Source organism: Budorcas taxicolor, chromosome 1 (assembly GCF_023091745.1).
Source record: "Budorcas taxicolor isolate Tak-1 chromosome 1, Takin1.1, whole genome shotgun sequence".
Taxonomy (NCBI): domain Eukaryota; kingdom Metazoa; phylum Chordata; class Mammalia; order Artiodactyla; family Bovidae; genus Budorcas; species Budorcas taxicolor.
In genome coordinates this window covers 182996987-183121696 of record NC_068910.1, presented here as the reverse complement: position 1 = coordinate 183121696, position 124710 = coordinate 182996987, and the positions used below count along the sequence as shown (strand labels likewise).

The window sequence follows — 124710 nt, the reverse complement described above, 5'->3', positions numbered from 1 at the left end:
CTGAACTGAACTGAACGTGACATGTAGTAGGGACTTCCAGTCAATAAGCTCCGCACTTTACGAACCCTACCAGCCAGATCCTTCACTTCGTTTTCTGTGGTGAATCCGGGTAGTTGCCCTCAAAATATGCCTTTTAAGCCCCACGAACGAATCAATGAGACATACCGGGTTCAGAGAGTTTAATTTCAATTTAGATTTATGGAGTTTCTGTTTCTCTTTCGCTATTGCTTTTATTTTTTTTCCTTTTAGGGAAAATTTTCACTTCTACTAGAGGAAAATCGTAGAACGCTATGAGAGCAAAAGAATCTCGTGGGTGACTGCTGGAAGTGTCCCGGCTTCCCTTGAAGGCACGTGACTATCCCTGCAGTAAGGGAAGAAGCTGATTTTCCTCAGGGAACTGTAGGAAGAGCTCCCGCGTGCCCAATAGCCAGCTTTTGAGAGTCTGAGGAGACTCAGTAGAATTCAGCTTTGAGTAGGTGGGCGAGTGGGCCGGTGCAGCCCAGGTACTGGCCAGAATGGTCTCTGCGCCTTGTCAGCCTTATAACTGGTGCAGCAGCAGCACCAGGGTGAGAAGCTGGCCTGACCTGCCCTTCGGATTAGGTGTAAATGTCAAGACAAGTGCAGGATCAAAGAGGAAAGGTATTTGAGAAAGTGATTAGTATTGACCCTCACCCTTCAAAGAATGGTCCATTTTACACTTCCATCAGCAGAGGATTTGGAGAAGGATATGGCAACCCACTCCAGTGTTCTTGCCTGGAGAATCCCATGGACAGAGGAGCCTGGGGGGTCTTCAGTCCATGGGGTGGCAAAGAGTCCGACATGACTGAAATGACTTTGCATGCACAGCAGAGTATTAGAGGTGGTCAGTGAAACAGGTTTTTAGGAGGCATTTGTTCATTATCTTAAACTATCACAATCTGTAAATATGAACCCAGTGTAGAATGAGAAGTAGAATTTGCAGCAACTCAATACTTCATTTTACTGAACATGCAGGGCATGTGAGCTTCCCTGGTAGCTCAGTGGTAAAGAATCCACCTGGCAGTTCGGGGATGTGGGTTCAATCCCTGTGTCAGGAAGATCCCTTGGACGAGGACGCGGCAACCCACTCCAGTATTCTTGCCTGGAAAATACCAAGGACAGAGGAGCCTGGAGGACTACAGTCCATGGGGTTGCAGAGAGCTGGACACGACTGAGCATGACTGTGCACGCACACACACACACATGCACACAAGGCATGTGGGATCTTACTTCCCCCACCAGGGATCCAACCCGTGTTCCTACAGTGGAAGCACAGTCTTAACACTGGATGGCCAAGTAAGTCCCTCAAATTATTTCCATTATTTACTTTCTTCTAGAAGTCTTAGGAGGCAAATGGCAGTATAGTTCAATTTGGGGTGTGCCAGATCTAAGTTCTTGGAAAATATGCCCCAAAATGCCCAAATTGAAGATGTTTTGTGTATAAAGTTAATGAGGAAGTTATGCTCATCAGATTGCAGGATAAAATTTCAAATGTCACAATACAGGTAAACCTGATCCTCTCAATACTTGAAACCTGTGAGCAGTGACCATACCATGGTTAAAGAATGTGGACTGAATGAAGTAAAAATTTGCTAAAGTCAACATTTTTGTCCATATTGTCACTATTTTACATCTCAGATCTCACAGTTGAACTTCAACTTGAGCACTCTTTCACTTAATCATTATTATTTTAGTGTTTAAAAAGTGCAATGTGTACTAGTTTGATTAAAATGTTACTACACTTATAAATTCATAACTATCACATAAGATATTTTCTGAAAAATGAACTTGTAGCTAAAAAATAGAATGGCAGCTGTACAATGGCTTGCGTGTTGGACTGATGTGTAAGGAGGAGAGTGTCACAAAGAGGATAACGAGCCAGATGATATAAAAAATAAGGTCTATGGTAGAATTTATATTTTATTTTAAATGTAATAGCCATTAAATATTTCATGCAGGAGAATGACAATCTAAATTAGGCTTAAAAAAATTCACTCTGGCAGCTCTGTGGAGAATGGATTATAGGGGGAAAGAACAGAAATGGAGAGACTGGTTAGTTAATCAGGAAATGATTGTGTCTAGGTAAGAGATGATAATACCTTAGAATGGAGAAGTGATGAAGACAAGGAAAGTTTGCTAATAAATTTGGATGTGGGTGCTGAGGGAGGAGAAGGAATAAAAAATTCCTCTAACCATCTGCCTCCTAGTTACAAACATGCCTGCTCATCCTGTCCCCCTCTATGCAAATTAAACACGTCACTTCCCTGTTTGATGCTATCGGCATGAAATCAAAGAATGGCATGTGTGACTTTTTATAATCTGTCCCCTACTTTCCACTCCTATCACTTCCCAACCCACGCTCCCTATAATGACCTTCGCATACATAACCACAAGACCATTCTCACACCCAACAAAATTAATAAATCAATCCTTGGTGTCTTCTAATAACTAGTTCATAATCCAATTTTCACAATTGCCATTCTCCTGCCTAAAACATTTAATGCTGTTTCCTTCTCCAGGGGATCTTCCCAACCTAGGTATCAAACCCAGGTCTCCCGCATTGCAGGTGGATTCTTTATTGTCTGAGCCACCAGGGAAGCATCTACATCATAAATAATGTGGCTTTGCAATATACATATTAGAGCCTTTCAGAGATTGCCAGAAATAAGGGTTTTTCTCTACACCTCAAACAAGAAAGTAAGCCAAAAATGTTCCTTCACAGGTTCTTAACAAAATAGAATTTTGAAGCCCCTGGCAAAGAAGAGTCTGACTTTTCAAAAGCCTGGCTTCAATACAAAAACTTCTAAGTTTATGTCATTAACTAATGGATTCCAGAAGAATATACTATGCTGGGACTTCCCTGGTGGTCCAGTGGTTACGGCTCTGTGCTTCTAATGCAGAAGGCACGGAAATTAAGATCCTCCCACGCAGTGTGCATGGTCACACTGCATGCCACGCAGTGTGACCAAAAGAAGAATATGTGATGGTGTAAAAACTTGTTTTTTCAATTCATTCATCCAAAAGAAGATGAAGACAAAAATTCAGTATAACAGAATTTTCAGGAATGATGTAGAAGAGTTCACAGAGCAAATCTCTGAGTAGCTCTTAGGATCCAGCACCACAGAGGGCTTTCCAGGTTGTGTAGTGGTAAAGAATCTGCCTGCCAATGCAGGAGATTCCAGATAGCGAATTCAATCCCTGAGGTGGGAAGATCCCCTGGAGGAGGAAATGGCAAGTCCCGCCAGTATTCTTGCTTGGAAAATTCCATGGACAGAAGGGCCTGGCAAGCTACAGTCCATGCGGTCACAAAGCACCACAGAAGGAGGGATGAAAAACAGCTTAGCAAAGTTCCTGAAAATATAAGAAAGGGAAACTCTGCCTTGTTTTCCAGAGTAGCCTCAAGATTTTGCAGATCTTAAAGAGAGCCTCAGAGGCCCGAAACATGCCACGGCAGTAAAGGAGTAATTGCTAATGCTAATGAGGTGGCTCAGCTAAGGGGCCCAAAGGCAGTCCTGGAAATCCTACAGGGGTCTCTTATGAGTCTCCAGGATCATGGTTCTAGCAAGCAGAACAGCAGACGGGTGCCTAAAGATGAGGTGAGATAATTTATACCAGCAATGGGTGGCTGCAGAAGACGAATGAATGAAGCCCCAAAATTAAGTCCCCTAAAGAGTAAAAGAAATAAAACTGAATTTTGAAACTTGAATTTAATTGGTATTAAGGATTCCCTGGTGGCTCAGAGGTAAAGAATCCGCCTGCAACGCAGGAGACGTGTGTTCTATCCCTGGGTTGAGAAGATACCCTGGAGAAGGAAATGGCAACCCACTCCAGTATTGTTGCCTGGAAAATCCCATGGACAAAGAAGCCTGGCAGGCTACAGTCCACGGGGTCACAAAAGAGTTAGACATGACTTAGTGACTAAACAACAACAAAGTCTTAAAATGACTGAAGTACCTGGAAGTGACTAAATCATTAGCTTCCATTAGGCAAACTGATGGGTAAGACAAATTAAGCTCAATAAAAACTTACAGTTTTGTCTTTTTGAACAGTCAGTAATTGAAATTACTACATGCTATACATCATATATGCACACATCTCAATGAATTTACATCTAGGTATTTTTAGCAGATGCTTCTACTTGGTTGAATTAGGGGATTTACATTTTCTTCTTTTTGCCTATATGCATATAAATTATTCTCTATATTGAATATGTATCGCTTTTTTAATAAGAAAATAATAAAAGTTATAAACTAAATTCTTGTAAAGAAATCAAAAATTTTAACTTGCTATTTTAACAATTTTAGACTTATAGAAAAGTTGTGAAATTAGCACAAAAAGTTACCTCATATCTCTTACCCCATTTACTTTTACAACATACGTAATCATAGTACAATTATCAAAATCAGGAAATCAACATTTGTACAATAGTATTTCTGAACCATTTTTTCAAATAAGGCAGAGGAAATGATAGAAAATAGTCTTTTGTAACTTATTTACCACCAAATTTTCTTACACTTATTTGGGACCCCTATAGATTTTGGGGCAGATATGTGAGTACAACAAGAACTGATAGGGTAGAGGAAGTAAGGTAAAATGAATGCCAAATAAAATTCTTTTTAATTAAATACTGCAATGAATATCAAGTGCCTGGCAATGGCACCCCACTCCAGTACTCTTGCCTGGAAAATCCCATGGATGGCGGAGCCTGGTAGGCTGCAGTCCATGGGGTCGCTAATAGTCAGACAAGACTGAGTGACTTGACTTTCACTTTCACTTTTCACTTTTCACTTTCATGCATTGGAGAAGGAAATGGCAACCCATTCCAGTGTTCTTGCCTGGAGAATCCCAGGGATGAGGGAGCCTGGTTGGATTCCGTCTATGGGGTCTCACAGAGTCGGACACGACTGAAGCAACTTAGCAGTAGCAGCAGCAGCAGCCACCTAGAAGTAAGCACTCAATAACTGCTCTTAAAAGCCCATTCTTATTACTGTTATTGTTGTAATAGAGTTATTATCTAATGAGTCTTCTAGCACTTAACAAGGGAGTATAGTTGATTGAGGGTGATTTCCTGATGCTCGTCAGCAAGTTGTTCCTAAATAACAGAATAATACTGTTTCCAGAAGCCAGTGATTTTTCCCAGGTGCAAGTCCTTGAAACAGCCTGAAAAGTTTCATCAAGAACCGGGAGACACTCTTTTCTCAACTCCCACTCTGAGAAATCTGTTGTGTTCCAGATTACAGAGGCCTTTCCCAGGAGATAATTGTTTCCTCCTCCTTTAGGCCTTGGCTCAGTTTGTGCTCCTAAGTGCCGGAAGACCAGAGTGGCTAAAGCATTAGGCCTGCCCTGTGATCTGTCTCCGCCTTTGCCTCCTGCCCAGGATCCTCACCTCAGGTTCAGGAAGGCATTTCTTTGGTCTGTGAAAAAGAAAACCATAGTCCCCAAATGGTGTCACTCATGCTAAAAAAAAAAAACCTATGATACCTAACCTAGTTTTAATACCTGATTTAACTGCAGTTTTAACCTCTCCCAGGATGTAATCTTAATCAACCAGTCTGGAAATTTCTGCTCAAGCACCAGTAATCTGTCACCCTGGCCCTCTCAATCCTCCGGAGAAACAGGCAATCTGCATGATAAAACCCTTGTGGTTCCCTACCCACTCCACCCAACCCCACACCCAAGAAAGATGGGCCTAAAAATAATCCTTTCTTTTCTTTTGCTAATAACTTCCTTGCTACCTCACCCTTCTTTCACCCCTCACATTAAACACCATGCAAACCAAAAAATAAAAGTCCACATCAGACTAAAAATCATTATACAACTGTATAGCTAGGATACTGTTATCCCAGTAGGATTATGGAGAAGGCAATGGCACCCCACTCCAGTAATCTTGCCTGGGAAATCCCATGGACAGAGAAGTCTGGTAGGCTACAGTCCATGGGGTCGCAAAGAGTCAGACACGACTGAGCGACTTCACTTTCACTTTTCACTTTCATGCATTGGAGATGGAAAAGGCAACCTACTCCAGTGTTCTTGCCTGGAGAATCCCAGGGACGGGGGAGCCTGGTGGGCTGCCGTCTATGGGGTCACACAGAGTCGGACACGACTGATGCGACTTAGCAGCAGCAGCAGCAGTAGGATTATATCATATACAAATAGCTACCTATTCACAAAATATTCTCCTTCAAAGAGGAAGGAAAGCATTACACATATTGCTATTTCAGATTTCTATCCTTGAGGTGGTTGGAAGTCCCAAAACAAACACAAAAAATTATACATTTTTCTTCATCATCACCGAGGATTTATTATCCCAAAAGACCAATGGTCTAAATCCTCATTTCCTGATTCCCAGACCAGTGTAATGTTTTCCCCTAGATCATACAATTTAATCTAATAATTGAAAATATACACAGAGAGATAAAAAGTCACACAATAATCCAAAGTTTTAAAAAATGCCCCTAAAGGGGGTGGGGGATGGATTTATGGCATCACATTACAGAACTAAACTTAAAGACACATAACTGTTTTTCTTACTACAGGTATTTTAGAAAGTACTTGAAAAATGAACAGTTTATAAAAATGAGGTAAAAAATTTCAGGTAGGAGCAGAAAACTAAAACATGTCATACTTTGGCAAAGTCTTTAAAAATGTCACATCCTTAAAATGATGTTTTATGAGATTGTTCTGAGGCTGAATCATACATGAGAGAGTTTTCAAGCCATTTCACTTTGCTTTTTCCCTCATATTGGCTTCAAAGTTGTCCCTGTGTAACAACAAGGAAAGAAAGGGGCATGGCACAACCACATGGGTTCAAGTCCCAATCTGTGGTAAATCGGGTAAATCTGTTTCACTTGGGGGGCAAAATTATTCTCAGTTAAGAATCATTGTCATGAATATGCATGTGTGCTCAGTTGCTAAGTCATGTCCTACTCTTTGTGACCCATAGACTGAGCCTGCCAGGTTTTCCAGGCAAGAATATTGGAGTGGGTTGCCATTTCCTTCTCCAGGGGATCTTCCTGACCCAGGGATCAAACCTATGTCTCCTGAATTGCAGGCGAGTTCTCTACTGCTGAGCTACCTGAGAACTGTCTGTATACTGATCACTCCCAAACGTGTATCTCTAACCCAACTTCTTCTCTGAGCTCCAGAATCATATGTAATGGACATCTTAAATTTACAAACCAGAAATAGGACTCTTCATCTTTTTTTTTTTTTTTTTGGCTACGCCTCACAGCTTGTGGGATTTTAACTCCCCAACCAGGGATTGAATCCAGGCCCTCAGCAGTGAAAGCACAGAGTCCTAACCAGTGGTCAGCCAGCAAATTCCCTGAAACAGGACTCTTAATTCTACCTCCCCACTTCCTCAACATGCTTATTCTTCTGGTCTCCCCCATTTCAGTAAAAAGCATGCCAAAAAAACTTGTCGATTCTTCTCTTGCTCTTACACCACACATTTTATCCCTCCTATTAGACCTACTTCCAATATAACACAAATTTACCTAATTTTCTCCATCTTTATTATTATCACTGTGTCTAAGTCACTGTTCTCTCAGCTGAACTGTAATATTGCAATGGTCTGTCTGAACTCCTTCTTATTTTCTGTTTTCCTCATTTAACCCTAGTCCTACTTGCATTCTCTATTCAGAAGCCAGAGAGATCTTTTTATACTATCAATTATATCCCATCATCCACCTGCTAAAAATGTGCCAATAAATTATCTTTGCCTTAAAATGAAATCCAAATTCTCCCACAGTACATTATCTAGCCCTGCCTCTCTCTTTTTTATCTTATTTCATTCCACATTTTCCTGGGCTCCTGATATTCTAGGAATATCGATCCTCTTTTCATTTATGGCATACATACTGTCAAGATTGTTCAGGCTTCCAGGCTTCTGAAATTCCTCTTTCCTTTGTGTGAACTCCCAGACCTTTCCCTGCTGGGTTATTATGTTTCAGGTCTCAGCTCAAAACCACCTCCTCAGAAAGGCCTTCCTTGACTTTCTGACCTAAAGTACTCATTGCTCAGTTACTCTCTCTCCCAAGAGTCAGCAAACTTTTTCTGTAAAGGGCTATAGAGTAAATATGTTCACCTTTGTCTACATCACTTTGCCGCAGTAAGAGAAACGCAACCATAGACAATACTTAAATGAGTGGGAATGGCTGTCTCTCAATAAAATGTTATTTACAAAAGAGGGTGACTTGATTTGCTTGTCCCTACTCAATCACACACTAATAAAGTAATGCTCAAAATTCTCCAAGCCAGGTTTCAGCAATACGTGAACCGTGAACTTCCTGATGTTCAAGCTGGTTTTAGAAAAGGCAGAGGAACCAGAGATCAAATTGCCAACATCCGCTGGATTATGGAAAAACAAGAGAGTTCCAGAAAAACATCTATTTCTGCTTATTGACTATGCCAAAGCCTTTGACTGTGTGGATCACAATAAACTGTGGAGAATTCTGAAAGAGATGGGAATACCAGACCACCTGACCTGACTCTTGAGAAACCTATATGCAGGTCAGGAAGCAACAGTTAGAACTGGACATGGAACAACAGACTAGTTCCAAATAGGAAAAGGAGTACGTCAAGGCTGCATATTGTCACCCTGCTTATTTAACTTATATGCAGAGTACATCATGAGAAACGCTGAGCTGGAGGAAACACAAGGTGGAATCAAGATTGCTGGGAGAAATATCAATAACCTCAGATATGCAGATGACACCACCCTTATGGCAGAAAGTGAAGAGGAGCTAAAAAGCCTCTTGATGAAAGTGAAAGTGGAGAGTGAAAAAGTTGGCTTAAAGCTCAACATTCAGAAGACGAAGATCATGGCATCTGGTCCCATCACTTCATGGGAAATAGATGGGGAAACAATGAAAACAGTGTCAGACTTTATTTTTTTGAGCTCTAAAATCACTGCAGAAATTAAATGAAATTAAAAGACACTTACTCCTTGCAAGAAAAGTTACGACCAACCTCGATAGCATATTGAAAAGCAGAGACATTACTGTGCCAACAAAGGTCTGTCTAGTCAAGGCTATGGTTTTTCCAGTAGTTATGTATGGATGTGAGAGTTGGACTGTGAAGAAAGCTGAGCACCGAAGAACTGATGCTTTTAAACTGTGGTGTTGGAGAAGACTCTTGAGAGTCCCTTGGACTGCAAGGAGATCCAACCAGTCCATTCTAAAGGAGATCAGTCCTGGGTGTTCTTTGGAAGGAATGATGCTAAAGCTGAAACTCCAGTACTTGGGCCACCTCATACGAAGAGCTGACTCATCGGAAAAGACCCTGATGCTGGGAGGTATTGGGGGCAGGAGGAGAAGGGGACGACAGAGGATGAGATGGCTGGATGGCATCACCGACTCGATGGATGTGAGTCTGAGTGAACTCCGGGAGTTGGTGATGGACAGGGAGGCCTGGCGTGCTGCGATTCATGGGGTCGCAAAGAGTCCAACACGACTGAGTGACTGAACTGAACTGAACTCAATCACATTATCCTGCTGTGTCATCTTCAGAACTTACAACTAACTGGAATTGCTTTGTTTTCTTGATTACTTCCTGTCTCCTTTCCCTAGATAAGCTCCACCAAAAAAGGGACTTTATCTTGTTCACAGTTTACATTCTGCAATAACTAAAAGACAGTCTAGGTGCTCAGTAATTTTGCTGACTGAATCTATATAGTAAATAAACTTTCCTTGCATTTGATATAATATATGAAATCACTTTAAGGCAGGAGGAGAAGGGGATGACAGAGGATGAGATGGTTGAATGGCATCACTGACTCAATGGACATGAGTTTGGGCAGACTCGGGGAGATGGTGATGGACAGCAATGCCTGGCGTGCTGCAGTCCATGGGGTCGCAAAGAATCAGACACAACTGAGTGACTAACAACAATGAAATCATTTAAAAGTCAAATTCTATTCTACATAAAAGACACATTCTCTGGGCTTCCCTGATGCCAATTCAGGAGACACAGATTTGATCATTAGTTCGGGAATATCCTACTTGACAAGGAGCAACTAAGCCTGTGCACCACAACTTCTGAACTTGTGCTATAGAGCCAAGGAGCCGAAATTACTGAGGGCTGCATGCTCTAGAGCCTGTGTGTGCTCTGCAACGAGAAGCCACAGCAATGAGAAGCCCACCCACCTCAACTAAAGAGTAGCCCCTGCTCTCAGTAACTAGAGAAAAGCCAGTGCAGCACTGAAGACCCAGAGCAGCCAAAAATAAATAAATTTTTTTAAAAAGGGATGCTTTCTCTTGTAGATGCTTACATTAATATAATTGAAAGAAGGTAATAAAAATCCCCCCAAAACTACTCAGAAACTTATCTGAAACTTTTTTAAAGATATTTCAGATAATTTATCCAAATCACTTCTGATTTCAATCAGATATTTTGCTATTCTTTTATATAAAACACACCTATATTTTCATTTTAAAGAAAATAAAGTCACATAAACCTGACAACCTTAACAAAAATTATATGTCTAGAACAGAGCAAGGGAGGTCTCCTTTACCAGAGAATCTTTGAGATAAATCACATCCCCTTCTCGCCCCATAACCAAATAATCTCATAATTCATATCCTTCTTTCCTTGTCCTCCTTCTGCTATTCCTTAAGCTCTGGCACTTAGAATGTATGTATTTCTATGTAGACCAACTACAATAAGCTTTCGGCTCATTCTGTACTTTTTATGGTAGGTGCTACTGATGCTTTTAAGTTTCTTGGGGGCATTTTTAGTCCTCTTCAAAGTGTTCCTGGAATTAAACTGTTTACATAACACAGAAGTTTTGAATAGAAGATCCCTGTGTAACTAGCAGTAAATGTTCTGACTTTAAAGTTTCACATTATCTTTTTGGGGAGAGGAAGTTGTGAGGTGGTTTTTGGACTCTGGATCTAAAACTCATTCCACTTGCCTTTCAAATGAAAATTTATAAGACTCTTAAAATAGGCATTGACTGCTACTACATTTTTATCTTCTGAAGCTGGAGGTAGGAAAACCTGAGAATACATGCTAAAGGAGGAAGTAATAAATAAAGGCTACACTGAGCCTATTCAAAAAATATTAAGTCAGTGGCCATAACGGATGGTGATAGTGTGACTCATACAGGATATGTCAAAGTTAAGAGAGGTCTCTTCTCCCCAGGCAAGAACATACCTTTATTTCCCCCCAGTTCAGTTCAGCTCAGTTCAGTTGCTCAGTTGTGTCTGACTCTTTGCAACCCCACGGACTGCAACACTCCAGGCTTCCCTGTCCATCACCAACTTCCAAAGTTTGGTCAAACTCATGTCCGTTGAGTAAGTGATGCCAGCCAACCACCTCATCCTCTATCTTCCCTTTCTCCTCCTGCCTTCAATCTTTCCCAGCATCAGGGTCTTTTCCAATGAGTCAGTTCTTCGCATCGGGTGGCCAAAGTATTGGAGTTTCAGCTTCAGCATCAGTCCTTCCAATGAATATTCAGGGCTGATTTCCTTTAGGATGTACTGGTTAGATCTCCTTGCAGTCGAAGGGAATCTCTAGAGTCTTCTCCAACTGCACAGTTCAAAAGCATCAATTCTTCAATGCTCAGCCTTCTTTATGGTCCAACTCTCACATCCATACACGACTACTGGAAAAACCATAACTTTGTCCGCAAACTAATGTCTCTGCTTTTTAATATGCTGTCTAGGTTGGTCATAGCGTTTCTTCCAAGGAGCAAAAGCATCTTTTAATTTCATGGCTGCAGTCACCATCTGCAGTGATTTTGGAGCCCAAAAAAATAAAGTCAGCCACGGTTTCTATTGTTTCCCCATCTATTTGCCGTGAAGTGATGGGACCAGATGCCATGATCTTAGTTTTTTGAATGTTGAGTTTTAAGCCAGCTTTCTCACTGTCCTATTTTACTTTCATCAAGAGGCTCTTTAGTTCTTCTTTGCTTTCTGCTAGAAGGGTGGTGTCATCTGCATATCTGAGGATGTTGATATTTCTCCCGGCAATCTTGATTCCAGCATGTGCTCATCCAGCCTGGCATTTCTCATGATGTACTCTGCATATAAGTTAAATAAGCAGGGTGACAATATACAGCCCTGATGCACTCCTTTCCCAGTTTGGAACCAGTATGTTGTTCTATGTCCAGTTCTAATTGTTGCTTCTTGACCTGCATACAGATGTCTCAGGAGGCAAGTCAGGTGGTCTGGTATTCCCTTTAAGAATTCTCCTGAAGAATTTTCCACAGTCTGTTGTAATCCACATAGTCAAAGGCTTTGGCATAGTCAACGAAGCAGAAAGAGATGTTTTTCTGGAACTCCCTTGCTTTTTCCTATGATCCAACAGATGTTGGCAATTGATCTCTGGTTCCTCTGCCTTTTCTAAATTCAGCTTGAAAATCTGAAAGTTCACAGTTCACAAACTGTTGAAGCCTGGCTTGGAGAATTTTGAGCATTACTAGCATGTGAGATGAGTGCAATTGTGTGGTAGTTTGAACATTATTTGGCATTTCCTTTCTTTGGAATTGAAATGAAAACTGACCTTTTTCAGTCGTATCGCCACTGCTGAGTTTTCCAAATTTGCTGGCATATTGAGTGCAGCACTTTCACAGCATCATCTTTCAGGATTTGAAATAGCTCAATTGGAATTCCATCACCTCCATTAGCTTTGTTTGTAGTGATGCTTCCTCAGGCCCACTTGACTTCACATTCCAGGATGTCTGGCTCTAGGTGAGTGATCACACCATCGTGATTATCTGGGTCGTGAAGATATTTTTTGTACAGTTCTTCTGTGTATTCTTGCCACCTCTTCTTAATATCTTCTGCTTCTGTTAGGTCTGTATTGTTTCTGTTTATTGTGCCCATCTTTTCATGAAATGTTCCCTTGGTATCTCTAGTTTTCTTGAAACTTTTTGTTTCCCCCCTCAGGCCTCTATTTTATTGCATTAGCTAAGATAGCAATGAATAATGTTTGTATTCAATTATTCATTTAGATATTTTAAAAACAGTTACTGGCCACCTCCTATGTGACAGAGCCTTCTACTAGATAGAAGGTGTCAAATAGCTGGCAACCTAGTTTATCTGTGGAGGCCACAGTACTGTCAGATTAAATCAATTCTCATTTGTTTGTCAGAGGAAAACAGATTGGGCTGCCCTATTGATCAGTCATTGGGAAGAAGGACACTTTAGAAAAATAAATGTTATAGGGCTATAAGGGCTTCTCAAGCATTAGCTATGTGGGAGGTTCTGCTGAGTAACACCCCCCTCCCTCCACTGCCCAATGCAGCCTCAATCCCTCCTTTCCCTAACACACCAGACACAACTTGAACCCATGGATAGGTCTGAGACACTAGAGTAAGGAAGGCCTTTTCTATTGGGGAAGATTCCTCTACGAGAGGAAATCCCTCAGGAACTTAAAAACCTCACACAGTCCACAGAGTCTACCACCCTCTCCTCCAAGCCAAGAAGCCAAGATTTACCATGTTATAAGCTCCTGCTTATTGAACTTCTATGCAGAGTACATCATGAGAAACGCTGGGCTGGAGGAAGCACAAGCTGGAATCAAGATTGCCAGGAAAAGTATCAATAACTTCAGATATGCAGATGACACCACCCTTATGGCAGAAAGTGAAGAGGAACTAAAAAGCCTCTTGATGAAAGTGAAAGAGGAGAGTGAAAAAGTTGGCTTAAAGCTCAACATTCAGAAAACGAAGATCACGGCATCTGGTCCCATCACTTCATGGGAAATAGATGAGGAAACAGTGTCAGACTTTATTTTTGGGGGCTCCAAAATCACTGCAGATGGTGACTGCAGCCATGAAATTAAAAGACGCTTACTCCTTGGAAGGAAAGTTATGACCAGCCTAGATAGCACATTCCGGAGAAGGCAATGGTGACCCACTCTAGTACTCTTGCCTGGAAAATCCCATGGGCGGAGGAGCCTGGTAAGCTGCAGTCCATGGGGTCGCTAAGAGTTGGACACGACTGAGCAACTTCACTTTCACTCTTGACTTTCATTCATTGGAGAAGGACACGGCAACCCACTCCTGTGTTCTTGCCTGGAGAATCCCAGGGACGGAGGAGCCTGGCGGGCTGCCGTCTATGGGGTCGCACAGAGTCGGACATGACTGAAGCGACTTAGCAGCAGCAGCAGCAGCAGCAGCAGCAGCAGATAGCATACTGAAAAGCAGAGACATTACTTTGCCAAAAAAGGTCCATCTAGTCAAGGCTATGGTTTTTCCAGTAGTCATGTGTGGATGTGAGAGTTGGACTGTGAAGAAAGCTGAGTGCCGAAGAATTGATGCTTTTGAACTGTGGTGTTGGAGAACTCTTGAGCATCCCTTGGACTGCAAGGAGATCCAACCAGTCCATTCTAAAGGATATCAGCCCTGGGTGTTGTTTGGAAGGAATGATGCTAAAGCTGAAACTCCAGTACTTGGGCCACCTCATGCGAAGAGTTGACTCATTGGAAAAGACTCTGATGCTGGGAGGGATTGCGGGCAGGAGGAGAAGGGAATGACAGAGGATGAGATGGCTGGATGGCATCACCGACTCGATGGATGTGAGTCTGAGTGAATTCCATGAGTTGGTGATGGACAGGGAGGCCTGGCGTGCTGCGATTCATGGGGTCGCAAAGAGTCTGACACGACTGAGCGATTGAACTGAACTAGAGTTAGAAAACTACTATAGCCAGATGATTCTGAGAATGTATCTTCCTCATCCAGGACTATATTTCACAGAAGCCTCTGGCTTCACTCAGAATTTGAAAGTTTTTCTTTCATGGGGGATGAAAATGGTAAGATCAACAGGCATCTTTCCCTCTACCTTGGAAACCGAGGCAGTGCCCACCTTCTTTGGGATGCCGTTTATGAAGCCTCCCTTAGTCTTGTTACAATTTGTTAGATCGTGCTGGCAGCATTAGAAGTTCCGAGAAATGGAAATTAGGGAGGGAGTAGAAGAGGTGAGGTTGGCCACAGCAGCTCCTGAAACTGCTTACTACCTAGTGGAGGCAGGTGCTACAAGAGTAGGAGGTCCTTCTCCAACTCATGCTGGCCTGAAAGGTCTCTTGGTTTCCAAGGGTTCTAGTTCCCTAGGCATTACACATTGGTGGCCACTGGGCATCCGTTCCAGAAGGAGAGGTCAAGGCAGTGGAACCACTGGCTGTTCTCAGTCTCCAAAGAAACTACCTGAATGGAACTCCAGACTCCCATTTTCCCTTGCTCTTGATCTTCAGTCACAAATTCCATCCTTTTTTTTTTTTTAATTAAGTTTTTTTTTTTTCTTTTTGGCTGCGTTGGATCTTTGTTGTAAGAGCAGCCTTCCTAGTTGTGGCATGCTGGGTTAGTTGCCCTGGCCTGTGGGATCTTAGTTCCCTGATCAGGGATGGAACCCACATCTGCTGGATTGGAAGACAGATTCTTAACCACTGGATCAACAGGGAAGTCTGTCCACTCTATTTTTGCTTCAGGGATTCAACTCTAACAGTCTGCGTGTAAGGATCCACCCCACCCCCACCCTCCAGTCCCTAAATCTTCAGCCTCTACTGATATCCTAGCTTCTCTTTCAGACAGTTTAACTCCATACTTTGTCTTTGTACTCCAGCATCACTTCTCATTACTTTATATTGAGAATGCCACATCTCTCATGTCCCATTAGTGTTGGAGCTACAGATTTGCCAGGGGCTTTCAGAAGCCTGCCTGAAGAAGACAGTTCATGGGCTTAATTTCCCCACTTGATATGAAGTGTGCTGGAGTCAAGACAGAGAAAAAGGGGTATGATGAGATGGATGGTCTAGGTATTATTTCTTATTGAGCCTTATTCTCTTTATTTGCAAAATGGTTATCCTAACCAGAAGGCCCAGTCCATCGGACTTCCCTCACCAGGCCTACACCCTTTGCCTCCTACTCCAAAGGAGCAATCAAAACCGTAGGGCATAGAAGAGAGAGATCGTCACTCCAGGCACTTCTGGCTTATATCAGTTATGTGACTGTGCTTGGCATTTGCAAGAATCAAGGTCATGCTTACAGGCTAGAAATAGAATCTGGAAGCTATTGATGCACACTGATGGTGCTCATACTGGGAAGTTTTAAAGATGAGATCATTCTGAGGGAGGGTACCCTTGAGAGGAAGCGGAAGTTGAAGGACCAGTCAAGTTTCAGTTCCATAGCTATCTATGATTCTTGCCTGATCTCGGGTCAATGTACTCTCTAGGCCTTGATTTTCCCTTCTAGATAATATGTGTATGTCATAGAGGGGCATGGAGTAGTGGAGAGTGGTCATTGACACCTTTTCTCTGTATTCCTACTTTGTCCTTCGCCTACAAATGTCTGTATAGTCAAAGCTATGGTTTTTCCAGTGTTCATGTAGGGATGTGATAGCTGGACAATAAGAAAGGCTGAGTGCCGAAGAACTGATGCCTTAGAACTGTGGTGCTGGAGAAGACTCTGGAGAGTCCCTTGGACAGCAAGGGTATCAAACCAGTCTATCCTAAAGGAAATCAATCCTGAATATTCATTGGAAGGACTGGTGCTGAAGTTGAGGCTCCAATATTTTGGCCACCTGACGTGAAGAGCTGACTCACTAGAAAAGACCCTGATACTGGGGAAGATTGAAGGCAGGAGGAGAAGGGGATAACAGAGGATGAGATGGGTGGATGGCATCACTGGCTCAGTGGGAATGAATCTGAGTGGACTTCAGGAGATAGTGAGGGACAGGGAGGCCTGGCGTGCTGCAGTCCATGGGGTCGCAAAGAGTCAGAGAGGACTGAGCAAATGAACAAAGAACAAGAGTATTCAGGTAGGAACAAAATTAGATTGTTATTTTAGGTTCTCAGCACACCACCAGAGGTCACTGTTGACTACTTGTCTGAAGAGCAGTTAGTCACAATTTGAAAACAGCCCTGTTACTTTCAGTAGCTTAATACATATTACTTAGAAAAATCAAACGATGTCTTAGGTAAAGGTTTTGATTTATACTGTACCCTTAATCAAAAAAGACAGAGAAGTCTGTTAAGACAGTGGTTCCCAAACTTTGTTGCACAGTGGAATCTTTAAAATTACTGAAGCATGTGAAAAGATGCTCAACGTCACTAATTCAAGAAATTCAAAGCAAAACTACAGTAAGTACCACCTAATACAGGTCAGAATGGCCATCATCAAAAAGTCTACAAATCATAGATGCCAGAGAGGGTGTGGAGGAAAGAAAACCCTCCTATACTGTTGGTGAGAATGTAAACATACTGCAGCCACTATGAAACATGGAAGTCCCTTAAAAGTCTAAAAATAGATCTAACATATGATCCAGCAATGCCACTCCTGGGCATATATCCAGAAAATATGAAAACTGCAATTCCAAAGATACATGCATCCCAATGTTTGCAGCAGCACTATTTATAAAAGTCAGGACATGGAAGCAAGCTAAGTGTCCATCAACGAATGGATGAATAAAGAAGATGCAGAGTGTGTGTGTGTGTGTGTGTGTGTGTGTGTTGCCTGTGTGTGTGTGTGCAGTGAAATATTACTCAGCCATAAAAAGGAATGAAATAATGCCATTTGCAGAAATATGGATGGACCTGGAGATTATCATACTAAGTAAGTAAGACAGAGAAAGACAAATATTGTTTGAGATCACTTATATGTGGAATCTAAAATTTGAAACAAATGAATTTACATATAAAATAGAAATAGACATACTGACATAGCAAACAAACTTATGGTTACCAAAGGAGAAAAGGGAGAGGAACAAGTTTGGAATTGGGGATTAATAGATTTGTTCTTGTTATGAAAGTTGCTCAGTCATGTCTGACTCTTTGTTGACCCCATGGACTGTAGCCTGCCAGGCTCCTCTGTCCATGGAATTCTCCAGGCAAGAATACCAAAGTGGATTGCCATTCCTTTTTCCAGGGGATCTTCCTGACCCAGGAATCAAACCCGGGTATCCTGCATTGCAGGCTGATTCTTTACCGTCTGAGCCACCAGGAAGCCCCTTAATAGATACACACTATTATATATGAAACAGTGAGTTGGGCATGGTGTGATTTTGAGAGCAACTCTCCATTTCAGTAGAAGCCATCAAGCTGATCTAAACTCTAACAGTAGTAAGACTTACTTGAGTAAGAGATTAATATCTTATGTCACCTTATTGTCCAGGTGCCAACCTCTGAATGCCCTAGCTTTGCCCATTCTGGTGTCTAAGTGCCAGATCATCAGTGGAGGTAAAGAAAGCCCAGTGAGTCCCTAGCAATCTTCCAAGATCTCTACAGCTGAAACTCACTCCTGCTTGAGGCTTCTAAAATTCCTAATAATAGCAAAGATTCTATTAAGATAATACATGCCCTAGGGTTTCAGCTGAGATTACTGCTCTTGCATTCAGCAAACCCATAGAGAAGGAAAGCTAGTCAATATGGTCTTCAGGCTGTCATCTACTGAGATGTTTGTTTTCCCCATTGATTTTCCACAGTCAGTCCTCTCCTTGTGGGTGTGAGGTTTTTCTGATGCTGTTTCCTTCCTTATTTCCTTTCCCTCCAGTCCAGGACTGTGGGAAACCAGAGGGGCTGAGTATGGCCCCAATCACCTCCTCACTATCCCTGGCGGCATGGGGTACACAGGGAGGCATGAGGCTGCTCAGACCCCATTGTCTGTCTATCCTCACCTCAGTACCACTTCTGCAGGGCCTTTGGCATCTCTGCCTGCCACCTCTTTATTTTGTTGTTGTTTTCTAGTCCTTAGCTCTTAGATTCTTTAAGTCTCAGATTTTTGTCATTTCATCCTCTCCTGTGCCCCTCTTGTGTGATGCTGCAGAAGGTGGGTTTGGGTAGAGCCAGCATTACTTCAAAGGGACACATACCTGCTTTTAACTCTGTTTTCCCTTCAAACCCTCTCTCTCACCTCAGTTTAGCACACTTTGAACAGTCAGAGTGGTTTGGGAGGCAACTAGTCCCGCCTGATGGCATAATTTCCCAAATCCTTTTGTACTACAAATCCATCTAAAATTTTAAAACGTAAAAGATATGAATTAGATTCTCTGGTTCTTCTCTCATTCTTTCCCTGAGGGCAGTCAGTATATAATTCCCTGGTTTCTGCTGCCTAAATTGGGGGAAAGAGTCTTGGTCACAGAAAAATATTAGAAATAACAGTTAATACACCAACATGTAATAGAATAAAGGAATGTGTGAGACATCTACCACATGCCGAGCACAGTGTCAAATATCCACTGAATGCAGAGCTACAAACAGTAAGGAGAGATAAGAAAGACTTCCTAAGTAATCAATGCAGAGAAATAGAGGAAAACAATAGAATGGGAAAGACTAGAGATCTCTTCAAGAAAATTAGAGATACCAAAGGAACATTTCATGCAAAGATGGTCTTGATAAAGGACAGAAATGGTCTGGACCTAACAGAAACAGAAGATATTGAGAAGAGGTGGCAAGAATACACAGAAGAACTATACAAAAAAGATCTTCATGACTCGGATAACCACGATGGTGTGATCACTCACCTAGAGCCAGACATTCTGGAGTGTGAAGTCAAGTGGGTCTTAGGAAGCATCACTGAGAACAAAACTAGAAAAGGTAATGGAATTCCAGCTGAGCTATTTCAAAGACTAAAAGATGACGGTGTGAAAGTGCTGCACTCAATATGCCAGCAAATTTGGAAAACTCAGCAGTGGCTCCAGGACTGGAAAAGGTCAGTTTTCATTTCAATCCCAAAGAAAGGAAATGCCAAAGAATGTTCAAATTACTGCACAATTGTACTCATTTCACATGCTAGCAAAGTAATGCTCGAAATTCTCCAAGCTAGGCTGTAATAGTATATGAACTGAGAACTTCCAGATGTTTAAGCTGGATTTAGAAAAGGGAGAGGAACCAGAGATCAAGTTGGCAACATCTGTTGGATCATCGAAAAAAGCAAGAGAATTCCAGAAAAACATCTACTTCTGCTTCATTGACTATGCTAAACCCTTTGACTGTATGGAACACAACAAACTGGAAAATTCTTCAAGAGGTGGGAATACCAGACCACATGACCTGCCTCCTGAGAAATATGTATGCAGGTCAAGAAGCAACACTTAGAACTGGACATGGAACAACGGACTAGCTCCTTGTTGGGAAAGGAGTACGTCAAGGATGCATGTTGTCACCCTGCTTATTTAACTTATATGCAGAGTACATCATGCAAAATGCCAGGCTGGATGAAGCACAAGCTGGAATCAAGATTGCCGGGAGCAATATCAATAACCTCAGTTATGCAGATGACACCATCCTTATGGCAGAAAGCGAGAGGAACTGAATAGCCTCTTGATGAAAGTAAAAGAGAGTGAAAAAGCTGGCTTAAAGATCAACATTCAGAAAACTAAGATCATGGCATCTGGTCACATCACTTCATGGCAAGTAGATGGGGAAACAATGGAAACAGTGACAGACTTTATTTTCTTGGGCTCCAAAATCACTGCAGATGGTGATTTCAGCCATGAAATTAGAAGATGCTTTTGCTTCTTGGAAGAAAAGTTATGACCAACCTAGACAGCATATTAAAAAGCAGAGACATTACTTTGCCGACAAAGGCCCATCTAGTCAAAGCTATGGTTTTTCCAGTAGTCGTGTATGGATGTGAGAGTTGGACTATAAAGAAAGCTGAGCACTGAAGAATTGATGATTTTGAACTGTGGTGTTGCAGAATACTCTTGAGAGTCCCTTGGACTGCAAGGAGATCCAACCAGTCCATCCTAAAGAAGATTAGTCCTGAATATTCAGTAGAAGGACTGATGCTAACACTTAACTATGGTCACCTGATCCAATGAACTAACTCATTGGAAAAGCCTCTGATGCTGGGAAAGGTTGAAGGCAGGAGGAGAAGGGGACGACAAAGGATGAGATGATTGGATGGCATCACTTACTCGATGGACATGAGTTTGAACAAGCTCTGGGAGTTGGTGATGGACAGGGAAGCCTGGAGTGTTGCAGTCCATGGGGTAGCAAAGAGTCAGACACTACCGAGCAACTGAACTGATTTATCTGAAGATGGATAATTTTTTTCCAGGTTTTTACTATTACATATAATGTTAATATGTATATGAAAATGTATGTACAAGTGATTTTAAGGATATATGCCTTCAGTCCTTTTAGGTAAAAACCTAGGAGTAGAATGGTTGGATCATATGGTAGGTACACATTTAGCTTTCTAAGAGACTGCCAAACTGTTTCAAAAGTTATTGTACCATTTGGCACCCACACCAATTTCTCTATATCCTCATCAGCACTTATCATGATGGATCTTTTTAGTCTATAGTAAACGTATCATGGTCTCTAATGGTGGTTTTGTTGTGTATGTCTCTAAAGACTAAAGATGCTGAGCAACATACAGAAATCCTATAAGCTGTTAGCTGCTCAGTCCTGTCTGACTCTTTACAACCCCATCGACTGTAGCCTGTGAGGCTCCTCTGTCCATGGAATTCTCCAGACAAGATTTCTGGAGAGTGGGTTGCAGATTCTGATTAGTGCTCTTACAAAAGAAATCCTACAGTGCCCCCTAGCCCTTTCCAGCTCTAGAGTAAGAGCAAGGAGTCAGCAGTCTGCAAACCGAAGAGGACTCTCACCCATTTATGCTGGTACCTTGATCTTGGACTTCAGGCCTTCAGAATTGTGAAAAAAAAATTTTTGTTGTTTAAGCCATTCATTCTGTGGTTATTCTGTTATGACTGCCCTAGCAGACTAACCTAGCCTCGAACAAGGACATGATGGCATGCCCACTGTTGTCTCTGCATTTGTTACAGGAGGGCAAATAGGCAGCTCTTGTTTAGAGGTATGGACAAATGTGGAAACCAGGCACACTGCCACCTTCCCTTTGTAGGCATGTCTGATCTCTAAGAATCTTAGATGAGCCAGACATAGGTCTAAGGGAGAAGTGGCTGTCTCTAGAAGGGACTGGAGTTCCAGGCTTTGAGCAAACTACACTTTTTTACCCCAAATAAACATTTTTTTTTAATATTTATTTTTAACTGAAGGATAATTGCTTTACAACATCGTATTCGTTTCTGTCATACATCAGCATGAATCAGCCATAAGTATACTTATGTCCCTTCCCCTAAATAAACATTTTAATGTAGGTGAAATTACAATAAAATTGTAATTTTAGTCTCAAAATTTTAACTTAGCACTAAATTTATCATTTTCAGCCTTACAGGAGAAAATCAAAAGAGGATCATAAGACAAATATTTGTGAAGGAGTATGCATGAGTGTTGTATCTAAAGGAATGAGTTGTGCGCTGTGTTAGGCTGGTTATTTTCTATAAGAGCCTTCCATGAGTTTTCAGCCCTAGCTGGCTGACCAGAGCAAAGCTCCTTGTTCACTTCCTGGTCTCACTGAGTCTGGTGAACTGTTAGCTCACCGAAACCCTAGTGGTTGGGTGAAGCAGAGTTTATTACTGAGGATAACTTTATTCATCAAGAGGGTTTAGGAAATGGAGGTAGGATTTAATTCATTTTAGTCCAATTGCACCTAATTTGTAAATTCTTGGCAGAAAAAAGGTCATGAGAGTGACAAAAGGAAATTTTGCTTTTTCTTTTCAGTCCTGTCCCTGCATGCCAAAAGTAAGGCAGCATCCCTCAATCCATACTTAGATTTTTTTTTCTTTCCTGGATGAATTGGAAAGAGTAGCTCCAATACCTGCTTCATCTAAATCATGTTGTTGTTTTTTTTAATGAGAATTTGCAACCACGAGCTCCACACTGAGATGTCAGGAATAGACACAGAATACAGATTAGATAGAATAAACAGAAGAACTATACAAAAAAGATTTTCATGACCCAAGTAATCACAATGGTTTGATCACTCACCTAGAGCCAGACATCTTGGAGTGCAAAGTCAAGTGGGCCTTAGGAAGCATCACTACAAACAAAGCTAGTGGAGGTGATGGAATTCCAGTTGAGCTATTTCAAATCCTAAAAGATGATGCTGTGAAAGTGCTGCACTCAATAAGCCAGCAAATTTGGAAAAGTCAGCAGTGGCTCCAGGACTGGAAAAGGTCAGTTTTCATTCCAATGCCAAAGAATGTTCCAACTACCACACAATTTCACTCATCTCACACACTAGTAAAGTAATGCTCAAAATTCTCCAAGCCAGGTTTCAACAGTTTCTGAACCGTGAACTTCCAGATGTTCAAGCTGGTTTTAGAAAACGCAGAAGAACCAGAGATCAAATTGCCAACATCTGTTGGATCATCGAAAAAGCAAGAGTTCCACAAAAACATCTACTTCTGTTTTACTGACTATCCCAAAGCCTTTGATTCCGTAGATCACAACGAACTGTGGAAAATTCTTCAAGAGACAGAAATACCAGACCACCTGACCTGTCTCTTGAGAAATCTGTATGCAGGACAGGAAACAACAGTTAGAACTGGACATGGAAGGATGTGGGGCCCTACATGGGAAACCTTGAAAAAGAAGGGCTAGCTTTGCGGTTTAGAGCTAAGATGGCGCCTGGCGGAAGAGATGAGGGCGTGGCGTAAGTTGTTTGTCAAAAGTTTTGATTGGCTCTCTTGATTTCTGTGCACGTGGACAGTGCGTGATCACCATAGACTCCTGTTACAATGAAGCGCATGATGACTTGACCTTTAACGTGATTGGTGCAACTATGGTATATTAAGATTTGACCTTTAACGTGATTGGTGCAACTATGGAAAGTCCCTCCCAAAACCCCCTTGCTTGCCTATATAAACCAAGAGTTTGTGGTAATAAAGTGGAACTGCTTAGGTGGGACCTCTGTCACCGTTGATTGTCTCTTGCTCACTGAGGGGCTGGGTTGGCAGACAGCAGGCTCACCTCTCCTTGGGACCCCTCGGCTTTGCTGAGGGAAGTTCCACTGCCTCTCTCTTTCTGTGGAGCGCACCCGCAGAAGGACAGACTGGTTCCAAATAGGGAAAGGAGAACATCAAGGCTACATATTGTCACCCTGCTTATTTAACTTATATGCAGAGTACATCATGAGAAACGCTGAGCTGGAGGAAACACAAGGTGGAATCAAGATTGCTGGGAGCAATATCAATAACCTCAGATATGCAGATGACACCACCCTTAGGGCAGAAAGTGAAGAGGAGCTAAAAAGCCTCTTGATGAAAGTGAAAGAGGAGAGTGGAAAGGCTGGCTTAAAACTAAACGTTTAGAAAACTAAGATTTGGCATCTGGTCCCATCACTTCATGGCAAATAGATGGGGAAACAGTGACACACTTTATTTTTTTGGCCTCCGAGATTACTGCTGATGGTAACACTAGCCATGAAATGAAAAGACACTTGCTCCTTGGAAGAGAAGCTATGACCAACATACACAGCATATTAAAAGGTAGAAACCTTTGCTGACAAAGGTCCATCTAGTCAAAGCTATGGTTTTTCCAGTAGTCATGTATGGATGTGAGAGTTGGACCATAAAGAAAGCAGAGCCCCGAAGAATTGATGCTTTTGAACTGTGGTGTTGGAGCCGACTCCTTGGACTGCAAGGAGATCCAACCAATCCATTCTAAAGGAAATCAGTCCTGAATGTTCATTGGGAGGACTGATGCTGAAGCTGAAACTCCAATACTCTGGCCACCTTATGTGAAGAACTGACTCATTGGAAATGACCCTGGTACTAGGAAAGATTGGAGGCGGGAAGAGAACGGGACAACAGAGGATGCGATGGTTGGATGGCATCACCAACTCAATGGACATGAGTTTGAGTAAACTCGGGCAGGGAGGCCTGGCGTGGTACAGTCCACGGGGTCACAAAGAGTCAGACACGACTGAGCTACTGAACTGAAATGAATCTTGGACGCACTGGAGTGAACCAGTGGGTTCCATCCTCAGTCATATCCTTTGGGCTCAAACTAATCTTTTTCAAATATTTGGAGTTCATTAGATGATATCCACGCTTCTTCAGCAAATATTTATTTTGCCGAGCATGTTCTAGGAGTTCCTCTTTCCAACCAAACCATTCTGAAATGTCCAGTGCTTTTGAGCAACTCTTCCGTTTAGCCCGAAGTTGAGCTGTGTGCACTCCACTTCAGTTTTTGCAGCCCTGTTCTCCATAAGGTCACAGGCTGCAGCAAGTAGAAAAGGGTACAACAGATGATCAAGTATTTAAACGGCCTCAAGGGCCTGAATATCTCGCCTGGCCCAAAGCAGTATCATAAAAACATGAAGCGAAAGACACACTGGTTCCCGAGCCCGCTAACTCTTGGGCGGGGAGGCGCGGTCCGAGGTTCAGCGAGCTGCGGTCGCGGGCGGGCCGGTCCTCACCTCCGGCTCCACCCTCACGGTGTAGCTGCCTCTTTAAGAATCGCCGCCGCAGGCTGGTCCGCCTGGTGCTCACGTGACTCGGCTGCCTGCAATCGCTCGCGGAAGTGGTCCAGCCTCCGCAGACCGCGCGGGGTCTCCCGGTGCCCGGCGGGGCTGACTGGCCGGAGCGGGCACTGCCGGGAGGCCCGCAGCCGGTCGCCAGAATGGTGCAGTTATACAACCTGCATCCGTTTGGCTCGCAGCAGGTGGTGCCCTGCAAGCTACAGCCCGAGCGCTTCTGCGGCGGGGGACGCGATACGCTATTCGTGGCGGCTGGCTGCAAGGTGGAGGCGTTCACTGTGGTCGGCCAGGAGCTGTGCCAGCCGAGATGCGTCTTCTCCACGCTGGGCAGGGTGCTGCGCCTGGCCTACAGTGAGGCCGGTAAGTAGTGGCGGAGGAAGGGGCGCCTCGGCCCCTCCCTGGGGCCTCCTTAGAGGACCGAGTGACGCCAGCAGCTCTGGGTAGGGAAGGACTTCCTGCTTGTAGGATGGTCTCCCCCAGTCCGGCGACTGAAGGAAGGTGAGAGCTGTGCAGTTGTCCTGGCAACCACAGGTGAGAGCGGGCCTCTGGTGGGCCGGGGGAATGCTGGTTCTTTTTGCTCTTCTGGTGTCCTCGCTGGAAAGGCCCGTGGTTGGGTGACTGGATTCCACTCAACTCAGACACTTGAAACCAAAACAAACCAAGTAAGATTCGTTTATTATAGAAAGCAAGTACAAACAAAAGTAGGGAGAATGGTATCCTGAACCCCTGGTTAATCCCATCTTCAACAGTTATGCCAACTCATGGCCAGTCCTTTATCTATTTCCTGTCGATTTTTGAAAGCTCACATGACCTGCTGATTTTTAAATCTGTGTAAGTAGAGCTCGGGTCTTAGGCCCCTTTCCCTCCAGAAAAGTAGCATCCACTACTCCTTTTCCACTAGAAATGTGAAGCAGTACCAAGGGGATACTGAGTAGGCATATCCCTATTTTAGAAATATCCAACATTTAAAAATGGGTACTTTGGGACTTTCCTGGTGGTCCAGCGGTTAAGACTCTTCACTTCCACTGCAGGAGGCGTGGATTGATCCCTGGTGGGGAACTAAGATCCTGCATGCCAAGTGCAACACCCCCTCCCCACCCCCAGGAAAAGATGCAAATAGATAGAAATAGGTACTTTAGTTTACAGAAGAATTCACCATAGGATTCTTTTAACTGTCTAATGATACACTTAAAGTTTGAATTCTGCTTTTCAATAGGGGTGTAAATTGCAGTATTTAAGATGGAAAAGCCTGTGACTGAGGTATTTACTAATAAAGTGAAGAGCATGAACCTGGAGAACTGTAGAGCTCCGTCTAAACTCTCTGTCCACAGCTGACAATGTGTGAGTTTAGTCTCCCTTTGTGTTTAAAAAAAAAGAAAGTGGAAAATTAGATCAGTGATTTCCAGACCTTGGAATTTTGTGGGTCAGCAAAAAAACTGCGGGGCTACCATACGTGGTATCTGACTGTTCATTTTGTCAAGTAAAGCTACATGTTAAAATGAAAAGCCCTTTTATTTACTGTCATTATTTACGTAAAAACACCTAGCTCCAAACTTTGGATGCCTTTGCTTTATGAGTAACTTATTATATTGTTACTACATTTTCTTTTTGAATAGTTTAGACATCAATAGTTCTGCAGACCGATTTGAAAAACACTTATTAGATCTGTTAATTCTCTGTCAGCAGAAGGCTCTGATTTTGTTTTTTTTAATGATATTGCTCTCCTAATCATTTCACAATATTAGTAGTTTTCCCCACCTCCTTTTTAGACCTATGAATTCTTTACCTTTAAGAGCTCTATTGAGTGGCAAGCTCACCAGTTTCAACATTAGTATGTGTGTGTGTGTGCTGGTGGGGGGCAGATAACCACTGTTTACATGATTGGCCCCATTCTTCCAAATGGACATTTAATGTAGAATTGTAAGTGACCGGCACTGTGTGAACCTCTAGCTTTCTTGCCTGTCAGTACTGGTGATTCTGGGGAATCCTTTGATGCCTCTACTGGTGTTTAAGAATCACCTAGGGTAGCTTAAAAAGATTCCTGGACCTCAGAGAAACGATAATAGTTTCCTGGGGTGTGGCCCAGCATTGGGTGAGTCTCCTGTTTAGTCAGGATTGAGAATCACTGACCTAGAGCCGTATTGACTGCCGTAGGCAGTGAGTAGCATGGTGGTACTGATGCCTTGAAGTTAACAAAGATGCTTTTGTAATTCCGTTGACTGTCTTAAAAAAAGTTCAGGAGTCATGTGGTGTGGTGTTAGCACAAGTCAGACAGCTCAAGGGTAACTTTCAGCTTGAACTTAATGCTTGGGTGCAGCTTCTTCCAAATTGTAGGTAGAGGACTGCTAGATATGCTGATATCCAGATAACTCCTCTTACACATCTCAGCTTTTTCCTTTTGGTCTCTTTCCTCCCACTAACACTGGCTTGGACTTGGGGATTCCTGCTCTAAGCCCAGTGTCTCCCCTACTCTCACCCCATCAAAAAGAAAGTGAATCTTAGATCAGCAATTTCTATTCACTATAAATGCTTTGCAGATTCTTACACAAGAAGAAAACATTTTCAATTTCTTTTTGTCTCTAATTAGCAGGATGCCAGGCTCCATTCATAAAGATTGGAGGTGGTAGAATGTACGTTGAAATTCTGAAGGATGGGCCGCTAGTATCATCATCAGTAATTGAAATTATTTTAGGTTTTGTGTGTGAAGGGAGAAAGAAGAGATTTGGGAACTCATTGCTCTCAAGGAAGAAAGATCTCTGTGGCCAGAGTTGAGTGCTGTGTAGGGACTTCTGGTGCTGGACACTTGTTTATGGGATGTCTGGAGGTGTGGGGCAGAGAGGACAAGACCACATAGCACAAGTGCATGAAAGAGCCCCAAGAATGTCTGTTATCTCCCCCTAGGCCCTACTGTGGATGGAGATGGTTAGATAGCATCACTGATTCCATGGACATGAGTTTGAGCAAACTCTGGAAGATAGTGAAGGACAGTGAAGCTTGGCATGCTACAGTCCATGGGCTCGCAAAGGGTTGGACCAGACAGGACTTAGTGACTGAACAACAAAGCTCTACCTCCCTCAACTTTTTAAGTCATAAAACATATTTTGATTCATCGTATATTATTTCTGCCTTCTGATAATTGTCTTCTCATAGGAGTGCAGCCTTTTAATTTACGGATTAGTGTTAACCAGGGTTATGATCTTGCCGCATAAAAGGAAAAGTTTACTTTTTTTTTTTTTAAATCAGTGACTCTCAGCTTGAGAATAATTAGAATAATGATTTTTAAATTTACTTAATAAAGACAGAAGCTGTCATAAAATAAGTAAAATAAAGCCCTGAGCATATAATGCTTTGAAAAGTTTAATTCCTTTCTCTTATGAAGGGCTAGAATCCTCCAGACTTATATCTCCTTTCTAACATTTTGAGAGATGCATGGAATGACCATTGACTTTGGAACTAACCAGATCCAGATTTAAGCCCAAGTGCCATCATTTGTTGGCTGTGTTGCCTAAGCAAGATACTTAGCTTATTTGAGGGCTTCCCCTGTGGCTCAGCTGGTAAAGAATCTGCCTGCAATGTGGGGCACCTGGGTTCGATCCCTGTGTTGGGAAGATCCCCTGGAGGAAGGGAAGGCTACCCATTCCAGTATTCTGGCCTGGAGAATTCCATGGACTATATAGTCCATGGGGTTGCAAAGAGTCAGACACACTGAGCAACTTTACTTCACTTAACTTATTTGAGTCTCAGGTTCCTGATCTATAAAATGGAGAAGGGGATCTTGCCTTGAAGGGTTGTGAGGATTAACTGAGAGAACTCGGAAGGTCTGTTTATAAGGCTTATCAGGAAGACACACTTAGCAAGTTCTAGTTCATTGTTTATAAAACAAGTTATTAATTTGAAAACATAAGACAGCATAGGTGCTATCTATAGTTTGCAAATTACATATAAACAGTTGATATATAGACTTTACCAGTAATAGGCATATATTTGTAGATGTATGAAAAAACGCTTATATTTTTCTAAAATCAAATGTATAAAACCTTTTATTATAACTAAACGAATTATTCTTAGTTTTAAAGTTCGTTAAGTAGTAACTTGAATATGACACCAAAGCACTGACAACACAGAAAAAATGGAAAAATTGGCTGTCATCAAAATTAAAAAATTTTGTGCATCAAAGGACACTATCAACTGATTTGAAAAAGCAGTCTACAGAAAAGGGAGAAAATATTTGCAAAGCATATACGCAATAAGGGATTAGTATTCAGAAGAACTCTTATAACTCAGCAAACAACAAAACAACCCAATTTGAAAATTGGCAAAGAGTTTAAATAGATATTTATCTAAGTTTCGAACAAGCACAGGACAAGATGCTCAACATCACTAATCATCATAGAAATGCAAATCAAAACCACAAAGAGATACCATTTCATACCCATTAGGATGGTCATTATAAAAACGAATAGACGTAATAAGTGTTGATGAGGATGTGGAGAAATTGGAACCTTTGTACCTTCCTGGTGGGAGAGTAAACTGATAGAGCTGCTACAGAAAACAGTATGTTTCCAGAAAAAATTCATAGAATTTCCTCATGTGAAAGTCACTCAGTTGTGTCGGGCTCTTGGCAACCCCATGGACTATAGCCTGCCAGGCTCCTCGGTCCATGGAATTCTCAAGGCCAGAATACTGGAGTGGGTAGCCATTCCCTTCTCCAGGAGTTTCACTTCTGGGTATACACACAGATTAACTGAAAGCAGGGGCTTGTGCACACATTTGTACACCAGTATACATAGCATTTTTCAGAGCCAAGAGATGGAAGTAGCCCAAGTATTCATCGACAGATAAACAAAATGCAGTGTATCCACACAGCCTTAAAAAGGGATGAAATTCTGGTGTGTGTACAACACAAATGAACTTTGAAGACATTACACTAAGTGAAATAAACCTGACACAAAAGGACAAATATTGCATGATTCTACTTATGAGATGCCTTAGAATAATCAAATTCATAGAGACAGAAGTGGAATGGTGGTTGCCCGAGTCTGTGTTCATGAGGCACTGCTTCTGATGTTCTGATGTTCAGTCCTGGTTTTCACTTTTACTCTACACACATTTAGTTTTGCTTTCAATTTTATGTACCTTAGTTCTGAGTTAGATCTGCAGATGTGTACAAATAGTTCATATTTATGTATTTGCACATAACCCATGCTCTTCAGCATTGATACTTTATTGTATTATGTAAATAGTAAAAGACATACGTGTACATAGGGTGGGAATGTAGAGTTATTGTTGGTGGATTCAGAGTTTGGGAGAAGATGAAAAAGTTTTCAAGATGGTGGTAATGGCTGCATAACAATGTGAATGTGTCTAATGCCATAAATTGTACACTTAAAAATAGTGAAAGTGGTAAATTTTATGTTATGTGTATTTTTATTTTTATGTATTTTACCACAATAAAAATTTTTTTTTGTTTAATGTATTTACCGAGAGAGTTTAAGGAAGATGGAGGCTATGTGGTATCTTCTGCTCTCAACTCCATCAGACCTTCTCTGGAACAGAGTGAGCCAATGTATGGAACCCACAGGGTATAGTTAGGTATTCCACCTAGATTTCTTGACGAAGAAAATGGCAACCCACTCCAGTATTCTTGGCTGGAGAAATCCCATGGGCAGAGGAGCACGGTGGACTACCGTCCACGGGATCTCAAAAGGGTCGGACACAACTTAGTGACTAAACAACAACCAGGATCTCTGGGGAGAGAATAGATGCAGGATTCATGTCTGTGGCATCAAAGGAACCAGCATCAGGAGAAGGTTTGCCTGTCTTGAAGCCTGGCTCAGTCTAGAGGAGGGGGGCCTGGCCAGCCCACTGAGTGTCTTCAGAAAAGGGCTGCCCCCGCTTGCTTGCTGCATCTGTCTGGGAAGCAATTGTGCTAACCACAGCATTTCAATGTCAGTTCATTGGAGGAAGGCTTATTTACATAATAATGTCTAGCATTTAGTGAGTTCTCTATTTGAAAGAACCTTGACTTCTCCCCTCCAACCCAGAAAGTTCTAAAGATTAAAAATTTAATTTACCACTCGCTGCCCACCGACCCCCCGCCCCCTGCCCCCCGCCCCGCCAAGGGCTGCCGTCTGTGGGGTGGCACAAAGTTGGACACGACTGAAGTGACTTAGCAGCAGCAAATAGAATATGTAAGAGTGTGTCTATGTAATTTGACAGATGCAAGAGACTGTTTAAACAAGTCAGGAAACACAGAAGCCAAGACGGAAAAGATACATATCTGGTTCCATATGGTAAAAGATGTCAGATAAAGTCAAACCATAGCAAAGTCAAAAGTCAAACTACAGACTATCAAAAGTGATTTGCTTTTCATGGCCAGCAAAGGATTAATATCCTTTTTACCCAGAGAGCTGCTATTCCTTGATAAGAAAAACCAATACAATAATTTTAAAAAGTGGATAATTTGTAGAAGAGAAACTGTACATGGCTGCATAAACATATAACAGCTTTATAAGTGGTCTGGGAAATATAAATGATATTTATATCCATGAGAGTCTCTCTTTCCTCCATCATGTTGAGTCAGTGCTGGTGAGGATGTGGGAGAACAGGGCTGTTTAAGCAGCACTGGTGGAAATTTGAGTCTGTAATATGTAATTGTGTTTGTAATCTGGGAATATCTATTAAATTTTAAAATGTACTGACCCTTTGACTGATTGTCTTACTTTTGAAAATCTACACCATTGAAATTAACACTCCAGTATTCTTGGGCTTCCCTTGTGGCTCAGCTGGTAAAAAATCCTCCTGCAATGCGGGAGACCTGGGTTTGATCCCTGGGTTGGGAAGATCCCCTGGAGAAGGGAAAGGCTATCCACTCCAGTATTATGGGCTAGAGAATTCCATGGAATTTATAGTATAGTCCATGGGGTTGCAAAGAGTCGGACACTACTGAGCAGCTTTCACTTTTACTTTCAAGTAAATATGTAGGTATAGGTCTATTTATTACAGCATAAACTATAGTGGCAAAAACAAAAAAGCTGGAAATTTGGGGTTGGCCAAAAGGATCGTTCGGGTTTTTCTGTAAGACAGTGTAGAAAAACCTGAACAAAATTTTTGGTCAACCCAGTACTTAAATGTAGTATATCAGTAGGGGGATCAAACCCAGGGATCAAACCCAGGTCTGCTGAATAAATTATGATACAAGTATATACAGGATATTTTGTAGATATTGAAAAGAGTGTTAGATATCCATGTATCTACCCTGGAGGGAAAAATATGGAAATCTTGGTAATAAATTGGTAATTTAAAAAAATCATTTTATTATTTTTATTTTATTTTTAAAATTTTTACAGTGTGTTGCTTTCTGCTATATAACAATGCGAATCAGCCATAATTATACATATATCCCCTCCCTCTTGAGGTCATTTTTTAAGTTGCAGGTTGTTAAATATATTTAATGTGATTCCATTTAGTTAAAAGCAAGAATGACAAACTACCACTCTGTGATCTATGTTTCTATGAAAGAAAGGTTTAGAAGGACACGTACCAAGCTGTGTGTATTAACACTGGCCCCTCGTGGATTGGACTGCAGGGGAGAGATCATTCTGCTTTTCATTTTGTATCTCTTCATCACTTTGACTTCTCACAATAAACAACTCCAAAATTACTTTGTAATTTAGAAAATCCAAGAAAATCAACAATTAAGGGAAAACTGGCTTGGATTGAAATTTTACTTGGTATATGTGGCTTTATGCTATTTCTCAGAGTTGACATGAAAATATGACTTGTGGGGATGGGAGAGGTAGCAGTATATATTCCACTGATCTCTTCAGAGTTCCTTATACCTAATTTTAGCATCACTCTGATATCAAACTCTATGTCAGGAGAGGTTTGTTCAAGCTGTAAATTCAGAGCTACAATAACTTGCAGAGCTATCATAGAAATTAGTCATAGAATTTCTCAGTAAGCTACATGAATATTTAATAGGTCGTCTTAAGATATTAACTGTTTTCCAGGTGGCTCAGTGGTAAAGAACCCCCTGCAATGCAGGAGACATAGATTCGATAGCTGGGTAGGGAAGATCCCCTGGAGAAGAAAATGGCAACCCACTCTAGTACTCTTGCCTGGGAAATGCCATGGACAGAGGAGCCTAGTGGGATACAGTCTGTGGGGTTGCAAAGGAGTTGGGCATGACTTAGCAACTAAATAAGACATTAAGACGGGGTGAGATTGTATTTCAGAACCTAAATAAATGCCTATTGTCAGTTAAAAATACACCCAAGATCCTGTTACTTAGAGTTCTGTTCTCTTGTTCAGTCACCAAGTTGTGTCTGACTCTGCAACTCCATGGACTGCAGAACGCCAGGCTTCCCTGTCCTTCACCATCTCCCGGAGTTTGCTTAAACTCATGTCCATTGAATTGATGATGCCATCCAACCATCTCATCTTCAATCACCCCCTTCTCCTGCCCTCAGTCTTTCCCAGCATCAGGGTCTTTTCCAGTGAGTCGGCTCTTCACATCAAGTAGCCAAAGTGTTGAGCTTTTGGTTCTAGTCAATCTTTAATTCAACCATTCACATTAGGATTCTGTTTTAGTTCCCTTTCATGATGCAAGGTAAGTTGTGGTTTCTAATTAGAAATTCTAAGTGTAATCTTATTTCCTTCTCAGGAGATTATTTGGTAGCAATTGAAGAGAAGAACAAAGCTACATTCCTGCGTGCTTATGTGAACTGGAGAAGTAAAAGGACTGAAAACTCCCGAGTGTGTATCCGGATGGTCGGGCATGACATGGAGGCACCCTTCAGCGAAACCTTCAGAGAGCAGATGTCTATTGTGGAAATGCCACTTTCTGAGGCCCCCCTGTGCATTTCCTGCTGCCCTGTGAAAGGAGACCTTCTTGTTGGCTGCACCAATAATTTAGTCTTATTTAGTTTGAAGTATCAGATAATTAATGAAGAATTCTCGATTTTGGACTTTGAACGTTCTTTAGTTATCCACATAGATAACATCACCCCTGCTGAAATTTCTTTCTGTGTTGGGTATGTCGCTGTCATGTCAGAGTTAGAAGTCTTAATCGTAAAACTGGAGTCAGACCCCAAAAACAGAGAGAGTGTTAACCACTATCCACGTAAGACCACCAATCCCATGAAACAGGCAGAAGGTAAATAATGAATTTAGCTTACTTTCTTGTTTGGGGTATAGAGAAAAACCCTTATTTCTGGCAGTCTTGGAAAGGCTCTACTATGTATATTGCCAGGCCACCTTATTTATGGTGTGGTTGCTTCCCTGATGGCTCAGACGGTTAAGAATCCACCTACAATGCGGGTGACCTGGGTTCGATCCCTGGGTTGGGAAGATCCCTGGAGAAGGAAATGGCAACCCAATCCAGTATTCTGGCCTGGAGAATTCCATGGACAGAGGAGTGTGGCAGACTACAGTCCATGGGGTCACAAAGAGTTGGACACGACTGAGCGACTTTCACACAAATAGATGTTCCTAATACATGGGACTTGGGTTTATGATCTGGCTGTCCGTATCTTCTCCTGTAGCATGTGATGTATTCTGTAGCATGTGATGTATTCTGTAGCACATAAATGTATTTCAACATATATTTGTCATTAAAAATAATGAAACATCTACTGCTGGAGGAGCAGTTTCTAGTTCCAGTCCTCATATTTACTAGTCGAATGACCTTGGGTTAGGAATACCATCTCTGAGTTTCTGTTTCCTTATGTATAAAGTGGGTATGATGATCATGTCCTGTTTTACTTTGTCAGTTGTGAGGAAGCAATGAGCAAGTGCTACGACATTTCAAAACCATAGTGCCTTATAAATACATGGGATGTGTGTGTATAAATACTGTATTTGATTGGTGGTATTTATACTGTATTTATTTAATGTGAAATCTAATTGGGTTTTGGAAATTACTTGGAGTTACTGCATAATTTTCTTCAATTTTATTTTTTAAGGCATCAGTAATGAAACTTCACAGCTTGAGTCAGATGATTTTGTTATCTGCCAAAAGCCCATGGAACTTCTTGGTGAAAAAAGCAAACAGTCAGGAATATCTGTTACACTGGAGTCAACGGGATTAGCTGATGAAAAAATAAAGTATTTCCACGTTCGGCACCTGCTCTATAGGTACTAGATAGCTTTTTATTCACCAGCAGTTAATATATTTACTGGCTTAATGCAATGGAAATAAGATCTCCTCTCCTCTGTCTCTCTTTGAATTCACAGGCGTTTCGCTCCTGATATTTCTTCCTGTCTCTTGTCTGATGTCAGGTTGCATTCACTTCAGCTTCTACCCACTTACCAAACAGGTGAGTATGAGAGTGCTGCAGTGCAGTGAGCTGGAAAGGCACTGGGCAGAGTGGGAGTCCGATGTGAGTAATGGGTTAGGTTTTTCTGCGTTTCCTGTGGCCTTAAACAGATTCCTTAGCAAATAACAGTGAGTCCACAAAATGGAAATCATGTCTGCCAGGAGAAGCCATGGAGAGGAAATGACTCACAAAACCCATTTCTCTTTCTGAAATGGTCACTAGGCCCCCAAAAGAAAATCAGGGCCCTGTTATAGCTGAGGTTCATTTGGGTTCCAGCTGGGTCATTTGGCAGAGCTGCTAATGATGGCTTTGTGAGCCAGATGGGAAAATGTGGGCTGGATGGAAATTCACTTAAGAGCAATGGTTTCCAGCCTCGCTTGGATGCTATTTAAAACACTGATACCCAGTCTCAACATACTGGAGAGTCTTTTTTTTAGACCATGCTTTGCAGCATAGGGGAATCTTAGTTCCCCAATCAGAGATCAAACCCATGCCCCCTTCCCTGGGAGCATAGAGTCTTAACCACTGGATGGCCAGGGAACTCCCCATGCTGGAGATTCTGACTTAATTGGTCAACTGATGCCTGAGCATCAGTATTTTTTTTTTTTTTTTGAACTTTTTAAAAGGTAGTTTAATTTAAAATTAAATTTTAAATCCCACTGCATGGCATGTGGGATCTTAGTTCCCTGACTAGGGATCGAACCTGTGCCCCCTGCAGTGGAAGCACAGAGTCTTAACTATTGGACCACCAGGAAAGCCCCAGGGCATCAGTGTGTTTTAAAACCTCCCCAGAAATATAATGGGCAACCCAGATTAAGAATCATTATTGAATTCTGTACTTAGTGCTGGCCTGCTTCACATGTTTAGGTGATGGCTAGGGAAAGGTATAAATATTACTCTGATTAAACTTATACTTTTTTTTTTTTTTCTTGTAGTGACCATGTATTGAGTACCTACTATGTTGGGTCTTGTGCTGAATACTAGGGTTCCTGTAATGAGCAAAAGTAGGCAAAGTACTTGCACTCATGGAGCTTATTGTCTTGTGGGGGGAAGCAGGCCTGAATGGAATGAACATTAGAAGGAGTATACAGTTACACACTGATGGGAGTACTTTGTGAGAAGAATCCTGCCTTGAGCATGTATAACAAAGGATCCTGACCTCACTGGGGGTCAGGGAAGGCTTCCTGAGAAAGAGGATCTGTAGAATGAATGGGGCTGATTGGTGGGCAGGTTTGGTTGTGGCCAATGCAGAGTCTTTGCTTGAGGAACTGAAAAGCCAGGGAGAGGGAGGTGTAACACAAGGCAGAAAATCAGAGGGCCCTCAGCCACCTTAGAGGGTTAGCTCTTATCCAGGGGTTTCCCACAGCACCTGGAACAAAACCCCAAATCCTCTCCATGGCCTGCATTACCCTGACCCTGAGCTCTTTTTGTCCTGCTCACCCTCTTACATTTCTCCATCCGTGTGGCTTTTGTGTGCTGCTAGGTTACACCAAGCTCACTCAAGTCTAAGATCTATTGTTTACTCTTCCAGTGCTTAGAACATAGTACTTCCCTCAGAGCTTGCGAGAGTAGTATCTTCAGCTCACAGCTCAAGTATCACCTCGCCACAGAGGACTTCCCAGACTTCTCAGTTTAAACTGTTCCCTCCCTGCACACTGCAGAGTTTATTCTCCACCCCAGTCCCCCTCACTAGAATGAATGCAGTTACTCTGTCTTGTGCGCTGTGGTATCCCCGGAACCCAGAACAGTGGCGTGTTGTAGGTGCCTGATGGATGTTTACTTAGTGGATAGATAAGGGGTTGGGCAGTGCCCCTGTGAGCTGGGCCCTGATGGATAAGTAAAATTTTTAGAAGATAAAATTTTTTTTTTTAGAAGATGGAGATTCTGGTAAGATTCTACCTCAGGGAAAGCAACATGTGAAAGATCATCATGTATGTTTGGAGATAAGCGAGCAGCTCTCTGTATGATTAGAGCACAGATGTGTGTATAAAAGAAGAGGAAGTAGAAACTGGATCAGTTGTTTTAGGCCAATTGTGGAGAGTGTAGTAATTGGATTTTCTTTTTTTTTTCCGTAGGTTCTCATTAGTTATCTCTTTTATACGTTCTTCTGTTATTAATGTGTCCTTGAAGGGCATCAATCAGAGCTATATTTAAAAAAAAAAAACACTTTGATTATGAAAAATTTCAGGCACACAGATATAGAAAAATAGTACAGTGACCCCCAAGGTCCCCATCACACAGTTTCAACAGTGTTGCCTTGTAATCACCCCCTGCCCTGTGCCAGATTGTTGTGATGCAAACCCCAGAGCTTATACCTTTTCATTTATAAATATTTCAGCATATGTTTCTAAAGGAAAGGGATTCTTGTATTTAAACAAAAACCCCAAATGTCATTTCACATTTTTAAGAAATGGCTTGATATCATTCAATACCCATCAGTTACTCAAATTTCCCTGATTGTCTAAATATTTTTTTCTGCAATTTATCAGATTCCAAGTAAGGTTCTATACCTGCGATTGGCTCCTATGTCTTTTATGTCTCTCTGCTATATAGGCTCTGCCTTTCTCTCTCATTTCTCTTTGCGGGTTAGTTAGCAAGAAACTGGACTATTAGTACAGAATTTCCCACAGTCTGAATTTTGCTGACTGACTCCCCACAGTGTCACTTAATATGTTCCTGTATCCCCTATACTTCCCTGTGATCTAAAGCTGTACTGTTCAGTATGGTATCTATTTGTCAATATTGCTGTTGAGCACCTTGAAGTGTGACTAGTCTAAATTAAGATATGCTTTAACTGTAAAATTCACACTAGGTCTTAAAGACTTGGTACAACAAAAAAGAATATAAACTGTCTCATTAATTTTTTATTGATTATGTATAAAAATGATAATATTTTGGATATGTTGGGTTAATATATTTTTAAAATCTTGGCTGTTTTTATTTTTTAAAGACCAATTACTAGAAACTTTGCAGCACATATATGGCTCATATTTTATTTCTATTGACAGTGCTGGTCTAAGTCTTGATCAGATGATGGTGATGATTTTTTTTTTTTTTGGTAATGCAAATAGTCTTGAGTTCTCTTAGAAGTACGTGGTATCAGGTTGGCTCTTTTTTGTGATATTAACAACTTGATGATGATTACCTAGATCTGTTAATTTATTAGGGTTTTCAAAATGTTGATATTCTAATTATATCACTCTTTTTTCATTTTTTTACTGGCATTCTTATATAAGCACCTAAGCAACTCTTTGGTTATCTGTTTATAGATGTTTTTACACAGAAAAGTCAAAATATTGGTTCCTTTTATTTACTGGTTTCATGGTTTGTTTGTTGTTGTTTTTTTGCATGCAGGGTCTTTTACTTCTGATAGAAAAAATTCGTCTCAGGAAAAAGTGTTGCTGAGTCTGTTTTGTTTTTTCTCATTACCTCATGTGGGCTACCTGTACATGATTGTCAAATCTGTTGAATTAATGTCGGTTTACCAATATCCCGAGAAATCTCAGCAGGCGGTGCTTACCCCACAGTTTCTGCATGTCATCACAAGGTATGTCCCAGTCCCTTGCTGGCTTTTGAGTCACTTATTTCTCTGTAAATTCCTGAGGTGCTTTCTAACTCTTTAAATGAAAATTATGTGAACCAGTGGATAGCACTAAAAATTAATGATACACACCTGGGATGTGAAAGTGAAAGTGAAGTTGCTCAGTCGTGTCCGACTCTGTGTGACCCCATGGACTGTAGCCTACCAGGCTTCTCCATCCATGGGATTTTCCAGGCAAGAGTACTGGAGTGGGTTGCCATTTCCTTCTCCAGAGGATCTTCCTGACCCAGGGATTGAACCTGGGTTTATTTTATTTATTTATTTTTTAAATAATGGCTCATAACTGCCTTTTCAACATCAGAGATTTAAATTCTGGTTTGCCTTTGTTTTGTTTTCTTAAACTGGATGGGGATCTTTCTAAGAATGGGTAAGGTTCTTCATGAGGGAAGATGTTCATAGGGAATTCTAATGAAAAGTCAGTGGGGGCTCTTGACAACAGTCACGGCATCTCTTCAGTTTTAGATTTGCTAAAGTTTTTTTTTTCACTGCTGTCGTATCATTTCTATGTGAGTTGAGTTCATTGATATGGTTTAGGACTGTAAAGGGTCCAGAAAGCCTGCCTGATTCTACCCTCTGAGTAGTGGAGATTGGGAGAGAGTCCAGAGGTTGGGGTTGGTCAGGCTCATGTGGCTAACCGGTGGTGAGTGTCTTCTGAGTTGCCTTATCCTCCTAGTAAGCTGGCATGTAAACTGGGTTCCTGAATTTAATCTCATTTCCTTTTATCTCAGTGGCTAGTAATGCTTGTGGTTTTATTTCCTGTTTTTTTGAGTTCAGGTTCTAGGCAAGGCACTGCATTGAGCCCTCTGGCCAACCAACCATGAGTAAGGCGCAGCCTCTGCTTTATGCAAACAGCAATGTAAGAGAGGATGAAAGACACATACAAGGGACACAAACACTAGGAGATTTGAGAAAAATGTCCTAAGACTACATGGAAGTGTCTTAGGCTATGGGAAGAGGGAAATTACTTCAGCCAAGTCACACGGGCAAGGTTTCTGTGTTGCAAGTGAGGCCTGAAGGCTAGTTAGATTTGACAGATAGAGACTGAAAGTGAAGAGCGTTCCAGATAGAGGGGAAGCTACAAGCAAAGCTATGTCCAGGTTTCTTGGAGTTTCTGATAAGTAGTTGCATAGGACAGTGCTTTTTTTGTTTTTCCTGATTGAGTGGTAATATCAAAATCTCCAGCAGGTGCTGTGGTGTATTTCACACAGCACAGGACCCACCTGAAGCTTCTGGCACCCCCTCCCAGTGGGGGTGCTCCCCTCTCTGCCTGCTCTCTGGCATGGGGAACAGTGTAGAGGTCTCTGGTCTTTTCAGTTTCCAAAGGGTTGTGTAGTAATGTCCTTTAAACGTAAAGTTGCTGAAACAAAAGTGGGGAAAATAGTGCCTGAGAGGGAACTTGGGGCTTTGGAAATTAAGGAATTTTTTTAGATTTTGAGCAAAGGAAAGGCTGTGAATAGAGCATTACTTTAAGAAAATGGATGGTAGCCACAGTGGAGGATGGCTTGAACATACTAATGAGCTATTGGGATAGTTCAGTGAGGATAGTGAGGGATTGTATTTGGGCAGAGCAGTAGCAGTGAAAAGAGAAGGAAGCATGGAGAGGAGAGACTTATAGGACTTGATGTCTAGTGGGATACTGGGGATGGAGGAGACATGAGAAAACCCATCAGTTTTGAGCCTGCTTTCTTTTTTTATTTTTTAGACTTTTTTTGTGGGGGAGGGGGGATGTGTATCATTTTTAAAATCTTTATTGAATTTTTTATAGTATTGCTTCTGTTTATGTTTTGGTTTTTTGGCTATAAGGCTTGTGAGATCTTAGCTCCCTGACCAGGGATCGAACCTGCACCCCCTGCATTGAAAGGTGGAAGTCTTAATCACTGGCTGCCCAGGGAAGTCCCGAGCCTGCTTTTCTGAAAGACTGGAGGCTGGTGTGGTGTGGGGCAAAAGAAAAGTTTGGTTTAGATATTGGAGTTTGAGGTGCTTAGGGAATATCAGAAGGAAACCTATCAAGGTTTTTGTACACAGGCACTTACTGTGAAGTCTCCAGATTGCTTTGCTGTGCAGAATGTAGCCTGGAGTTGTTAAAAGAGGAGTGTGAAGAATGAGGAGACCTGGGTCTGATTTGATTTCCATTCTCCAAAGAGGACTTGGACCAACCATGTACTTTGCAGGCTCTAGTCTTTAAAAACAAGCTTCTGGACTACATGATTCTGAAGATTCCTTCAGAGAGTTTGCCTAACTTAAGTGTGTTGCCCAGCACAACCCAGGCTGCATTTCATCCTGAGATAATAATAAATTTGGGTTCTAACCTTGACTTTGATAGTCACCTGTCTGAACTTTGGGCAGGTTCCCTAGCCATCATTTTGTAAATAAAATAAGGGTATTGACCCAGATCCATGGTTCTTAACTAGGAGTGTGTGTCACACCAGGAGCTTTGTAGAAATATACGTGTCTAGATTCAGCCCCCGTGGGCTTCCTTGGTGGCTCAGACGGAAAGGAATCCACTTATAGAAAGGGAGACCTGGGTTGGGAAGATCCTTTGGAGGAGGGCATGGCAACTCACTCCAGTTTTCTTGGCTGGAGAATTCCATGGACAGAGGAGCCTAGTGGGCTACAGTCCATGGGTCACAAAGAGTCTGTGCGACTGAGTGACTAAGCACAACACAGATTCAACCCCAGAGGTTAATGATTTGGTAGGGGTGCAGTGGGGGCCAGTTATGTGTTTTAAAAAAGCACTCCATAGGATTTCTGAGGTAATCTCCTTGTTCAGAAGCAGCCTAACTTGTCAGCGCTTGATGAGTACTGGGGTGTTCAGCCACCCGCCTTGTCGCTCCGTGGTCCTGTGACATCCTCCCAGCAGTGGGCGTGTTGGTTCCTGGCCTCCGCGTTGCTCAGTGGCCTTTCTCCTCTTCCTCAGTAACAACCTGCAGTGTTACACAGTGCGGTGCAGCGCGGCGGCCGCGAGGGAGGAGGACCCGTATGTGGACACCACCCTGAAGGTCAGAGCTGGCTAATGACAGTGCAGCCTAAAGATCAAACATGAGTGCTTGCAAATTGACGCTTTTTGCGTCTAAGCTGGGCGGACACTAAAGTCTTGTTTGTTCAGTTAGAGCTTTGTGATGTAAAGTGGTAAGCATTTTGCAGTTTGTGGTTTAGATGGTAATTTTTAAGATAACTTTGAAAACATGTCATTCAGAATTTAGATATAATGCATGTTTTTAAAATTTTGTAAAGAATATATATAGTGTAATTTCATAGAGGGCACATCACAACTATAGTATACTACAGTTTTATTCATTTTGATAAGTATTGGTATTGGCAGTTATATAGAGCTATTAAAACAGTTCAGAAATCTGTATGTCTAAGAGCACAGAAGTGAATGCATGCATTCAGATGATTTATTTATACCATTATCAGCTATACTAATAATTCTTTTGTCATTTTACAAAGCCTTCAACAAGTGTTCTGTATTTCCGTAGTTTTGATCTAGTGTTATTGATATTCTAGATCAGTAACCTCGTTTTTAGTGAGAAGTAATCTGCTTAGTCTCTGAAAAGCTTTTGATCACCAAATAGACAATTTTATGATGAAATTCTCTATTTTCTGACCTTGAATTTCTGTTCTCAGAAATGCACTGATGATTTGCATCATGTTCATCATGTGCAATTTCACCTCTGAGATGGGTATTTGTTATTCATATCCATGCTTCAGGGAACCCCCAAATCGTGATGGCCTCTGTTCACACATTATTGTCCATCTGGCACCCGGAACACCTTCTTCTGGAAAAATGAGTGTCCAGTGATGATGTTTAGTGCGTAATGTGTCTGAGACACTTATCCACTATCACTGTCACCCAAATTGTGTGCTACCTTTTTCTGGAAATCACATCCAAGTTCTCTTTTCTTCTGTGGGCTGCCTGTCACGTTCTGCTGCTGACAGGCTTACTGCCTACCTTCAGCCTCTTGGGAAATCAGAATCACAGCTTTCCCATGCCCTTCTGTTTGTGTTTAAGATACACACATAGCCTTTTCAAGAGATTATTTTAAAAATAATGGTTATGTCCCTAGTACCCATGGCAAGGAGACTTTGTCTCTTGCTTCCTCTCTCTCCACCCCATCTTGCCTTGTGTTTTGTTTTAAACGTCAGGAAGACCAAGGCTTGTGTAGGTATGATGGTGGAGTGAGGGGTACATAACACATTGAGGTGGCATCAATCTGCATTTGAAAATAAATCTCAATTCCAGGCCTTCTCACAGTCTTCATAAAACCAGAGGGAAGAAACACAGAAGAGAGAAAGGGAGAAAAGAGGGGAGATGGGCAGCTAGTAGAGGATGCTGCCCCTGAGGCTAGTCCTTGAAGGTGGCAGAGGGAAGGACAGTGATGGTCACACCTCCTGGCTCCCCCTTCCCTGCACTTCCACCACCCTGAAATCCTAGATGCCCCTGAACGGAGCATGCCGTCATTTTGCTCCCTTGCTGACTCAGGCTTTGGAAGCTGTGGTGTCTGAGAAAGGCTTCACAGCCTCAGAGAGAGGGCCATAATGCACGCTATCTTTATTTCCCTTTCCCCTGAGACTCTGGCTCAGCATCACCAAGGCCACCTTAACTATTCATAAGTGAAGTGAAAGTGAATTCGCTCAGTTGTGTCTGACTCTTCACGACCCCATGGACTGTAGCCTATCAGGCTCCTCTGTTCATGGGATTTTCCAGGCAAGAGTGCTGGAGTGGATTGCCATTTCCTTCTCCAAACTATTCATAGGAGTGACAAAAATAGATGGAGGGTTATCCCCATGCACTTTGTACAAAAGAGACAAGGAAGATGACTTTGGAATTGAAACACCATTAATGGAGGAGCCAGGGAGACCTGGCAGCCTCATTTTGTGAGTCCCAGAAAGAGCTCCTCAGTTAGCTTCTTATCCATTCTGCTTGGGTGAATGTTTCCTTACAAGGACAGGAGCCTGTCTGCTGGTCTAGGGTTTCCTCCAGTTTGCCTGGCAAACCTCCAGCCTGTTAGCCATTCTAGGCAGTGTTCGTACCTGCAGAGCTAACAGGAGCCATCTGAATGTGCCCGCATTTCTACATACCCATCCACTAAGAAACCTTTTTATGTATTTTACGAGCAGTAGAATGCCCTTTTATAGTGTCTGATTTTGACTAAAAGCCCATTTGAAGGTACCACCTGAGCCAGCCCACTGTTAGTGGGGATTCCCTGGGTGGCAGTAACCCGCTCAGGGCAGGGCTCCTGGAGGCTCTCTGCTTTCATCAAGTCAGTGTCAGCACATACTATGGGGCTCTTTGGCGGACATATGAAAGAGATAGTCAGTTATATAGTTTAGATAAGATAGCCTCTTGCTCTGATAGGAATAGGAATTAGGATTATTTGAGTAGCGGGGAGAGACAGGAAAGTAAAGATTGTATCCAATCGATTGATTTTTGAAGTTTTTGAAGTTCATGCACTTCATTGGCTAAATTTGTGAATTTTTCCTTATTAGGCTTGCCCACCTATCAGTATGGATGTCTGTGCTTTAAGAATACAGCTTTTCATAGGCTTGAAAGCCATCTGTCACTTTAAAAACCACATTGTACTTCTGACCAAGGCAGACCCTGAAACCGTTCCAGAGAGAAGAGAGTCACCCAAGAGGTTTCTGTAAGCATGCCCATCACCCCCAGATATCCTTGCCAAAGTTTCTGGAATGAATTGTGTTACTGGTATATTTTGTGTACATCTTCACTGACCTTTTTAAATCAAAAATTTGAATGATCAGATGGGTTTTCTAGGTGTTCTTTTTTCAGAGTAACAAAAGAAGGTTTAATGTTCTCTAAAATATCCTTTGTAATTGACTGTGAGCTTTCAGAAGAAAATAAATTATAAAACTGTTTCAGTAAAAATCTGTGGTATTGTATAATAAGAATTTAAAGGACATGTTTTTCTGTGTAATTAATAAGCAAGATCGAGCCTCTTAGGCTAATCGAAACTACAAGGCTCTTTATTATTTTTCTTCCTTGACCTTTCAGTGGCAATATTTTTATCCAAAGTTTTTTTTTCTGGTATTTCAACTTGAAAAGAAATTAACTAATGCATTTCTTACCTGAAAGCACATTTGTGATGTATAAATTATGTGTTAATCTACCTTAAAATAAAAGTGCATTCTTCTAATCTTAGGTAAATTCTAACTTCAGTTTTCTGCTTTCACATTGTTTGGGATAAAATGGTTAATTCCAAAGTGGTTATGCTTCTAGTTGATGTTTCCTAAGTTCCTGTGAACTTAGTGGTTGGGAATGCAATCTAATTTGAACATTCCTCTATGGAAATTTTAAGTAGGAGAGAAAACTGTTGGGGGCAGGGGCGAGGAACATAGAGTGTATTTCAGATCAAACACTGTAGTTTTTGCATTTTTGAATTATTTGTGCCTGTGCTTTGTTCCACCAGCAGAAATAACCAGGTTGCCATGGGTAACTAGTCACCTAGAGTGTGCACAAAGTGGTCTAAAAATGACTGATCCTAAAAGCTTTCTGGCAAGAGGGAAAATAACTTGCAATCTTATACATTTGATGTCTTAATAGTATTATATTTTTTTAAATGGTTTAAAATTTTTAATTTATTTGAAAATTCATTTGGCCAAAACTTTGCATTTTAGAAAAGATTGCATACTACAGAAAATGCTTCATACAGTGAAAGCTGGAAATATGATAGTGCTTTAAGTTGACTTACAGTTCTGTGTTTTACATTTTCCCAGCAGCCCTGGCCTCACAAAGGCCACATGCTGGAGAGAGCCAGGTTGCAGGGATTTTCATGGCCAAGTCTCTGTTCTTTTTGAGAGGTCTTGCCTGTTCCTTGAGCTTATTGCCTATTTAAGAATACTTGTGGAATGAATTGGAAGTGATTGGTTGACCAGTCCACGAGAGTGTAGTACATGAACTGCTGTTAGGCCTGCATAGTGTTGTACACTAATGTTCTCTAAAAATCTACTGTGTAGTTAAATCACCAAAGTGAAAGTGAAGTCGCTCAGTCGTGTCCAACTCTTTGCGACCCCATGGACTATAGCCTACCAGGTTCCTCCATCCATGGGATTTTCCAGGCAAGAATATTGGAGTGGGTTGCCATTTCCTTCTCCAGGAGATCTTCCCAACCCAGGGATTGAACCTGGGTCTCCTGCATAAATCACCAAAGAAAATACTAAATGAAAATGGTATCAGAGTTACAATATTTTAGGTATCTGGTATTTACCATTTAAAATCGCCATTTATTAATATGTCTTGTCTTACAATTCTTGTCCTTTGTTTTGCTTTTAGTTCTAGAAAAGGTACCAGTGTTAATCCCAAAACACCTCCTGTAGCTGAAGCTGGGTGGAATTTGTATATTGTGAATACGGTCTCACCAGTGCAACTGTACAAAGAAATGGTACTCCTTTCAGACTTCTTATTTGTAGAAGTTTAGAGTCTAATTGATCATTAGAAATTGATTCTAAGTATCACACATTAAGAATGCCACAACCAGGCAGCTTCAAGGCTCTTACAGAGAACTATATATCTTCACCTTCTTGTTTTCACAGCTCGTGACATTTGAGGATCTAAGAGAAATTCCCATCACTAAAATAAGACTCCCTTATTCATACCCACTCTCCTATGGGAATTGATTAGCCAGTCTAAACATAAATAGCCTTCGACCTTTACTTTGAACCCTGGCAAGAGAATCATGAAATGGAGCGGAAAGAAATCTCAGATCATATGTCTGTGTCTCACACTTCTTTGAAATATTAACAGATGGTCCTAGCGTACCACGGCACTTGTAGTATTGTCCTGTGGGTATCTTTATTCCTTTTCTAAGAGTGACAGCTGTCTGCTTATCCCTGATGATTTTTATAAACTATTTTGAAATAATTTCAAATCTACAGAAAAGTTGCGAGAATAAGAATAGCACAAATAAAATCATTTTATTCCCCACATCAATTTACCTGTAGTCAACAGAGTCAACATTATACCGCCTATGCTTCTATCTCTCTCTTTTTTTGTTTTTGATGTCTCATCTTATTTATTTCTGACTCTTAGAACATCTCATTTTTGACTGGATTCAGACTCAGAAGGAAAAGTTCTCCGAGAGGACAGCCTCCATCTCTTTCTCTCTCTCTTTTCAAATATTTTTATTTATTTATTTTTATTTTTGGCTATGCTGGGTCTTTGATGCTGTGCGGGCTTTTCTGTAGTTGCAGCGAGCAGGGGCTGCTCTCTAGTTGGGGTGTAAGGGCTTCTCATTGCAGTGGCTTCTCTTGTTGTGGAGCACGGGCTCTAGGGCCTGCAGGCCTCAGTAGTTGGTGGCATGTGAGCTCAGTAGTTGAGGACGATGGGCTCAAGAGCACAGGCTCAGTAGTTGTGGTGCACAGGCTTAGTTGTCCTACAGCTTGTGGGATCTTCCTGGATCAGGGATCGAACCCATGTCTCCCGTGTTGGCAAGTGGATTCTTTTCCACTGAGCCGCCTGGGAAGCCCAGCCTCTGTCTCTTGACAGTCTGTTGCTGGTGTTTTTCTTTGGCCTCCTTCATTCTCTTGGCCGAAAGCTTAGGATATTCTGCAGCCTCTTCCATATATTTCTTAGTACACTGTTTCTTTGGAGCAGCACATCCACGTTTGTGCTGCAGAACACGTGGAGTAACAGGACAATGAATCTTGAGTGCTCTGGTCCTAGGTTCCTTACCTTCTTTGTTTAGGGGCTTTCTTACAACATACTGGCGGACTTTATTTTCTTAGCAGAGATTGAAAAGTTTTCAAGTTCTTCTAGTTCTTTTGGTCCCCAGGCAATGAGGCACAGTAGCATCAGGGAGTCCAAGAATATCCTTTTCCCTTTTTTTTTTTTACAATGACCTAATTGAGAACACTCAGGTCAGCATCCACCATGCAACCCCATCAGACTTGCACTTTCTCCAGTCCTTCTTGGCTGTAACAGAAATGCCCCTTACTCAGCAGCAGGCAGACTCGGCCATGGGTCAAGACACCTTGCTTCATGGGGAAACCCTGTTTATCATTCCCAGCACTGACTGGGACCACATAGCCCTTCCATTCTTCACCCAGAGCCTCAGCAGCAACTTCTGTGGCCATAAGCTTCTCATAGAAGGTACGAAATTTTTGTTCATCATCCACTTCAATGAGCTTCTGGAAACCAGTGACCAGAAAGAGATGTTCAACTTCATTCTGAAGCCTCTCTCTCCCTTTTTGCACTCTTGTACTTTCTAAATGCACAGTCATGCCTGCGTATTTTCTTCTGATCCATTGGAACGTATATTGCATACATCCTGGCCCAATGCCCGTAAATATTTCAATGCATGTTTCCTAAGAATTTAGATATTTGCTTATACACTTATAGCACACACATGTGTTTCAGTAAATTTAACAATGACAATTTATCTAGTCTATGGTTCATATTCCATTTTTGTCGATGGATTCAGTAATGGCCTAGTAGCATTTCCCCCATCCTCTGGCCCAGGATCCAGTCTAGGAATCAAGTAATGTATTTAACTGTCATGTCTCTTTAGCCTCCTTTCATCCAAAATATGTTCATAGCCTTTGTTTTATTAAAAAAAACTTTACTTGTTTTCTTTTTGTTATTGTTGAAGTATAGTTAATGTCCAGTATTGTAAGTTACAGGTGTAAACATATTGATTCACAATTTTAAAGGTTATAGCCTATTTATAGTTATTGGCTATATTCCCTGTGTTCAGTTCAGTTCAGTCTCTCAGTCGTGTCCGACTCTTCGTGACCCCATAAATCGCAGCACGCCAGGCCTCCCTGTCCATCACCAACTCCCGGAGTTCACTCAGACTCGAGTCCATCGAGTCAGTGATGCCATCCAACCATCTCATCCTCGGTCGTCCCCTTCTCCTCCTACCTCCAATCCCTCCCAGCATCAAAGTCTCTTCCAGTGAGTCAACTCTTCACATGAGGTGGCCAAAGTACTGGAGTTTCAGCTTTAGCATCATTCCTTCCAAAGAAATCCCAGGGTTGATCTCCTTCAGAATGGACTGGTTGGATCTCCTTGCAGTCCAAGGGACTCTCAAGAGTCTTCTCCAACACCACAGTCCAGTATATTCTTGTAGCTTATTTATTTTATATGTAGTAGTTTGTACCTCTTATTCTTACTCCTTTATCTTTTCCTTCCCCCGCTGGTAACCACCAGCTTGTTCTCTATAAGACTGTTTCTTTTTTGTTTTTTTCACTATCTTGTTGCATTTTTAGATTTCACTGTTTGTTTTATACCAGATAGTTTTGAAAAATATTTCTTCTCCTCCACCTTTTAAACATTTTTTTTTTCCATTTCATTTCATTTCGTTTCTTCTCTCATGATTAGATTGAGGTTATGTGTTCTTGGCTGAGTTCTCTGGTGACTCAGACAGTAAAGAATCTGCCCGCCATGCAGGAGACCCAGGTTCGATTCTTGGGTCGGGGGCGTCCCCTGGAGAAGGGAATGGTTACCTCTTCCAATATTCTTGCCTGGAGAATTCCGCGGATAGAGGAGCCAGGCGGGCTGCAGTCCATGGGTCACAAAGAGTTGGGCCAGAACTCTGTGTAGATGCCGTTCCATCTTTCTCAGAGTTTCATGAGGGGAGGTGCAGAATATTCATTTGTCCTTCACCGGCAATGTTCACTTTGGTCATCAGGTGAAGGTTTTGCCTGATTTGTCCCTGGCATTTTAATGCTGATAAATTTATCAGCTTTGGCCTGTGTTTTCAGTCTTATTTAATTGAAAGTCTTAGACATCATCCAGATGATTTGCCTATTGGAGTCTAAAAATACTGATTGGCTCAGATTAGCTAGTGAAAATTTTTATAAGCCCACTATGAGTTATAGAATTAGATGTAGTAGAATCTAAATTCACCAATTGAAACTAAGATAAAGGAAGGATGCTCAGTCTGAATTTGAGAACGATTGAAATCATAGAACTTTAAAAATAGTTAAGTCTTTCAGATATGTTCATTAGATGTATCAAATTGTGATCAAATTATTGCTCAGTTAACAGTATCATTAGTATTAACAGTACTAATTGCTTTCTCTGATGATTAACGTTGTTTAAAAGAGTATTTACAATCATGTATGTGATAAATTGACCCATACACTGTGGGGGAAAAGAAAGCCACTTTAGCTAAGCCTTATCAGAATGATAAATAACCACTTTTTATTTCTTAGGATGTAATGTGTTCAGATAGTAACTTTATAAACAACTTATAGACCTGGGAAACTTTGGGGCGATGTTTTCAGCATCATGAACTGCTTGCCTTCTTTGTGTGTTAGGTAGACTACAGTAATGCCTACAAGACTGCAAAAACCCAGAGCTGCATCCACCTTCTCAGCGAGGCTCACTTGTTAGTGAGAGCGGCCCTGATGGATGCCAGTCAGCTGGAACCTGGAGAAAAGGCAGAGCTTTTAGAAGCATTTAAAGAAAGCTGTGGGCACCTTGGCGACTGCTATAGCAGGTTGGTGATGCTGCTTGGAAGCTCATTAAAGAAGCCACCTGAGCTTCAGGTGTTACTTACCAGCATTTCCACCTCCGGCAGTTCCCTGACAAATGGGACAACATATGAGGGGCTGTGATTTATTTACTCATTTATTCCATAGCACTTGTTGAGCACATCCTGTGTGCCAGGTGCTGTGCTAAGCTTAGAGAGATAAACATGACCTGTTCCTACTCAAGGACCTACAGTTTATTAGATGAGCAGTGTTTATGTCTCCTTCAAATTTAGAAATTTGAAGTTTCTTTTCAGGCCTTTGGGTGGTGGTGGGGCATGACCAATGACCTGAGACAACTGTATTACTCATCTATTGCCTATTAGTTTTGAGACAGAGATCCTAGTTGGACAATCTGTGATTTTAATCTTAGTAATCAATGGTTTTATAATGTCAGAAAAGGACACTAGGAAGAAGAATGATTTCTATTTTTGAGAATGATCTTTACAATTTTTTTAAAATATAATTGTTTTAAAGGCTTATTTGAACCACGGGAGTCATAAATTAATGAAAGGCTTTTCCTACTTATGGTCTTCCCCTGGTGGCTCAGATGGTAAAGAATCTGCCTGCAGTGTAGGAGACCCAGGTTCTTCCCTGGGTCAGGAAGATGCCCTGGAGAAGGGAATGGCTACCCACTCCAGTATTCTTGCTTGGAGAATTTCATGGACAGAGGAGCCTGGCGGGCTATAGTCCATGAGGTCACACAGACTCAGAGATGACTGAGCAACTACCACTTTCCTGCTTATAAACACCATTATTGTAGAGCTGCATTATGAATATTAAAATTCACTTGTTTCTCTGATTTTATTATGAGCAAGCAAAAAGAAGCTATATTAGTTAGAATGACTTTGCAGAACAAACCTTAGGAATTTGTTCCAGCTCCTGTTGGCCACAGAAAAGTATTTGTGTCTTCTGGAAAGCATGATCTGGTTTATTATCAAATGTGTTAGACATCCAAACTTAAAATTGACAAATCTGAGGGGTTTTTTTTTCTCCCACTTCCTTCCCTTTAGGCTTGAAACCCAGCATTCCCACCTGGCCTTGCCATACTATAAGATGTCTGGTTTGTCTATGGCGGAAGTTTTGGACCGAGTGGACTGGGCAGTAGAGGATGGATCACAGAAATACGAGCGGGGATTAATCTTCTACATTAATCATTCACTTTATGAAAACCTGGATGAAGAATTAAGTGAAGTGAATACAACTTCCTGCTTAATTAGATCGAATATTTTTAACTTTTCACTTTAGCTGTTTATGCAATTCTGTTTAAAAAATTAAGTTCCCAGTATTTTCATTGGTAGCATAGTCTTTTTTCCTAAAAAAGGTAACTAGGGTGCACTTTTTCTTCATTAATAATACTCATAGAATTACAGCTTGAAAAAGAACTTAGAATCATCTTCTCATACTTTCTCATTACATAGACAGGGAGATGTGGTCCACTGTGCTTGAGTGACCTGCCCAGTGCATCAGTGGCATGTCTTTAGAAGAATGTCAGAGAACCTGGGCTTTCCCTGCCTTCTTCTCATCCACAGCCCTTTTCCAAACCCTAGTTGCCCCTCTCTCCAAGTGTCTAAAACTTTTTTATAAAATCCTGGCCCAGTGACATTTTTAAGAATTGTTTTTAGCCCCTGGTATATTTTTTTATGTTTTGGTTGTTCTGGGTCTTTGTTCCTGTTCAGGCTTTCCCTCGTTGCACTGTGCAGAGGCTGGCCTTTGTTGTGGTACATGGCCTTCTCATTGTGGTGGTTTCTCTCATGGAGCACAGGCTCTTGGGTCCCTGGGCTTCAGTAGTTGCAGCCCTTGGGCTCCGGAGCATGAGCTTTAGTAGTTGTGGTGCATGAGCTTTTAGTTGCTCCACAGCATGTGGGATCTTCCCAGACCGGGAATTAAACCTGTGTCCCCTGAGTTGCCAGGTGGCTTCTCATCTGCTGCACCACCAGGGATGTCCTCCCTTTTGTGTATTTTTAAATAGTTGAATGCAGATATACAGAGTTGGGTATTGTGATTCCAAATATTTTAAGGTTTTAAGAGAAATGAAATTTTCTTCTATAAATATTAAGTATATTTTGTACTAAGTAGTAATTCTTTATAATGGACTTTTGAGTGGAATTTAATCCAGTATTTGTTTTCTTCTTCTGAACACCTGTTAGTATTAGAAATACTGACCACAGTTTGTACAAAGAGATCATTTTAGGGCACCTCAGATCTCCCATGCTATCATCATCAACTCTCTTTTTAAATCAAAACATAGTACAAAATTTTATATTAATTGGAATGTTGTATCTTACTTTTTTATCCTTTTTTTATTTTTTTGCTGATTTTGTGCTTTCTATCAGCTGACTGACCTTTTATTTCTTGTTTTGCTCACCAAAGGAATTGTCAGCAAAAGTAGTTCAGATGTTTTATGTGGCTGAGCCGAAGCAACTGCCACATATTCTCTGTAGTCCTTCTATGAAGAATATTGATCCTTTAACTGCCATAAAATATTTAAGGAAGCTGGATACTTCTGGATTTTCATCAGTTTTAGTGACATTGGCCAAGGCAGCAATGGCTTTGAAAATGGGAGATCTTGACATGCACAGGGATGAAATGAAAAGCCATTCAGAGGTATGGTGCCGTACCTAGCATTAATAGTCAGCTAATGTAGGACCCGGTGGTCCTGAGGTGTTTAGCTTTTTTCTGGCTTCTGTGTAGCTCATTTTTCCTTAGTGGTAAAGGAAAATAGACTTAATATTATATTAAAAGGAAGTGACCCAAAGTGGGAGTGCTTGGGCTTTGGATTTTGAAATGAAGAAGAATAATAAATGATAAATGGTAGCTAGGGGTATCCAAAGACTTTTCAACTTAGTGTCAGATTTATTCAGAGCACAGCGCTTGGTACTGAAGAGCATATAGGCTCTGCCCTAAGCTGACAGTGTGACGTGGCATGAGGAGGTGTGAGGTGTGTCCCTAAAAACAGAACAGTGATATATATTCAAGTACAGCAAGTGGGATGTTAACCTTGAGCCTTAGGCATCCAGCAGTTGAGAAGATCACAAATGACTGTGAAAGACTGCGGATTGAATGGTGGCTTCCCAGGTGGCTTCCCCCGGGAAGAGTGGCCCTGTAGGGAAATGAGCCAAAGAGGTTAATCAGTCAAGGAAGAAATGAAGAAGTGACATTAGCTGAGTACTTATTGCTCAGGTGTAACCAAGAAGAGCAGGAGTTCTTTATTGCTGCACAAATGGCACATTTTGTTATGGTGAGGAGAGCAAGTCAACACTGACATGTCCTCTACTTTGAAGAGTAGAATTCTAGGAAGATGAACTTTCATAATTTTGAAGAATCCTAGATAGACATAAATTTAAAGCTGTCTATAATATATGACACTTTGATGCTTAACTATGTTAATAACTTCTAGGAAGACAGTTATTAATGTTGTTCTTAGAATTGTCTTTGTAGTTAAATTAAAAATTGAGATTATAATAAATTGTTAATGGCTTATCAGTGATTCTTGAATGCAGTAGCATGTATTTCCAAGATGAATGCAATGTATATTCGGTTCCTAAATTTTGTTTTGTTTTTAATCTGAAGATGAAGTTGGTATGTGGCTTCATTCTGGAACCTCGGCTATTGATTCAGCAGAGGAAAGGACAGATTGTTCCAACTGAGTTTGCAGTTCACTTGAAGGAGACTCAGCCTGGATTGCTTGTGGCTTCAGTCCTGGCCTTACAGAAGAACAACAAAATTGGAATTGAAGAAGCAGATTCCTTCTTTAAGGTTTGTCACTTTGAACATGTTATTTTAGATGGCCTGATGAAGTTGATGGGAAGTGAGGAGTAGAATAAGAGAAGCAAGTTTTCATTTGTTTATTGAAATACCAGACTTACACATAATCACTGAAAAAAATACAGGTTAAAAAATGTTTCTTGAAAAATTCTGTTCATGCAACTGGAGTATATTAAAATGTTTAAATTGGCTTTTCCCATGGCACTAATGCTAGTGGATAAATTGTTGAACACGTGGTCCGCATGATGGAGTGCTTTTTAGACCAGCTGTAACTTGATCAGTGCTATATTTATCTGAGCCGTAAGGGCTTGTTTCACTGTTCTCAAGGTGCTTTGTGGTAAAGATGGAGACACGATCCCTCAGCTCTTAGTGGACTTTTGGGAAGCTCAGCTGGTAGCCTGTCTCCCAGATGTGGTGCTTCAGGAACTTTTTTTCAAGCTCACATCACAGTACATCTGGAGATTATCGAAGAGGCAGCCTCCTGACACCACACCATTGAGAACATCAGAGGACCTGGTAAGATAACGGAATAGTACAGTGAATCAAACTTTATGTACATTCCCTGGAGAAGGAAATGGCAACCCACTCCAGTATTCTTGCCTGGAGAATCCCATGGATGGAGGAGCTTGGTGGGCTACAATCCATGGGTCGCAAAGAGTCGGACACGACTGAGTGACTTCGCTTTCACTTTCATACATTATGATAATGTCACTTATTTTTAACAGTATAACATCAAACATAATATTACCAGACTTTTAAATTTTATTATTTATTTAATTTTATTTTTGGTTGCACTGGATCTTCATTGCTGTGTGCATATTTGCTCTAATTGTGGAAAGCAGGGGCTACTTTCTTGTTGCAGTATAGGGGATTCTCACTGCAGTGGCATCTCTTGTTGTGGAGCACAGGCTCAGTAGTTGTGGTACATGGACTTAGTTGCTCCATGATATGTGGAATCTTCCTGGACCAGAGATCGAACCCATGTCTGCTGCATTGGCAGGGTGATCCTTCTCCACTATACCACCAGGGAAGTCCTACCAGATTCTTTCTTTAAGCTGGAGTTAAAAACACACCTATAACTTGCCTGCGAGTAACATCCACATTTGAAATTTTATATTCTAAAGAGAGCCTCTTACCACTCCTTTATTATTTCCTTGTAGTGGTACCTCAGTAGCCAAAGTGTGGAGAATAGGGCTTTCCCCCAAACCCATCTGCACTCCCTTAGGTGATGGTCCATGAAGTAGAACGTGAGAGAAGAGACACCTGCAGACCTCCCTGCTGGGAGAGGAACTGCAGAAGCCCTGTGGGAGAGAGACTTCCTCCCTAGACTTCCACTTCCTGTCGGCTGCACTGACTAGAGCTCTTTTGCAGTCTGAGCCGCTCTGACAACTCTGCTCTTATGCTTCCTGTTCTCCTCACCCCCTTTACCCCTTATGGATGCAAGGCTAATGTGGATTTTCTTGAATAAGGGAGTCTTTATGGGAATTCTCTTCAGAACTTATGGAAGAGGTTTTGACTCCCAAGGAAAGTAGTAGAAATAAAAATAATTTTCAGTGTTACTGTTAACTTTTTTTTTGGCCACGCTGCATGGCACACAGAACTTGCCTGATCATGGATTGAACCCGTGCTCCCTGCAGTGGAAGCGCGGAGTCTTAACCACTGGCCCACCATGGCAGTCCCTTATTAACTTTTTTTAAATGTAATTAGCTTAAAAGAAGTATTACCGTTTTTGTTAGAAACTGTCTCTTTGCACCCTTTTGAAAGTTAAAATACTAGGAAATATTTAGTAAAGATTTGTTCATTAAGAAGCAGCAAGGCTGAAACATTTCCCAGGGGAATACATTCTAAGACTTTGTTCCCATTCCCAAGAAAATGTATAACTAATTTTGGGACACAGCAGAAAGTTGGAGACTGCTTACTTTTTGTGGGATGGATGAAGAAGACCTTGTTTTATTGTACTTTGTTTACAATAAATTTCTTTTACATTTTAGATAAACACCTGTAGTCATTATGGCTTAATAAATCCATGGGTTAATGTCTTAATCTCATCCGAATCTTTAGTCGACAAAAATTATATGGAAGACCTTTCAAAATTACAGGTAAATAAAGATGCCTCTTTTTCTTATGAATTTGTATATTATAACATAGTATAGGACTTAAATTTGGTAAGCTCCCAGTTGTCCTGTTAACTGAGAGTGTATAGTTTGGGCGACAGAGCTATAGTGAGGCATTCTCAGCAGTTCTGCAGGGAATTCCTGCTGCTTCTGCCTGAAACTGCTGAAGGAAGGCTGGTTTTGTTGCTGGTGGGTGGGCGAGTGAGCTTCACCTAGTCCTGTGACAGTCTTGCCTCATTTTCAGGATGTGCTTGAAAATGCTTTGTGAAATAAAAGTACGGCAGATGCTTCGTGGTGTTTTCATTGTGATTCACTTTTTTTTTTTAATTTAATTTAGTTAATTAATTTTATTAATATTAGCATTCACTCATACAGTTTAGGCCTCTAGCCCAAGCCAAGCGTGCCTATCTATCTTATAGGAAATAGATTAAAGTGGCCAGCTTATCTGGTTCCTTAAAGAGTTTTTCCCCCCAGATATTTATTAATTTATATATTGGGCTACATGGATCTTAGTTGCAGCATGTGGTATCTTCAGTCTTCCTTGTGGCATGTGGGATCTAGTTCCCTAACCAGGGGTCGAACGCAGGCTCCTGCACTGGGAGCTTGGAGCTTAGCCACTGGGCCACCAGGCAAGTCCCAGATTTTTTTAAAAATTAATTAATTTATTTTAATTGGAGGACAGTCACTTCACAACCCTGTGGTGGCCCCTGCCACACATTGACATAGATCAGCCATGGGCACACATGTGCCCAGATTTTTTTTAAAGTAAGAAATATGACCAAGAGAATGTAGCCCATCCCGCAAGAATTCTGACCTCGACAGTGTTTTGACTGGAAATGAGGAATGAAGTCCACATTTGACCTGGTGGGTGGGGCTGGGCTGCATGTGTATGTGATTTTATTTGATGGAGTCAGCGGCCTGAGGACTGAATATAATGTTCACATCTGTTGTGTTTGGTCTGCTACCATGTGAAAGCTGAGATTTCGAATGAAGAAGTGTTGAGTTTCAAGTTTCTCTTTGGAAACCTCAGCAGCACTTTCATCCAGCCGTAATCCCTGGCCCTCACTGCCTGAGACCTGTGGGCTGGAGCCCCTGGTGGTTTCCCTCCTTACGCAGGGCTCACGCAGTCCTGGCTGCCTGACAAGCTCACGCTTGTCTCCAGTCTCCCTGGTCCAGAGGCGGAGTGTCTGGCGTCCATTTTCCTTATACCCAGCTGCCTCTGTACATTTTCGTCATCTAGTTTGGCCTTGTTAGGCTTTTTGCAACCCCTGATTTATGCTGGGAACTTGGTGTAAATGTAGTTACTGCTTTTAGAAACCAAAATGTCAAATTAGGAGTGGAGGTCAGGAAGGGAAACTCAAGAGACCATATTGCTTAGTCTTAAGCCTCTAGACAGCCTATGATGTCTCCAGATAGAGAATTACTTACATTTTTTTTAAAAATTGCCAAAGAAGATTCTTGCAGGTTCTTATCTTTAGTACTCTTATGATACAGAGGTTGCTGAGGGCTGAATCTCAGATGTGTTCATTCCACAAATAGTCCTTGATCATAAACTATAAATGTGATTGATGTACAGCATTGAATGAGGCAGGCAAGACCTTGTCCTCTTAGAATATATGTGTTAATTATATATTTCAAGTCATAATATGTGCTGTTAAGTATCCCCTATAAAGCTTCAAAGCATACTTAAAATCTCGGCTTGAAAAAGTATAATTCATTGACCTTTAGAATCCATTTTAAAGTATTTAAAAGGGAGTGTTTACTGATACAGGACAGAAGGTTCAGTTAGCCTAAATTTTTCTAAATCCTTTTCCTAACTCTAACTCTTTTCTAAATTATCTGGGGTCAGTCAATCAATCTTGTCATTTAGAAAAAAAGAACTATCAAGAACAAAAAGATCTCATCTCTTCTTACCTCAGAATGAGATTCAGAATCACCTGGAGAGCTTTATCAAAATTATATGACTTCCCTCTACCCACCAGCTAACCACCACCACACAGATTTAATATGTCTCTGTCACTTGTCCTCAAAAAACATTGTAATCGTATATTTGTGCAAAAATTAATATAAAAACAATCTATAAATCTATCTATAAAATCTATCGAAACAATCTATGTGTCAAAAAAAAAAAGCACCACTGCGTTTAGAACACAGTAGCTAGTAAATGCCTACCTTTTACCAGAATTGGCCTGGTCCCCTCCCCTCACCTTTTTGCCATTTCCCCCCTCTTGGAGCCACAGGTGTGATCGTGTAGAGAATTCTGTGAATTCCAGTCCCAAGGAGATCAGAAAAGGGAATAAATAGTGCCTGTGTTGAGGGTGGAGAGTCCATTTCCAATATTGGGGGGAAAAAAAGGAACACACTGGTGAGAAGCAGACAACATTGAGTATTTTAAAGAGTAGTAGTAACCTGTGGGCCATTTTTTATCCAGTGATGCATGTCTGGTTGTCTGGTAATATTTTGTTTTTTGGCCACATCTTGAAGTTGCAGGATCTTAATTCCCCAACCAGGAATCAAACCTGTGCCCCCTGCAGTGGACGTACCACTAGACCTCCAGGGAATTCTGTGTCTGGTGTTTCTTATTTTTAAACTTCTTGATGATATGGATTCAACTATCTAAAAGTTCCTGGGTAACCCATTTTGTACCAAGCTTTGATTCATTTCACTTTAATCATCTTATTTCATATTTGCTACGTTACTGTCGGAAAATTATTCAGATGAAAGTGAATATTGCAGGAAGGAAACAGACCAACCTTATTCTCCTAGCCATTCTTCGATAATTGGAGTAAAATCATAACGCTGACTGTAAATGGATAGTTCATGTTCCACATTCTCCTGTGAGTCTGAGAAGATGCTGTAGTAAAAAGGATAAAAGAAGAAAATCAGGATATGACTATTTCATTTTTATCCAGAATAAAGGGGAAGCAGAGATTATTTTGGTGGTATAATCAAAAGTAGTATTAATATTAGTAGTTTAAATGCTTAAAAGTAAAATGTTGGTCACGTTCTGAATACTGAAATAACAGCTGCTCTAAGTCATTTAGCTTGCAGCAAATGGTATTGATACAAATTATTAGTTCTTAGTTTGCTTAGTTTTCTTAAATGTTAAATTTTATTATTGGTTTATATATGGTACATGTATATTATAGAAACCTTGGAAAGTGTGAAAAAGAAAGCAAAAGTGGGCTTTATCCTTCTATGCAGTGAATTGGTTTCTATTTCAAATTTCAGTGCTCTTCCAAAGGCATGTACCTATATAGATTTTACAGAATTGATCATGCTTTGAATATGATTTTGTATTTTTTTTTTTACTGATTTGATCATGAGCAGCATTTTGTCCTTAACTGCCTTTGAAAACAATTTTGATAGCTACAAAATATTCCATCATTTGAATGTACCATAATTTATTTACTCATCACTTCTTGATGAATGTTTAGATTTCTTCTAGTTTTTCAATATTATGGATATTCTTGAGTTGACATCATTGGACATAAATCTTGACCACCATGTTGATTATGTCCTTGGGATAAAGTCTTAAAGCTTTCCCGTTCATTTAAGTATGCAGTCCACTCCAAGCAAGCGTGTGCTCTAAAATTGCGTGTTTTTTTTCTTTTTTTGACAAATGAGATTTAGTCTTTTTTTAAAAACTTGTGTTCTGTTATGTTGTGCTTTAGTGTTTTGGGTGCCTCATTCCATAACATTTCACTTTTCTGTTCATAGTCTCTTATATGTGGTCCTTCATTTGACATAGCTTCCATCGTTCCATTCTTGGAGCCACTCTCAGAAGATACTGTTGCTGGCCTCAGCGTCCATGTTCTGTGTCATACGCGTTTGAAAGAGTATGAGCAGTGCATAGACAGGCTGTTAGAGAGATGCCCTGAGGCAGTCATCCCATATGCTAATCACGAGCTGAAAGAAGAGAATCGGGTATGCTTTTCAGATTGTGTTTTTTAGTCTTTATATGTGATAATCAAATGATAATTTTGTTGCCTTATCTGCAAAATGGGGCCAGATTATGCCAGTCCAACCTCACAGGACTATGTGGGTCAAAAGAGCAGGTATGTCTAATATGTTACATGTTTTGAGTACTGTGGCACCCCAGTCCAGTACTCTTGCCTGGAAAATCCCATGGACGGAGGAGCCTGGTAGGCTGCAGAACATGGGGTCGCTAGGAGTGGGACACGACGGAGTGACTTCACTTTCACTTTCATGCATTGGAGAAGGAAATGGCAACGCACTCCAGTGTTCCTGCCTGGAGAATCCCAGGGACGGGGGAGCTTGGAGGGCTGCAGTCCATGTGGTCGCTGAGGGTCAGACACGACTGAGCAACTTCACTGTCACTTTTCACTGTCATGCATTGGAGAAGGAAATGGCAACCCACTCCAGTGTTCTTGCCTGGAGAATCCCATGGACAGGGGAGCCTGGTGGGAGGACACATGGAGTCGCACAGAGTTGGACACGACTGAAGCGACTTAGCAGCAGCAGCAGCAGAGGCTGTTAACGTGTATTGTGCTGGTATGTTACTTTCACTAAAAATCTCTTGTTTGGAGATGAAGTCGGCTATTATCTGAAGATTTTGAAAACATAATGAATGATGAGAAAATCTTTTGTGGATTATCTGGTCTTTAGAGATTAGAAGAGTTTTTGATTTTAGAAATTTTTCTTTTGTTCCTTCCTTCTTTCCTGCTACCTGAGAGATGAAAACAAGACATGCCTATGTTTCTTCTTGAAAATAGTGGTGTACATATATATGTACAGTGTACATATTGTTAAGATTTTCAAGGTAAAAATCTGACTTATGTTATAGTTTAAGCAGAAGACTTTGAACAAAGTCTTTGCCTTAACCAAGTTGATGTATTTTTGCCCTGTGCTTCCTTGCACAATCTTTTTCTTCTTGTTGGAAATCTGCGTATAAAATGCAAACTTTAAAAGTACTGATTTTTTCCCAAGATAGACTTTGTGGTGGAAAAAATTGCTGCCTGAACTTTGTCAGAGAATAAAATGTGGTGGAGAGAAATATCAACTTTATTTATCATCACTAAAAGGTAAAATAATCTTTTTTGCTTTATTATAAATTTGGGAGTCTTCATTTCCATAATTTGCTGAAACCTTGCTTTCTCATGTATTTTATGTGATTCTCAAGTATGGTGAAGAGGGTCTGAGCTTGAGGGTCTGAGAATTACCCGGAGAGCTTACCTTATTCATTTGTATTTTTTAGCTCTTCCCTGGGCTTCCCTGGTGGCTTAGACGGTAAAGTGTCTGCCTGCAATGCACGAGACCCAGGTGTGATCCCTGGGTCGGGAAGATACCCTGGAGAAGGAAATGGCAACCCACTCCAGTACTCTTGCCTGGAAAATTTCCATGGACTGAGGAGCCTGGTAGGCTACAGTCCATGCAGTTTGCAAAGAGTTGGACACGACTGAGAGACTTCACTTCACTTCACTTTTAGCTCTAGAGCTGATTCCTCTAAGTTAATTTTTTCAAACACTTAACAGTTTATCATAGAGAAACTCACAGCCTCAGTATTTTAAAAATTGGAATAACCATTAAGACAAGTCCATTTTGTTTTAATGATCTGGGTGCTTAATTTACCTCATGCAGGAAATTAAGATTATTTATTATTATTAGTCATAATTATAACCAAGTACTGAGGAATGACAAGTTTCTCAAAAATTTAGACTTAGTATCTCTAAATTACACAGTATTTTATAGAAAAGGTAGTTACTGTTTGAATTTTTATAATTTATAGTCATTTATAAATACTGATAGCTATATGGTTTTGTTTCTCTTCTCTTGTGTGTTAATATCACTTGCTAATGGTTGGCTTGATGACGAAGGTATGGTTCTATTGATACCAATGTGCCTAAAATATTAGAAGTTGACAGTGTGGGAATTGTATTTTCCAGCTGAGGTCACTGACCTTAAGTGTTAGGCAAAGCTAGTGACCATTGGATGGTGCTTTTCTGGAGATCCTCATTTAAGTAAAGGTGTATGTTTGTGACTGGGAAGACAAGGAGGAACGTTCATACTACTTGTCCGACCCACCTCTCTGTGTGATACTTTCATTTTTACAAGATAGCAGTGTCAGGTGTGGAGAAGGCAATGGCACCCCACTCCAGTACTCTTGCCTGGAAAATCCCATGGGTGGAGGAGCCTGGTGGGCTGCAGTCCATGGGGTCACTAAGAGTCGGACACGACTGAGCAACTTCCCTTTCACTTTTCACTTTCATGATTGGAGAAGGAAATGGCAACCCACTCCAGTGTTCTTGCCTGGAGAATCCCGGGGACAGGGAAGCCTGGTGGGCTGCCGTCTATGGGGTCACACAGAGTTAGACACGACTGAAGCGACTTAGTAGCAGCAGCAGTGTCAGCTGTTTGATTGCCCAGTCCCATCTGCATCATGTAATTTTGAGCTGATTATTCTTGTTGGTGGATCTCTTTCTGGGATAGGTACCTTACATCTTCACACCCCAGTAGTGTCATTATCTTAGGCAAGACTCTTCCTTCTTCCTTTTCTGATCCTCATTCACAAACTCTCTACCCGTAACTTAACCATAGTCATTCCTCCACATGTTCATTTTTCTGTATCTTTAATATGTGTGTGTTCACACACATGTGCATATAGTGTGTGTGTGGCTCACAGAACTAAGTGCTGTGTGCGATTTAACCTTTATCAGATTGTATGTAATACCTTCAGGGCTGGAATCGTGTTTTAACATTTTTCATGTTACACTTGCCTTGCCAGCAATGTGCTTCTCCATAGGAAGAGTCTATAACTAGTTACTGATTTGAAGGGAAGACACCTGAATAACCTCAAGTCCATTTTTATTGGGGGGGCGGGGGGGAGTTGTCTTTCTGTTGGCGCCTGTGGTATATCCAGAAGAGACCAGGATTGGAGTTAGAATTGGAGGTGAGTTCCAAGCCTTCTACTTACTGAGTAAGCCTGAGGCAAGCCAGTTTTTTAAGTGCCTGGGACTAATGAGAAGTTCAAGACTGACTGTGGAGTAGAATGCTGGGCAAAAATTGCAAGATGGTATGGTTGAGATGGAGATCATGGATTTATATATTAATAATATACCATTATTAATATAATAAATAATATAAATATAATAATGTAGATATATAAAGTTTAATATAATAAACCACCACCAGTATACTTAGGAGCTTGGATTTCTTTCTAGTGCAGCATTTCTCAGCCTTGTCAGTACTCACATCTTGAACCAGATAATTTGTGTGTAGGTGTCTCCTGTGCATTGTAGGATGTTACCAGCATCCCTGGCCTCTACCCACTAAATACCGGTAACACTTGCCCAGGTAAAATGGAAATGTCTCCAGCCATTACCAGATGTCCCTGGGGGTGGGGGTGTGGCAAAACTGTAATTGTTGAGAACCACTGCACTAAAACAGAGCCACTAAAACTGGGGTTAGTGATTGGCTTGTTTCACGGAAATACTTATTACTATTTTTGAGTCAGTGAACTGTGCTTAGTAAAAGTTCTAGCACTGTAGTAAACTATGAAGTTTAAAAAGTCAGTTTAAATTCTAGCCAGAGATAACCGTTTTTAACATTCAACACGTATTTTCTAGACACACTGGAGAATTTAAAGTACTCTACAGATTTATGATATTGACCTTGTTCTTGTAATCTGTATAAGTGAAGTGAAAAGTGAAGTCGCTCAGTCGTGTCTGACTCTTTGTGACCCTATGGACTGTAGCCTACCAGGCTTATCAGTCCATGGGATTTTCCAGGCAAGAATACTGGAGTGGGTTGCCATTTCCTTCTCCAGGGGATATTCCCGACCCAGGAATCAAACTTGGGTGTCTCACATTGTAGGCAGACACTTTACCCTCTGAGCCACCAGGGAAGCCCCCCAGAAAATACTGGAGTGGGTTGCCATGCCATCCTCCAGGGGAATCTTCCCAACCCAGGGATCGAAGCCAGGTCTCCTGTACTGCAGGTGGATTCTTTACCATCTGAGCCACCAGGGAAGTCCTAACCTGTATAAGCCCCTCACTAATTGGCAGAAGAGGAGAATAGGGCAGTGGCAAGATTTTTGTTGGCTCTATAATTACAGTGGTTCCCAAATCAGTTTTTTTGTATGTAGGTTATTCTTACAGGTTCCACATTTAGACCAAATAAACTAGTTTAATAGGAAAGTGTTGATAATTCATGAGTTTTGCAAGTTAGTTAGTAATTATTGTTTATTAAGATTCTGTTTTATGTCAGTATGTCAGAATGCATCACTGTCTTTTAAATAATTCTCCAAGGACTCTGGAAGCTAGTAGGTGGTACCACTACATGATAGATGAGGAATCTGAGACTCAGGAGTTTGACCTTCTTAAAGTCACCCAGAGCGTAAGTCGAAGAGTAATCCCTGCCCAAGTCTGTCTTGATTCCAGAGCCAGGCATCTTTCTCATGTGTTCCTGTCATACCATTCACTACCTTTTTAGCAACAAGAGCATGTCATTCCTTTGTGTAAGGGGTGATTTCGATTGTGTATATTGGACAGCTGGCTTTGGAAGGACGCACACATACCTGAGCAGGAGTTTTTATATTTCAGTTACTCTGCAAATAGGATAAGTGGTAGGCATGTAAGAATCAAACAGAGAATGGCACTGCAGAAGGTTTAGAAACATTGTTCTTAAATGTCATTCCCTTTTCTTCCCAGCAGAGGGCTGCGTGTATCAAGAACAATAGAGTCATAAAATTAGTTACCTTTTAAAAATGTTTACTAATTTCCTTAATATTTAATATTCATTAGAACACATTTTGCAGTTTGAGAAAAAAAGTAAATGGTCTTGAAAACAGATTTATGCTTATTAACATGAAAATCACAATAGAGAGGAACAGATTTAGGAAAATGGCATCTAACACTTAGGGCTTCCCACTAGCTCAGATGGTAAAGTGCCTACCCACTAGCTCAGATGGTAAAGTGCCTACCCACAATGGGGGAGACCTGGATTCGATCCCTGGGTGGGGACAATCCCCAGGAGAAGGAAATGGCAACCCACTCCAGTACTCTTGCCTGGAAAAGCCCATGGACAGAGGAGCCTGGTAGGCTACAGTCCATGGGGTCACAAAGAGTCGGACACAACTGAGCAACCTGACTTTCACTTTCATCTAACAGTTAATGCCCTCTGTGTGTGTGTGTGTGTGTGTGTGTGTGTGTGTGTGTGTGTGTGTGTGTGTTCGGGCGTGCACATACTCGTGTGTGCATGCATGCATGCTTAGTCATGTCTGACTCTTCGCGACCCCATGGACTGTAGCCTGCCAGGCTCCTCTGTCCATGGAATTTCCCAGGCAAGAATACTGTGGTGGGTTGCCATTTCCTACTCCAGTGGATCTTCCCAACCCAGGGATCGAACCTGTGTCTCTTGAGTGTCCTGCATTGGCAGACAGGTTCTTTACCGCTAGCGCCACGCAGACAGTCTATAAAGGAGCTGCAATATAGTCTTAACATTAAAAACAGTGTTCAGTTGATTGTATTTTCCTACAAATGATTCTGGAGAGAGTAAATTGTTAGAACTGTAAAGCATTTTTAGATTTAAAAGACTGTGTTTTTTTTTCCTCTCTCTTACCATAGTTACAACATTTTGTCACCTGAATTAGCTTCTCACTGGTTGAGTGATGAGAGAATTGGGTGAAAGGCAGAATCTCAGTTCTAACTCAGATATTCTTTCTCACAAACAGAAACACTGTCAGTTGTTGCTGTGGAACTAGAACTAAGGGATTTCTTAAACGTCCTCCCAGAAGATGGCACTGCAGCGTTTTTCTTGCCGTATCTTCTTTACTGCAGTCGAAAGAAATCATTGACTTGAAAGTATCATTTGAAAGGTGCCACAATGGCACATGGCACTGAATCTTGAAAAGCTGAATGCCGTATAAAATATATATATAAAGGATTTTTATATTGAATATGTACATACACTGCAAATGTTTTCAGTCTGCTTGCAAAGTCGCTTCAGTCCTGTGCGACCCCATAGACAGCAGCCCACCAGGCTCCACCGTCCCTGGGATTCTCCAGGCAGGAACACTGGAGTGGGTTGCCAATTCCTTCTCCTTCAGTCTACTTACCTCAGTGTTATTACTAATTTCATAATTTATGACCTGAGTCCATTTAATTGTCCAGAATGTTAAAAGGCTACAAGACATTGGAATTCCCTCAAAGAAAGCACATATTTTGAAAGATAGAGGCTGACTTTTATACCAAGAAACATCAGTTTACTGTTGTTGGAGCCACGACAGTCTTTTTCATCCCAGGAACATAAAACAGTTTGTAAGTGTGTTCAGAAGAGTGTCCTTCCAAGTAGTCCAGAATTCAATCTTCTTGATTTTTCCAGATTTTTCTACTGTGTCACTTTTAAAAACAGTAATTTTCCTTGAGAAAGATTTTATTGTTTTCCCACAGTAAAAGATATCAAACTTTATTTTCTTGTTACTTTCCAAGCTCATGTTGAGTTTCTCTGAATCAATTGAAATAAAAGTTTACAAAGCTGACTTTCTTCTTGTCTGGCTACTTAAGTAATTTGTTGAATGCATGTCTTTCAGTCAGAGTTTTGTTTCCATTTTTTGTTGATGTGTACTCTTGCTCTTTTAGCTAGAGTGTATGTGAAAAATAAATATAAAGACCTGTGTCTCCTTTTTTTAGCCTCTTATTAGACAATTCTGAGTCCAAGTTCAGCTCACTGATTGTGTGCTTGACCTTAGTTAAGACTGGGCAAAAATGCTACTCACTTGGTGTTTCCACAACCGTATTATAAAAGCTTTTCTCATGATGGCAGTGTTTGTTTTTATCAGAATTTAATTTATAGATTATTTCTCAACTCTGTCTTTTTCCAGTTCCAGATTAACATCCTTTTGACTTCAAGGGTTCACAAAATTCAGATAGGGAACATTTTATTTTTAAATGTTTAAATAAATATTTTATTTTTAAGATATTTTAAATCTTTTATTTTAAAACTAAAATATTTTAATTTTATTTAAAAAAATGTTTAAAAAAAATAAAAATTTTAACAGCTTTGAAAGTGTTAGTTGTTCATTTGTGTCCAACTTTTGCGACTCCGTGGACTGTAACCCGCCAGGTTCCTCTGTCCATGGAATTCTCCAGTCAAGAATGCTGGAGTGGGTAGCCATTCCCTTCTCCAGGGGTTCTTCCTGACCCAGGGATCGAACCCAACTCTTCTACATTGCAGGCATATTCTTTAACTTCTGAGCCACCAGGGAAACTCCTTTAACAGCTTTATTTAGGTATAATTGATATATAATAGCTTCCCAGATGGCACTAGTGGTAAAGAACCCACTTGCCAATGCAAGAGACGTAAGAGACACTGGTTCGATAACTGGGTGGAGAAGATCCTCTGGAGAAGGAAATGGCAATCCACTCCAGTATTCTTGCCTGGGAAAACCCATGGACAGAGCAGCCTGATGGGCTACAGTCCACAGGGTCGCAAAGAGTTGGACACAACTAAAGCAACTTAGCATGCATGACATAAAATAAATGGTACATCTTAGAAGAGTATCCTATTGATTTTTTATGGCTGCTGTAACAAGTCATCACAGGCTTAGTGGCTTAAAACAACACAAAATTATCTTACAGTTCTGTAGATTAGAAGTTCAATGTTGGTCTCACTGTTTTGAAATTTTGTTATTATTTTATTTTGTCTCGTTTGATTTTTTATTTCACTTCCTCTACATCGATGCCCCTTTGTCCACTGGTCCATTAGGAATGAAGTCAACAGTACATTAGAAGGATTGATAAGCCAAATTTTAGAAACATTTCATTGAATCTTATTTATTTTTATTGAAATCATTGAATCTTTAATAGTGATCCTTTAAGGACTGTCCAGGACAATATCTAGTCATAGATTTTTTTTGTAATAAAGTTTTGTAAAGCCCTACCTAATGGTGGTGATATGAACCACCTATATTAATCAGTTATATTACCAGATGTATTGGAGTCAGTCATGTCAAAATACAGTCTATTGATCTTTACATATGAAACAGTGTGACAGTTTTATGCACATATGTATGGCATGTGTATTTTCAGTCTTTTTTTTTTTTTAATGCTTATAGCCATTCCAAAGTAAGCCTTCTATTCAACACTTTCACATACATTGTTACAAATCATTGTTTTTTCTTTTTTTTCCACTTATCACCAATTTATTTCTGTCATCCAGACTTGGTCTCTATAGAAAAAGAAATTTTAAGACCATTATTAAAAATAGCATATATCATACAGTTAAAAAGATTAGCACATGGTGCTTTAAATTTATTCTAATTTTTAAAGGTTATGTTGTTTAGTTATTCTTGATTCATTTATATTTTTCTGCTCTTTATATGTTTAAAACACACCTCTCATTCTGCTGCTGCTGCTAAGTCGCTTCAGTCACGTCTGACTCTATGCAACCCCATAGACGGCAGGCCACCAGGGTCCCCTGTCCCTGGGATTCCCCAGGCAAGAATACTGGAGTGGGTTGCCATTTCCTTCTCCAATCATGAAAGTGAAAAGTGAAAGTGAAGTCGCTCAGTCGTGTCTGACTCCTAGCAACGCCATGGACTGCAGCCTACCAGGCTCCTCCATCCATGGGATTTTCCAGGCAGGAGTACTGGAGTGGGGTGCCATTGCCTTCTCTGCCTCTCATTCTAGTACTGCTTTATTTAAAGAAAAATTAACTTTCCTTCCCATAAAAACCTTATTAATTATAAAGGAAAAATAGTCACTTTATAGTAGAGAAACCTGGCAGACATGTCCTTAATCAAATGCTCAAAATGAACACAACCAGGAAGTGAGCAAATCAGCATCTTGTCTCTTGATGTATGTGCTGAGAAAAAAAGATGAATAACCTGAATCTGATCATGAGGAAACCTTGTTGTTTAGTCGCTGAGTCTTGCCTGACCCTTTGCGACCCCATGGACCGTAGCCCGCCCAGCTCCTCTGTCCATGGGATTCTCCAGGCAGGAAGACTGGAGTGGGTTGCCATTTCCTTCTCTAGGAGGTCTTCCCAACCCAGGGATTGAACCTGCCTCTCCTGCATTGCGGGTGTATTCTTTACCACCGAGCCGTGTGGGAAGTCCAAGAATAGCTTAGACAAACCAGCACTGAAGGACATTCTACACAGTGACTGCCCTGTATTCTTTAAAAATGGTGGTAGTGGGCATTGCAACGAAAAGAATAAAATACTTAGGAATATATCTACCCAAAGAAACTAAAGACCTATATATAGAAAACTATAAAACACTGATGAAAGAAATCAAAGAGGACACTAATAGATGGAGAAATATACCATGTTCATGGATCGGAAGAATCAATATAGTGAAAATGAGTATACTACCCAAAGCAATTTACAAATTCAATGCAATCCCTATCAAGCTACCAGCCATATTTTTCACAGAACTAGAACAAATCATTTCAAGATTTGTATGGAAATACAAAAAACCTCGAATTGCCAAAGCAATCTTGAGAAAGAAGAATGGAACTGGAGGAATCAACTTGCCTGACTTCAGGCTCTACTACAAAGCCACAGTCATCAAAACAGTATGGTACTGGCACAAAGACAGAAATATAGATCAATGGAACAAAATAGAAAGCCCAGAGATAAATCCACACACATATGGACACCTTATCTTTGACAAAGGAGGCAAGAATATACAATGGAGTAAAGACAATCTCTTTAACAAGTGGTGCTGGGAAAACTGGTCAACCACTTGTAAAAGAATGAAATTAGATCACTTTCTAACACCACACACAAAAATAAACTCAAAATGGATTAAAGATCTAAATGTAAGACCAGAAACTATAAAACTCCTAGAGGAGAACATAGGCAAAACACTCTCCGACATAAATCACAGCAGGATCCTCTATGATCCACCTCCCAGAATTCTGGAAATAAAAGCAAAAATAAACAAATGGGATCTAATTAAAATTAAAAGCTTCTGCACAACAAAGGAAAATATCAGCAAGGTGAAAAGACAGCCTTCTGAATGGGAGAAAATAATAGCAAATGAAGCAACTGACAAACAACTTATCTCAAAAATATACAAGCAACTCATGCAGCTCAATTCCAGAAAAATAAACGACCCAATCAAAAAATGGGCCAAAGAACTAAATAGACATTTCTCCAAAGAAGACATATGGATGGCTAACAAACAGATGAAAAGATGCTCAACATCACTCATTATCAGAGAAATGCAAATCAAAACCACAATGAGGTACCACTTCACACCAGTCAGAATGGCTGCGATCCAAAAATCTGCAAGCAATAAATGCTGGAGAGGGTGTGGAGAAAAGGGAACCCTCCTACACTGTTGGTGGGAATGCAAACTATGGAGAACAGTGTGGAGATTCCTTAAAAAATTGCAAATAGAACTCCCTTATGACCCAGCAATCCCACTGCTGGGCATACACACCGAGGAAACCAGAATTGAAAGAGACACATGTACCCCAATGTTCATCGCAGCACTGTTTATAATAGCCAGGACATGGAAACAACCTAGATGTCCATCAGCAGATGAATGGATAAGAAAGCAATGGTACATATACACAATGGAGTATTACTCAGCCGTTAAAAAGAATACATTTGAATCAGTTCTGATGAGATGGACGAAACTGGAGCCGATTATACAGAGTGAAGTAAGCCAGAAAGAAAAACACCAATACAGTATACTAACACATATATATGGAATTTAGAAAGATGGCAATGACGACCCTGTATGCAAGACAGGAAAAAAGACGCAGCTGTCTATAATGGACTTTTGGACTCAGAGGGAGAGGGAGAGGGTGGGATGATATGGGAGAATGGCATTCTATCATATATACTATCATGTAAGAATTGAATCGCTAGTCTATGTCTGACGCAGGATACAGCATGCTTGGGGCTGGTGCATGGGGATGACCCACAGAGATGTTATGGGGAGGGAGGTGGGAGGGGGGTTCATGTTTGGGAACACATGTAAGAATTAAAGAATTTAAAATTTAAAAAAAAAATAAAAAATAAATAAAAATGGTGGTAGTGGGAAAAGACAAAGACCAAGGAACTGCTCTAGACCCAGGGGACAAGAGGACGTGTCCACCAAATATAGCGCATGAATCGGAGCTTCTCTTTCTATGCGGAACATGAGTAGAGTAATTGATGAAACACGAAAAGGGTCCTGATTTTGGTAGGTATACTGTGTTTATAAGAACAGTCTTGTTTTCAGGAAATAGGAGTATATGTATTTACAGTATCTGTAGTCTTTGTGGTTAGGGAGATAGGAGAAAGGATGAAAAAATAGATGATGCTGGGCAAACTGTTAACATTTGGGGAATCTGGGTTAAAAATACAGGGATGTTTTTCGTCCTGCTCTTGCAACTTTTGTGTAAGTCCGACATCATGTCCAAAAAAGTTAAAAATTCCTTTTTATTGGGTTAGTATGTGGTTAGATATTTGGCAAGCAGAGCACTGAACTGGATTTGGGTATCTACTAGAAGTACAGAATATACACTTGCTGTGTATCAGGAACTTAAAGCTAAATAAGCTTTTCTCCTCAGACAGCTTCGAGAGGTTATCTGGCTGTTGTGGCAGTGTCAGTTTAAACAAAGTACTGTTTGTATTTATTAGGGGAGATCTTTATTATGTTTCCTCGGGTAGAGGAAATGAGGCATTACATTAAGCATGACAGGATAGCCACAGTTCTTTTCCAGTGATATTTTTTTCTTTGTGGAGGAAATTGTCTGTCTCCCTGTGCATATTATTGAAAATTTTCACTATAACTTGATTTTCTCCCTTGTCTGTGTCATGGTAGGCTGAAATTCTCCTAAGATTTAGAATCAAGGTAGACTTGGCCAAAGCTTTATCAGACTTTCATTTAAAGATAATTCAGACTGACCAATGTGGCTCCCCATTTTTCTGTGAATCATTCAAACTTATCTTTTTTGTTCATAATTGCTTCTTTCAGTCTTTGAAAAGCCAAATTTCTCTTTAATCTTTTTTTCCAACTCATGTTTTGCCTTCACATTTGCTGTTTGTTCCACAGTTTTCAGCAGGAGTTTTAAAACAGTTTCCCCTTTCTTAACCAAGCAAAGTCACCTTAACCAAAGTCACCTCCCTGTCTCCTCCTGGGCTTATCCTACAAGAGGAATCTTTTCCTTGTCTCTGTTGTGTAGATTTAGCCTGTAGCAGCTTTCTCTGCATATTAGGCATTTGCATACTTGAATTTCCAGAATGCCTGCCTCCATATTCCTTCACTCTGGATTATTTCCCTAAACAGGGTGATACTTTCATGTGGTTTCCATGTGTGCTGGTTTTCTTTAAACCTTCTAAAGAAAGGTTTTCTTTCTCATCTCTGACTCTGCCCTGTTCAGCAGTTACTGGCATTACATGCAGTGATTGATGTTTTGTCTGAATCTTTGGTGTTCTGATGCTCTCAGTACCACACTTTGTAATAAAGGGTTTTAATGGAAGTAGTTTTTCATATTATGAGGTCTTTGTGTAGGAACAGGAACAGAAACCTTCATTTGTACCAGTGAGTAATCTTTCAGTGATTTTTAGTATTTGAAATATATATACTTCTATATTTTCTTTCATTTATGTGTTCCCTTTTATGCTAGTTTGATGGGGAAGTGCAAGGAGTAGTTTTCTCTACATCATTTCCCCTCATTGGATTTGCTGTTGCCAATTCCAATAGCTCTGAACTCAGAAGACTCAGGAAACACCAAAGCCTGCAACCATAAAGCAAGAATTTTCCTTTTTTCTAATCTCAACTTTTAAAATGGAAATATATTTAATTTACAATGTTGTGTTAATTTTAGGTGAGTAGCAAAATGATTCAGATATATATATATATATATATATATATATACTTTTTTTCAGATTCTTTTCCATTATAGGTTTTCATATTAAGTACAGTATAGGACCTCTGCTATATAATAGGTTCTTGTGTACATATTTTGTATATAGTATTGTGTATATGTTAATCCCAAACTCCTGATTTATCTCCTGCCCCCTCACTTCCCCTTTGGTAGCCATAAATTTGTTTTCTATGTGGGTCTGTTTCTGTTTTTTAAGTTCATTTGTATCATTTTTTTATATTCCACATGTAAGTGATATGATATTTGTCTTTCTCTGACTGAATATGATTATCTCTAGGTCCATCCATGTTGCTTTAAATGAGATTACTTCTGTTTTATGGCTGAGTAATATTCCCGTGTGTGTGTGTGTGTGTGTGTGTGTGTGTGTGTGTGTGTGTGTATACCACATCTTCTTTATCCATCCCCTGTCAATGGACATTTAGGTTGCTTCCATGTCTTGGCTATTGTAAACAGTGCTACAGTGAACACCAGGGTGCATGAAACTTTCTGGATCGTGGTTTTGTATGGATTTATGCCCAGGAGTGGAATTATAGGGTCATGTGGTAGCTCTATTTTTAGTTTTTCAAGGAACCTCCATACTGTTCTTCATAGCACCTGTACCAATTTACATTCCCATAAAAAATTGTAGGATAGTTCCTTTTTATCCACACCCTCTCCAGCATTTACTATTTGTGGGTTTTTTTTGATGATATCCATTCTGACCGGTATGAGGTGATGTCTCATTATAGTTTTGTTTTGCATTTCTCTAATAATTAGTGATATCGAGCATCTTTTCGTGTGCCTGTTGGCTGTCTGTATATCTTCTTTGGAGAAATGTCTATTTAGATCTGCCCATTTTTTGGATTGGGTTGTTTGGTTTTTTGATATTAAGCTGTATGAACTGTTTGTCTATTTTGGACATTAATCCCTTGTTGGTAGCAGGAATTTACTCTTTATGTAACACATTTCTTTGGTATTTAGTGTTTATCCATCAAAGGGCTATTTGTTTTTCTGTGATTTTATCGTGTGCATGTGCTTACATAGGAGGGAGTATTCTTGCTGGGATGGGCAGTGCAGGGAATTTAGGTTTGTTTTTTTTTTCCTGGATCATTGCTATGGTCTAATAAATATTTGTGTGTCTTCCCCCCACCCACTCATATGTTGAAAGCCTAATGCCCAAGGTGATAGTATTAGGTTAAGTCTTTGGGAAGTGTTTAGGTCATGAGGTTGGAGCGCTGGTGAATGGGAATAGTACCCTTATAAAAGATGCCCGTGGAGAGCCAGCTTGTCCCTTCTGCCATTTGAAGATACAGTGAATCTTTAACCCAGAAAAGGACCCTCACACAACTGTGTTGACACCCTGATCTCAGGTTAACAGACTCCAGAATGGTGAAAATAAATTTTTGTAACATGAACTTGGGCAAACTTGGGCAAACTCTGGGAGATGCTGAGGGACAGGGAGGTTTGGCGAGCTGCAGTCCATGGGATTGCAAAGTCAGACACAACTGGGCGACTGAACAATAATGTATAAGCTACCCAGTCTGGCATTTTGTTACAACAAAATGGACTGAGTTTTGTTACAACAAAACTTAGCCTAAATGGACTAAGACAGTCATTGTCAAACAATAATCAGTAATGCCTCCCCTCCCCACAGAAGCACAGAAAGACTGTTCTGCCTGATTGACTATTTGAAATTATATTTCTTATATGGGGTTGGTGGGGGGGGGTTTCCTATACCAGGTACTACCTGGAAAAAAAAGTGAACGTTTTCTATTTAAAAAGACATTAAATTTTAAATGTGCCTTTTGTTAAATCACAACTACTCTCTTACACATATCGGTTTTAGGACTATGGATTGCACTGCATCAAATTGGTGTCAATTTGTATTACTCAAGAAACTATTGGTGCTGTATCAGTACCAGCTATCAGAAGATAAGCAGTGTCCCACACCATTTAACAGTAGGAAAAAAAAAAAAAAAGAATCCTACTTGGAGGTAGAGAAAGAAGAAATCAGGGTAGCAAATTCACGAATGCTTCATTTGGGGGCAAGTATATAGACAAAATTGTGCATCTTAATTATACTCATGTATATGCCTTCTAGAATCACTAAATGAATATTCACCTTCGTTTGGTAGAACGGTGTAAGTAGTCTCCATTCCGGCATGAATGTGGTCAGTCACATGGCAGTGGAGTAACCAGATTCCAGGTGTTTTTGGAGTCATTTCTAAGGTTTGGTATGTCCCAGGGAAGAGGTCGAATACATCAGAAGTATAAATGCCCCTGTGCTTAATTAGAAAAATGACCAATATTGTATATAATGTTTATTATATGAGAGAGTTCATTCAAATAATCTTTCATTGGCTATCTCAGGGATATTAGAAGAATGACTAAATCCATTAAAAAAAGAAAGAGACCCTACGTATTTCTGTGTGTAATACAAAGATAAGTGATCTTTGCTAAACCCTTGGCACTATGGACCAATAAATGGATGTGAAGGGAAGATGTGATAAAAGTGAATTCAGCGGTCAGTAACACCTGGCTGTTCTGTCTTTTTATCAGAGCACTGGAGTTACACAAGGGAATTTAGCTATGACCTCATTTCAGTCTTAATATCACTCTTGTTAAACCTATCCTAGACGAGCTGTCTGTGAAACTTTAAGACTGGTGGGTAGCGAGGGGAGTAGGAAAGGAGGCCAGTGGAGAAGCCAAGACTGGGAGCAGTTCAGGTGGAGTCTTGACAGAGTACTTGGGATTTCTACAGGGATGGAATTGAAAGTCTGCTAAGGAATAAAACAAAAAGCGGTAATAAAATGGTTCTGTACTGTGCTTTGTGGTAGCTTCTGAATTTTCTACATTAACTCAAAGGTAAGACAAAGTGTTTCCAAAAGGATTGTATATTCCTGCTGAAACCAGCGCTGGGTGAGAAGTCAAAGTAGGATTGAGACCTGGGAACCAATCAATTGTTTGACACCAAACTGCTGATCTTGTTCATTTCAGGCTATTTACAATCCAGAACTTAGAACAGGCAAAGGTTATAATAAGTTGTTTCTACTCTCTAATCCATCATTACGTGAACATTCCTACCCGCTCTGCTAATGATTCTTTTCAAATACCTTGTCCATAAATATGTGAGCAGAACTCCCAAGAAAAGCCAGTAAAAACTAAATCCAAGGGAAAGCCCAAGGTGTAACAAAGGTTGGGAATGCCAATTGAAATAGCTGTGTGCCACACTCTTTGAAAATAATTTGTAACTTTTCTGAAGTCTGAGGAGATATGTCCTTCATTTGCATTAAAGCACTTTCAAATAGAGCAGGAATAACGACTGTGGTTGGCCCTTACCTGGTATTGGAAGCTGTGGCCATGGAAATGTACCGAGTGCAAGTCTACTTCATTGCCCATTCCCATCAGATACCAGTTGACTTCATCTCCCACATGCATCGTGAGGCCTTGCAGGTTCCCAAACATCCTTCCATTAATAGCTGGGGAAAACATACACGTTTTTATTGCCTTCCAGGATACTTTAAACCAACAGCTATTTCACAGAAAAGAGGTTTTTAAGGTTAATGTGCTGTGCTAAGCTGCTTCAGTCATGTCCTACTCTTCGCAACCCTATGGACCATAGCCTGCCAGGCTCCTCTGTTATGGGATTCTCCAGGCGGGAACACTGAAGTCAGTTGCCATGCCCTCCTCCAGGGGATCTCATGACCCAGGGATCAAACCCAAATCTCCTAGGTCTTCTACATTGGCTGGCGGATTCTTTACCACTAGTGCCACCTGGGAAGCCCCATTATGTTAATATATGGGATCTTTTTGAGGTAATAGAACTTATTTCACTACAGAAAAGGGAAATGGGTACTTTAAGGTCAATAACATCACACTGCTTTTCTAGTCACTTAGCGCCAAAAGTCTTCTTAAGTTTATGAGTTTAAGAAGGAATGAGACTTTGGAATTGGGAGAGAAGTTGATTGATGATTTTGAATATAGCCCCCCTTTTGCTTTGAATAGAATTCTTTCACATGCAACTGTGGCAGAAGTGGTTTATTATAAAATAAAACAAATGCATAGTTTCCCAAGTAATTTTATTTGAAAGAAGAAGAGCGAAAAAGTAGGTTTTAGGATAATGTACCATACCATGCATTTTATTGCTTTCCATGAATTCCTCATTGGCTTTGTCTACTTTCTCAGGGTGATCAGAGTATGTTTTGATGTTGTCATCTAAGTACCAAGATTCATTCTCATCAAAAACAAGAAACAGAAGGGAAAATTCCAGTTTCTTTATGGGATTGGATACTTTTAAGTAGTGCTTCCGACAAACAATCAGTGGGCCAATTAATCCACTAAAGAGATCCTGAAACCAAGCAAAAACTTAGTCATCTTTGTGACACAGGTTGGGATTTCAGAGAACTGGGACCTTATTCCCCATGACCTCAGGATTTTAAGTAGCACTTAAAGTAAGTACTACTTAAAGTAGTAAGTCTACTACTTAAGGCAGAGACTGATATAACTAGTAGACTTTGCCCAATGTGGTTCAGTCAAGTCAGTAACTTTCCACTTGGAGTAAATTGGAACAAGGGTGAGTCATAGGTACGTTGTGTGGTTGATGGTGCAAGTAACAGAAATGTGTTGCAAAGGCCAAATATTGGCTCAAGTAATGAGCAGCAGTTGAACACAACCCCAAATAAACAGTGCTGGTTTGCCTATTCCATAACCTAGGCACTATGCCAGTCATTAAAAACCAGCAAGAAACAAATCCCCTGCCTTCAGGGACTCAATCTAGTAGGGAAAATAGATGAATAGAAGAAATGACCCATTTTCTGCAATGGAGGTGCATAAAATGATAATGAACGTGGGGAAGATTGTAATGGACTTAAACTACAAGAAGTTTGATTTGACTGGGCTTCAGTAATGCAGATTTGATCTTAAATGGCCTTTGAGCTGTACTATGTTTGGCATTTTAGATTTTGTCTTGTGGGTCATAAGTAGCCACTGAAAAATTGAACATGGAGTGGCAGTATATTTGCATTTTAAACCAGTGATCCTAGTGGTGGAGTGAAGGAAGGCTTGGATGGGGAAAAGACTGGAGACCAGGAGGCCAGTGCAGTAGTTGAGGAAAATTAATAGCACCTGATCTGTGCAGATAAGAAGGAATGGACAGAGCTCTGTGTTGGTGAGCCAAGGGTAAGAATTAGATATTCTATATCCAAGGTTCTAGCTTGAACAAATGACTAGGTTTGTTTCTTGTGCTGTTTATCACAACTGGGAATACAGGAAGAAAGAGCTAGAGGAAGACCTCAAGTTCTGTTGTAGAGTTCCTGAGTTTCTGTGCCTGTGGAACATGCTGGTAGAGATGTTCATAGGCAGGTATATAGACAGGTCTGGAACTCAGAAGAGAGATTTGGACTAGAGGCTAAATTCAGCAAGAGTCTTGGTACATGTTCTGATTTTTAGTTGTTGAGGGCTTTTTGGTTTCGAAATATTTAATCAAACAGCAGCTCTAGCTGTGCTGTGATTGACTGCTGACATCAGCATTTTTATTACCGTGTAATAATAGAACTCTGAAATCATACCTCAGTTCTTTGAGTTTAATGTGTTTTCATATCAAAAGGGAAATGATACTGTATTAATATTTAATTCTGTGGTATCCTTAATCAGCAGTTATAAGGTTGATACATTTATAACTGTAAATGTACAACCTTAAACCATAAAAAAGAAAAGCCAAAATGAATTGCAGAACAGCTTACTTTCCTGTGATTTTTAACATAGAACTGGACCACAGGAAAACCCTAACCTCATCTTCCTTCAATTGTGTGTCTATTTTGGGAGTCTGCACAAAACACAAATGATTTAAAGTTTACCTTGACTCGATCCACAGTTGAATAGTAAACCCATGGAATACAAGGAGAATCACCCATTCCAGCTCCAGATCTTTCTGGGATTTTCCATATGTAAGTGCGAGTTTCACCTAAATTAATCAAGTGTTAATGTATCTGGTTACATTTGATATGTGCTTGATATATGTCTTTCAAATTGTTAGCAAAGCCTTGAAAAACAGTGACGCAGAAACTGGAAATGTCACAAAGTAATTCATTTTAAAAAAGTAGCAGTATTCAAAGTTGTTTATAAGAATTTAGTTTTACTATAAGGAAACATCATGACCTTCATTATTTCAAAGATGATGAAAGTCAGGAGCACACAAGATATTTATTCTAAGATATAAACCTGCTGCTGCTGCTAAGTTGCTTCAGTCATGTCCGACTCTGTGCGACCCCATAGCCGGCAGCCCACCAGGCTCGCCCGTCCCTGGTAATCTCCAGGCAAGAACACAAATAGCAAAAAGTACAACTTAGATCACAGGCATCCCAATGCCAAGACCTGTGACTCTCTGTTACTATTTATGGCTTCTCAGAAAATAGGCAGGAGTTTCAATATCTCCAATGATGAGAAGAATATTAAAAAGGAAATTGTTATACCTCTGACCTAAAGGATAATGAAACTAACAATTAAAAAATAATTCTTTCTAAATAAATTGTGTCTGAATTTGAAAAATAAAGAATTTAGTTTTAAAAACACCTGTAAGACACACTTTAATATCTTCTTTGTTGGTTGTGAATTAACTACCCATGACACAGAAGCCACATCTCAAAGCTAGGAGATGAGAATTTCAATATCAAAATTTGCAAAAACTTTGCAACAGAACTTTCCTTCATTTGGAGTCTGTTTTTAAAATTTATTTATTTTCTTATTGAAGGATAATTGCTTTACAGAATTTTGCTGCTTTCTGTCAAACCTCAACATGAATCAGCCATAGGTATACATATATCCCCTCCCTTTTGAAACTCCCTCCCATCTCCCTCCCCATCCCACCCCTCTAGGTTGATACAGAGCCCCTGTTTGAGTTTCCTGAGCCATACAGCAAATTCCCCCATTGGCTCTCTATTTTACATATGGTAATGTAAGTTTCCATGTTACTCTGTTTTTCTTTTCAGCTCTCAAATAAGAGTGCTAACCTCTTCCCTACCATCTTCTCTGTGTCTGTGTTTCTGGACTGCCCTTGTGTAATTCCTACAGTTTCACCACCACCTGCCTTTTCTCTTTTATCACCATTATCCTCAGTGATTGCACAGTTTCTGGCAAGGAGTCATCAGACCTCTTGATCTCATGGGTCGCTGACCTGTCAGTGACCTCTCTTGTCTGCCCTCTTCTGTCATACCATACACTGTTCCGTTCCAACTGTGTCACACGCAGGACATGACCACACCCTGGACCTTCACACTCTGAACCTTCACACTCTGAAGACAGCCAGTTGCTCCACCCTCCTATCTTACCAACATTACCTGCTTCCATTTGCCCTGGGCCCCTCTCCAACCCGATCCTTGCTGCCAGTCACCACAGGGCTTCCTGCACAACTGCTCACAAGAGCCTGACTTGCAGCCATGGCCACTTACTGTCCACTCTATTTATGCAGATCTCACCATTATATATTCCTGCTGTCAGAGCTTAATTAACTGGAATCTGACAAACCTTCACTAGGGAATCAAGCAGGACGTGAGGGATAATGTCAGAGGATATGGCAGACATGTTTCCTTTTTAGTCAAGTCTTCCATTTTACCCGCTCCTGCGTCCTCACCCTTTTATAAGCAGAACATTTCACTCAGAATATAAAGCATAGATTCATCACCTGAACATACTGTCTTTTCATTAAACTCCTATTCTCATAAGCCAAAAAAATAGCATTTTCTTCTCTTCTTCCTTCCCTGCCCCAACCTGCTGTGCCATAAATGGTCAATGCCCAAACCTTGGGCTTTCCTGGACTCCACCTTTCCTAACATTCCTTAATGACCACTCTTTCAGCAGGTCCTTTTAACACCACCTTTAAAATATTGGGTTAGCCAGGCATTCTGTAAGATATTACAGAAAAACTTGAATGGAATTTTTGGCCAACCTGATAAACCCAGAATACAACTAACCACTTCAACTGCTTCTACCCGGGTCCAAATCTTATTAATTTTTTACCCAAATTATTGAGATGGTCCCCTAACCAACCCTTGATTTCTACCCTTACCCCCTACAGACACTTATTCACATACCAGCCAGACCAGTCCTTTAAAAACTATTCATCAGATCATCACTCTTCAACCTAAACCCTCACATGGGATTTCAGAATGAAATACATTGTAACCACGGCTTCTGAGGTCCCCTTCCCTCCTCCTATACCTGGCTCCCTGCCCTGCCTGGATCCCATCTCCTCACATTCTGCCCCTGTTTACTCTGCCCTGGCCTCTGGCCTCCATGCAAGAGGAGTGGCCTCCACAAGTCTACTTCCATCTCAGGACCTAGAATGCTCTCCATCTCCAACTCCCTGTGACTCATTACTTCTCATCATTTATGTGTCTTTACCAGTGGCCCCCCACCCTAAAATAGCACCCTTGTTATTTACTGTCTCTCATCCATCTTAATCTTTTTCATAGCACTTTCTATGACTTGATATTATATCTATATTTACTTGCTGCTTACCTTGGAAGAATATGAGGATCATGTGGTCAGAGCTTTTTATTTCTATTTCCTTGTATTGACAAGACCAACTCTATAGAGTATTTTTTCTCACTTGATAAATTTGAGAACTGCTAAGTTACTGAGAAATGGTCCTTTCCTTGAAGCCAACTTTCCAATGAATAGAAGAAAGTTATAGTTCTTATTAAAGAAAATGCATATTTATATATTTAATAGATTACAGTTTTTAACTCTGAATTAAAGAGATATTTAGTAAGCCAGATATTGGACTAGGATTTAAAGTTCCAAATGGCAGCCTCTGCCCTTAGGACCCTGTCTTTGGATAGAGGCATGGAAATAGCCACGTGGTAGGTGCTGTCCAGGATGTATTCTAGCTGAGCCTGTGGAGATCATCTCTGCTGATGCAACCTTGAGTATGTGTTCAGAACCATCAGATTCTTTTCCTTACAATTCTGTGGTTTTTAAACTTTTGGTATGTGCATACATTCACACAGATGCAACTGCCTTTGTGCCCTCTTAGCCACCTCCTTCACTCCCTCAAGACGAACTCATATGGATAGCAGTTGTTTGTGGAAAGCTGTAAAGTCTACTAAAACATATCCCTCCCCCTACCATGAATACCTGGTGCAGCAGGAGTCACTGTAGAACTCTCTGTTTTCACCCCATGGGCATGGATTGAATAGGGCCTTGTGGCCATGTTTTTAAAGATAATATTAACTTTGTCTCCAACATCTGCATGAAGTTGTGGACCTGGGAAAAGTGAAAAGAAGACTGGCTTATATATCTATCAGATTGGAAGCTCTAACTCAGGTAACTTTTTTTAAGTCATTAAGGATGTTGTTTTTGTTTTTCCCCTCTGGCTTCATGCAGTAGTACTTTTGGATTGATACCTGGTCCCCGACGACTTAGGATAAAAACACTAGTTATGGCTGTCTCTAAAGATAGAGACTATGGGTGTATTTCTAATCAAGAGTCCTAGGGGAGGTTTTAGCCTGAAATTTCCTGCAGGATAGTGGCCTAATCATAGCCATCAGCTGTGACCCTACCCTGGCCAGGAGTCATTTCTCATCAGAACTTCTAGACCTTCCTGTGAATTAAGGACAGTACTGCCTTTGAAAGGATGGGTGGGGTATCCATCCCATTCCTTCCTTCCAGCCAATTTTAGCTTCTCTCCTGACAAAAAATTTCTGTGACCCAACAACAATGTCACTCTTGCTTGGATGTCTTACTCCCGGGACTGAAGATAAGAAATCCCAGGGAATTCTGTTAGTGTAAAAACACAGTGGGCTTGGGAGCAGCATCCCCTGCACTTAACAGTTTTCAAGAATATTCCCAAGACCAGTGTTGGAGAAGTTCTTAGACATTCGGTCTTAAAGTGATTTCTGAAAAATTGAAGGCAACTTTCCCCTGGCTGTGTGCACCATAACACTTTTTTCCTTTTCCTTATTTCCTTGTTTATATGTATATTTCTTCTTGAGGTTAATCATTTACTTCTTAAAAGTAAATAGCTATGATTTATTTTTAGTGGACTAGAAAACTGGAGAATTTGGTTAAGAATCTCGGTACAAAGTGATCTCTAGCAATTTCATCAAAACTACAGGCATCCATTTGATAAACACCAAATATATATAATTTTATTAGTAAATGGGATATAATGCCATTGTTTCTGATAGAAATAAGTAATATTTTCTTACGCAATATTTTTAGTAAATATAGGCTTCTCATTGTATTAAGTAGCTTCTGTTTTTTATTTTTATAAATGAATGAATAAAAAATTCATTTTATGAATAACATTAATATATGAACTAAGAACATTAAGCCCATAGACATGGACTGACTCACCACACAGAGCACCATATCACCAACCCACACCTGATAAATTGGAGCTGGGACAGTACCTAGAATTCCCAGGTGTTCTTCTTCACCCTTTCTCTCCACAGGAACTTGAAATGTGCTGTCAGTGAATTGCCGATACACAACTTTCTTGTACTTGGAACCTATGTAAAATTCTTCCTTATCTAAAAATGCATTTGAAAGACTAAACACACACACACACACAATTAAGGTTAGTATTTGTCTTAATAAAAGTGAAAGTTGAGTTTTAAATTTTGAATAAAAATAATTTTCATTATGCTAGTTTTTAATATCACTGTCCCATTTGAACAAGAAAGAATAAGACTAACAATAAACAAGTGTCTCCAATAAAAAGCAGTAGTAAAATTAAAATTTAAAAAAGGCCCCGCAATAAACAGGTGTGGTAGAAAGTCTAGCTAGTCTTTACACCTAGCTAGGAGTGGAGCCCTAGGAGTCCTGGCCCCGACTGTCGCCAGCTAAAATGACCTCCAGCTACTCATTGCCTGCTGGAGCCTCCATTTCTTCACCTCTAAAGTGAGCTATTCGGTGAGACTATCTCTAAGGTTACTTTATGGCTCTGAAATGTTATGAGTCCAGATTTCATCAGTGAAGTGTTCTCTGGTTCCTGTAGTATTTTTAGGCTATAGGAACTGAGTGGCCCTTTTATCCAGCCATTCCCTTTATCTAAAGCTTTCACTGACTCCTAACGACTCTGTATATTTTGACAGTTCTACCTTAATCACTGAAATGGCTATCTATTCCCTTACATCACAAATCGTACTCATAGGACTTCCCTGGTGGTCCAGTGGCTAAGACTCCATGCTTCCAATGTAGGGGGCCCAGGTTCAATCCCTGTCCGGGGAACTAGATCCCATATGCCACAACTGAAAGATCTTGCATGCTGCAACTAAGACCCAGGGCAGCCAAATAAAAACAAAGAACAAAAGTCCCCCAAGAAATCATACTTCTCATGGCAGTCAAACTGACCAGCTAGGCATCATTTAGCTACAAGTTACCGGTCATGTTGTACACCTCAGCTCTGAACACATTCCACCCCAGTCTCTCAAATCATATCCCCTAAGGGTTAGTACCTGATGAGAGATGGTAAAGGGGAGAGTACTTGGCAAAGTATAGAAGAGCTACCCATAGAAGTGTCAGGTGATGTGTCTCTAAATGTATTGTTTCTGAAGCTCCAATAACTACCCTTTATTTACACTTATTCACTGAACTCACTTTTACATTTCCATAGTGTACATGTTATTGGTAGTTTTGAACCATATTTTCCTGCAAGTTCTTGCAGGGCAGAGACCATATCCGCTCTAGTGCCCTCAAGAATTTAAAATATGCTTCCATACATAATAGTTTCCAAAATGTGAAGTAACTGATTACTAGACTCATAATGAAATCTTTGGAAGAAACATAAGCAACAAATCGAAAGGTTAGTAAAGAAAATTATTTTAGCTCTGAATGTAGGCATTAATTTTGGTTTAAGTTTGAAAACAATGACAGGAGTATGCAGGTATGAGAAGACAGTCTAACAGAAAAGAGAGTAAGATGAGTGACTACAAAGAATCAAAGGAGATCAATGGAAATTTTTCTGAGAGATAGTTGAAAGAAGCAGAAATGATCGAGAAAGCATTTTGTTGTTTTGTTGTTATTGTGTAATGCAATTGTTCATTGCTTTTAACTTAGCATAATTCTTACTTCTCTGAAAGAAAAAGCTAAAAAATAATTGGGAGTCAGAGTCTAGAGAATTACTTTTGTTCCTGTAAATGATGTAGCTCCTTTTCCCATTTCCTACTTGGGGAATAATCCCATTCCACTTCCACTGCTGCGATGTAGTAGGTCCTTTCGCCCAGGTAGAGGTATAAATCCTCAGACCTCTGCCCGCACTGGCTCACAGTGTATTTTTGTTTCATGCCACCTGTGTAGTGATCAGTTGTGAGGCATTCCACGTCAAAAGTCCCTGGAATGGTAAATAAAAAGGCAGGTCACCTCCTGTGAGTATTTTTGACCACTTTCCCTCATCTGTCATCAGCTCCCTCCTCTGCCCTATTTTTCTTCATAGTACTTACAACCACTTGATACATATATATGTGCTTGTGTGTATGTTAATATACTTGCTTATTGTCTGTCTCCCTGCATTAGAATTTCAGCTCCATGAAAGCAGACACCTTTATCTCTTTTGTTAATTGTTGTATTTACATTTGTCTAATAAAGGAAAAGGTGACATAGGACCTATCTTGCATTTTAGTGGCATTTGATGAGCCAAATAAAGCCTGAGGCAAGTTAGCATATTTTCATGTTTGGGTAAAATTCTCTTTTGTTTTAGCTTTTAATTGTATTCATTCAGAGTCCGTATCTCTGAATTTGCATGTCTATAGTTCCAGTATAGGATATTCAATTGTAGACGACTAATAAGCCAACACTTCATCTAGGATTGGGAATGGCTTCCTAGGTGGTGCAGTGGTGGCCTTTCCTCTCCAGTGCAGAAGAGGTAGGTTTGATCCTTGGGCTGGGAAGATTCCTGGAAGAAGGAAATGGCAACCCACTCCAATATTCCTTCCTGTGAAATCCCATGGACAGGGGAGCCTTACAGGCTACAGTCCATGGGGTTGCAAAGAGCTGGACACGACAGCACACACACACACGTAGGATACAGAGACATGACACAAAGTTTAGATGCAGAGCCTTTATGGGAGACATTTGTTTTCTAGTCTGATTTGCCAGCTATCTTTGAAGGCACATAATTGAAAAGGAGACCATCTTGAGGGTTTGACTAGGTGGAAATGGGCTTCCCAGGTGTTGCTAGTGGTAAAGAACCTGCCTGCCAATGCAGGTTAGACATAAGATACACCGGTTCGACCCCTGGGTGGGGAAGATCCCCTGAAGAAGGAAATGTCTATCCACTCCTGCATTCTTGCCTGGAGAATCCCATGGACAGAGGAGCCTGATGGGCTCCAGCTCTTGGGGTCGCAGAGTCGGATGCGACTGAGTGACAGCACCAATGGGAGAAACCTCAGTCCTCTCTTCTCAGTCCCTTCTCGCCCCACCACAGAAACAGAAAATGGACCTACCTGGCAAATACTACAGTAAACAAGGAAAGAAAGGTAGTTAGGAGGCTTGGGGAAGGGATGAGCTAGCACCCAACACAGCATTTTGAACCAAAACCATACAAGTAGACCCAACAGAAATTTGCCTTGACGTTAAAGGAATTCACCTGCAGTATCTGGCTGCATGAAGAGACTCAAACTTGTTTGAGGGAAGAGGTTTGCTGTGTCTCTCCTTTCTCCTCTTGACAGGTAAGTGTTTCCTGAGAAGTATATCCCGTGTATATCGACCTCATTTCCAGCACTGAATAAGTACCACATGACCAAATCTCCTTGGCACATACTGAGACCAGGCTGATTCCCGTACATGAATCCATTCATGGCTATAAAATTTGGAAAATGATATTTTGAAACTGGTTAAATCATATGCCCTACTTCATGACAACCTCTCAGACTTTCCAGAGCCAACTGGGTTTACTTAATTTTTAAAAGACCCATTTGGGCCTGCCCACGACTTTACATGTCAACAATGTCTCTAAAACTTCTTGCTGAACTCAACACTTCCAGGCAAGCCCTGGGTGGAAGACATAGAGCTGAATGCATGGTTCTTCTTCCTTTTTTAAATATGTATTTGGCTGTGTAGGGTCTTAGTTACAGACTGTTCATTGTGTAACGCAGGATCTTTCGATGCAGCGCACAGACTCTCCGGTTGTGGCGCATGGGCTGTTTAGTTGAGGTGCACGGGCTCAGCAGTTGTAGTGCCAGGGTTTAGTTGCTCTGCAGCATGTGGGATCTTAGTTTTGCAATCAGGCATAGAACCCATGTCCTCTGCATTGCGAGGAGGATTCTTAACCACTGGACTACCAGGGAAGTCTCATGAATGCTGGGTTCTTAAATTTCTGGGCCCTGGGAATCTCACTGTTCTCAGTGAGTCATTTCTCAGTTCTCCCAAGGGCCATATCTGTGAGCACCCAAATGGATGATGAATAACAGTTCTTCCTAGGTGCTGTAGACTGTGAATGTGTTTGTTGCCCTAGATGGAAAATTCTCTGATTCATCTTGAATAACAGGGAAGAGTATGTGCAGGAAGTTCCTTCTCATTGCTGTTTTTAATAGATAATATTCTTGACTCCTCCAAAATGCAAAATAAAGATTGATATGGGTAGTGTGACTATTATCAATCCAATTTGGAAAACAATGTCAATTTGTATTGGGCTTCCCAGGTGGCACAGTGGTAAAGAATCCACCTACCAGTGCAGATGTAGGAGACACAGATTCAGTCCCTGGGTTAGGAAGATCTCCTAGAGGAGGAAAGGGCAACCCACACCAGCATTGTTGCCTGAGAAATCCCATGGACAGAGGAGCCTGGCTGGCTACAGTCCATGGGGTCACAAAGAGTCAGACATGACTTACCATAAAAAGAAGTTCAAAGAGGAGGAGTTCAGTTTGTAATACAAATTTACTTTTTTTTTCTTCTAGTTACAATGATTTTCACATGTTGTGCATTAGTGGTGTGGACATTTTGAACAATTAGTTCACTTTCTCTAAACTCTAACTGCATTTTAGAATTACACTAGGAACTAAAAAGTAAATCCGATGCTGTTTCAGTGAAGTAAAAAATCTCTGTAGATTGTGTTGAGCATTTGAAAAACAGTTTTAATAGTTTTGGGTTTTTTTTTTTTTAACTCTCAGGGGATTCTCATGGGTAGTCAAAGATGAGAATCATGTAAGTTTATTCAGAATAGAAACCATAAAAGAAGCCTGCCTTTATTAAGCCACAGGTAAGAAAAGTATCTAATCCAGTAACTCTCAAATTTAAGCACACGTCAGAATAAGAGAAGATTTGTTAAACACAGGTTTCAAGCCTTACACCTAAAGTTTCTGATTCAGTAGGTTGGCGTTGGAGTCCAAGAATCTGCATTTCTAACAAGTCCTGGGTGATGCTGAAACAGCTGACCTAGAGACTACATTTTAAGGACTATGAATCTTATTGGAACAAAAGTTATGACCAACATAGACAGCACATTAAAAAGCAGAGACATTACTTTGCCAACAAAGGTCCATATAGTCAAAGCTGTGGTTTCTCCAGTAGTCAAGAATGGATGTGAGAGTTGGACTATAAAGAAAGCTGAGTGCCAAAGAATTGATGCTTTTGAACTGTGGTGTTGGAGAAGACTCTTGAGAGTCCCTTGGACTGCAAGGAGATCCAACTAGTTCATCATAAAGGAAATCAGTCCTGGGTGTTCATTGGAAGGATTGATGCTGAAGCTGAAACTCCAACACTTTGGCCACCTGATGCGAAGAACTGACTCATTTGAGAAGACCCTGATGCTGGGAAAGATTGAAGGCAGGAGAAGGGGATGACAGAGGATGAGATGGTTGGATGGCATCACCGACTCAATGGACATGAGTCTGGGTAAACTCTGGGAGTTAGTGATGAACAGGGAGGCCTCACACGCTGCAGTCCATGGGGTTGCAAAGAGTCGGACATGACTGAGAGACTGAACTGAACTGATCTAATTGGCATATATTATATGTTTTATTATTCTGAGTTAAGTGAAACTAAGATTCAGTTGACTGATATGTCAAATAATTAACAATATTACCCTTAGAGCACTATGGTATTTAATCATTTATTAAAACAATCCGTGGGAAAGCTATTAGTATTTTAGCTTAATTAAAAGCATTACATGTGCAGTGCTGAAATAGCTTGATATTGGTGGATGATGCAGTACTTACAGTGCATCTTATTAGATTCCTGAAAATCTTCATTTTCCTTATCCACCTGATCGGGTGCTGTTGTAAACATTTTAATATTATCATCCAGGAGTAAACTCTCATTCTCATCAAACACTGTAGGAAACAAATAGAACTCCTTGTCTACATTTTTCTGAAAATCAAAATAAGAACAATGAGATGAAGACAGAATGAGTAAAGCAGAAACACTTCCATATACACAATACTATTTATGCATAAACCTGCTAAAAGAAGGACAAGAGCTGAGGTTTCTATTCCACTTTGTGAATGGAAGTCACAAAATATTCCTGTTGACCACCAGAGGTTTTTAATTTGTATTTGAGTATAGTTGCTTTACAATGTTGTGTTAGTTTCTGCTGAACAGCAAAGTAAACAAGTCATACATATACATATATCACCCCCCTTTTTGTTAGTTCCTTCCCATTTAAGTCACCACAGAGCATTGAATAGAGTTCCCTGTGCTATATAGTAAGTTCTCATTGGTTATCTATTTTATACATAGTAATGTGTATATGTCAATCCCTGTCTCCCAATTCATCCCATCTCCCTTCCCTGCTTTGATGTCCGTACATCTGTGTCTTTATTTCTTCCTTTCAAATAGTGGAAATGTTCACAACTATAAAAGGGAAAGTCTACTCAGATTCAAAAATTTTACTGAAAGCAAGACAAAATTAGTAATATAGACTTATACCTAAAAATATCCTGCTACAATTTTTGGATTTCAGAGATAGACAAATTTCTAGAATAATCCATTTTAAAAGTTGTGAACATCAGACTTCTCTAGAACAATAAATGTCAGAGTAAGATGGAGTACCAAGTACTGTTTTGAGAGGGAAAGATTATGCTAGAAAAACTCGACACCAAGCAAAGCACAACAAAGTGACATTTTCAGATGTGTCAGGATTCCAGAAGGGAGCTGCTATAATCTCTTACATGCTGACCTACTGAGAAAACTTCTCTGTAGTTTCTTCAGAGAAGAAAACTTCTCTGAAAACAGAGAAAAGTTTACAAGTCATATTTCCTAATTATAAGGCAATAAAACTGAAAATTACTCATAAAAGGACAAAAAGTTAAAAAAGTAAAAGATCATATTTGGTTCAAGTAAATCTTAGATCAGAGAAGAAACAAAAATGAATTTCTTAGAATTTAATAAGTAATGTCTATGAGAATACTATAAGTCACAATGTATGGAATATAATTAAACATAAACTGAGAGTCTGAAATGTTTTATTTTAAGCAAAACCAAATTAAAATGTATGTTTTTTGATACTTTAAGGTGTAGTAATTGTATTGAATGCATTTTCAAAGGAATCTTTCTCTTTTAAAGATTTATATTGCAATATTTATTTTAGAGATAAAAACAATGGTTAGATTAAGTATTTCTGTTTCTAGATAAGAAGGTCATTTTCCCATTTCTAAAAAATATTTATGGATGTGTGAGTAGTGTTATTTCTTACATGTTATACAAATAATTGAAGCTTAATTAGCAGTATAACTAAATGGTAATATGCCAGTCTCCTTCAGACGAATATAAAAAATATCTAAAGCAATATTTTCCTCAGTGAATGTTAACTGACCTATTGTCATTAATAGGTGACTTTTTAAAATATGTGTGTTGAATTGTATTGTAAAAGACTTTGGATTCCAAGGAAAATCTTGTTTCCAACTCATTTTGGAGCAATCCTGTTAGTCAGAGAGTCTCCACACAATACAGATATAAGCCTAAGAAAAAAATTGTAACAGGTATTATGTGTGGAACTTGGGCTTCCCTGGAGGCTCAGTGGTAAAGAATCTGCTGCCAATGCAGGAGACGCGGGTTTGATCCCTGGGTAGGGAAGAACCCCTGAAGAGTATGGCAACTCACTCCAGTATTCTTGCCTGGAGAATTCCATGGACGGAGAAGCCTGGTGAGCTACAGTCCTTGGCGTCACAAAGAGCCGGACATGACTAAAGCTACTGAGGATGCATACATGCATGTGGAACCCTCGCTGTCTCAAACAGCAGAATTTTCCTTATAATAATGATAATTCAAAGGGATTTGAAAATCATTTTCATTTTCCCTCATTGGACTTACCAGTCTCCCATTTGCAAGTAAACTTCCATTCTGGCATATTTTCATTGGCCCAATAAGCCCAGTAAATATATCTTTGGTGGGATCCACAGCAGAATAATACATCTTAGCCAGACAGACAGGATCTTTGTAGGTGGGTCCCACTTCCCTGGGGACAGTCCACTCATAGGTGAATGTTCCTTTGGGTGCCACATGGGAGCCTGAAGGAGACCCACCTGTAAGAAAGGTCACATGGGGGAGGTTAAGTTTGCTTTCTAATGTGGTCATTTGAGCCATGGAGTAGACTGAGTTTAGCCTAGGATAACCCACTTTTGTGCTCCTTTTATAAATTAGACTGGAATCCCACTGGTGTCAGGTCACAAATAGGTATGATTTCCCTCAGGAAGTCTTCTCTATACCTCTGTCTGAGATTGGTGCTTGCTATGGTCTGAATGTTTATGTTTCTCCAAAATTCATATATTGGAATCCTAATGCCCAATATGATAGTATTTGAGGTAAGAGGTGATTAGGTTATGAGAGTGGAGCCTTTCTGAATGGGGTTTTTGCCCTTACAAAAGAGATCCCACAAAACTCCCTAGCCCCTTCCTACATGTAAGGTTACAAGAAATCAAAGACCCAGAAGAGGGTCTTCATTGGCTAGCCTTGACCTACAAAAATACTTAAATACTTTCATATAGTGGAATATTTTGTATCATTAAAATTATACCTATAAAATATTTATAAGGTAAGAAACCAAACTCTGGGTACAAAATTATAGCAATAAGTATATTTATATACTAGGGCTTCCCTGCTGGCTCAGACTATAGATGCTCCACCTGCAATGCAGGAGACATGGGTTTAATCCCTGGGTTGGGACGACCCCCTGGAGAAGGGAATGGCTTCCCACTCCATTATTCTTGCCTTGAAAACCCCATGGACAGAGGAGCTTGGGTGGGGGAGGGCTATAGTCCATGGGGCCACAGAGTCAGACATGACTGAGTGACTAACACTTTCACTTTTTCATATTTAAATACTATGATATCAAAATATTATGTGCACAGATGGAAGAGTGAAGGACTTATTCAAAAATATAATGGTGGTTGACTATGGAACTATGGATATTATATTTGGCTACAAATTTTATATTTTAAAAATTCTAAAATGTACATCTAATAACTGCAAGAATATTTTTTCAAATTTAGCAGTTACCCAAATAGAACTCTGGAAATGTGTAATTGATACAATCCAAGTAAGTTACTTTCAGTATTGTCAATAATCACCCAATTTAAATAGGACAGAATCCCACAAACCAACCGCAAATGGTAGGAGAAGAGATTGACTTGCTTCCTGGCATGATGCCTGAGGATGGTATATAAGAAGATTCCTCAGAAGTTCCTGCCTTTGGTTTTTTCAGGGCTGTTTTCCTGGGGTGACTAGCACAGTGGGTTATAAACATTATTGCTTGATTACCAAATGTTGTACTCACTTCCACTCGGTGAATAGTATGTGCCCTCATTGTTCTTATCGACTCTCACTCCAATGGGCTCAATACTGAGGGGATGGGCTGCTTTGTTATGGAAGGTGACTCTGATGGTGTCTCCCACCTCTGCAGCAATGACGGGACCTAGGGATAAAGAGAGAATTATTATCCTCCCTGATATCTAACCTACAGAATACCTAAGACAGTTGATTTCTCTGTCTTGTCCTCTAAAAAGAACCTCTGGAAGCAACATGCTTATTATGGCATGAGGAGTCTGGAAAGAGATGAGAAGGGTTTTTTGAGTTAACGTCAAGTAATGAAATTTGTTGCCATGTTTAACCAAGTCAGTTCACAAGCTTCACACATCTATAAAACTACTCAGTACCTGCACTCTCCTCATCCTAGTTTACTGTGGACCAGACGTGTGCTATTTGGTCCCAAGAGCCAAGTTCAGTTCAGTTCAGTTCAGTCGCTCAGTTGTGTCCGATTCTTTGCGACCCCATGAATTGCAGCACGCCAGGCCTCCCCTTCCATCAACCAACTCCCGGAATTCACTCAAACTCATGTCCATTGAGTCGGTGACGCCTTCCACCCATCTCATCCTCTGTCATCCCCTTCTCCTGCCCTCAATCCCTCCCAGCATCAGGGTCTTTTCCAATGAGTCAACTCTTCGCGTGAGGTGGCCCAAGTACTGGAGTTTCAGCTTTAGCATCAGTCCTTCCAATGAACACCCAGGACTGATCTCCTTCAGAATGGACTGGTTGGATCTCCTTGCAGTCCAAGGAACTCTCAAGAGTCTTCTCCAACACCACAGTTCAAAAGCATCAATTCTTTGGTGCTCAGCTTTCTTCACAGTCCAACTCACATCCATACATGACCACAGGAAAAACCATAGCCTCGACTAGATGGACCTCCAAGAGAATGCCGTAAACATTGACCACCCAAAGGGGGTAAGTTAAATTTGTCTTGGATGTGAAAAGCAACACTGTTGTGTATTTTCCATCACCAAAATTAATATTATTACTAAATAAAGAATAAAAACAGATATATAGTACACATGTATTTTATGTAATATATAAAATGATATTTATTGAGCGTTTCCTATGTGTTCTCCTGAGTATTTATGTGAATTAACTCATTTAATCCTTATGACTGCTTTATGAGGTAGAGACTATTGTTGTTACTATCATTCTTGTTTTATAGAAAGGGGGCAGGCACAGATAGTTGAGTATTTCAAAGGTCACATGGCTAATAGGTGAGGATGGACAGTGAGGACAGTCTGAGTCTACACACTTGCTATTCTGCCCATGAGCCTCCACAAGAAGAGATCCCTGGGTCCTGCCTGGGGAGAAGGAGGCTCTAAAACAAACCCAACTGGATTTTATTTCTAAGGGAATGTACCTTTAACTAAAACTGGAAGCTAATAGCGTCACGGTCTATTAAAACAAAGTCACCCCTTACCTCTTTGAAGAAAGAAAAAAGACATTCAATTGAAGTCAGTCTGGCTTTTCATGTTGAAGATTTACTACGGGTAAATTTACGTTTGGGAAAGTGATTGGCTACTGCATTTTATTGATGTTTGCTCCTCCACGAATAGTTTGTATGTAGAAATCATGCTTCAGATTCCGAAGCTTCTGTTCTTTAAGTTGGTTGTAGTTCAGAGGAAGAGTACATTGTTGTTGTTTAGTTGCTAAATTGTGTCTGACTCTTTTGTGGCCCCATGGACTGTAGCCCCCCAGGCTCCTCTGTCCATGGGATTCCCCAAGCAAGAATACTGGAGTGGGTTGCCATTTCCTTCACCAGAGGGTCTTTCCCAACCCAGAGACAGAACCTGCATCTCCTGCATTGGCAGGATATTCTGCATTGAATTGAATCTGCAATTCTGCATTGGCAGATTCTTTACCGCTGAGCCACCAGGAAGCCCAAGTGTACGTTAGTATTTACGTATTCTGTGCAGACTTACCCAGGATGCCAAGATGTTCCTCTTCAGGGCCTCTCTCTTTTTGATTAGAGAAGGAGGCATCTGTGTACTCACGATAAACCAGCTTTTTATACGACCCTCCGATTCTTGTAGGACCCTGTTCAAAAAATGCCTCTGAAGCACTGCCAAAAGAGAAAGGGTTTAATTCTGGAGCTGAGAGCAGAACAGAGCCCAGTAGTCACACAAGACACTAATTGAAAATTTCTGACCAAGGCTTAGAATTATTACTCATGATTTGCCAAATACTCAAACAAGCAGATAGTACTAGGCATCCTGTAGAAAGATGTTAAGATTGGGGGTGGAGATTCATGGCACAGAGATTTAATTTTTTTTTTTTCAAGTGAAGTGAAAAAAAATTTCAAGAGGACCCATGTTGACCCCTGAAAGTTAATAACTTGTCCTACGATAGAATCTTTTAAATAAATTATGAACTGTCTAAAAATAGAGTAACTACTGTTTATTGCATGTTAGCACTCAGAAACGTTCATTTATTGTCTGAAACTCACAAGACGATGCAACAAAATTGGTATTATTCTCCCTATTTTACAGTACTCTGCATTTCTGTTGATAGTCTTTCTTAATTTCTTCAGTATTTTCATGATATCCTTTCTTTTTTTTTTTTAATTTGTCTCTATTTTTGATTGGAGGATAATTGCTTTACAATGTGGTGTTTGTTTCTGCCATACATCAACATGGATCAGCCATAAGTATACATGTGTTTCCTCCCTCGTGAATCTCCCTCCCACTTCCCACCCCATCCCACCCCCTAGGTTGTCGCAGACCACCAGGTTGCGCTCCTTGCGTCATACAGCAACTTTCCATTAGCCATCTGTTTTACATATGGCAATGCACATATTTCGATGCTACTCTCTCAATTCATCCTACCCTCTCCTTCCCCTGCTGTGTCCAGAAGTCTGTTCTCTATATCTGCGTCTCTATTCCTGCCCTGCAAATAGGTTAATCAGTACCATTTTTTCTAGATTCCATAAGTATGTGTCAATATACGATATTTGTCTGACTTCACTCTGTGTAACAGGCCGTACGTTCATCCTCACTAGAACTGACTCAAATTCATTCCTTTTCATGGCTGCATGACCACATTTTTGAACCTAGTGTCTGTTACACTGCACTGGTCTGTCTTGTTTGTTCCTTCAGGTGATTTCTCTTGGTCTGTTAACTGGAAGTGGTTCTTCTACCTCTTCATTGTACTTACATTTCCCTCACTCTGAGTTTAGGAGAAACAGTTATCTACCATAGTCATGGAAGGCTGTACACATGCGGAAGCGCTCCTGCATAGCTTGTGTGGATTTAATACTTTTTGGCCCAAGGGCTGCTTTGAGTTTGGATGCCTTCCACCTCTTTCCTCAGGGTGTGTCCGCATTATCCCCTGAAGGGAATGTGCAGATGTGGTGGCCTGCCAGCACTCCTGGGATCCTGTGATGTGTCCCATTGCCTGAGAGCACACAGGGAAAGATGCTCCTCTGGGTGTCCCACCTCTCCCCTCTCACAGCCCCCAACAGTGGCGCTCTACACTCTCAGTCATTCACACTCCAGCCCCTGCAGGCTGTCTCCGGTGCATCCCACCCCAGTTCTCCCCCTGGGTCTGACCTCTGAAGCCTGAGCTTCAGCACCCAGCCCCCATATGCACCGGGCATCTCAGGCTGGGGAGCTCAGGGCCTTGGTATTGACTGTCTATGCAGGCAGGCCTCTCTCCATTTTTCCTTCTGCAAACTGGTTGTTGCGCTCTTCTCTGAGGTGAAGCTCCCCCTCTGTCCCACCAGTGAGGGGACTTCCAGAGTCCAGGAACCTTTCTTCTCCCACAGCTCCCTCCGAGCAGCACAGATCCTGTCCCAATTCCTTTCTCTCTCTCTCTCTTTTTTCTTCATTTGTCCTACCCAGTCATGTAGAGATTTTCTTGCCATTTCAGAAGTCTGAGGTCCTCTGCCAACATTACAGATGAAGAAATTAAATCTCAGAAAGGCACTGGACCTGACAAAGCTGCCCCTTTTATCTCTTCTCCTGTACAGACAAATGTACAGAACACCTGCCCTTTTCCAGGAGCCCTATCATATGATGATGACATACCCATAAGCAAATGGACCCACCATTGTCCACATGGACTTTGCATCTGTCCCAGAAGACAGACTACAGACTGTTCAATATAACAGCATGTAACAAGCACAGGGTGTTACTAAATATTTCTCCTGGGGTTATGGAGGGCGGGGAGAGGCCTCAAAGGCTTTCCAAAGGAAGAGATTTTAAGAACTAGCTAGAGGAGAAGTGACATTAAGAAGATGGAATATGTGTGGTGGGGAGAATGGGGCAGGTGTTTACAAAGAGGGAACAGCCTGCGGGAAGGCTCAGAGAAGAGCGTGAGCATAGCATGTCTTATAAAATAGTGCAGGACCATTGCACACAGGGTAAGACAGAGGATTGGAGAATGAGGCTTAGAGAGATGGGGGATGGGTGGGAGGACGTAGTTAAAGTTTCAGTACATCTCAGGGCTTTGAAACATGTAAACATTAAGGATAAGTGTTTTACAGGATGTCCCTGGTGGTCCAGTGCTTAAGACTCTGTGCTTTCAATGCAGGGTGTGTGGATTTGATCCCTGGTAAGGAAACTAAGATCCCATGTGCCACACTTCATGGCTAATATATATATAATATATATATATATATTGGAGAAGGAAATGGCAACCCACTCCAGTATTCTTGCCTGGAGAATCCCATGGACAGAGGAGCCTGGTGGGCTAGAGTTCACAGGGTTGCAAAGAGTCGGACATGACTGAGCAACTTAACTTGCAACTTTCAAATTATATATATATATATATATATATATATATATGTAAATTTTTTTAAAAGGTGCCAGGAGCCAGCGTGGGGAATCCTGCCCATGGCAAAGATCATGAGGAAAGGGACCTGACAAAATGCAAAGGCGAGATCAGGCCTCAAGGAAACCCCCCTAGGCTTTCTCGAGCATCTACTCCCCAAACCAGAGTCTGCCTGCCTTACTGCATTATCTTTCCACCTATTCTTCTGACATTACAGGGGGGCTATCCCTGACCACCTTTCTCTGGAAAAAGTTAACTTAGAGCTCCAGTTAACAGTCTCCTGCATATAAAAGGAGTGTTTCAGATCAAACCCCTCTGACGGCTCTCTAACTTGCCTTACCCGGACTTTTACAACTACACATGTGATTGTTTACAGGCCCCCAACTGTGAGAAGCATGGGAAGCCTAAAACATAGAGCCTTTCAAAGAGTTAAAAGTTATTAGAGTAGTGCTGGTGTAGGATTTCATTATTGGGCCAATGCTTGTTGCTAAGATCCCATATCTCTTATCCATTGTGCACCTGGGAGTGCGTTAGTTAACATAGCTGGAATGTAAGAAAACAGAATAGTAGCCTTGAAGCTAACCACATCAGACTTTTGAGCTAATTGGTTCTTTCTTTGTTGTAACTCGCTGCACCTTTGCTTCATGAAAATGTAACTTTGTTTGATACTTTCTGAGGCTGGCATAGATTAGAAATATAAAGAAAAAACACTTCAAGGGAAAATAAGTTTTCTGGTTGAGCAGCCTTTATCAAAAGAGGGTCTTAAAATGTTCACAGGCCTCCAAGGCCAGAAGATAATGTACACAACATCATTTGTGGGAAAGGTATAAAAGTCCTTTTGAAAATAAAGTTATTGGGCCTCGCTAACCGAAGTAGCTTGGTCTCCCTGTGTCAATCATTTTCTCTCTCCCTCTCCCTCTCTTTTTCAGGCTGATCCCTTGGAGCATAGAGGCTCCCTGTGTTCACTTATCTGCCTGGGTTTCTAAGACCTGAACGGGAAGACGTTCTGCGTCTTCACTCCCTCGGGAGACCGGGAGGGCACCTGTGGCCTCCGTGAACAGGACAAACTTCTTGTCTCGAAGTTTTATTGGTTATCTGTGTAAACCAAGGAATATCAGCCTCTTTTTCTCCACTAATTTTCCTACTACACTATTCTTTCCTAATCAAATAGTTCTTACTTAGGACGCCGACTCCGTCTCCCCTTCAAATTCCCTGGATCTACCGGGGCTGGACCCCGGCAAAAAGGATTAGTGTTTTAGGAGGATTCCTTAAGTGGTTGGAAGACCGTGGTAGGGAGCCAAGTCAGTAGGCTTCTCTTAAAATCTCAATGAGGGTAGTGATGACTTCAGAGGTACTAGCCAAGAGGTTAGAGAGATGCATACAAACTTCCTGAGATATTTTGGATATAATGAGGCAGCATTTGATGAGAGAAGGAGGGATTGGTGAAGGAGGGAAGGAGTCAAGTGTAATGCTGAGGCATTGGGAATTGAGTGATGGATAAATGGCAATACCATTCGTGTAGAGGAGAAAGCTCAGAATTGTGTGGAAGACAGAGAATTCAAGCTTGGACATATTGATTTGGAGAGGGCCTCATCCAAGTGGGGTGTCCACTAAGCAGTTCAGAATGAAAATTTGCCATATATAAGAGCCTTCTGGGCTGGAGATACAGTTTAGGGAATCATTATATCTGGCTGTCAGTGTAGCAGGGACTTAAATCTCTGCTTCAGAAGTCACAAGCTTGGGTAGAGCTCAGCTATTGACCTGTTGAACAGCATTTCTACTTGAAATGATGGGAGTTCTGAGAGTCACAGTGCTGATAATTATACAACCTTGTGAATATACTCAGTGCTGCTAGATTATACAAGGCTGGTTTCAGGAATGGAAAGCTAATGAATCAATCTTGTTTTCAGCATTTTCTGAGGATTTTCTTGAGCATCTAACAACTTTTCTATTCTTTTTCATGGACTCAGAAGTCCTATTTCTCTAACTTGGACTCACTACCAAACACCTCAATAATTACTTAGCAGTCTAGTTACTCAATTTCAAGTATCAGTTAAAATCTTAATTGCTGAATAGCCTTTTATGACTTGTTGAGGAGGAGGCATATTTTGAAATAATATCTTTTTTTTTTTTTTTCTGAATTACCTTCCCGGTGCTCTTAAATTTTCTTTGGTGAAGGCATCTATCCCGGAGGGTGCATAGTTCCAGATGACTTCTTCAGCAGCGATGTAGTAGTGTCTAACATTTTTGCCATGGATATTGTCCTCAGATGAAGACTTCTTACAGTCTTGTACCCAGAAAAAGGCCTGCAAACCAGCTGAAAACCACACAGAGGCGCCACTGTTTAATGAAGCCATTGTTATCTCTCCTATTGCCTTATCAATGCTGCCGGTGAAATGACAGAAAGAAACTGAAGAAATAGACAGCTACAAACAATACTATGAATGAGTAAACAGCTGCAAATGAATCACTCATGGAAAATTCAAGCAGTGAAAAAAAGCCTATATTCCACAGAGAAGTGGTATTACTTGTGTTTTAAAAAATGTGGAACAAACTTCAGTGGGATTTCACTATGACGATCTTTTGAGGAGAAAAAAAATAGGACACATTAATAGATAAGTAGTGTGGGGAGAAATGCACTTTCACTATTTTATTTCACTGGGGGTTTTTTTTTGGCAATGTCACGTGGCTTGTGGGATCTTAATTCCCTGGCCAGGGATTGAAGCCTTGCCCTCTGTTGTGAAACGGCAGAGTCCTAATCACTGGACTGCCAGGAATCCCTCACCTCTTTTATGTTATCAGTGAGTCAGCATTGAAATAGATAATGCTTTAATGAGGAAAAATAAATGGTGAAGAGAAGCTTTGCCATATTTTAAGGGATATGATGGGATAGATGAGGAAGAATAGAGTGATCATGTATTTTTATCCCTCCCTTAGATAAAATGGTTTTGCACCTGCTGTGCTGGGCCTGCTGCAGCCAAGGTCACCTTTGATGAATGAGATTATATTTGAAGTTCAAAGTAACCTACTCAAAGACCCACATTAGACCTAATTTCTTCAGGAAATCAATATTACAAACTAATATTTTTCAAGAACTGGGGATATTTCTTTTCCTTATATTAAAGAGATGGAAAAGAGATTTAGCATGTAAAACCAAGGAATAGCTGGACTCATAAAGAACAAAGTTGGTTGTATTTAACAGAATCAAGTCAAAACGCAAGTTACTTTTCAGCACCAATATACACATCTTCTGGTGTTTAAAATATTGTATATTTTACAAATCTGAGTAGCTATAAGCAGTATTATACTTTTACAGTAAGACTATACTTCAGGACCAATTTTTGTTTTCCAAAATTAATGTATTTTCAGCTTTAATTACTTTATAATTGCTCCAGTCTTTGTCTACTTTAAAAAATTAGATTATGATCCATACTTTCAGAGGAATAAAATTAACAATTCAAAGTTCAGATCATTCCAAAGATATTTAGCTTTTAGATTCTAATTTCCAATAGTCACCCCATTAATATTGTAACTGAGACATGTTTCTTTTTTCAACTGACAGTTAATTTCAGGTAAAGATGCCTTACCTTTCAGATGGTTTAGATTCTGACAGCTAAGCATCCATTGTCCAGGGTTCTGAGCCACCATAAAAGCATCAAAGAGGGTAGCAGGAAAGAGATTGATTGTATCAACACGGTAGTTCTTGCTAGTCAACACTTGCCCATGGAAGAAAGCTGCGTGCACATCAATTTCATTACCCATACCAAAAAGATACCATTTTACTCTGTCCTCAGCACACATGGAGAGTCCTGGGAGACTTCCAAAAGCATATCCATTCACAGCTGTAAGTCAAGAGCAGAGACTGTGACTAACATATATTGGTACCTGGAATATTGATAGTTAGCACTACAAAAATAAAATCAATTTGAGATGGAAAATACCTGGCACACATGTCACTATTCTTACCTTTTGTACCCACATCAGATATTATTAATCAATCACAGCATTCTTCATTTTGGACCTGAATTTAGCCTCAGGTTTTTTTTCAACACAGTATTAGCAAATGAACACTGAAGATGAAACCTATTTGCTCTGCTTGTTATAAACTATACACCTTGGTATGTTCATGTGTATATTTGCAAATACAAATGTGTGCATACATACATACATACATATAAATGCACACACGTATATAGTAAATAGAAAAAGGACATGCTTATTTATGAATCAACCATATGCATAGTGTTGGTAGTGGCAGTATGGATGATGTCAAAGTTTTCTTTGCTAATTTATCAGAACTTTTGCAATTTTCTACAGTGACGTGAGTTGCTTTTTCAATAAGAACACAAAGGAAGCTTTTTTTTTTTTAACTTGAAAGACAAAATTGGAAGAAATGTGAAGGAGGAAAAGATCTAAAAGGTCAAAAGCAGGATGGCCTGAGATTCTTCTAAAAAACTGAGAGGCACTGTTCAAACTGGGAGGTCTTAGAGTTAAAGCAGAAATCAGTTCTGGGAAGTCCTGTGAGTGAACCAAATGCAACAGAGATACCAAACCAGGCTTAGCCAGCCTGGAAGTTTGAGTCTCTAACATCTATTTTGCTTAGCACAGAACAGAGGCTAGATTAAAGTATGGAAAGAGGATCTTCCAGCCAGAAATAAGCAGAAGTTAGAACAAAAATCTGTCCTGTGTTTAATTTGTTTATTTTTCTGCTTTGATAGTACAGTTATTATTGCATTCTCAGTTTCTGCATAAGAGCTATTTTTAAGAAGCTAAACACAAACAAAAATCTATACTGATTGGTCTAGTTGGTATAAAGGGATTTGAAATTTTATGCAAATTCTACATGATAGACTATCTTAATAAACCCATTATTTTGTGTCTGAGAATTAAGGAGAAGCCTAGGCAGTAAAGAAAGCATTTTTAGAAGAAATAAAGTGAGCTAAAATGTAGGGGAAAATGATGCAAAGTTGAGGGTGGTAATGAAGGATAATATGTATGTAAAAGAAATCTTTTAGAATTAATGGTTTGAACTATTTTCTTAACTATAATGCAATGCTTTAAAATATAATTTAATAATTTTAGGCTGCTTTAATTTTTAGGAGTCGGGAGAATATTGATTTATCCTTAATAGTTTTGAAATGGTTTGATGTATCTGGCTTTCCCTGGCTTAGAGTTTTGATTGGACCTGTTTAGCTGAATATCTATTTGCATACCCAATATGCTTTGTTACCAAGGGCATAGATTAGAATACACTACTTACGCATGTAAGGGAATAAGTTTAGCATAATTCATGGGCTGAGAAAAATAAGATAAAGTTAACAGATCCTGTGTAATCTTACAATACATTCTGTTACTCTCCTGGAAGTCTTCATTATCTTGTTCAACCTTCTCTGGTTCAGAGCAGTAGGTTTTAATGTTTTCTTCTAGGTACCAGCTGAGATTTTCATCCACCACAGAAAACATTACCACAAATTCCTTGTCAATATTTTTTTCTTTTTCTTCATCCAGAGAATCTGAAGTGAAAATTACTATTTCAGTATAACTGAATTTTTAGCATGAATTTTAGCATGTGATTCATATAGTTTTAAACAATTTTAGTATTTATTTTCCTAACAGACCAGAAATCTGGACCAGTCATTCCTGTTTTATAGACTTGGAAATATTTAGGGAATTTGTGTTCGATAGCCTAAATGTTGCTTCATGCACCCTTTTTTCTCCTTACCCTTGCCTACTCTTCCGTTCCTTTTTTTCTAGACTCACCACCCCTCTGCCTTCCCTACTCAGTCATAACACAGAAGACTTAATGTATATTTTAAGAATAAACCTCCCTGTCTACTGTCTTTGGTAATTTATTGTGACTAATAATGAGAAAGTGTACCTTTTTTGCAGTGTATTAAAGGCCCAATGAGTCCTGAGGCAATGTCTTTTGGAGCATCAATGTGGGAATGGTAAATCCGGGTCACACAGTTGCTGTCTTCCTCACCAGGACCTTGTTCTGGGTTGGCGTGCAGTATGTATAGACACTGTTCACCTGGCTGCACCTTGTCATCTGCTTTTTGGAAATCTGTGGTGTTATCAGGATAAATGGCCCCTAGGAAACGACATGCAATGAAATGACAGGTTGAATTTGAATGTGTTTGAACTTAAAAGAAAAAAAAATAGATGGTCTGTTAATTCATTCAGCAAACATTTATTCAATATCTAGTATGTATCCCCTTGGGAATGCAGTGATGTTTACTTGAGCACAGAAGAATAAGAAGCTAATGGCAACAAGGTCTGGAAGTTTCACAGAAAATGTCATTTTTTATACTTGACTGAGTCTTCAAGAAGCAGTAATAGATTAATTAGGAGCATAGTGACTTTTGGGTGCAGAGTCATGTCTGACTTTTTGAGACCCCATAGACTGTAGCCTGCCTGCCAAGCTCCTCTGTCCGTGGAATTCTCCAGGCAAGAATACTGGAGTGGGTCGCCATTACCTTCTCCAGAGGATCTTCCCATCTCCTTCATTGGCAAGTAGCTTCTTTACCACTGTGCCCCCTGGGAAGCCCCATAGTGACTATGGGTTTGCAATTTAAAAAAAAAACACTTTTTCTGAGAGTTCAGAATTAGGGTCACATTAAAATGCCATACAATTGTATTTAAAAAACAAAAAAATGTTTTTGCCCTGGGGTTATGGTTTGGAAGTAAGAGCAAAATGGCTACCCTCTCCTATAATTTGAAGCTTCTTATATGATATCAGGTTTTTACCTATGAAATAACCATGAAATTGTTTTTTTACTTTAATTTTGTATTTTTCCAAACATATGCAAAAATTAAGAGAATAATATGATAAACTTTCATGTGCCCCAAATCTCAGCTTTACCAGTGATCAACTCAAGGCCAGTCTTGTTTCCTCTGTACTCTCACCCACTCTAATCCCCATCATCAGTGAATTATTCTAAAGTGAGCCCCTGACTCATGTCATTTCATTTATAAATAACTGAGTATGTGTCTCTGAAAGATAAGTACTCTTTTTTCTTCTAACACAGCCACAATACAATGATCATCTGTAAAAATTATTTATATTCTAATATAACATGAAATAGTAAAAAATAAGATGGCAGTAAACTTTTATGCTATGAATATAATTATTTTGTTTAGAAAAACACATAAATATATAAAAGATCAAAACATTCACCTTGTAAAGCAATCCCTCTTTTAAATACAAAGCCAATAATTAGTTAAGATGAATTTTATCCTAATTTCCAAGCTTGATCCTTATAATTCCCATGAAGTGTAGCATGGCCTCAGTATTTTTTTTAATAGTAACTGACATTTGTAGAGTTCTTATTATATGCTCTCACTGTTCCTATTTTATAGATGACAAAACTGAAGCATAGAGAATTTAAGTAACTTGTCCAAGGTCATTCAGCCAAGTAAAAGCCAATGCTGCATTCAAACACGGGTCAGTTAATTTTGAAGTCCTTTCTTTTAACCACAATAAAACATCATCTCCTGTCATCATCTTCATCTCCATCATCATCATCACCATCATCACCATCATTACCATCACCATCTACTGAGAATGAGATCACAGGCACCAAATATAATCTTTGTTCTTCCCGTACCATTTTTAAGGATTCCAAGTCCTATAGTTAAGTGACCTTTTGGTTAATTGTGTCTCAGGTATGACTCCAGGATCATCCAGCCATGTGCACTATCTGGTTACCGTGTGAGACGACTGTGCTGTGCCTTAGCTGGGACAAAGTTAGGATGGACGTGAAAGGGAAGTCGCTCAGTCGTGTCCGACTCTTTGCAACCCCATGGACGGTAGCCTACCAGGCTCCGCGGTCCATAGGATTTTCCAGGCAAGAATACTGGAGTGGGCTGCTAATTCCTTCTCCAGGGGATCTTCCCAACCCAGGGATCGAACCCTGGTTTCCTGCATTGCAGACAGACGCTTTACCATCTGAGCCACTAAGGTGACAATTGTTACAGTAAGTTCACAGTAGGAACTTTAGAGACAAGACAATCCCCATCTGAGTCCTGTTTCTTCCTTCAGGATTTTTGTCTTTTCCAGGCTTTAATGCGCACTGCATTTCTCTTAGTTTGACTATTTTTCTGGTAAGGTGTAGGGTACTGAGAAGGAAGTCCAGCTCTCTTTGACTCTCACTATGTGAGTTCACCCAGAAATCCTATCACATTCACACTCCACATAAGCAAGCACAACCAAGAGAAGCACAGCATTATTCGGGTGAACCAAAACACTTATTCATAAAATAGTTCAGAGCTAAAGAACATTGTTACGGGTCTTATCCAGAAGGAAAGTCCATAATCGTGGAAGTTAAAAAATGCCGCTACTGAAAAGGAAGAGAGAATTCCAGCAAGATTTTGAGTTGAACTGACCTTCATGCTCCTTATAGTAAGTTAATCCATGTGCATGAAATGTATAAGGCCTAGAGGCAAAGTTTTTCAGATGTACATAAACTTTATCTCCAGTTTCAGCTTTGATAATAGGGCCTAAAAACCCTAACCAGACAGGTTTTTCTATAACAGTCCTGAAGTTTTCATCTGTGTACTGAAGATATACAGCCTTCTTGTAAACACTTCCAATTCTATTGGGGCCATTTTGAAGATAGATATTGGAATGTTCCCTGCAAAGGAAAAGAAGACAACGTTATTAGAAGCCATCATTTCCAGGGATAACATTATAATGAAAAAGAAATGAATAACCATATCATATTAAATGTTTGCTGTTGTTGTAAGGATGCTTCCAAAAAATGAAGAGGAGAGCTGGCATTTAGCCATATTATTTTAATAATGTGAGGTGTCCTACATTAGCTATATGGCAGACAACCATGTGTGAATGCTCCATAAAAATATAATACATCTCACCAGAGTATTTCTTACAATATTTTAATGTTGAAACACAGAGACCTAATGAATACATATAAATATATAAATTTATAGACTATAAAATTTAAGTGAAATGTAAAATAAAGCTAAGACATTTCTCACTTCTTGTGCACTTCTTTCAGTCATGAAGAAAACTTGAGTTTATAAGCAATCAATCTGGATGTGTGAGATGTCAAATTGTGTGTATATATTTGTTTTCCTAAAGCAAAACTAATAATGCTAAGGTAATGCTATTGTTTTAATTCCTTTTAGCAACACTAAATCAAAGTTGGAATTGATGCATATAAAGTATATGGGTTTTTTAATTACCTTTGATTTCAAATTACCCCTGTGGTTTTTTTAATCCCTTGCTAGCCGAAGTACTTGAACATTGAAAGTTTATATTCTGGTTAGTGGCTGATTAATAGTTGCTTAAAACTTCCCTGAAAATATCAGCAAAGTGAATAGTAGCCAGGAAAAAAAAAGAGAGAGAAGGAAAGAAAGGAAAAGAAAGAAATTGAGCTTGATATTCAAACTTTTGAACTGATTCTTAAGTTATTGTCTTTAATGGAAGCTGGGGTAGGTCAGTGGAATCTACCTGTGGGCAGTGGCTTCTAGCTGTTCAGGAGAACCCACTTAAAACCTGGACTTTGGCAGCCCTTCCACACTTGAGGTCTCTTCCACTAGAATAAAAAATGCTAACATTCTGGCTGATGACCTAGGGTTTGTGTGTGTGTGTGTGTGTGTGTGTGTTGCCTGCTTTGATCTCAGTGACTTTGGGTGCCTTACTATTTTCCACTCAACCCTTGTGAGGCTGTATAACCTGACTAAGGAATAAATTTAGGCTTGTTTTCTCAGTGGTAAGCTCATCGAAAAGAGTGAAGAATATTTTTCCGTGTTTTTTTTTTTTTTCAAGATGAGAGCAGAGCTTGTGTGGGACTGTTGATCTTTGTCTGTTGCAGAGTTTAAAGGCCTGTTTTTATTTTTTAAATCTAAGGCTCTGGCCTAATGTTTCTTAAATTTTCACATGCGTAGGAATCTACTGAGGACCTTGATAAATGCAAGTTCCTAGGCTCCAGCCCCATTGATTCTGCATCTGTGCTGCTGGGGTGAAGTTTGGGCATCTGCATTTACTAACAAATAACCCCTCTGTGTTCTGATGCCTCTCTGTGCTAATGGGCAACCCGAGTAGAGGAGGCTCCAGATGCAGGGGGAGAAAGCTGCCCAATCCCAGAGACAGTGGGATTCCTGGATGCCTTGAGACAGAAAGGTGGCTGGTTCTGGTCGTGGCCAAATCTCTCCTGGCATGGTGGCATAGAGGTACCAGATCGAGCTTGAGTGAGGGGACCAGTAAGAAGGGTCTCTGAGCTGCATTTGGGCAGCAGGAACAGATGTTGAAAATAGCAGAGCCCCGTGCTCTGGATTGACCAGAGAGCTTCTACAATGAGCACCTTATAGTTGTCATGCTGGATTGTTTAAGCCCTGGGATTCTCAACTTGTTCACTGAAAAATGAATGAGATGGGAATCCATTTCCCCCATTGTGGTGGGAGAAGGGCCAAACTGGAAGTTTGAAAAATAAAGTTACATCTTTTATAACCAATACGGCAAATCCATGCTTAAGCTGTTATTTGTCATATTTGTTTTCATTTTCTAATTGTTGCAATTTCCATTTTGTTAAAACAAACCAAAAAAAAAAAAAAAATTGAGAAAAGCTCTGAGAGACTTTGAGCACATTAAAATACATGAAAAAACAGTGAGAAGGGGTGTGACTTCTTCCCCCTAAACTGCCACATTAGTACCATCAGAAGTAATCTTAATGAATAGATGTTGTAACAACAGCAACATTCCAAAGCACTGAAGGTCACTGAGATTAAAGACAGATTCATCCAGTCCACTTTGCTGAGAGGAGGTCAGGAAGAGGGCAGTTCAGTCAAGCACACAATGGCAGCTGGAAAGCTTATAGCTCAAAGACGGAATTCCTCTTGGGTCACATCAGAACCTGGGCCACTCAGGCTCACACAGACCTGTCTAAGCCTAGCAGAAAGTTTTCACCAGTGTCTATGAATCTAAGAGATTCACCTTCAGTGATATTTAAATAGAGGTTCTAACCTGCGTTTCACCATGTCCTGTTGATCCACATCTTGCTGTTTTATTGACTAAGTCATGTTCGACTCTTTTGCGATCCCACAGACTGTAACCTGCCAGGCTTCTCTGTCCATGGGATTCTCCAGGCAAGAATACTGGAGTGGGTTGCCATTTCCTTCTTCAGGGGATCTTCCTGACCCAGGGATCGAAACTTCATCTCCAGGATTGGCAGGTGGATTCTTTACCACTGAGCCATCAGGGAAGCCTGATCCACATTTTAAATAAAGCCAAAGTTTAAAAATAGCCCTCAAATTCTTGAGGCTTCATTTAGATACAATGTGTATTTATACTTCCTGAATGTGCCTCTGAAGCATTAAGGAATATGTCACATTTCATTTCCATAAACTGCAGCGGACTTTGTCAAAATGCTTTCATTGCACTGAAATTCTCCTGTATTCATTATTTCCTGAAATAGGGGGAGTATTGCCTAAGCTTTGGGATTCTTTTTGTGTATACAAAGATTTTTTTTGGAGGTGGGGTGAGGTGGTGAAAAATACTTTAAAAATAATTGATCTGAACTTATAATCTATTCAGAAATTTTAACATTTGGATTTCTTGTATATACATAGCAATGTGCAAAATGTGTTTCCCATCTTGTCTTTTTTTCTGAAACAAAATTAAGTCTTAAGCAAATTGGTAAATATTTCACGTAATGTGATAACTTGGGGGAGGTCTATTTGTTCATGCTCTGTCTCCAAAGACACATCAAAGGGTCATTAGGGAATGTCTATTTAACATCAAGAGCACAGCTTTGGGGACAAAGGGTCAGTTACTGGAAGCTTGCAGGAAGCTTGCCAGTCAGATATCCAGTCAAAGCGATCTATTATTGTTGTTCTTTGACCTGAACAAATTGTTCACATTAATTGTTGTTCTTTCTGTTGGCAATTGTGATATGTTGTTTTACTTCATTTCAATAGATATGTCCCCCTCTTAGTAATCACATCCTTCTCTTTTAGCTTCCCCAGTTCTTAAAATTCTATAGTGAAAGTGAAAGTGTTAGTCGCTCATTCGTGTCTGACTCTTTGCAACCCCGTGGACTATAGCCCTCCAGGCGCCTCTGACCATGGGATTTCCTAGAAAAAGAATACTGGAATGGGTAGCCATTTCCTTCTCCAGGGGACCGAACTTGGGTCTCCTGCATTGCAGGCAAATTCTTTACCATCTGATGAGCCAGCAGGGAAGTCCTATAATCCTATAGCAATTCTTCTAATTTCTGGTAGGCTCAGATCCAGAGGTGAGTTTTTAATGGTAGGGTAATTAAAACAATTTTTATACTGCCTTGGTAAAACAATAATAATGCTATTCCCTCCCAAAAATTCAGAATGCACTCAAGGAGGTCTTGGTTTATGTTTAGACATGATTACTAAAGTGTGGGTAATATATGTGAAAAATCTCTGGATACTTGGCTTCATTACTTGAGACATAGTATATTAGTTTTCTATTGCTGCATAACAAATGATCACAAAGCTTTAAACCACACCTATTTATTAATTTCATAGTTCCATGGATCAGCAGTCTGGCATGGCATGACTGGATTCTCTCCTCAGGTTACCACAGCTGACATCAAGGTGTTGGCTTGGCTGAGTGCTTGTCTGGAGGATCTGTGGAGAAGGCCACTGCCAAGCTCACTCAGGTTATTGGCAGAATTCAGTTCATTGTGGTTATAGGACTGAAATTCCTGTTTCTTTGCTAGCTCACAGCTGAAGACTTCTCCCAGTTCTTTAAGGCCATTTGTATTCCTTCCAAAGTGACTTCTTCCATCTCCAAGTCAGCAACAGTTTGTTGAATCCCCCTCAAACCTTTTTGAATCTCTCTGACTTCCTCCTCTTCCACTAGAGAATTCTCTGCTTTAGACTGGGCCCACCCAGATCATGTCCCTAGTTTAAAGTCAACTGTATCCTTGAATATAACATAAACCATGGGAGTGATATATCATCATATTCATTGGTTCTAGAATTTTAGGTTTAGGATGTCTTTGGGGGCAATTAAAAAAACTCTGCCTACTACACACAGGAATCACAAAGAAAGGTCCAAAAGTAACTGGTAGGCAAAGACTCAACCTGGGTTTATATAGCATACACTTGAGTGAGCTATAGGTTCTAACTAGCCTGGCTTCACTAGGACAGCATGAAAATTCTATCTAGGTGTTAGCCCTCTTTTGGATATGTTCTTGGGGAAAAATAGCAACTGTGATAATATATTGTAGAGCTTAAAAGTATGAAATGGTATAGTTACTTCATTAGCTTCTGCACATGGACTGTCTTATGTGAAATGTTTATACCACATCAGATTTTGCTTACTATGTATTATTTGGCAGCCTTGGAGTATAAGGCATCATAAATGACTTTCAGATAACTTTAGCTCATAATTTTACCTCTTTACGGAGAAGGCGATGGCACCCCACTCCAGTGCTCTTGCCTGGCAAATCCCATGGACGGAGGAGCCTGATAGGCTGCAGTCCATGGGGTCGCGAAGAGTCAGACATGACTGAGCGAATTCACTTTCACTTTTCACTTTCATGTATTAGAGAAGGAAATGGAAACCCACTTCAATGTTCTTGCCTGGAGAATCCCAGGGACGGGGGAGCCTGGTGGGCTGCCATCTATGGGGTCACAGAGAGTCGAACATGACTGAAGTGACTTATCCACTTAGCCACTTACCTCTTTAAGAATCATTTAAAAATTTAAGACCATTTTGGAAGGGGTAAAATGAATGCCTTTGTGCAAGTTTTTTTTTCTTTAAAATGTTTTGTTTGTGTCCTTGTTTTTTTAAACATCATGTACTGGGAAAAATTCAACTTCTGTTATGATAATAATAGTAAATATAAACATTTACTGAATGGTTATGTTACCCTGATCACTCAATATCATAATACTTATGATTATATAATAGAGGGCAATGTTGTTAGTTTGTTCTCTATTTGGTCAAAATTTGGGCTTTCATTTTTTTTTCTTGGTCATTGAGTCTGCTTATGTATACTGCTTCACTGTAGTATTGCTGATTTATTTCTCAAACCTACAATAGCCTGGAAAACTAGGTTTAACAATGTTTGCAAAAACTGTGTTTAAAATCACCAAGCCTGAGTAAGAGCATATGAAGTTAGTGTAAAAGGGTTTTGTGATAGTTCTTCTGTTTAAGGAAGTTTTCACTTACTTGTAACTTCCTATAGGTCACCAGGAGAAAGAAGTAACCTGAAGAAAACTGGACCATTGTTACTGTGTAGCTAACAAAATCAATACACATTTAATTAGTCTACCATGGGCCCAGATCATAGTATTGCGTTTGCTAATTGTTTTTATATGTATGTCTTTTATTCTTGGTGGTGGTGGTAGTTTAGTCGCTAAGCTGTGTCTCACTCTTGCAACGCCATGGATTGTAGCCCACCAGGCTCCTCTGTCCATGAGATTTCCCAGGCAAGAATATGGGAGTAGGTTGCCATTTCCTTCTTCAGGGCATCTTTCTGACCCAGGAATCGAACCTGGGTCTCCTGCACTGCAGACAGTCTTACATTGCAAGGAGATTCCTTACCAACTGAGCCACCAAGGAAGCCCTTTTTATTCTTGTGCTTAGTTGCTCAGTCGTGTCTGGCTCTTTGTGACCCCATGGACCGTAGCCTACCAGGCTCCTCTGTTCATGGGGATTCTCCAGGCAAGAATATTGGAGTGGGTTGCCAGGCCCCAACCCAGAAATCGAACCCAGGTCTCCCTCATTGCAGGTGGATTCTTTACTGTCTTAGCCACCAGGGAAGCCCTTAAATACAAATAACTTATTCCATGGACAGAGGAGGCTGGCGGGCTGTAATAGTCCATGGGGTCACAAAGAGTTGGGCACTACTAAAGCAATTAACACTTTAACTTTCACTTCAATTTAGGAGCAGAAAATATATTTCAAAGATCTTCAACAGTTTATTGATGTGTTAAAGTGACAGATAAGGCACTGATAAATATAAGGAAATTCTACTTTACCCCATAGAAAAACTATGACCAACCTAGATAGCATATTAAAAAGCAGAGACATTACTTTGCCAACAAAGGTTCATCTAGTCAAAGCTATGGTTTTTCCAGTAGTTATGTATGGATGTGAGAGTTGGACTATAAAGAAAGCTGAGTGCCAAAGAATTGATGCTTTTGAACTGTGGTGTTGGAGAAGACTCTTGAGAGTCCCTTAGACTGCAAGGAGATCCAACCAGTCTATCCTAAAGGGAATCAGTCCTGAATATGCATTGGAAGGATTGATGCTGAAGCTGAAACTGCAATACTTTGGCCACCTCATGTAAAGAGCTGACTTATTTGAAAAGACCCTGATGCTAGGAAGGATTGAAGGCAGGAGGAGAAGGGGACAACAGATGATGAGAGGGCTGGATGGCATCACGGACTTGATGGACATGAGTTTGAGTAAACTCTGCAAGTTGGTGATGGACAGGGAAGCCTAGCATGCTGCAGTCCATGGGGTTGCAAAGAGTTGGACACGACTGAGCGACCAAACTGAACTTATCCCACTAGAAAGAAATACTTCTGATAGAATAAAAAGAAGTGAACTCTTATTTTCCTAGTTAAAAGAATCCACACATTTTCTCCTTTCTATCTGCCAGTGTTTCCTGTTTCACTAACTGATGTATAACTCCATAAACTGACTTTTCTTATTTCATTCTATGTTCTGATTCAGTCTATGGTGTAAACCTTTTCACACTAGAAGCAAGGGGAAATTTTGACAATACAGCCTATAATTTTGTCTAGCTTCCTACATACCTTTTATTCATTCGTTTTCATTTATTAAAAAATATTTTAGTGTCTCCAAATTCTAGGTACTAGTGATCACCAGTGAATTTAGCAGATGGAGTTTCTGCCATCTCCATACACACTTTCCGCTTCCTTGTTCCAGATCTTCAAGGTCGACTGCAGCTTAAACCTAATTCTCTGCCTAACAACCATCTTGACCTCTTTCAACCTGTTTCTCAGCCTAATTATCTGCACTCCTTTTTAGCCTTCACAAGATGAGTGTCAATAATTGTATCTGGTTATATCACATCATCCTTTGGCATATTTATGTCCTATCCCCCACTATATGTTGAAATCCTAATCCCCAATGTGATGGTATTAGGAGATGAGGTCTTTGGGACGTGCTTAGGTCATGAGGGTGGGGCTCTCATAAATGGAGTAAGTACCTTCTTATAAGGCAGTTCTGTAGAAGAGGCTCCGAAGATATTCTTAGTCCCTTCCACCACGTGAGGACACAGTGAAAAGGCTATGAACCCAGAAAAGAGATCTTACTAGAACATGACCATGTTGGCACCTTGAATTTCCCAGCCTCTTGAGCTGTGAGAAAGGGATTTCTGTTGTTGCTAAGCTATCCTGCCTGGTGTATTTTGTTATAGAAGGCTGAATGTATTAGCAGCTGGACATTCTGCAAATCTGATGCAAAGAAGCAGCAGAAAGTTGCCACCTAAACTTATCTATCTATCTATCTCTCTCTATATATATAAAAGTCACTTCAGTCGTGTCCGACTCTGTGTGACCCCATAGACAGCAGCCCCCCAGGCTCCCCCGTCCCTGGGATTCTCCAGGCAAGAACACTGGAGTGGGTTGTCATTTCCTTCTCCAATGCATGAAAGTGAAAGTGAAGTCGCTCAGTCGTGTCTGACTGCTAGCGTCCCCGTGGACTGCAGCCTACCAGCCTCCTCCATCCATGGGATTTTCCAGGCAAGAGTACTGGAGTGGGTTGCCATTAAACGTTAGCATAGTATTGGCAAAATTGCTGAAGGTCTAGTCAATATTTGCTGTTCAGATATATTAAAAAATATCACAGAGTGAGCAGTGCCATCTATAGTTTACACAACTGTAGGCTGTTGTTGAAGCAAATGGAGATGATTGAGCCAATGTTGTATAACCTCCCCAGCACACGCAGGACACTAAGCTACTTAAAAATAAAAAAATTCTCTTCCCTCCCTGCAAAAATATTCTTACCAAAGCCCTTTTCTTTTCTAAATGTCTAGAATTAGAGACTTTGTAAAAGTATGGTCAGGGCAATGTCTAGCACTTGGTTGATACACAATCAAACTGATTGGATTTTTGACCATGAATAATGACAACAGGACGGATGAGAGCATGGAGTAGGACTGTATGACAGTATTTTTTTTTTCCTAATGTATCTGACCTTTTCAAAAAATGTATCTAGATTTCTTATAAAAAACATATATAATTGTTTAGTTAGGGAAAATGCTGAAGTCATACAAAATAATGGTTCTTGTGAAGCCTAAGAATATGTCACCTCCAAAAGAGGAGAACACTAGCTCAAAACCAAGCTTAAAAAAATTATTGCAGGGACCTCCCTGGTGGTCCAGTGGTTAAGACTCTGTGATCCCAATGCAGGGTCCCAGGTTCGATCCCTGGTTAGGGAACTAGATACCACATGCAGCAACTAAGACCCAGCAAAGTCAAATAAATGAATATTTTAAAAATATAATTGCAAAACATACTAGTTTTATTTACAAACAATTATTTTTAGGTCAGAAACATCCCTCACTGATTATTACTAAATTAATAACTTAACTATTAGGTATTATCATCTATGCATTTATTTGTTTATTTATTTTACTTTGAAAAACTTTAAACATACATAAAATTAATGAGAATAATGTATCCCTATCAACAGAGTCAACATTATGAAATTTAGCATACTTTTTAAGCTATTTTTTATAGATACAGTGTTAGCAGCAAATGGTCATTGGGCTCATTTGTCACCATTAACAAGCATTTTTAAGTATCAGTATTAAAATACATTTATCACCATTAAAATACATCTTTAAATGTAAAGAATATGGGTTTGAGTAACAAATTTTAATTTGGTGTTTAATGTTTAATTAACATTATTAAAAGTGATAACCTTCATATAGATAATCTTCCATTACAAAAATCTTCAAGGAGAACTTGTCTTTTTGTGTGATGAACTTTGCTTGAAATAAGGGACTTTTCAACTGAAACAAAGAAAACCTTTAATAAAGAAAACCTTAAAAAAACCCCGTAAGTTACATAGAGTTTTTCTGCACATGAATGATGTGCTGAGCACTGTAAGCAGAGCTTTCCATGCACCCACTCTTTAAACAGCCCTATGAAGTATTCTTATTGTCTTTGTCAACAGATTAGGATGCTGAGTCTGAGAAAGATGAATGTAGTTATCTGTCCAGAGTCATCCAACAGGTATTAGGTGGAGTCATATTAAGATTGTATTTGATATATAAAACAAATTTTTTTTGAAGGATTAAAAAAGCCTTTAATTTTTACTGCTAGTAATCAGAAATGGAATAGTAAACAGAAAACTTTATGCAGTCATTCTTTGGATGAAAGAACTTCTGCATAAACAGACAAAGAGCCTGAACCACGATGGGAGATGTAACGACCAGAAGGGGTAAAAAGAAACCCACACAATTCCTCAGGACCAAGGGGGAAGGAATAAGGCAGCATCCCCAAAAACAAACAAAATCCCAGGAATTAGAGATTTATTAGTGTCCAGAGTTTCAAGTCCATATTTTTCAGTTTTTGTATATAACAAATTAAAGAAATATTTCATCTTATTGGCTTTATTTTTTAACTGATAATTTAGGTTTGGTCTACAAAGAAAAAAAAGCAATGACTTACGTGTCAACAGAAATAAGTTTCTTTTCCCCATGGTCAGAGGCATAGTTCCAAGCTGTTTCAATAATTCCAATGTAATAATGCTTATCTTTCGCCCAGACTGAGGTACCACATAAAATTAGAAAAATACAGAGCAAGAAAATCTTCATTTTTTTTTCCCCTCTTGGAGCCCAAGAAGCAATGGAATGAAATCAGAAGCAGGCAACTTTATAAATAAGGCTTTCTTTCTTTATTTGCTTGATTGGCAGAATGTTATGTTGCATAAGATGGAATTATTTAGTTAAAGCAAATAACATTTTCCACTTGGGTTCAGTTCTCGCAAACCCGGGAAAAACCTAGTCTTCCACTGCCTGGATTCTCTAATTACAAATAAAAAGTCAACAGTTATTGTTGGAGGCACTGGAGTGTGCATAAGTCTGTGTTTCTACCATTCATTGTGTAAATTCCAGGAAGGCAGAGATCATGTCTAAATGTTCCCTTTGTTCTTCCAACAATACGCTACAATACAATGCCCTGCACACAGTGAACTCTTAATAAATTGGGGTGAAAATTATGCAAAATGAATCAAAATAAGCAGCTCTTTACTTTGGAAGATACATAACATATTCAAGATACAAAACATGATATTTAGCATGTCCAATTTAAGTACCCCCCAATAAGAATTTATTTTGAAAGTTTTACTTATTTTGTAAGCTCCAAACACATCTGTGTAGAGAGTTAATCAGATTATTGTGTATCATGATATAAAAGTAATTAGCAGAGGATAATGGGAGTGGAAGACACTGTTTTAGTTATTGAAGAAATCAGAAACAAATAAACCTGTCTTTAAAGGCAAAAGTTGGCCTTAGTAAATGGACAGAGCCCTAGTTTATTGTATTTATTTATATATTTTTGGCTGTGCTTGGTCTTCGTTGCTGCATATGCTTTTCTCTAGTTGCAGTGAGCAGGGGCTGCTCTAGTTGTGGTGCGTGGGCCTCTCATCGCAGTGGCTTTGCTCCTTGTCGAGCAGAGGCTGTAGGGTGGGTGGGCTTCAGTAGTTGCAGCTGCCAGGCTCTAGAACTTAGGCTCAGTAGTTACAGCACATGGACTTAGTTGCTCCACAGTATATGGGATCTTCCCAGACCAGAGATGGAGCCCACGCCTCCTGCATTGGTAGGTGGATTCTTTACCACTGAGCCAACAGGGAAGTCCAAAACCTGGTTTATTAACCTGGAATTTCTCTGTTTGATGTGGACATGAATTTTGGCATAAAAGACTTTTTATTTTTTAGGTGAAGAAAATCCTGATGACAGTGCACATTTTATGTTGGTGTGAGCTTTTTCTCTAGAATACTTCAAGGCATTACATAAGTATTTACCGAATGGGGTTTATAGAAATAGTTGGTACAGGAGAAAGCACCCCAATGTTAGAACAATTCATTCATTTAATAAGTATTGCTGAATGAACCCCCTGTGTGCCAGACACTGTTCTAAGCACTGTGGGGATATAGCAGGGAATAAAACAGACACGAATCCCTATGCTTGTCAACTTTTATTCTACTGGGGAGAGACCAACGATATACAAATGAAGGGTGAAATATCTATTACATATTAGCAGCAATGAATGAGGCTAATAAATGCCGAGGAAAATAGCACTGTGAAGATAAAAATCTGATGACACCATGTGACCCCAGGCAAGATACGTACTTGACCCCAGCCTCATTTTCCTCATCTTTAAGTCAGTCTCAGAGGGATGTTCATATTACTTGAAATGACCCATGTTAGGTCACGGAGTGGAGATGTTCCTTTCACCTAGCAATAATGTTCCTAGCAATAATCTTAACTAATTGTCCTGATACAGAAAATTGAGTCACTGTGCCCAGAATGCCCCAAGACCTCCTTCTAGAGCTACCTTAAACAATTGTGCCCTCATGCCCATGGAGGGGACCTGAAAGGGGCTAACATCTTGCCCAGATTCCACTGGCCAAACCCTGTATCTTGCAAGATGCTGTTCTTTTTAAAACTTGGTGCCCAGAAATGCTCCTTTTTCCCAAATGGTCCACACAGAGGGGACTTCTTTTAGCAGTTCATTCTCCTAGAGAGGGTGCTTTTTAATTGGCATGAAGCCCCTGTATGAGCCAGTGTATGGCTGATGGTGTAAATGATGCCCTTTGGGAACTGTACAGCTCCTGTCATCCCTCCACTGGCCCTATTCAGGACTGTACCATGTGAGAAATCACTTATCTGTCATCACAGGCTTTGCAGTTAATAGGTGTTTTTTAATGATCATTAGGTCCTGGTGGCATCTATGCTCTATTAGCTTCCAAGCAGTGATGAAGGCCTTCTTGATGTATTCCCAGTGTCCATGAGACTAGTTACACATTCATAAATCTTGACCTAGGACTGTGCCTTCTTTCTCCAAGCACTTACCCTGATGCCCTAGGTTAACTGTAAAATTGTTCCAATAGTCCCTGGGTGGTGCAGAAAGCAGCTGTGAATTCTTCTGGATCTATCTTTGTCCTCCATCCTACCCTCTGAGTAAGTTACCCTACAATAAATGAATCCAGTGATTTTGTGGAGCTGCCTGCCTCATTTTCTGGTGTCAAGATACCTTCTCAGTTCATGGGCACTTTTTGTCCCCTCCATGCCCCAGCATGGTGAACCAGCCGGGAGACTGAAAATGAGATAGGAATGGGCCATGCTGAGGGAAAGCCAGGTGTGGTGGGGTAAACCCAGGCTGGCCATCTCTTCTGTGTGGAGTGACCTAGTTACGTTCATGGGACTCCTTGGGCTACTGTGTGAGTTCAGGACACCTGGAAAAATGTCAAAGTGCTTCCTAGATATATTAACTGAAGTGGTGGGAAAGGGAAAGTGGATAAAAAAAGAAAATGAGCTAAGTATTTTAGCTATTGCATGGCCTTTGTTATATCCTATAAGGGTTAGCACAGAAAAGGAATTACAGTTCAGCTGGAAACTAGAGAAGACTAAAGAGATTTTGGTGTTAGAGTGGGATGACTAGAGGGCATGGTCCGCCACTTCTTTTTAAAAAAATAATTGTACTGATTTATTTGTTTTTGACTGTGCTGAGTCTCTGTTGCTGCATGCGGACTTTCTCTAGTTCTGGCAAGCAGGGGCTACTCTCTAGTTGTGGAGTGCAGGCTCTAGGGCATGTGGGCTTTACTGGTTGCAGCGCATGGGCTCAGTAGTTGCAACTCCTGGGCTCTAGGGCACAGGCTCAATAGTTGTGGCACTCGGCTTAGCTGCTTCATGGCATAAGGGATCTTCCCAGACCAGGGATCAGACCCGTGTCTCCTGCATTGGCAGGCAGATTCTTTACCACTGAGCCACCAGGGAAACCCATGTTCTGCCACTTCTGACTTCATATCAAAGAAAATACAACAGGAAGAGCATACTGAAGTGATGGCAGGTAAGATAGCTAAAATGCAGGGCAGTAGGCTCAAAGGTGAGGACTGTTGTTTCACAGCAGAACAGGGACCTGGAGGTGTGAGCTTTGGGATAAAGACTTGTCAGAAAATGAGGACATAATTATAGCAGAGGAAGAAGAAGCATGGCCTCTGATGCAAGCTGAAACACAGGCCACTAGGGAACCAGGAGATAATTGAAAGGAGACCCTCACAAACTCCAAAACAACAGTACCAGAATATTCCTCTCCTGAGTTAATAGAATTAACTGTCAGGTTTAACCAAAATAGTAGAGAAGGAGTGGCAGCCTGAGGGCTCCATTTTGGGATACTTGGGGAGATGGCATCATGTTAAATGGGTCAGAAATGTCTAAGATGTCTAGAATTACCACAGTTATAGAGCAGCCTCTGGCAATGTTTGTATGTGACCAAGGTGGCCTAGCTAACTTGATTGAATTGGTACGTGCAAGCATTTGTCTGGCTTAGCCAAATGAGTGAGGCATGCTGTCCCCACCCTTAGGATGGCATCTTTGCAAGATTTACAGGAAACAGTGAGGGAATCAGGAATGAAGCATGCTGTCTATGCTCCTAATTTCCAAGACCTGTTGAGGAGTTATTTGTAGCAAGTATGAAGGATAATATCCTGCAGTCCATTCCAGGAGCTCGGTTGCTGACCTGAGATAGGGACCTTAGTTTCAGTTTTGACTAGGATGGTTAATCAACCCATTCACACTACGGTGGCTATGACAGCTGAATTAAGTGTGACTGAACAGATCTGCACAAGGGAAATAAACAGGTGCCATGCTTAGTCACTTCAGTCATGTTCAACTCTTTGTGACTCCATGGACCTCAGCCCACAAGACTCCTCTGTCCATGGGATTCTCCAGGCAAGAATACTGGAGTAGGTTGCATGCTCTCCTCCAGGGGATCTTCTTAACCCAGGGATTGAATCCCCATCTCCTGCATTGCAGGTGGATTCTTTACTGTTGAGCCACCAGGGAAGCCAAATAAACAGGTAGATAAAGCCAAAGAGAAAAAAAAAAAAGTGAGGAAATTAAAGGGGGCTCGACTAGAATTTCCTATGAACAGTTATGGCAATACCTTGTATTAATCAGGACCCCTGAAGAGAATATAAACAACCTTATGGGGTCCTTTTAACCTTATGGAAAGTATTATCCAAAGAAAAACAGTTTATTCTACTGACAGCAAGAGGAAGAGGCACAAGCCTGCACTCTGTCACTTTGGGAAGATGATACTCCCGGTTCTGGAGGTCAGGGCTGGGGTAGAACCTGCTCCTTGGTGTGGGCCATAGGGCCACAGATACATTAACTGTGGAGGCCCCACATGGAACTATTTATCAGTCTCGCACCAGTAGGAAGACCACTCTGGCTTTAGAGGTATCTGTGCCCAGTTCACCCAGATTTATGGGAATACATCCAAGTTCCAAGGGAATGGATAAGGAGGCCGAACGGTGTGGATGAAACATATGAGCTTGTATTTACAAATTGGAAGATTGCCTCCCCATTCCTTTCTGGTTTATATTTCACTTATCAGTTCAGTTCAGTTGCTCAGTCATGTCCAACTCTTTGCGACCCCATGGACTGCAGCATGCCAAGCTTCCCTGTCCATCACCAACTCTTGGAGCTTGCTCAAACTTATGTCCACTGAGTTAGTGATGCCATCCAACCATCTCATCCTCTGTCATCCCCTTCTCCTCATGCCTTCAATCTTTCCCAGCATCAGGGTCTTTTCCAATGAGTCAGTTCTTTGCATCAAGTGGCCAAAGTATTGGAGCTTCAGCTTCAGCATCAGTCCTTCCAATGAATATTCAGGGCTGATTACCTTTAGGATTGACTGGTTTGATGTTCTTACAATCCAAGTTACTCTCAAGAGTCCTCTCCAACACCACAGTTCAAAAGCATCAATTCTTCAGCACTCAGCTTTCTTTATGATCCAACTCTCACATCCGTAATACCCATACCTGGATATATTTTTGGGTGCGGATGTCCTGTAAGACCTGGACTTCACAATCACCACCAGCAAGTTCTGCTTATGAATCCGTACTGTCAAGTGTGTAGTGGTGGATAACACTAAATGGGACCCTGTAGAGTTGTCCATCCCTAGGAGAGTGGTGACAATAAAATAGTATCACCTACCAGGGGGACAGGACAGAATATGGGCTGCCATCATAGTATTAGAGAAGGTAAGGGTTATAAGATGCACAAAACCTATGTTGCCAGTGGGAAAAAACAAATGGCACCTGGCTCATGACAGTAGACTGTAGAGAATTAAACACAATAGCATTCCGTATCTATGCAGCAGTTCCAAATACAGCTGAACTCTTGGACACAAATCTACTTTTCTCTCAAGACAAATCACTGAGTCTACAATTGTGTGTGTTAGCTGCTCAGTCGTGTCCAACTCTTTGTGACCCCACGGACTATAGCCCGCCAGGCTCCTCTGTCCTGGGATTCTCCAAGAGTACTGGAGTGGATTGTCATATCATTCTCCAGAGGATCTTCCCAACCCAGGGATCGAGCCCTTGTCTCCTGCATTGCAGGCAGATTCTTTACCATTTGAGCTACAGGGAAGTCCCATAGTCTAAAGCCTTTTTCAGTATTCTTTTAGATAAGGGATATCAGGACCAGTTAGTCTTTATGTGGGAAGGAAGGCAATGCACTTCTACTGTCTTAGCCCAAGGTTATCTGCACAGCCCTACTGTATGTCATGGGATTTGCTTGGGACTTGGAGAAGTGGGCTCTCCCTCCCTCTTTCTCTCTCTGTCATTACTGGGTTGATGTCATGTTAAACCATGAAGACTTGTCTCTTCTCAACCTGCTGCATCACCTCAGGGATATTTATAAGCAAGGGGATGGGAGGTAAATGCTGACAAGGTGCAAGGACCAGGGGAGTCACTAAAGTTCTCGGGAATGATGTGTTCTGGTAAGACTCAAGTGATGCCTGAGGTTGTTTTTGATAAAATACAGTAAGTCTCCTACATATGAACCTTCAAGTTGCAAACTTTCAAAGATGCAAACATGCGTCTGATTCTAGCACAGAACCGAAACATGTGCCATCAGTCAATTCCCTTTGCTGATGCTTTTTTTAAAATTTAAATTTATTTATTTTAATTGGGAGGCTAATTACTTTACAATATTGTATTGGTTTTGCCATACATCAACATGAATCCACCACGGATGTACACGTATTCCCCATCCTGAACCCTCCTCCCTCCCCGTACCATCCCTCTGGGTCATCCCAGTGCACCAGTCCCGAGCATCCTGTATCATGCATTGAACCTGGACTGGCGATTTGTTTCTTATATGATATTATACATGTTTCAATGCTATTCTCCCAAATCATCCCATCCTCTCCCTCTAGCACAGAGTCCAAAAGACTGTTCTATACATTTGTGTCTCTTTTGCTGTCTTGCATACAGGGTTATAGTTACCATCTTTCTAAATTCCATATATATGCATTAGTATACTGTATTGGTGTTTTTCTTTCTGGCTTACCTCACTCTGTATAATCGGCTCCAGTTTCATCCACCTCATTAGAACTGATTCAAATGTGTTCTTTTTAATGGCTGAGTAATACTCCATTGTGTATATGTACCACAGCTTTCTTATCTATTTGTCTGCTGATGGACATCTAGGTTGCTTCCATGTCCTGGCTATTATAAACAGTGCTGCGATGAACATTGGGGTACACGTGTCTCTTTCAATTCTGGTTTCCTCACTGTGTATGCCCAGTAGTGGGATTGCTGGGTCATAAGGCAGTTCTATTTCCAGTTTTTTAAGAAATCTCCACACTGTTCTCCATAGTGGCTATACCAGTTTGCATTCCCACCAACAGTGTAAGCGGGTTCCCTTTTCTCCACACCCTCTCCAGCATTTATTGCTTGTAGACTTTTGGATCGCAGCCATTCTGACTGGCGTGAAATGGCACCTCATTGTGGTTTTGATTTGCATTTCTCTGATAATGAGTGATGTTGAGCATCTTTCCATGTGTTTGTTAGCCATCTGTATGTCTTCTCTGGAGAAAAGTCTCTTTAGTTCTTTGGCCCATTTTTTGATTGGGTTGTTTATTTTTCTGGAATTGAGCTGCAGGAGTTGCTTGTATATTTTTGAGATTAGTTGTTTGTCAGTTGCTTCATTTGCTATTATTTTCTCCCATTCTGAAGGCTGCCTTTTCACTTTGCTTATGGTTTCCTTTGTTGTGGCAGAAGCTTTTCATTTTAATTAGGTCCCATTTGTTTATTTTTGCTTTTATTTCCAATATTCTGGGAGGTGGGTCATAGAGGATCCTGCTGTGATTTATGTTGGAGAGTGTTTGCTGATGCTTTTATTGCTGGCTTACTTCTCTCTAGGTAAATGGGGAAGCATAGTTCTTAGTATTCTTTTATCATTAGTAGGAATTCTTTGTTCTTGCTGCTGCTTATATTGTTACTATGGGTTTGGAGCACAAGCCACTTCTGGTATCTGATCCTAGGGTCTCTCAAGAAGAATAATGATAAGATTGTTGAGCCATCACAATATTGGGGGTGGAGTGTATGGCTGCTGACATAACTGATGCCATCTTGCTCTCATACAGTTCCTACTGTCCTTCCACTGACCCTACCCAGGACAGTAGTACATGGGAAATCACTTCTCTATCATCAAGGGCTTTGTAGTTAATAGATATTGTTTAATGACTGTTAGGTCCAGGTGGCCTCTGTACTCTG

General features: G+C 40.5%; 2 protein-coding genes, 1 non-coding gene and 1 pseudogene across 3 annotated transcripts; 2 read left to right on the top strand and 2 right to left on the bottom strand.

Annotated features, from left to right (window-relative positions):
• The first annotated feature begins 25384 nt into the window (after positions 1 to 25384).
• Positions 25385 to 67096, top strand: HPS3 (HPS3 biogenesis of lysosomal organelles complex 2 subunit 1). Its single transcript, XM_052649351.1, has 17 exons — positions 25385 to 25666; positions 33972 to 34463; positions 35272 to 35443; positions 35543 to 35625; positions 38980 to 39172; positions 42144 to 42225; positions 44717 to 44871; positions 46518 to 46626; positions 50504 to 50685; positions 51730 to 51910; positions 53090 to 53323; positions 54290 to 54475; positions 54812 to 55000; positions 56476 to 56583; positions 60319 to 60525; positions 61553 to 61643; positions 66290 to 67096. Exons 1-17 carry the CDS (start codon positions 25450 to 25452, stop codon positions 66415 to 66417), a joined length of 3009 nt encoding a protein of 1002 aa, XP_052505311.1. The 5' UTR covers positions 25385 to 25449; the 3' UTR covers positions 66418 to 67096.
• LOC128056576 (40S ribosomal protein S6-like) lies at positions 47280 to 48408 on the bottom strand (annotated as a pseudogene).
• CP (ceruloplasmin) lies at positions 59361 to 116737 on the bottom strand. Its single transcript, XM_052649360.1, has 19 exons — positions 116592 to 116737; positions 106323 to 106570; positions 103816 to 104028; positions 103277 to 103450; positions 101525 to 101779; positions 100083 to 100254; positions 95090 to 95229; positions 93133 to 93270; positions 91671 to 91882; positions 89579 to 89729; positions 87010 to 87222; positions 85548 to 85755; positions 83834 to 83973; positions 82557 to 82685; positions 79280 to 79386; positions 77556 to 77772; positions 76764 to 76903; positions 75547 to 75709; positions 59361 to 59452 (listed from the first exon to the last, which is right to left on the bottom strand). Exons 1-19 carry the CDS (start codon positions 116735 to 116737, stop codon positions 59361 to 59363), a joined length of 3258 nt encoding a protein of 1085 aa, XP_052505320.1.
• Positions 115283 to 115354, top strand: TRNAG-CCC (transfer RNA glycine (anticodon CCC)). The gene has a single exon. It is a non-coding gene; the product is annotated as a tRNA-Gly (tRNA).
• Positions 116738 to 124710: the final 7973 nt, after the last annotated feature.

Bases quoted from the DNA above. Each gene is read 5' to 3' on its own strand.
- HPS3 (XM_052649351.1), top strand. From the start codon at position 25,450: ATGGTGCAGTTATACAACCTGCATCCGTTTGGCTCGCAGCAGGTGGTG. The intron at 39,173-42,143 runs GTATGTCCCAGT...CCTCTTCCTCAG, and splicing joins TTTCTGCATGTCATCACAAG to TAACAACCTGCAGTGTTACA. The intron at 55,001-56,475 runs GTAAGATAACGG...TTTACATTTTAG, and splicing joins TGAGAACATCAGAGGACCTG to ATAAACACCTGTAGTCATTA.
- CP (XM_052649360.1), bottom strand. From the start codon at position 116,737: ATGAAGATTTTCTTGCTCTGTATTTTTCTAATTTTATGTGGTACCTCA. The intron at 91,883-93,132 runs GTGAGTACAACA...CCTTTCTTACAG, and splicing joins ATACTATTCACCGAGTGGAA to GTGGGTCTCCTTCAGGCTCC. The intron at 59,453-75,546 runs GTGAATATTCAT...TTTTTACTACAG, and splicing joins CACCGTTCTACCAAACGAAG to CATCTTCTCAGACTCACAGG.